At 36.4% G+C, this 144,179-nt stretch overlaps 1 protein-coding gene across 3 annotated transcripts; it reads left to right on the top strand.

The window, feature by feature from the left end:
• Positions 1-43,849: 43,849 nt before the first annotated feature.
• On the top strand, positions 43,850-124,683 carry Cul3 (cullin 3). Of its 3 annotated transcripts, none has more exons than XM_020184261.2 (16): positions 43,850-44,045; positions 63,669-63,866; positions 78,625-78,738; positions 93,038-93,198; positions 94,179-94,293; positions 95,860-96,088; positions 99,353-99,498; positions 100,340-100,516; positions 101,598-101,768; positions 102,347-102,454; positions 104,879-105,003; positions 105,421-105,517; positions 107,226-107,360; positions 113,479-113,665; positions 120,462-120,607; positions 122,976-124,683. In XM_020184261.2, exons 1-16 carry the CDS (start codon positions 43,980-43,982, stop codon positions 123,105-123,107), a joined length of 2,307 nt encoding a protein of 768 aa, XP_020039850.1. In that variant the 5' UTR covers positions 43,850-43,979; the 3' UTR covers positions 123,108-124,683. The 3 variants fall into 3 exon arrangements, with proteins under 3 accessions (XP_020039850.1, XP_073927951.1, XP_020039851.1); XM_020184262.2 differs by lacking the exon at positions 43,850-44,045 and adding an exon at positions 76,293-76,373 and having other exon boundaries at positions 63,738-63,866; XM_074071850.1 differs by lacking the exon at positions 63,669-63,866.
• The last annotated feature ends 19,496 nt before the right edge of the window (positions 124,684-144,179 follow it).

Below are 144,179 nucleotides of genomic sequence, written 5' to 3'. Positions count from 1 at the left end.
AACATTTACTGAGGGCAATGAACCCTCAGAACTTTAGTTCTTCTTATCAAAGATAGAATTTAATATCGCAGTTTTAAAATGTTTATGGGGGACTGGCTTGCTAATTCACCCCCTTCTATAAATCCACCACTAGGCTCCCTGCAAAAGCAGAACTCACATTTACTGAGCACTTTCTATATTCTAGGCACTTCAAAGCATCTCACCTGAATTATATTTCAATCCTTACAATGACTCAAGGCTGTGTTACTATTCACTTTACAAATGAGAAGCCTGAGGCTCAGAAATGTAAAATAACTCAGCTACTTGGTTTCACTAGAATTCAAATTCACTTCTCTCTAACACAAACTCTATTTTCTTTCTTTTTTTTTTTTTTGCTATTATGTAATTTGCAATCTTTATTAAGAATTTAAAATGGCCCCCAAACCTTGGAAAAGATTTACAGAAAAACTGACCAAATGAATGGGCATGAGTTAAATCCACATGCCCTGAGATGACACAAAGCAGACAGGTATTGTTAATGGAACCTTATATTTCTATATGGATTTTTGGCATTCAAATCACTTTACTACATACTATACACCTATTAGAATGGCTAAACTTTAGAGGACTGACCATATCAACTGGTGGGGAGGATGTGGACAAATTGTAACCCTTCCACATTGCCAGTGGGAGTATAAACTAGTACACCCATATTGGAAAATGATTTGGCAGTCTCTTTTTTTTTTTTTTCATTTTTCTTTTATTATTCATATGTGTATACAAGGCTTGGTTCATTTCTCCTCCCTGCCCCCACCCCCTCCCTTACCACCCACTCTGCCCCCTCCCTCTCCCCCCCCATCAATACCCAGCAGAAACTATTTTGCCCTTATCTCTAATTTTGTTGTAGAGAGAGTATAAGCAATAATAGGAAGGAACAAGGGTTTTTGCTGGTTGAGATAAGGATAGCTATACAGGGCATTGACTCACATTAATTTCCTGTGCATGTGTGTTACCTTCTAGGTTAATTCTTTTTGATCTAACCTTTTCTCTAGTACCTGTTCCCCTTTTCCTATTGGCCTCAGTTGCTTTAAGGTATCTGCTTTAGTTTCTCTGCGTTAAGGGCAACAAATGCTAGCTAGTTTTTTAGGTGTCTTACCTTCCTCACCCCTCCCTTGTGTGCTCTCGCTTTTATCATGTGCTCATAGTCCAATCCCATTGTTGTGTTTGCCCTTGATCTAATGTCCACATATGAGGGAGAACATACGATTTTTGGTCTTTTGAGCCAGGCTGACCTCACTCAGAATGATGTTCTCCAATTCCATCCATTTACCAGCGAATGATAACATTTCGTTCTTCTTCATGGCTGCATAAAATTCCATTGTGTATAGATACCACATTTTCTTAATCCATTCGTCAGTGCTGGGGCATCTTGGCTGTTTCCATAACTTGGCTATTGTGAATAGTGCCGCAATAAACATGGATGTGCAGGTGCCTCTGGAGTAACAGTCTTTTGGGTATATCCCCAAGAGTGGTATTGCTGGATCAAATGGTAGATCGATGTCCAGCTTTTTAAGTAGCCTCCAAATTTTTTTCCAGAGTGGTTGTACTAGTCTACATTCCCACCAACAGTGTAGGAGGGTTCCTTTTTCCCCGCATCCTCGCCAACACCTGTTGTTGGTGGTGTTGCTGATGATGGCTATTCTAACAGGGGTGAGGTGGAATCTTAGAGTGGTTTTAATTTGCATTTCCACAAACTCTATTTTCTTGCCCACTGCTACTACTCCAATCTGTGAGGACTGCCCTAAAATGTCTCTAAATCTATAAATGTTTAAGTATTTGTTGTCCTTTCTTTCAAGAACTGTAAAGAGAATTCAAAGAAATCAGGAAAAACAAAGAATTTTTTTTCAATATTCCCCATGACAAAACTGGCTCAGGTGGCTTAGACAAATTCTAAATTTTGACCACACTGGAGAAGGCAGAGTTAAGTGTTTAAGTTACAGGTTCTGGAACTAGATCACATAGATGGAAATTTCAGTTATTCACTTACCAGCTGAATTACTTTTCACAAATTATTTAACCGTCCTGGGCCCGGTTTCATCTATTATAAACTGAGTAATAATATACACTTCATAGGTGAGACTTACATAAATAGCTGATGTGTTCATGACATCTAGTAAGTACCCAGTAAATACAAACCCATCTGATTTTGTTTGAGGTCAAAGGAGGAAAAGGGGTTTAATAAGAAGAACTATCAGAAACACCAACTTGAAAGAAAAAAGGATGTTAAGTTTAACAATGACAACTTTTTTAAGATCTCATGTAAGTATCCAATTTGAGTTTGGGCTCTTCTGAGTGGTATGACCTCCATGGGTGTATAATGAGATTGTTGACAGAAAGAAAAAGAGTCTGCCTAGCTTATTAGATCATGTAAAGATTTCCTCCAAAAGCCCATCCCTGCTCCCTTGCAGTGAAACTGAAATGACTATTTCTTTAAAAATACTTCAAAAATCAAAGCTGTCTTTTCAGAAGAAGAAAGAAGAAGAAGAGGAGGAGGAGGAGGAGGAGAAGGAGGAGGAGGAGGAGGAGGAGGAGGAGGAGGAAGAAGAAGAAGAAGAAGAAGAAGAAGAAGAAGAAGAAGAAGAAGAAGAAGAAGAAGAAGAAGAAGAAGAAGAAGAAGAAGAAGAAATAGTATCACACCAATCTTGCTTGGACACTTCACACATTTCAGCATTTCATTGCAATATCCCAAACTTACCAGGCATTTTACATTGCCCTTTGTCCTCAACAGCTCAGCCTATACTTCACAGCCAAGCCTCTTGTTTGGAAATAATTATTCATATCTTCAGATCGGGGGTACCTTGTAGTATACATTATACTTGACAGATAGCAAGTCCACAGCACACTCTTGCACAAACTTCTCAGTCTCTATTTGCTTGTCTTTAAATGTCCTTTATATTTAGAGCATCTGTCAGTAAAGCAAGATGTCAAAGGAGATAACTCAACCCCTACCAGAAGTGGTTGGTGGAGATGACTTGATTTCTGGGTCAACCTGGGGGACCCATGGACTCTTAATTTTTCTCTTTAATTTTTATCTATTTATATGATTGTTGCCCTGTATATCAGCACATTTTGGGAAGGACTTCCATGTACAGCTCTAAACTTTTTTAGTGAAAATTGTTTCTTATTACGAGAGCAGGTAGGTTGCTCCCTGAATATGTAATTGGTTTGATTGATTCAGCTAAGAGTTCGCGAAGGAGTGGTAATCTGCTCTCATCGCACGTGTACACCTGTCGCCCAGTGCATGCACGCACCTTCTCATCTTGACACTCATACAATGTTTATCTTTCAAACTATGGCAGGCTTTTCAGCCTTGTCACTGTTGACATGTTGACCCTGATTGCCCTCGGTTGTGGGGAAATACCCTATGCACGGCCGGATATAGCATCCCTGGCCACTAGATGCCAGTAGCAAACCCCTCCCTCAGTTTTGAAAACCAAGAATGTCTCAGAACATTGGTAAATATCCCCAGCAAAGCACAGTGGTTCCCTGCTAGGAGTGATTCAGAAGCTGATCCCGTCCTAAAACTTTTAAATAGCATCCAATGTTTGATTCTCATTTGAATATTGGCAGTAAATATTAAGATTTCATTTTTTTCTCTCTGATTTTGTACTTTGCTCTTTTCTGCCAGTGTATGAAAGAACATTACATAAAAAAATAAGCCTTAATTGGCTTTGTTGAGTTTTGAAAACTGCAACCAAATAGCTGCCTGATAATCCAGGTAGTCCATTAATGAGCTACAGCATTGTCTATGTACCTGTTCTATCATTTAGTTTAGCTGCTGGATTTACATTATCTGACTGTAGTGTTGTCTTCCTTTTTACACTACTTCTGCCGGCACCAGGGAAGGCCCATAGGAACCTCAAGACAAAAGCCAGCGGTTGCCTAGGGTGATGATGTCATAGCTACTCTCAGCAGGTGCAATTCAGTCCCAGGAAGCAGTAGGACTTGAACAATGCTGCCTCTGTGTAACCTGATGGCTGAGGACATAAAAACAACCTGTATATTCAAAGTGTAGACATCTGTGGCATTGAGGCCAGCCCCAGATCAAGTTGTGAAGCATTTCCAGGTTACGCGGGGTCACATGCTTCACCTTTTCAGCATCCTCCTCACTCCCAAGTCTAGTCTTTGTCCTGCCCCAAAGCAGCTTCTGAGTATCACCACCTACCTGGGCCTCTCTGTCCCAGAGCATCTAGTGCTTAAACCATCTTCTCATTCATTGACCTTTCCTGGATCCCATTTCTGCCTGATCTCACAAAATAATCTACAGGAATCTAGATCAATTTTCTATGGTGGTCCAGGGTCAAGTCCATCTCCCTAGAATATATATTTGTTTAGCAGGCAAGGTGATTTTAAACTCTTTTGTTAAAATACCAATGTATACAACCCCTGAAACTTTATCTACAATTCCCAGCTTCTCTGAAAGAATTTACATGTGACACACCTGGAATTGACATAGTCGGCTGTGGCTCAGACACGGCATCCTATTCAGACAGATCACAATGATGCTCTCTAGTCTACTCAGGGCTTGCTTTCCCCATTTACTGTGAGACTTGCCTTACCCCTATGGGCATCTGAATTTGTGATCCTCTCATTTGGACCCCAGAGACTCACATGCTAAAAATGGTAATGATTTCTGGAGGGAAAAAAATCAGGAAGGAAAATGGAAGATGTATAAAATTTAAAACGATAACTGATTTTTAAACGCAATTAAAGCACTCTTCATAGACACTATGCTTTTCCTAATAGATGAGATCGGGTGCATTCAGGGTAGTATGGCCATAGACTCATTTTTCATAATAGACAGACATGAAATGCATCATTCAGTGTCATCTAAAACTTCTGTAGGCGAACACCAGTCACAGTTCAAAGCACTTCATGTGATTTATTTCACCAAACTCTCACAATGATTCTGTGAAGAAGTTTCAGTTATTACCCTCTTACTGGGAATAAGGAATCTGGACAGAGACATGTTAAGAAACTTGTTCCACTGTCCTACCGTAAAACACACCATCAGAGCCAGAGTCCTGACTCCAATCCAAGCTTCCTTGGGCTTTTCAATGCCTCTCAAATCAATGCTCATAATAACTCTGAGAAGCAATAATTATTATTATTCCCATTTTTCGGATGAGGGAATTGAGGCTCAGAGAAGGTAAAAAACTCTCCAAAAAGTGCTTGTCAATGCACTGCCCGTGAGAAACTGTCTGCAGTCTACAGCTTCCCACAGAGTCAGCTCAAAGCAGCAGAGCTGGGGTTTCAGTACCAGGAGCCACTCAAGGCTCCAATGCCACTTCTCCCAAGCCCCCAAATGAAGAGGCACGATTGAGGCCTGCTCTGTTTTAGCTCCCAAACCCCACTCAGGATCAGCACAGAGAGCCAGGAAGGCACTTTGTATTCAGCAAGCCAGGAGACTACACGACCCGAAGGGCAGATATCGGCCTCCAGGACCCTTGCTAAATCAGATGAATGTTCTGTGCCCTGTGAAGCTGAGGTGCAGAGGAAGTGGGAGGCCAGGGAGTAGAGTGGAAAACCGGGACAGCTGAAGGAAAGCTCAAGCAAAAGTTACAAAATCATCCACCACTGAGATACAGACAGAACCAATACCACAGGATTTAGGAAGTGACTAATATCTCTTCTTTAGTTCTACCAGTTCAGCCTTAATGATAACATAATGAGCTTGTCTGTGCAACCCAAAATGTGTTCCCTTTTTAAACACATAGACAGTAGAGAGAACCCTGGATATCCCCACCAACAGATGCTCAGCCAGAAACCTACAACTTATACTTGATTCATCCCTTGTGCCCTCCCCTGAGCTACATCCCCAGCCTCTCCCTTTCTTTCCTTCCCCATGTTCTATCAATCTACAAAGGTCCTTTTGGCTCTTCTCCCAAGGCCATCCTCTTCTTTTCATCTCAGCTTCTAAAATCCTTAGCCAAACAGCTGTCTCACTTATATTACAATAATGGTCTCCTAACTCTTCCTTTGCATGCCTTCTTGCAACCTTAACCTCTCTGATCTCTTTTCTAAACAGTAGAATAAATGCTTACAGAATACTAAAATACTTATAAGACGTAAAATCAAGTCACATTATTCCAGACCCTCCTGTCAACTGCAGAAGAAAATCCAAAATTCTTCCCATGCCCTCAATCTTATAATTCCTATCTCATGTCCTACAAGCTCCCTTTCATTTCTGAGTGCTAAGAACCCTGACCTTTCTCAGCTTCTCTGAGCTCATCAAGTTCATTTCATTTGCACACTCTCTGCCTCTACATACCTTTCCCTACATTTTTCCATTGCTGTTTCTTGTCTTCCTTCCTAATTCTTTTCTAATGTCACCTTTTTAGAGGTTGGTTCCTTGACCATTATTTCTCAAAGAGCCCTTATTCATTATCTCCCTGTCTTATTTCATCTGTCTTTTCATACTGCCTTGTTTTCTCCTCTTCTTCCTCCTCCTGCTTTTCCTTCTTCACACTTAGCACTCTGTGGAATTCTCTAGTATATGTGTTTGCTTATAGGTTTCTTGTTAGTCTCGTTCTGCTAGAATATAATCTCCAAAAGAATAGACCTGTTCAGGGTTGTGTCCTGAGAACCAAGAAATTTGGCGAGTGAAAGAAAGAAGTTGAAAACTCACCATCATATTTCTAACCTTGAGGATATACAAAGAGGGGAGGAAGACAAAGAGAAATTAGAAGCAGGAAGGGAGCATAGCCTACAAGGGAATGAACCACACTATCTCTAATGTAATCATCCCCAAAGCTGTGGTTGTTGATGCTATATGTTCCTGATTTACACGAACAACCGCACTTAATGCTCTCATCCATCCTATAAGGTAGATATTAGGGTTCTCATTGTACAGAAAAGGGAACTGCGGCTGAGAGAGGCTAAGTGATACGCACTGTCACATAGCTGGAAAATAGAACTAAATCTGAAGCTGGAGGTACCCTCCCTTCCACCACTTCCTGTTTGACTGTCATCTCTCGGGTGCATAGTACAACCTTACATCTTTGCACATTCCCCTTTAAAAAATTGGGACTGAAAAGAATTTGTCCTCCTAAATTTTAGAAATGTGGCTGAAGCAAGAAGATAACACTAAACAATTGTTTCATCATCTTGGGAGACGAGTGCCCTCTAATAACAAAGTAGTTCGTGATTATGTGACATGCCAGAACAAACTATGTCCGTGCTGATAATATGAGGTCAGGCCTTTAGGTTGATGTGTCCACTCCTACTCACATCTGTCCAGCACAGCTTCTGCTTGTCTATAGTAAGCCAAATAAATTCTGAATTCCAGATTTATTTCCTATCAGTTATGATGTCTTACAAAGGACCATACAGTTTTTAGACAGAACGATTGATGTATTCACTAATGAATTGGTGTATTCACAAGATGGCTTTTTCCATTTGGAGAACCTTTATCAAGAATCATTTTCTATTTTTAAGTAAATGAGGATGAATACTGGGAATGTAAGATAGTATATTACATGAAAAACAGTTGGGCAATTTCTTTAAAAAGATTAAACATATACTTAACTATATTACTTAGTAATTACACTTTTCCTAGAGCATTGGTGAAACAATTTTCACTAAAAAAGTTTAGAGCTGTACATGGAAGTCCTTCCCAAAATGTGCTGATATACAGGGTGTTTTATCATAGCAACTTTATCTGAAATAGCCAACAAACCAAGGTACATTCATACCATGGAATACTACTCAGTCTTAAAAAAGGAATGAGCTACGGACAGATGCAACTTGGATGGATCTCAAGGCCATTATACTCAGTGTAAAAAGCCAACCTCAGATAGTCACATACTATATGTTTCCATTTATAGAACTGCCTTAAAATGACAAGTCTTCATGTTTCAAAGGTTCTCACTCAAAGTTAATATCCACTAATCAAGCCAAGGTTTGCACACTTGGTTCAGAAAATGTCCAGCACACAACAATGGCTCAACTAATATTGCTTGAGTTGGAGGCCTGGATATAAAAGTACTAAGAGTAGGTGTGCATATAATAATACAAGAAGAAAAACACCAGGGAAGCCCACATGGAAAAACGCCTGGAAAGAAAATTAATAAAACTTGTAATGCTAGAGAATAAGATAGAGGCCCAAGGAGGAGGCATTTCTCAGTTTGTTTATGTGTTATTCTCAAAACTCTGTTCTTCTTTGCAAAGTCAGACTTTCAAATAGAAAAGGTGGAGATGGAATAAGGTCTTAGGTTAATCGTAGGAAACTCCTTTGAGGGCCAAGTCAAGCCAGAGTCTCAGTTTTGTGTAGATAGATATTAAGGATAACTAAAAATCCTTAATATAGTTCCTCATAGTTCTGGAAGCAATGATTGAAATGCTGAGGACTACATTTCTCTTAGGATGATGAAAAAGTATCTGTTTTACTCTGTACTTTTCCCTGCTTAACTTGACTAAACTCAGTCTCATTAAGTAGCTTAATCTGGATAACAAGCTCAATGCCTATGGGAGCCAGACAGGTCATGGAAAACGTATGAGTCAAATAGGGGGCAGCGAGTCGTACAGTGAACAGAAGAGCATAACTCACCCAAAGCCATTCAAAACCAAATAGTAGAAAAAGAAAACAAAACACATTGTGCCAGCCCAGCAAAATGCTGTCAGCTGCCAACTTGTGATCTCTGATTACACCAGGAGGGCCTGACCAGTACAGTCCCACACACCTAGTAAAGTACCACTCACCTTCTGCAGGTGAACAATGACCAAGGTGGAGGCCAGGCTTGTTTGTTTTCTTTGGAATCAGGGTGAGGAGGCAGTTATAATGAGGAAGTGCTGAAGTTTGCTGCCGTGAAAAACTGAGGGCTCCTCCCAAAAACACCCACTTGTTGAACTGTTTACATTATAAAGAGTTTGGCAGGGAACTTCATGATATCATCAATGCAATGAAATAGGCTACAACCTTGAAAAATAGAAGCAGTAGGTCTGGCATATTAAGATCTAAAAGCTGTCACAAGGTATTCATTAACATCCTGTTCCCTTTGACTCACAGTAATCTAATATTGGTAAATTGTGACACTGATATTGTCCTGGGAAATTAAGACAAAAGTAGAAGAAAACATGTACCAACAGGTAGTAGTTCCTAAAAGCTAGTGCCAGTTGCTTCCTGCTGAGTTTCTATTGAGCACTGTAGTACTAAATAACAATAATCATAAAATCTAGAAGAAACATCTGCAAATTACCAAGAGTCGATCCTCTTAGCTCCAAGCAAAATAATTCTAAACTTATTAATGTAGGCTGAAAATTTGGAAGCTTCCATTGTGTGAAATTTGGAAGCTCATTTGGTTCATGACCCAAATTGTTTATTTAAACATGTAGCATTTATGTCTGCTTACTGCCAAATGTTATTCAAGTGGATGACATCTGGTCTAATATAAAATCCTATATAATTGGAGTCCTGATTATATTATTGGATTTTCTACTCTATCTTCCAAAGAAGATGTTTTTGTGAATGGCTTCTTTTTGAGTTTCAGGAAATTGGAAATTATTTGGATACTTCTTTTTATAACTATGGAACGAATATAGATCAGATTTGTCACTTTTCTGGGTATTCATTTATTTCTTCAACAAAACTTATTGAACAACCAATATGTGCCAGCCACTATGACAGATAAAGAAATTAAAAAATGAGTATGTTAAACATGGTACTCACACTTGGAAAAATCCAGTACAGAGAGTAGGGGACATTGCCAACTGCAGTACCCATTTGGGCTCCCAAAGTCTGACTGAAGGGTAAGTCCATTACTCTTGTCAGTGACTAGGCAGGTGAAAATTTTTGCCACTGAGTCATGAGAAGTGTGTCAGGACTTCCACCTTCCTCTTCAGAAGCTTTTGTCTTCCTCAGTTACACGGATTTCCTTATACTTGCAAACAAAATTGTCCAATGTATTTAGACTAGTAATTAGTCCCCTCAGGACCCATAGTTTGCACCATTTTTTTGCTGAGAGATGGCAGTGACGCAGCATTTAAGTTCGCTTGCTTCTGCTTCTCAGTTAAGACATTTAATGTTAGTGCTCACATTGTCACTTTCCTTCCCCTTTTTAATTATAACTTCCCTTATTCCCACCTAACTTAACTTAAACTACAACTTGAAAAATGTACAGCAGTCATAAAAAAGTTCCTCAAACTGTGGGTGTTTACGCAGGTCTGTTTTCTGTCATAAAGTAAAGTATATTTACCATTAAGACTTGGTTGCGTTCACCTGACATAGCTAAAGGTAGCTGAGCTGAAGCAAGGGCATAAAGAATGGACACAGAGGGGACAACTCCTTAAGAGAGATTTCAGCTCTTGAAGCCTCTAAACCATGGCTTATTGTGTAGCAGGCATAGCAAAAAATTTAGCTGAACTCTACTTGTTGCTATCCTTAGTACAAAAAGAAAAAAAGTGGGGCACGAAGGGCATTTAAGGTGGCTCAAATGAGGAATGGGATCCATCACCTGTGTGACTAATTCTAACTCTGAGGGTGTGCTGTAGTTTGGTTTCTCACCTATACCATACAGTGTGAATATGTCAAATGTGAAGGGTATTCCCTATGCATGAACCATCATGGATTCAAAATAAGAAAGTGCAAGCAGGCAGGCAACAAAGAGAATATTTTGGAGTTAGCTTGAGGAAAATTATGTTCTACTCCTGACCCACAAAACCAAGACTCATAGCAGAGGATTCCACCTTTCCCACCATCTTTAATTCTGCTTGCCTGTCATTGTCACGAGCCAAATAGTTCCTGTTCTAAAAAAGAAACAGAGGCTCTGGGATTCCCAACACCACATATAGTATCCATTACATTTTGGAACAATGACTGCAGGTAACCATTTTTTTAATGACCAAATTATATCATTTAAAACCAAGATAGTAGAGCCAATATGTATAAAATGTAGCCACAAATCAGTCAAAATTTTTAAAATTATAACCGTGGATTTTTTTCTTTTTTTCTTTCTCCTTTTATTTTATCATTTTAACATTTACTTACATGTGTATACACTGTTTGTGCCACCTCTCCCCTCTTTCCTCCCTCCCCAAGGTCAAATTTCTTAAATCTTGGGGGGGTTTTTTCTTATATATTTCTGAATTGTTTAAGTGCATTTGTTTAAAAAAAATCCTGAATGTTTATTCTTTTTCTTTGCAAAATCTCAATATCAACTTTAATATAAGTATAAAAAATTAAATTTACTCATTCTTTGTAGTCTCTGTTGTTAAATAAAGCAGATAAGTTAACTCACTTGAATATTTCAAAAAAAATTACCCACTATATTCTAAGTCCAAGAAGAGATTACCACTTTCAAAATACCATCACTGGTTCTTCTAGCTACAATAGTTGGGCCATTTGATATACTGAGTATTTTTTTTAATCTCTACACTTTTTAGTGTTGAGTATTTTAAAGTGTGCTTCCAAGACTACCACAGTAGTCACGGATTAAATATAGAGAAAAATATTCCAACATTTCTCACTATGAAAATTCCACCTTATACTTCTGTGTTACTTTTCTGCTTATGTTACTTCTTTGCATGCATTGTTGCATATTATTCTCTTTTCTGTCAAACGGGCTTCATTATAGCAATACTAAAAGATGTGAAATGTTAATGTATAAACAGCATGAAACTCACACTTAGCCAGTTCAAAAGTGGAACTTGAGTTCAAATTTGCTGACAGCTAGTTTAGTTCTTTTAAAAACAACTCTAGTCACCCTAGATCACTGACAATGGCCCCCTGAGAAGTTTGTCTCAGCAAAGTGGCACATTCTCTGATACTGGTTAAGTTAGGTTGCAATTGTTTTAAACTATGATGAAAGTATTGTTCCATTTAAATATGATAACCGCAGATACTTAAAGGGCAATAGCCACATGACCTCTGTTTGCCCTGTACTATACTTTAAATGTAATAGGGACTCAAACACCCTAAGTCTTCCATCCCACACAAACAGGAGTCAATAGAAGGTACCTGCACTGAACAACATCCCACTTCCCCAGAGGTTCTTAAACACATCAGTGGGGTCAAAGGGCAGCTTCTTGCCCTGACTTCTTCACCTCCAACAAGACCAGAAAGGAACTACAGATTTCCTTCTTTCCTCAGCCCCCAAATCTTCAAAGTCTCACCACCACTATATTGAGTCCCCCAAGTAAAATCTCATTATGTCCCTTGTCTTAGTGCATGTCAATCTCCCTTAAAAGGCCTAGATTTTCAGATTGTCTGGAATCTTCCTCATTCTCACTCCCATGAGACTTTTGGCAGTCCCATTTTCTATGCTTCCCCAACTCTTAGAATCCTTTTCACACTGCCTTCGGCATCATGAATATGCAGAGACTATCCATCCTTTGTAAAATTCCTGTATCCTCAAGCTGTCTCTAAATGCTCCCTTCTTTTTCTTGCTCTAAGTGTAAACTCACTCTCCTCTGAGAGCATTGTTGCCCTGCAGCCTGTCAGTTGGTGGTCTTTTTTATCTCCTTCAATCCCTGTGTCACCTGGATGTCTGATAGACAGCTGAAAGCTATTTGTGATCTCCCCTACCCAAACAACTCCTTCACCACAGATTCCTCTATTTCATTTTATTGATGCCAACTCCATCCTTCCATTTGGTCAGGTAAAAACTTTGAAGCCTTTCTTGCTTCCCTTTCTATCACACCTCACATTAAATCTGTAAGAAAATCCTGTTGGCTCTATTTTTAAAATAGATCAGAATCCAATTTCTTCTTGATTCCCTAACCCACCCCAGTGATCCACTACCATCATCTGCCTGGATTACCACAATAGCATCTTTAAAGTCTCCCTACTTCCACCTGGCTCTTCCACCTTTCCAGAGTTGATCATCAAACCAGCAAGCAGAGTAAGCATTTGATAACATAAGTCAGATCATGTCACCACTCTGTAGAAAAACTTCCAAAGACTCCCTGTTGTAAAGAGAGTAAGACAAGACAGGGTCCTTACAGTGGCCTGCCAGGTCCTGCATGTCTGGCCCTTTGGCTCACAGATCTTTTCTCCTCTCTCCGTGGCTATAGGGTTCTAGCCACTACACTCCTCAGTGCTCCCAAAAGGAACTGGCAAGCACTGGCTGCTAATTTTAGGGCATCTGAGCTGTTTCCTCTGCTTGAAAAGCTGTTTGTCCAGGTATCACCACCTATAACCCTCCCAAGCCCTTCACATTGCACTGTGCTTTCTCTTAGCTTTTATCCTTTCTAACATTGATATTTTTTGTGTGTTTCACTTTTGTCCCCACCCTCTAAGAGAATATGATGGCAGGAACTTGAACTTTTCCTTATTTTGTTCACTAAAGTGTCCCAAGTGTCTATCTTGAAAGGAGTGACTGCCTTCTGATCATTTCCCACAAACATGCCCCATCACAGATCTCCACTGATAGTGACCTTAACCTTCTAAAAGCCCAAAACACTGGAGGCGTCCTTAACTCTATCTGCTACACCTACATCTGATCAGTCAGGAAGTCCTGTTGACTCCATCTACAAAATAATTGCTCAATAATTTAAGCTGAAGGAAGGACTGATCACTTCCTGTGAAGTTGGGTAATAACAAGACCCAGTCTCATTACCTCTAATATCCCACACATACATATCGTCCAACTACATGCATATGTACTGGTAGTCTTGCTAAATATTGATATGGAATCGGCATTTGTCTGACTTGATTTTCACTTTGTATAGAATGTAGTAACTTACTAAGGACTGGGACCACATAAAAGACAGTTTATAAATCTTATAGATCCAGTTTAGTTCTTCTAGCTACGAAAGCTCAGTGTTAGTTGATCAGGATCTCATAATTATAAAAGTCAGAACTCAGCATTCTTGAGATTCTATTAAAAATCAATCCTAACCAACAAAAACTTTATTGCATGCGTATAGTAAGAATTCTACTGGATGCTACAGATTAACAGACACACAGCCTGTGATAGGGAAAGAAGATATTCTGGCACAGTGCCGTAAGTGGAATATAAATATTACTACAAGGTGAGAGTAATTAACTCTGTAAGTCAGAGAAGAGGAAGGCAAAAAGGAAGTCAGAGTTCACCAGGAGTACGATGCCAGAGAAAGACATTTCCAGCAAGGAAAAATTAAATACAACTTTGCTCTTTGCTGTTAAGCTTCTATTCTTTGTTGTAAGTGATACTGCTTTTGGTCATAAAAGGGCAGGTAGGGAGGGAGTGGTCAATTCATGAACCATTTCTACCTCCCCCCCACCAAAATGTTGATATATGATGACTCAAATTATCAGAAAGAAGACTATATTAATTTAGTCAAGTTTTGACTCAGAAAGCTTTTGGCAAGGTTTGCATGAATAATACTATTTCATGTGTCTGATGCCAAAACTGAAATATTAATAGACTGTGTTAAAATTTAAATCTAGTCATAAACATGTCTCCAAGATGCATGCTAATTAGGAAAAAAATAATCTGAAACCATTTCTCTCTGTCAAGCATTAGAACTGTGAACAGCCACAATCTGTCCTTGCATTTTCCTTGAAAGTAGAATTACCAAACAACAAAGAACAAAAATGTCCATTCCTATGCAACAGTCTGGGCATAAATCTGTTTTAACTGTTTTAGGAAATTTTGACCACTTGTTATGGCAACATTTTCTTTTAGAATATGTAAGTTTGTCTAGACATTGCTTTTCCAACAGGAATGGATAAATGCATTCACATCTACAAACCAAAAATACACAACAAATTTCACCTTTCTTGGAAATTGTGAGATTCTTTTCATATTCCTTAAGCCAGTCTTAAAAACAGAGCTGGAGCGGGGAAGGAGGTCTCTGGTGGCTGGCTGGGGCGGTGGGCTGGGAACTGTCTGCTGGGCTGGGTCCCCGTGCCCAGCCTGAGTCCCGCCCCTCTGATCCTCAGTCCCAGGCAGATGCGACCACAGTGTCCAGCCCAGCCTGAGGCAGCTGGCCGGAAACCACCCGATGAGATGGAATCAACTGAATTCAACGACTTGACTTATGAATAGTTTGGATAAATTTAGTAAGGTCACTTCTCTCTAGGGATGGTGAAGTTGAAAAAAAGCTTGTTTAACCCTCCTCTGGGATGAACCACCTGCCAGAAGTCATGGAGAATACTCTCACTGGGAGCCAGAGCACCCATGCATCTCTGCGTGATGTCCATTCCATCAACCCAACTCATGGCCGGATGGAGTCCTAGGAGGCAAGGGAAAAGAAAGGCATATCTGATGTCAGGAGGACTTTCTGTTTGTTTGTCACCTTTGACCTCTTATTTGTAACATTAGTGTGGATAATAGAGTTAAATGTAAGTTGACTTTTTAAAAATGATTTTATAAGAATTGTTTCCAGAGGCAAAAAATATTTTTTTTAGATTTTTCTCATCATTTAGTAAATTCCATGTTTTTTGAAATGAGGCAGCATTACCTTTCTCCAGCTGATTCAGACCATTCTTGTTCTTTATTGTTATTATTTGAAACAAACCTGATAAATTTAAAATTTATGTCTCTGTGCTCTTGAATTTGAATTCCTGGTGTTTTACTCAGTAATAAGGTTGACAAACTATAGGCTGTAAGACAAATTCAGCTGACCTGTCTTAATACAATTGTATTGAAACACACATACACCCAAACAAAATAGAACTGGAGCCAGGCACTGGTGGCTCACACCTGTAATCCCTGCTACTCAAAAGCAGAGATCAGGAGAATTAAGGTTTGAAGCCCATCCAGGCAAACAGTTCGCAAGACCCTATCTCAAAAATACCTAACACAAAGAAGGCCTGGTGGAATGGTCAAGTGATAGAGCAAGTGTGAGGCCCTGAGTTTTAACCTCGATATCAACAAAAAAAAAATAGAACTGGAAATCTGGGTGTGGTGGCTCACATCTGTAATCCTAGCACTCAGGAGGCTGAGACAGAACGATCATGAGTTCACGGCCAGCCTACACTATATAGTGAGCCCCCTCCAAAAGAAAAACTGACTGGGGTGCTGATTCTAGCATGAATTAGGCAATTATTTCTAAGAGCCTCTGTTTCCTTTCCAATAAAATCTGGCTAACCTCACAAAGTATTTGTAAGGGCCATTGAGAGAACAGATATGTAAACACATCACAAATACTAAAACCTCAGGTACAAACAAAAACTTCTATACTAATGTTCTTAGCTGCATTATTTATAACAGCCAAAAAGTAAAAACAACTCAATGCCCATCAACGATTGAATGGATCAACACAATGTGACATAGTCATACAATGCAAAATGATCTGACCTGAAAAAGGAGCTAGGGTAGCAGCACAACTTACTATATGGATGAAGCTTGAAACTTTATGCTAAGTAAAAGAAGCAGATCTCCAAAGCCACACCTACATAACTTCATTTATGTGAAATGTGTAGTGTAGGTTAATCCATACAGAAAGTGAGCAGATAAGTGGATGTTGGGGCAGAGGGAAGGAGACCAGGAGTCACTGCTAATGGGCCCAGGGCTGATGAAAAAGCTTTGAAATGAGGTGGTAATGATGACTGCCCAACCCTACAACTGTCATAGACACTACTGCATTGTACACATCAAAGAATAAATGTACACTGAGTGAATTGTTGCTCAATTTTTAATTATGCAATACAAATGCAATATATAGACATTTATCTGTCGTCATTATTTATGAGTCTCTTGATTTCTAAGATAAGGGTCTTTCTCTGAGATTCAAAAAGAAAAAAAAGCCTTCAGTACTTAGAGCTGCCTTTCCAGTCTCCTGAATAATAGTGAGGAAGCAACTTGTACTTAGGAGACCCAGGAGACAGGCATGGGTGGTTCATGCCTGTAATCCTAGCTACTCAGGAAGCAGAGATCAAGAGGATCAAGCCTGGGGAAAAAAAAAATGAGACCTTATCTCAAAAATACCCAAAACAAACACATACAAAGGGCTGATAGAGTGGCTCAAGTGTGGCTCAAGTAGGAGAGTGCCTATGTATCAAGCATGAGGCATGAGGCTCTGAGTTCAAACCCCAGTACCTCCCCAATCAAAAAAGAGAGAGAGAGAGAGAGAGAGAGAGAGAGAGACTGCAGGAATAGGGGGAAGGTTGGAGTTCATAAACCCAGGCACATATAACAAGAACTCCTTCTTTCATGTAAGCCGAGCATCACACAGAGCTGGCATTTTTTTGCTTATATGCAGCCCTCAGAGGCTATGCTGACAGATAACTTTTCGCTCAAAGTGTGCATAATATTTACTCGATTAAATTTCACCTGAGTAAAAATGTGTGTGTATGTGCACTTCTGCGTGTGTGTGTACACACTTGCACCTGTGGGGAAAAAAGAGAGGAGACAAAACACAATGTGACTAGCACTCTTGTTTCTCTACTACTAAAGGTTATGAGGTTCTTACTACTTCATGCTACAAAGGAATTTTTTTCTTAATTTCTGAAATTAGAAATTCTGAGCAACTAGTTTTTAAAAAATTCATCAGCAGAAGATAATAAAAAATATGTTAAAACTTGTACTCAGTTTACCTCATCCCAAATGTGACATGTTATTCATTTCTTATGCACAAGCTATTTTCAAACAAAAGGAAAAATAATTTTATTTAGTTTCATCATTTTATTAAGAACAAATAAGAAATACAGATCAGACCAAAGCCACATATCTGGTAAAAATCACAACATGAGTTTTATAGAGAATTAATTTGCTATTATACTGATTATTGTCCTCACCACCCAAAGGAACAGCATGGAATAATAAATAAGGAATTTGTGGAGGTGATGGCTCACGTCTATAATCTTGGCTGCTTGGGAAATGGACATAGAAAGATTGATGTTCAAGGTCAATTGGGCAAAAAAGTTAGTGAGACCCTATCTGAAAAAACAAACTGGGTCTGGTGGTCCACATCTGTAATCCCAGCCAGACAAGAGGCACAGGTAGGAGAATCATGGTCTGAAGTTGGCTTGGACAAGAAGAGGGAGACCCTGTCTAAAAAATAGCTAAAATCCAAAAAGGGCTGGAGATACTGCTCAAAGTGTTACAGCAATTGCCTAGCAAGTGCAAGGCCCTGAGCTGAAAACCCCACTTCCGCCAAAAAGTAAAAATGAAACAAGAATTTTAAAAAATTAAAAGTAATTGAAGCATATTTGATAATAGATGTGAACGTGAAAATGAAACAAACATGTGATGTCCCATTTCAGTTGTTTTAGTGTAGAGACATGAAAGAGCCTGTGGGGGCTGTTAGGAGGTGTTTCCTCAGGGGTGCATGATTGGTGGATGGCTGGTGTTAGCTGAGTCTTTTTTTTTTGGTGGTGGTTCTGGGGTTTGAACTTACAACTTCATGCTATACCACTTGAGCCATTCCTCCAGCCCTTTTTCTCCTGTTATTTTGAAGAGAGAGCCAGCCTGGACCACAATCCTCCTATTTTATGCTTTCTGCTATTGCTGAAATGCAGGCATGCACCATAATAGCCAGCTTTGTTTGTTTGTTTGTTTTTTTGTTTGAGATGGGGGTTTTACAAATGTCTTTGGGCAGGCTGGCCTGGAACTGCAATCCTCTTGATTTCAACCTCCTGCATAACAGGCAGGTGCTGCCACAGCCAACTATTGGTGGAGATGGGGTCTTGTGAATTTTTGCCCAGGCTGGCCTCAAACCAGGATCCTTCAGATCTCAGCCTCCCAGCTAACTAGGTTTACAGACGTGAGTTGCTGGCACCCAACTTGGTCTTAGCTTTTTTCCTTTTTCCTTTTTTTTTTAAGCTCATTTGTGTTTTGTGACTTTCTCATAATAAAAGTGGACTCTTTTTGCAATAAGAGAAAAGTCAATTGCAAATGAAAATGTTGTCATTGTCTTAATTCACTTTTACAAACCCATGTACCCCTAAATAAGGACAGCTTCTCTATGAGTTTAGAGAGTGAATATAACTGCAAAGTAAAACAAGGACAGTTCAATGCAAGTCCTTTAAAATACAGAAATTTGATATGTCATTTATGCTGTTTGACTAGATTTTTCCTTTTTCAGTTTTTTGGTGCTCATTAGGGACTCAGCCTAAATTACAGAATGCTTTTACAGAAATGCTCTTTATTCAGTTTTATAATGAGATTTTAAAAATAATTTGTAATTAGGACATTACATGCAAACAGCAGGTGACTTTAAGTTTTTGCTTAAGAAGGTAGCATGGCTTTATTTACACAATCACTTGCATTAGTAAAATCTATTTTTATAAAAAGCACAAAAGTAAAGTTCATTCTTTCATGTGTACAGGCACAGTAATTGCATCTGATGTGGACCTACAAATAGTCCAACCCTCCGTGGGATAAGAGAGAATTTGTCCTGCTGACTGTCTTTGAACTGCAGCACCATGTTTGTCCTGCCTTTGGACTCTAGCTGAAACATCGGCTCTCCCCATGTCCCCAGTCTACTGGCCTCTGGACAGAAACTGCAACATCAGTTCTCTTGGGTCTCCAGCTTGCTGACTCACCCTGCAGACCTTACGAGTTGTCAGCCTCTGTTACCACGTGAGTCAATTCCTTATGATGTGTGTGTACATGTGTGTGTGTGTGTGTTATGTAGGTTCTATTTCTCTGAAGAACGCTAATATATAGTGGATTCCAGGAAATATAATCTCAAAGGACTCAAGAACCCCAGATTATACTATTTTCCAACTCTTAGAAGTTGACTCTTTTAACAGCTGTGTGTCAGGACTAGGAAAATGGTTAAGGCACACACTCTAACACTTTAACATTGCTAAAGAAATCTGCCCATGCTAGGCTCTCTTTCCTTATTTTTTCACAAATTCTTAAATGAACCTTCAATCTGTCATTTGAAAAGCAGCTACTGTTTACCCTTTCCTTCTATCTGGTATACATGGACATATAAGAATTATACAGAAAGGTTTGACCATAAATAAATGGATTTGGTAGGTCAAGTGAAGAGATTGACTTATAATGCATAGCCATCCAGCTACGGCAGACACCTGCAGCCATGATGAATGATGAATGCATTTTTTTTGGGGGGGAGTACTGGGACTTGAACTCAGGGCTTTACCTTACCATTCCACCAGCCCTTTCTGTGATGTATATTTTCGAGATAGCGTCTTGTGAACTATTGCCCCAGCTGACTTTGAACCATGATCCTCCTGATTTCTGCCTCCTGAATAGCTAAGATTACAGGTGTGAGCCACCAGCACCCAGCAAAAGAAGGTTTTTAATAAAATCTCAGAATCTACAGGCACTCCTGGCATTGGAGTCTGGGAACATAAGGATTTAATCAAAAAAGAATTAATCTTATCACTCATGAGGGAAGCCAAAGATCTTAAAACATATCTGGAAAAATAAGCAATTGTTGAGGGGGAAGTTAAAAGCTGAATTTAAACTTTAGAAAAAGTAATGATTTGGGTTAATTTGTAAAGGGAATATATGCAGGCAGTAAGTACATAGGCAAATTAATGGATAGTAAATTTTTTTAAATTGTAATACTTTCCTGTACATGGCCTCATTTCGCACATACAGCATCTCCCTGACATGATAGTAACGGTCCTGTTTTACAAGTAAGGACTATGGTGGCCTTAGAAGCATTACTAATTTTACATTCTAAGATTTCAAATCAGGGCAATGCACCACCTTTCATCCACGTTTCTTAGATGTTCTGCTTTTCTTGGCTGTTCCCCTCATTTTGTTCATTACTGTCTACACAGTTCCAAAACACTTGTAGTTGTGTTTTACCCAATATCAGTGAATTGCTATATAACCCATGGAGTAGACTTGTTCTCTCTCTTTGTCCCTCTGAGGTAGTCACCATCTGCATGGTAGTATTTCTGGACCTCCATGGTGTTGGCTCCCAGTGAGTAAGAAGTGACTGGGCAGTGAATCGGGAGGGAATGCTGCTCTCTCGTACAGACAATACCTTGGAAACTTTGGTTCAAGTGCCCTTACAAATGGCTGCTTAAATGGTTAAGCCCAGCTTACAAAGAAAACCAAAGACATGCAGAATCTTGAAGTCTTCAGGTCCACACACTGGCTGCCTCTGACATTTGAGATATTTCTATGGTTCCTGAAGGCATTTGAAACTGTAGCTCCAGGAGCAGGCCTTTACCACCAGGTAAAGCCACACTGAATAGTAAGTGCAGGAGATGAGGGTGGGATCAAACACTGTACCCCTCACCCAGGAGCTCTGTTCTCAAAATCCTCCCTATGGCTAAGATTTCATGTCTTATTTTCCTGGGAAGAGAGATTGGCCTACTGAGGAAGCATCTGAGGTTTTCAGAGGGTTCCCTGCCTGGATCTTGTTTCCTATCTTCTTTCTTGCTCTCTTTAACTCCTTCCTCTCTACTACACCACACCCTAATCTTTTCCCTGGACTTTTCACCCTTCCCTAAAGAAATGACCAAGTAAACTCCACAGTTCTAGGCATTTAGTGTCTGTGACGGAATTTTTCACCAGGCATAGAATGACATGCTTGGTGCCACAAGGCTATAGGATTCCAACCCAGATTGCTTATTCCAGGCTCTTAGCCACAGCATTACCTCTTCTGCTGTCCCATTTTCTTCCCCAGCCACCATTTTTTCCTGCTTTGAAGAGGACAGAGCTGGACTCTGACTCAGAGTTTGAAGATCTCCACTGGGGAGAGAAAGATTAGTGAGGAGGAGAGGCAGACATGTGGGAGTTTTCTAGGTTGCAATCCCTTCACCTACTCCCCCAACACTTTCTCTGCAAAACCAAATACACCCAACAGCACAAGGATTTATTTCCTTTGAAACTTGGTCTGAGGGTTTAGTATAGAAATTCATATTTTCCCATTAACAAAACCTTGGTTTTATTTCTTACAAATTAATGTCCTGGTCTTATTATGCCTTGGAAGCATTGCCCTGACTCTTACCCAGGTCATATCATGAATGATCCCGTAATATAGGGCCAAATCACCTTTCACAACAAAGAAGATGGGGAAAGGAAGGTGGAGGAAGGGAGCAGTCTCAATGGTCCCTTTCATAGTTTAAATGTATGATAAATTTTGATTAAACTCTGATAACTTTTTAATATATGTTCTTACAACTCTAAATAAAGAGGGGAAAGACCCCTCCACAGAAAATACATCTAATATAGAGTCCTAGGAATCTAGAAGCATCCATTGATCTCAAATCTGGTTCCACTCCTGTGCATGGAGGTGGGTAGGCCACAGAGAGAGGCACGCCTTAGCCTCCTTTGCTCTGAAAGTCATCCATGTGATGATAATTATAGTAGCTTATGAAAGTTAAATACAGAAATAAGAAAAACACACAAGGCGTACAAATTTATAATGTATTCAGGGTAGAAATCCATTCAATGCTAATTGCTAAGCAAATTAACAGACTAACTGAATTGGCCAGAAGTTGTTATTTAGTTAAGGAGAACATAATGTAGTGTGTTAAATACAAACTATTTCTGACCCTAGAGGAACTATTATTTAAGAAGAGGGAGAAATTATGTCTTAAAGCATTCATTTTTAAAGCTCTCTGCCATCTGTTTGGGTGAAAGACTATATGAAGGCTGATAATCACCATTATCACTAATTATCTGTCGCTAGAAATCTTTTTCAGTTCACCATTAGCATTAAATTTGAAGCAAGAAACAGGCTTGTTAAAAGTAGATTTTTATTCTCCAAAGGACATGTAGTTTACAAAACATTTTGATATTTCAACATGGATTCTGAGGCCAAAATTATAGTATCTCAGCCAAGTAAGCCTCTGCACACAACTCTGCAGGTTCAATCCTCAGACTGGAGGGCTGTGTAATCCGAAATCCATTAGTGTCTGAGTGGGAGGCTGGTTACCAGGCAGACTCTGGTACCTATTTGGAGTGTCTAGCATAAGTTTATGGGAGACTGTCCCTACCATGAAGTTCAAAGGCATTGGCCGCTCTTAGATTTAACGATTGTGGGCCTGGAAAGAAAAAGACAGTATGTTTAGTAGATTGTGAATAAAGCACTCATTCACTTATGCTGCTCCATTCATGCAAATTCTTCAAACAGTATGGGCCCAGAGAAAAGTCTGAGACATGTTGCTGCTTATAGGTACAGTAAAATGACTCTAGGTTTCTTAGCTTGTTTTTAAAATTTTATTGTTAATTATTATTGGTGCACTTGGGATACATTGTGACATTTGCAAAAGTTTTTACAATATAACATAGTTGAATTTACCCCCTCCATCATTCTCCTTTATTCCCCTCTCTCATTCCTGGAATAGTTACAACAACTCTCCTTTTTCCATTTACAAACATGTGTACACAATATTGGTACCATATTCACCCTCCTATATCCTCTCCCCACCTCCTTTCCTCTCCCACTGGCACCAACCCTCTGACAGGACCTGTGTGTTCTGCCCTCCTGTTCTTTGTTTTTGTAAAAAGCAAAAAATGGCACTTTTGTTTGTTTAAGATGGCTACAGGTAGTTTCCTTGTGAAACTTCCACATACATATGTATTATAACCTGAATTGGTTCATCTCCTCTATTTTTCTCTTTTCTACCTTACTCCCTTTGCTATGGTGACTTCAACAGGTTTTAAAATTCTATATTCATTCTTGTATACGAAGTACATCAACTATATTCACCTTCTTAACTTCCTTCTTTAGCCCTCCCTCCTTCGGATTTTTAATTTAGGTTGTTTCTAGAGACCTACTAACTATATTTTTTAAATGTCAAGATAGCAGACAGTCTTTCTTACTTCTGTACTAAGCAAATTCTTATTCCAGTTGACTTATACTATGTTATTTCATGACTCAATTTCTCTTTTAATACACTATAAAATCAAACTAAATTGCTACTTGACTCCAGAGCCCAGGAACCAAAAACATTTTCTAGAAAAAATTCCAGAAAAACATGCTGTATCCTCAGACACTGGGGACACTCTGGAAAGTCTAAATGGTTCAACATGTCATTTAATACCCTTGACAACTGGATGCCAGCCCAGAGTTCCAGCCTGGTTACCTAAGTATCTTTACCTGACCTTGGGCTACCATAAATCCAGACAATATAATGATACCTAAACCTCAGAGTCTGATCTAGGAAATATCCTGAAATATATATGTAAATTATATGTATCTATATTATAGATATGTGCATTATATATATATATATAATTGCCTTTGTTCATGCAGCTTCTTCTTTCATTGGTGAATTTCTTCCATACTTTACCTTCACTTAACAACTGTGTGGTAACTACATTTTGGGAAATGTGTCTTCACAAATTCTCTTCTCTGGGAACTATCACCATCTAGCCCATCCTACCATACCAGGGTTATTAAAGAAATGGGTATAAATGACTATATTTATATCCTATGATCCCACTCTTACTCTCAATTGAATGAATCATTTTGGGTTCATAGCTGACCCAAACTGATCCAAACAGATTCTTCTCTGGAAATCTAGAATTGACAGAGTCCATGTAATATATAGAAAGCAAGTAAAGTTCATCTAGGTCTGCTCTTGAGTCAACATCGTGTCAAATTAAAGTCATGTGCCAAACAAAATTAGGGGGGCTCAGAGGCCGAGTTAGCTGAGAAAGTTGTTTGTGGGACAGAAGAGAACATATCTGCAAAATTGTGCATAGAAGGAGCACGCAGCTAGTGAAAAGCAACTGTGGTTCTTGGCATCTCTGTAGTTTGCAGCTCCATTTCCAGCTGTGCCTCGTTTACATGAGAGCTCAACTGAATCCCCACTCAGTTGACAAGTCTTCCATGATAATTCTCTGAATCTGTCCCAGCTGGGATGATCCTAATCTTGCTTTGCTACCTTGTTATGACCTGTCTACTTTCCTGTTCTCGCTGTCTTCTAGTCACGCTCCACATAGAGGCTCGGACTTAGTAACCTGCTGGTGTTAGAGCAGGGTTCTTAACCCGGAGTAGTTTTGCCCTCAGGGCTTGGTTGGCATTGTGTGTTATCACACCTGGATGAGGAGAGGTGTTACTAGCATGTAGTGGATAGTTATCAGGGATGGTGAGAAATACACTACACTGCACAACCAAGAATTACCCAGTGAAAATGTCAATGCAGAGGTTGAGAAGTCCTGTTTTACAGTACAGGGCAAATGACACTGGGCAACTTAACTTCATGCTCAGAATCTCCAGCCTTAAAATTACAAAACATTTCTTATAGTGCTATCATACAACTTACTACAGTACATTTGGACCTTTTAGTACTCTGCCATAGTTTTATTAACACAATGGGAAAAATTGTTGAATTGTTATACTATTATGGAACTATCTTTCCTTATGTTGTCTCTATTTTGGGGTTGAAAAATTCTTGACAGTGATGAATTATATGTTTCTTAATCCAAAGTTTCAGAATTCTGAAGGCTTTGGTCATATTCTGTCAATTTTTAAGGTAATATTTTAAATAAGATATTTTTATCATGGTAAGGTACACATAAGTTTAGTACCTTAATGATTTCTAAGCATATGATGCAGTGATATTCAATATATTCATATTGTTGAACAGTCATCACCACAATGTATCTCCAGAACTAATTTCATCTTGCAAACTAAAACTCTATAAATAGTAACACCCCGTTTTTTCCTGCCAAGCCCCCATCAAGCACAATTCTACTTTCTGTCTCATAATTGAAATCATGTTATCAGTCCTTTTGCAACTGGCTTATTTCACTTGAAAGAATGACCTCAAGGTTCATCCGTGTTGCAATATATGTTAGAATTTCCTTCCTTTCACAGCTGAGTAATATTCTATTGTTAATACTAGCCATATTTTGCTTTTCTATTCACCTGCAATGGACACTTGGGTTGCTTCCATGTTTTACCTATTGTGAATAATAGTTCTATGAACATGAGTGTACAAACATGTCTTCAAGATTCTGCTTTCAATTGCTGAAGATATATCCTCAGAAATGAAATCGCTGGATCATATGGTAATTTTATTTTTAATTTTTTAAAGAACTGCCGTACTGTTTTCTTCAGTAACTGCACCATTTTCCATTCCTACCAATAGTGTACAGGGATTCCATTTTTTATCATTGCTGTTTTCTGCCTTGATTATTTATAGTAGTCACCCTCATGGGTGTGAGTTGTCTGTGTCTGTGATTTTAATTTGTGTTTCCCTTAAGATTGGTTATTATTGAGACTATTTTCATATGCTTATTGGCCATTTGTATATCTGCTGTGGTGAAATGTCTATTTAAGCCCTCTGCCCATTTTGAATCAGGTTGTTTGCTTTTATGTTGTTGGGTTTTTAGGAATTCTCCATATATTCTGGATACTTATCTTTTATCAACTATGAGTTGCAACTATTTTCTCCCATTCTGTAGGTGGCCTTTTATTCTACTGATAGTGTCTTTGATGCATGAAAATTTTTAAGTTTTCATAAAGTCTTGTTTATCTATTTTTACTTTTGTTACCTGTGTCCTTGGTGTCGTATCCAAGAATTTAATGTCACATCAATGTTGTGAAGCTTTTGTCCTCTGTTTTCTTCTAACAGATTTTTTTTTTCAGTATTGGTGTTGAACCCAGGGTCTTGTGCATGCTAGCCAAGACTCTACCACTGAGCTACATCCACCAGCCTGTTTCTTAGAGTTCTATGGTTTATTCAAATTCTTTTCTTGGTTTGTTTATAGATCTTTATTTTTCCAGGTAAAGTCTATAGCCTAAACATGTCCTGGGTAAAATACACACAAATATATTACCCACTGACAAAACCCAAAGGTAATTAGTGTGTGTGTGTGTGCTTGAATACATGTTTTAGTTTATCACTTTCTGCTAGAAACAGGAATAGCCTTTAAGAGCAGTACAGGAAACTATGGGTACATAGGTTAGGCTAACTGCTAACCAAATGAACTTAAAAAAATACAGTGGTTCAAGCAAAAGAAGAAATTTATTTCTTGCTTAATATCCAAAATGAAAAGTAGGCTGTATTCAAAGTAGTGCTTCAGAGACACATGTTCCTTCCTCCTTGTGCCATCTGTAAAACATGACTTAAAAGGCTGCCATGTACTTTTGTACCACGCTTGTGGAGGGGACACAAAGAGAAACCAAACAGCTCCTTAACCACCCTGTTTTGGGAAATGACACCTATAGCTTCTACTAGTTATCTGGTGTTAGGGTTTGGAGATGAAGTGTCCCCACAAAAGACTCATGTCTTCAGATGGTGGATTCAATTACTAAAGGGTGATTGGATCATGAGGCCTCTGACACAATCAATGGAACAACTGACTGATGGGTTCATATTTAATGGCATTATTGGAAGGTGATGGGAACTTTCAGAGGTCGGACCAAGTTGGAGGAAGTTAATCACTGTGGACATGTCTTTGAGGGGTAATATCTTGTCCCAAGCTTCTCTCTCTCTTTCTCTCTTTCTCTCCCTCTCCCTCCCTCTCTCTCTCTCTCTCTCTCCTTCTTGGCTGCCATGGAGTGAGCAGCTCTGCTTGGCCATGTGCTCCCCACCATGATGATTCTGCCTCACCTCAGGCCCAAACTGATGGAGCCAGCCAACCATGGCTGAAACTTCTGAAACTATGAGCAAAAATAAATCTTTCCTCTTTTAAGTTGTTTTTTTCAGGTGTTTGTCACAGTAACCAAAATCTCACTAAAACACCAGGCCATGCCTAGATGCAAGACAATGAAGAAATGTAGTTTTGGTAGCATAGTTGCTCTCAGCGATTGCTCTACCCCTGCACTGTGCAGAGAGTATGGTAGCTACTAGCCACATATGGCTACTGGGGGCATGGAATGTGGCTTATCAAAACTAAGATGCTCTGTAGTTGAAATCACTCTAGAATTTGAACACTTAGTATGAAAATAAGAATGCAAGTATCTTATTGATAGTTTTTATATTGATTATATGTTGAGGCAGTATTATAGATACATTGAGCTAAATAGATTATTAAACTTTATTTCACCTGTTTATTTTTATTTTTTAACATGACTACTAGAAAAATTTTAAATTGCAGATGTGGCTTATAGTCACAGATCACGCTGCCATGGAAATCAGCCTTCTGCGTTACACGGATTTATATAGTATTGTACAGGTACAACCAGGCCACCCAGAGAACTAGAAGAAGGAATTAGGAAGCTCTCTGGAATCTAGATGTATATGTTTCTGTCGCTGTTGTTCTCTTACTCACTGAAGCCACTTGGTCACTAGTCTCTGTCTTGTAACTTACTGGTTTATCTAGTCTTTTTTCTCTTTCTGTCTGTGTCTGTCTGTCTCTCTGTGTCTGTCTCTTTCATCTCTATACCAATGAGCTGTGGTCAGGAGGGTAGTAAAACATGGCTCACTGCCCATTTACAGAAACAATGGGAACAGGTTCTCAAGAAGGAAGCATGGGTAGGTCAAACTGAACGAAATGCTTGCTCAGCATGTAAAATGTGTAAACACTATGTGGGCTTGACAGCTGTCAACATCCCCCAGTTTTTACACTTAAATGAGTGTATCTGCTTTGAGGCTTTTTGTAAGAACTTTGTTGAAACAATGACAAATTTAATCTAAGGGTATATTATTTAATTCATGTCCTCAGTAAAGAAAACATGTAACTAATCTTTCTTTATAGGGCTTGTACTAGTGCCCAGAAAGAGTCAACATCACCTACAAGCCTTGAATGTCCAACAGTGTATACCAATGTAATTCATGTAACCTCAGATTCAGCCCATAAACCAGGCTCATCAAACCATATGCATCAATTATACAAGCATACAAAGTTATAGATAGGCAATGTACCACTAAATATAACTTTCCTGTAAGGATAGAGATTTAAAATTTTAGTGTCATTCTCTATAGTTTAAAACATGTACCTGGGTAGCCGCTGTTAGAACATATAGCGTCCTAAAGAGAGTACCAGATGTTCTGTATTTTCAGGAAGCACTTATGTGTCAGACCATTGTGCTAAATCCATTATCACCATTAAAGATTTATCAGAAATAGACTTTTTAGGTGCGAGGGGGAGGACTTGAAAAGCAGGGGCTCTCCCACTTGATCCTGTCCATTTTGGAGATGGAGGTCTCGAAAACTCTACCAAGACTGGCCTCGAACAATAATCCTTCTGATCTCAGCCTCCCAAGTAGCTAGGATTACAGGCATAAACCACCTGCACCCAGCTAGAAATAGACTTTTAATGTTGTCTTTGGGCCTCATAAGAAAGAAAGGGTAGTAACTTATGTTGAAAGATAGGATTTGTTTTGCTTCAGAGTATGTCCAGGAAAGATGAGCTTTAGGGAACCTGCAAAGGAACATAGAACAACTAGAGTATGGACTAGACCCCTGGGTATCTGGGAGGGAAGGGACATAGGCGATGGTGCAGAAAGATGAGACATTACTGTCACCAAATAGATTTTCTGCTCGCTTTATTATGGATCTAGAGCTTTGCCAATGACATTATTCTTTGCTAGAACAGTTTCATGGCCTTCTTTGAGGCTGTGGCCTTCAAAGTCATTAGGAGTCTCCCAAATTCCTGATATTGTTTTGGGTTGGTCTTCAATAAATGGATCTCTGGCAATGAGCTGCCAAAGAGCAAAGAGATAGAATTCAATCACTTACAGCTGTTATATTATTTTTATAATCATATATGCACTAAAAGACTATTTAAAATATTTTAAAACACTAAAAAACTTATTATCCATACATCTGTAATGCAATTTCAACTTATTTTTAAACTTGATCAATTTTATACTTTTTAAAATACTTTTATAAATAAGTGTAGGTTAAATGCTGAGTTTTGTTAGTTTTTCACCCTTAATAACCTGAATATCCCATTTTAAATAAAAACATTTGATTCATGTCTAGGATACATACACACACATATATATATATATATGTATAAATATATTTTACTAAACTAATATTGAGTAAAGAGGGAAATGACTAGGAAAAAATAGTGTCATAGAATATGTAGTTTAAATGTGTAGGAAACTATATACTGCCTTGTACTGTGAAAATTTATATAGATCAGTAAAACATCAAAAGTTATTTTTTTCAGTTGATTAATGGATGAAAAGAAAGTTTACAAGTTTTTCTGACTCTTCTTAGTCTAGAAATTAAGCACCATTTAATACAGTTCAAAAAGTAAATATTTAATGTGGAAAAAAGTAGCTAGAAAAAAGTTTGTTAAAACTGTCAGAATTTTAATGTGGAAAATTCTGGCTAATTTTCTTCCAGCCTAAATACTGATAAAATATTTACAGAAGATTGTCATCTTCTTTATGTTTTTATACTCACATGTATATTGTGGTAGAACACAACATTAGATTTAAAAGAAAAGAATATGAGCAACTAAAAACTGAAAGAAAGATTTGGGGAAAAACCTTTGCCAATTTTCTTAATATACATACTTGTATAATATTTTTAAATGACTGAGATCTTTAAATAAGAGGTCAACAGGCAAAGCAGAGAAAGCCACAAGGACTGTTGGCTTGCTAACGCAAAAAAAAAAAAAAAAAAGAAAAGAATAGAGATCAGGAATGTTGCTAGGGTAGAAAAGAGGCAACCCTAGAGACTTCTGTAGATTGGTTTCCATAGACACGGGTCTCTCTAGTAAACTGTAATTTCCTACTGGTGCTGTTTGGTTAATGGTAGAACTTTACCTTAATCAAAAGTTAAGTAGGTTTGCTAAAATTCTTGAGTGCTTTCTGTGGTGAATTCCATCATTACTATAATGTTGATTCATAGGAGTCTGACATAAATGATACATAATGCTAGAAAATTGAGTTTAAGACACACTTCTCTTTCATATTCTCAGTCCCATTATAGAAGAACAAAAAATTGAGTCTAATACTTCTGTGTTACTGACACTTCAAATAAGATTTAATTAGTTTCTCTGTCAGAGCAGTAAATCTTTAAATTAAAGAGTTCAGGAGTGCTCAGCCCCATGAATTCTCTAAGGAAATTTAAATAAGAAGTAACTTTTAAACACATCGTTCTTAGTGCTTCCCATGCGGCAGTCAATATTGCCTTTGACAAATGTCGAACATAAATATACCTTCAATCTGAAAGAGCCCATTACAGGCATTTAGTAAAATAAAACTTCCTGATATTAAGGAATTTTAAGTCAACCTCTGGAACGTCAGAGAATGACACAGACAAAATTTCAATCAATGAACAAGTGTTACATTCCTCTACAATAACAACCAACACTTACTAATTGCTTATGAGATATCATGGCCTATTTTAAAAGTTTTACATAGGGTGTGGGAGGGTAAATATAGTACAAATACTGTGTACACATATATGTAAAGGAAAATGATACCTGTTGAAACTGTTCCAGGAAGGAGGGAAGGGAAGAATTAAAGAGAATGACAAAAGGGGTGAATTCAAGTATGATATATGTGACATAGTGTAAAAACTTCTGTAAATGTCACAATGTACCCCCACCCAGCACAACAATAAAAAAAGAGAAAAATGTTTTACATTTATTGAATCTTTAAACCTTTTATCAACCCTGCGTGGTTGGTGCTATTACAATTCCCTTTTTACAGATGAAGAAATAGGGGCATGACAGAATTTGAGTAACTTCATAAGAATACACTCCTGGAGAGTGTCTCTAGCAAAGACTATGGGTGTGACAACTATATTTCCTCAGGCATTATCCACGTCATGTACATCCAGACTTCACTTCCAATTACTAGGGTCTGCTGTAGTCACCTTTGTGTTATGCAAGACAGCCCAGAAAGCCCAAGACTAGAATCAGCAGCTGCCCTATCCCAGAAGCCCACACCAATGACAGATGGGACTGTCATTGCAATATGACATATTGCATGCAATATATTGTCATGCAATATCCAGTTCCCTTGCCCTCAGGTAGGGTATCTCTGAGGTTCAGCTTCTGTATTGGCTACCCAGATTTCCTAAATATTAAAGTTTACACTTTAAACTTCAGCCAAGATGCCCCACTACTGATGAATGGATTAAGAAAACGTGGTGATTATATACAATGGAATTCTACTCAGCCATGAAGAAGAATAAAATCTTATCATTCGCAAGTAAATGGATGGAATTGGAGAACATAATCCTGAGCGAGTTTAGCCAGGCTCAGAAGACCAATAATCGTATGTTTTCCCTCATATGCAGACTTCAGATCTAGGGCAAATACAGCAATGTGGTTGGACTTAGGTCACATGACAAGGGGAGAGCACACAAGGGAGGTATGAGGATAGGTAAGAAACCAAAAAAACATGATAGTATTTGATGTCCTCAATGCAAAGGAACTAATGCAGAAACTTTAAAGCGACAGAGGCCAATAGGAGAAGGGGATCAGGAACTAGAGAAAAGGTTAGTTTGAGAAGAATCAACTTAGAATGTAACACATTTGTACATGGAAGCAATGCTAGGAATCTCCCTGTATAGCTATCCTTATCTCAACTAGCAAAAAGGCTTTGTCCTTCTTATTATTGTTTATGCTCTCTCTTCAACAAAATTAGAGATAAGGGCAGAACAGTTTCTGCCTGGAAGCGAGGGAGTTTGGGGGAGAGGAAGGGGGTGGGGGGAAGGGAGGGGCCAAGGGGTAGCAGGGAGAAATGACCCTTAACATTGTATGCACATATGAATAAAAAAAAAAAGAAAAAAATGATGAAGTTAAACTTCAGCTATGTACAATAATAACATACTTGAAAATTCATCGTTTATTAACTACTTTTCTTAATTCTTACTCCCTAACAGTGATTCCTAAAATTACCTCACTTATATCCTTGTCTCAGGGTCTATTGCTGGGGGAATCTAAACTGAAAGAGAGCCCTCGCCAGGATTAAAACACAGACAGCTTGGCTTCAGAGTCTGTGTGCTTGATCACTACCATATACTGCCTACTCTCCCCAAAAGTTGATGAATATTTTGCAAAAATTTTCTCAAGAAATAACAGGAGGAAGAATCTTTGCCTCTATATTATATTCAAACCTCTTGTCAAGAACTGTGAAGAATCTGAGCTTTTACTCCTTGCTAGCTAATAAGTCTGCTATAATTTGATGAAGGCTATCAGAAATCATGCGACTCCTGGGTCAAAGACAAGAGCTTTATCACACTCTTTAGCCACTTTTCTGCATTTGCACTGGTACCTCAAGGACCATTTCCCACAGGATGATATGGATAAGTTCAGAAAAATGGTTGTATATGCAGTGGATTATATGAGGAAAAACTCAAGAGTTAGGGAACCTAAATCTTTTTTTTTTCTGGTGGTGGTGGTACTGCAGTTTGAACTTGGTGTTTCACACTTGCTAGGCAGGCACTCTACAGCTTGAACCAAGCCTCCAGCACTTTTTGCTCTGGTTATTTTGGAGATAGAGTCTCACTTTTTGTCCAGGGTGGTCTGGGCCATGATCCTCATATTTTATGCTTCCAGCTGTCACTAGGATGACAGGTGTGCATCACCATACCCAGTTTTCTATTGAGATGGGGGTCTCACAAATTTTTGCCTAGTTTGGCCTGAAACCACAATCCTCCAGATCGCAGTCTCCCAAGTAGCTAGGATTATAGGCATGAGCCATCGGTACCTTGCTGAGCCTGCATCTCTCAAATCAGCAAGCATTTCTGCTCTTTGTTCCATAGAAGACACTATCTCTGACTTTCAAGGATGTTATAAAAAAATCCTTATAAAGATAGTCTATATCTTACTTGCAAGATGAGCAGATATTCAAAAGATTCATGGAAAATGTCTTCTGCATTCTGAAGTCAAAAAAGATGTTCAGTTTCATCTCACACTAAAACCATGTAACTGTTCCTGATAGAAAATGTCAGAACCAAATTGCAAAAAATTTAAAAATATATTTTATTGTTCTTAGTTTTCATACTATTGTATTTTTTGTTTTTAAGACACAAACACATTTTCCTTTGATGCTCACAAAAAACCTACTACTAACTAAGCTATCAGGTTAGTACTTTAGAGTTGATGGGAAAATGCCTCAGAAATAGGATGTTTTTGGTTTTTAATGCTCAACTTCTCTTTTTTCTGTCCACATTTTTAAGGTGGTTTGCACTGCTTAAATTCTCTTTCTCTCTCTTTCTCTTTTTCTCTTGCTTGGTGGTACTGGAGTTTGAACTCAGAGCCTTTGAAATTGAACTAAAATTAAACAAACAATAAAATTATATAGTTCTTTTATATTTTTCAGTGATTTAACTATTAAAAGTGGAATCAAAATTATATTTGCTATAACATAATGCATTGTAATGCATTTAAAATTCTGATATGAAGGACAATCTCATCTTATAGGTCAGCCGAACCACATCACTGTGAGACTCAGCATGCCCAAATCTATTAAATAATAAACTGTGGTAAAAAGAAGTTCCACTATAGTTGCTGAAAAATAACAACAATTATGCATAGGTAGGATAGTTGTATACATCTAAATTTTCTGGTGAGTTAAGGAAATCCATTTTGCTTTAAAACTTGCAACTTTAGTTTCTTTCTCTAACATAATGAGAATATTCTCAACAAAATTAAATCTTTCCTTGCTAGTCTATGGTTTAAAGTGTATAGAAATTATCTTTATGTGTGAAGATCATAATAAGGCAGACAGAGAAGTTGCAGATGGCATGAAAATTGAGTGACAATAAAACCTGTCCCCACCCCCAAGTCAAGCCCAGGAGAGTGTTTGCTTTATTTGCTAGTGTGTTGTTTTGGTTTGGTTTTACATGCTTGCTTTCATGTCTTTAATTTCACCAAAGCATGGAAGACAGAACCTGTTTCTTAATTCTGTCATTTAAGGATTTGCTGTATAGTGTGCTAAATTCATTCTGGACACACTGAGAATTTTCTCAAAGCAAGGAAGTGATCCAGCAAGAAGGTCAAGAGCTTGGTGCAGATCATGCTCACTTCTTGCCAGGGCTCCACCACCTGCTGATGACATGATCCTGGGCAAACTGCTTCACTTTATAGCTACTGCATTTTCAGCCCATCACTCAAAATTGCAACAAGTTGGTTTGTTGGAGTCTTAGACAAAGGTTTTCTTTTTTTTTCCCATGCAACAACATCCATGTAGTGATTCGTAGGTACAGAATGCTCAAGTGGTAGCAAAAAACCTTTTTGATTCCCAACGTGTTGGAGTTTCATCATTTTATTCTGTGTGATTGGACTAGAGTGTCTTAAATAGATGATTCAATGGAAAAATAACTGTGAAATATACAGACTGTAGAATTGAACAAACCTGAAATCAGATAAAAGGGTTTGATTCCCTCTCACAATTTTCTCATATGGATATCTTAAGTGAGATACTTAACCTCTCTGCGATATGACAAGTTAACTAATCTCTCTGAGATGACTTCCTTACCTCTAAAAAGAGTACAGTGAAATAAGGGCAGACATTTTCTAAGTGCTTTTTATAATGCTTATTATTTGCAAGGTGCAGAGCAAACAGCACCTAATGTTTCTTAATTTAATTCTCACACCTACTCCAAGGTAGGTACAGTTATTCTCCCTTTTTATGCAGGGGCACTCGGGGGCATTCAAGCTAATTAGTACACAGTCTGGAATTGAACATACTCAATTGCACAGGGCTGTGTGAAGAAGAAACGAGCAAAGCTGAGTTGTGAAACAGTCACGCAGTGAGTGAGTACTCAACACTAGCCCTCTTTTTCCTTGCAAAAGCACACCCAAATAAAAAGATCAGAAACTATTTTAGAAGTTTAGTGACTGTCCCCTCTGCCTAAAAAGTGAAGCAATAAATTAAAACTAAATCTGACCTGAAATTCTAACTTCTATCCCAAAGGGCAGTTTCCTGATAACACCAGCTCTTTACATTTTTGGGAGACACAAGCACTTTTGATATCAAAAATTGAAGATGGGATCAAGAGCCTGAGTGGTTTAAAAATGATTGATAAACATTTTTGCATCATGCAAGTATAAACATTTCTAAGCGAGACAATCTAATACACAGTTCTCACACACTTACTCACTGCCTTTAGGAGAGTCAAAAATGAACCTGGAGAGATGTTTTGATTGATTTCCTTTGTGACAAGCCAACCTCTTATAAATGAGCAGAAGTGAGTTGAAGAACAGAATCCCAGAATCCAGGATAAGACAAGCTTCCAGAGAGCCAGGCAGTTTGCTCTTCTGAGTGCCTTTGTTTTGCTTTCTTCTCCATAGATCGGTTCAAATGAGGCACATGCTTGAATCTCTGCCACTTGAATCTCTTTGCCCATGTGGTTTTAATACAGATATGTCTGTCTTACTGGACATCTGGACAAAATAATAAAGAGGTTGGGTTTTCTTTTCCTTTTTAAAAGAAAAAAAGCCCCCTTGGGGGCTTAATCTGAGGTGGTAATGGAGTTTTACAATCAGTTGATTTTCATGCCACCTGTGGCTTCTCTATCTACATTGCTGTGATCTGTACTCATGTTCTTTAGGACATAGTGTTATGGTTTAAATGTGAGATGTCCCCCACCAGCTCATGTGTTGAACACTTGGCCCCCAACGGGTGGTGATATTTTGGGAGTTTTGAAAATGCTAGAAGGTGGGTCCTAGTTGGAGGAAGTAGGTCACTGGAGGAATGCCTTTGAAGGTCATACCTGATTCCTGGTCTCCTCCTCTTTCTGCACTTCCTGTCCACTGTGGGGTGAACAGCCTCTTCCCCCACATGCTCCTGCACCATTATGTTCGCCTCACCATGGGTACAGAATCAACAGAGCCACTGACCATGAACTGAAGCCTTTGAAACCAGGGGCTTAAATAAATTCTTCCCTTTAAGTTATTTATGTGAGGTGTTCTGGCACAATATTGCAAAAGTAATACAATCAGCAAGGAAAGATTTAGTATTGTTGAGGACATTCTTCTCACTATGTTAAAGAAATAACTAAATTTTCAAGTTTTGGAGCAAAATGAATCTCTTTAATTCATCAGAGAATTTAGATTCCAGCTATCTAAGGAATTTGCCTATTTCCAGGTACACTTAGTTTCTACAATGTAATAATTAATGCTAAGGTGTTAGTGGCTTAAAGTAGTCTTCTTTCCACAAGAATTTACTTTTGTAAAGGCCTTAGTAATAGCCTACTAATCTAGCAGAAGACAGCACTTGTACTCTACAGACGGTACAGTGTCCCACACCATACCCCATAGCTAACTGTCTAGTCCACTAAGCATATGGCTAGGCAAGTTCTTTGTGATTTTGTGTATTGGTTTGCTTTGGTTTGTTTTTAAAGGAGAGAGTTTGGAGGGTAAAGAGGCCTCTTTGCGGGCAACCACCTTGTTCTCATTTGCCTATGGCTACTCTAGCCCATAGACAACAAAAAACATAACAGGAAATAAGTTTTCTCCAAATGCTTCTGAAAGAGAAACCTATAATTTCTGAAGGGAGAGCACAGATGTCTGTATAAATGTGCATGCCCATGGTATCCTTTTATGACAAGATTCACTTTTCTATGGGCTCCTGGCTGTAATGTACTTCTCTTTGGTCTCATTATCTGTGGATGCGAGCTCTCTTTCAGTGCAGTTTGGGGTCTGAAATCATGCCCCTTCATTATCCAAACATCCCATCACACACACACACACACACACACACACACACACACACACTTCACTTCCATACTCCCTGAAACTCATTAGTCTCCTTGTGAAATCTCTTCAAGCAGAGATAAATGTGCTCTGTACTAAGAGGTAATAGTGGTTGACTCCCAAGATTTATTCCTCCCCATGCCCATTCCTATTGACCCAGAATGGGATAAATTAGGCATGTAACATAGTCTTCCCTGATGAGCGATGATAGTCTCCTAGGAGTGCCTCTGGGAACAGTTTCCTAGCTCATAACCTTTCTTTTTCTGGCTTGGACCTTGTTGAGTCTATAAGTGATATCTATAGAATGACTATAGCAAACTTACCGTTAGCCCAAAGAAGAGAAGAAAAATTGTCACAAACTTGGGCTATGGCCTAGAGTCACCATGCCCTGGATCCTATGCTAATTCTAAATGTTCTGTTATGTGAGACAGTAGATTTGATTATTGCTTATGCTATTTGGAGTTGGGTTTTTTATGGGTTTCAATGGAAAGCAATTTAGCTGACTGAGATGCACTATACTTTTCATGGGCAACCTTAATAGTTACTAGTCATCAAATGTCATAAATTTCTCCAGTTACTAATCTACTGTATTGCTTTGTTATAACCATAAAGTAATTGCTAATATTGCTCAAAGAATATCAGATATTGACATAGAGGAGAGTCTGATTTGTTACAAAAAGCAATATTGCTTGCATTGAATTAATTTTTAATCCTCCTATTCCTGCCCATGGTGACTTGCTACCATGTAGTACTAGTTAGTGTAACATTAAGTGGTAGCTGTGTAAATTAATCAAAAACAATGGTGGACCATTCCATTACTTCTAAAAGTCTGGACACAGTTATAGGAACAATTGCCTTCTTCTTAATAGAGACAAAAATAGTTTACATAATATAGCATCATTCTTTTGATCACATTCCTAAGGAATTTAAGTTTCCATGCAGTTAACATTGATGTAAAACTTACCACTTTTCTCGTATTATTATAATGATTTAAGGTCCATCTTTACTGCCCTCTTGTACATGACAAAATTGCCATTGCAGTGGAGAAGGAAATATATGAACAAAAGTAATGATGTTTTGGATCATTATTACATGGGGATGCATGTAACGTGCATACCCAAAGTGTGTAAGTTTTGTGTTTTGGAAAGAAGAACACAAGACAACAATGATCATGAAAAGTGACAGGGTATATTGCTTTGGTGTTTATTTTTAAAAGCTGGCTGTTTGTTCTTAAGATAATCATAATAGATGTAAACTTTTAATTCTAGAATTTTGATCTTCCCACCTACTCTTAGTCCTATGACTCCTACTATCCTTTCCCTAAATTCCATTTTTGCTTAAAATAGTCAAAGTTTGTTTCCTCTGTGTATCAGTGAGAAGCATCATTTCTAATTGTTGCATAAAAGAAAATTCTTGAAAGGGTTTTCAACTGGGTTAAATGTAAAGTTGCCAGTTTTATCTTAACAAGGTGTCCATGTTGCCACTGTTTCAGCACTGCCTATCCAATGGGTCCTGTGTGCACTAAGCAGCCATGCAAGAATTAGAAGATCCAAAACCAGTGACTTAGAATCTCGCTAAAGCTAGACTCTAACAACTTTTATGCTTTTTGGTCTCTTAAAAGTAATTTTTTCTCTTCTACATTGGCTCCTTTACCTTACTTGGATTTTTCTATCAATTCAAAATAGAAGAATTAAGAATAAGGTTTTATTAAGAGCAGATAGCTGACTGAAGAAGTTTAAGTATAATGCTAATGAGTTACAGTTCCAATATACACTTTAGTTGTCAGTAATGAAAGCAGTACACATTCATAATTGTCCCCGGGAGGCATCTTGATCCAGTTATTGTTATAAGGCTATCAGCGAGGAAATTCTTTTCCTTCAAAATATAATTACATGGATGCAATGTGTATAAATTTAATTGAGAATTTATATTGTTAAGCTATTTGGCTGTATACATATCTTTATTTCCAAAATATTAATTTGCTGGGTAAATGTGGAATAAATAGAACACTATCCAGGTCAACTAGAAAGTTTCTAGAAGTGTCAGTGGAATGACTTTATTTAGCATAACAGTGTGATAAAAATTTGAGATGGGTTTTAATAATATAATCAGACACTTAATATTTTTCTTTAGTTGAAGATGTAACTTCAACTTCTTGCTTCTTGTTTAAATGACATAAGGAAAATACTAAGGGGAAAAAAGGTGTACAAAAGGCCTACAGTTTCCATATATTTAACCGTCTGTGATTAGGTTTTCAATGGTCTTCTCTTATTTTCCTCCAAGAGCATGGTCTCTTTTAATGTGTATGTATGCTTCTACCCTGCATATGTATAACTGCATTCCTAGTGGCCTATAATTTACTAATTGCTTGGTAGGACAAGGAAGAAAGTAGGTCTAGCCTTTCCATTCAAGAGCCAGTAATGTTTCTAAATCTTTGTCCTCTAATCTGAAAAACATGTATCTTGCCTTAATACAGTCTTGGTCTATTCAAAACCATTGAACAAGTCTTCTTAATTGAATTGATAGGCTGTGAGTTGATTTAATAACCAATACCTTTATAATCAAATCAGCAGATCTGAAACTGTGATTTCAGTGGCTTGGCATCCTGGATATCTACAAATTCAGGGCCAAGAAGAGGCTATTATTCCCTTTTACAGGTTTCTCACACCTCATGGTGCCTTTTTACAGACTGGAATGTAGAAAAGGGGGCTGGCCACCCAGCTGCCCAACCTGTCAAACTGCATGTACTCCACAAGGATGAATGCAAATGGGACTGAAGTTTCCCTGTGTCAGGACACTGTCAGCAGGAGTAGAAATACCAACTGTCAGGCACATGAGATCTAGCAATTTCCTAGTCCAGTGCAGCTTTCTATGCCAGATCAGGAGGCAGTTTGCAAAAAGCTAACATCCTGAAAGTCCATTTTCTATTTGTAAGTCAGGGAATACACAGGGCGTAGAATAGTATACTGCTGTTTAGAGGGTTTTTCATGTATGTTCTGAGGATGCTGCATCACTGGAAAGTAAAAACCTCTGATTTCTGGACTGAAGTATATAGGAAGTTGTTGCTAAATCCATCTGAGGTCTGTGATTTCCAAATTTTAGATGTAAAAGGACTATATTTTCTGTGATGGTAGGTTTCAACTCTTTTATTCACCCCAGTGCCTCAAAAATATATAATAGCCATTTAATATGTATATCATGAATAAAAGAATGAATAAATAAATGAGCAGTAGATTTTTTTTCTCTTTTGGCAATACTGGGGTTTGAACTCAGGTGCCTCATGCTTGCACTTGCTAGGCAGGCACTCTGCTACTTGAGCCACATATCCAGCCCTTTTTTGCTTTTGTGGTAATTTTTCAGGTAGGGCCCTGTATTTTTGTCTGAGGCTAGCCTTAGACCTTGATCCTCCCACCTAAGACCTCTCAGTAACTGGGATGACAAACATACACCATCATGCATGGGGTATTTGTTGAGATGAGGCCTTGCTAACTTTTGCCTGGACTAGCCTTAAATGGCAATCCTCCTGATCTCTGCCTCCAGAATAGCTAGGATTATAGTATGAGCCACTGTGCCTGGTTATAAACATAGGTTTCTTAATGACAAATTCATTTTGAAGCATTTTTCTAGTTCTTGGTGGCTAAAAGCTGAAGAAAAGTGACAGGTGACAGTGATTCTTTAAATGTAGATAAATTTTGCTTAAGTAACACAAACATATAAAGATGTGGGCTCTCAAAACAAATAAAAAGTGATTGTATTGCTTTACTATTAAATAAAAATATACCTTAATATAGTGCATTCTTAAATGCTGGCCCATGATGCTTTCTCAGGTTCATGGTAACTCCAACTTCGAAGTTAAACTATTTTTTCTTTAAGAAAATGATTGGGATAGTCTATTAAGTTTGTTCCTTTTTAATGCGCTTACTTGCCAAAATAAAATTGCCAATTTTATATTGATTCTCCAGCTTTCTGAAAAATATTTTCTTGATTTGTGAAATCCAAGCTGGAGACTGGCTTTGTTTTAACATATGATCCATTTTATAAGAACATGTAACTATTTCTTTTAGAAACCTACATATTAAATAAAGGAAGATGGTATAATGTTGGCCTTAATGCCCAAGATGCCAACAGGTGTTGAGTGGCTGCTCTGTGTTCTCTGGCTTTAAAATGTCTTTACCCAAGGAGGAAGTTTTCTTATTGTCTCTGTTTTACAAATGAGGAGCTCCAGACACAGCCAAGTTTACCCCAAAAGTCACATAACATAGCTAGTAAATGGCGGAACTGAAGTTCACATTAATGGCTCTAGAGCATATGTTCTTATATTACAAAGAAATTGGGCCCTATGACAAGACAGCCAATAGAAAAAAAGCACTTTTATTATATTCTAGTGACTACGGAAATAGAAGTTGAACTAGATACAGATTATAAACTACTATCAGACTCATATTCTTTTGAAATCAGAGCCCTTCCCATTTTCTTATCAACCCATTCCTGATGACCTATTTTTAGCTTTAGTATTTACACAGACATTGCTTTAAGTAACATTCTCCTTTAAGCTTCTGTTTTGATTAGTAAACACCAAAAGACCCCCCAAAACCAACACATTTTCAAGGGAGCATATTAGCCAAGTAGAGACTGAAAGAACATCACTGACAAGTTTAGATATTAGGAATAAATTAATTGAGGGCAAATTCAACCTTACAGTCAATAAATAAACAGGTAGCCAGCGGGGGTGGTTCATGCCTGTATGCCTAGCTACTTAGGAGGCAGAGATCTGGAGGACTGCAGTTCAGGCCAGCCTAGGCAAATAGTTCTCAAGACCCTATCTCGAAAAACCTTTCACAGAAAGCAAGCATGAAGCCTTGAGTTCAAATCCCAGTACCGCAAAAAGGTAAGAATAAATAAACAGGTATATTTCAATTTACTTAGTAAGGCTTTTATTTCAAAAAGTATTAAAATCTCATCTTAAGTGTAGATATCCATCCCCACAGCTTATTCAAAATGAGAAAATCAGGGGCTGGGGGCATGGCTGAAGTGGTAGAGGGCTGGCCTAGCAAGCTTGAGGCTCTGAATTCAATCCCAAGCACCAAAAATCATCAAAATGGGAAGATCAGCAACTTTAGTAGGAACTCATGTATTTCCCTGCAGTGTTTGCAAATGAAACTACAACAGCAGTTAAGCAAGAAGGTAAATCAGAAAGCAAAACTGGGTCAAAATGGACATTTTGATTAAAAGATGACAACTACCAAAACAACAAAAAAGTTCTTCCAGATACACAACAAAGTGAATCAGACAGTAATTTCGGCTTTAAAGATGTACAGTGATTTTGATAATGGTAAAAGCGATTTGTTTGGTAGGTTAAAAATGGGTCTGTTATCATTCCATTTGACACCATTTACCAAACATTAAGGGAGGTGTCATTTTCTTTCAATGAAAACAAAAACCGTGTTTTAACCTTAGGGACCCTTGGGTCTCCCAGAAAGTATCAGTGAATCAAGACGTCCTGGAGCTTCTGCACCTGAAGGAAGCTTTGCAGAATGACACCTCCACCCCAGTGCTGAGAGCTGAGCTGTGTAGTACCTTGTTAAGCGTACAGTACACTCATTTCCGACACTGCAGGTAACTCCTTCACAAACTCTTCTCTCAAGTTTCTGGCTTCCGCTCAAGTACCCATCCCTACTCCACATGCCCTAGAAAAACACAGGAACCAGTTTTAGGACGTAGCTCTCCATCCCGCACCCCACGCTCATTCCCCAAGACTATCCTGCTCTGGACCCTAGCCCAGCCAGTACCAGCCTACTACAGTCCTGCTTGGCCACCGGAACTTCCCCCGCCCACTGTCCACGTGACCATGATTTTCCCCTCCCCCCCACCAATCAGCAACCCTCTCTGCCCAGAACCGGGTCTCCGACGCTCCTCTCTCAAAAAGGCCTCTTACTTCTCCCGCTCTCAGCCCCGCCCTCTTCTCCTCTCCCCGCCCCTGTGGCCCCGCCCCCTCCCCAGCTCCCTTTTCCCCTCCTCCCCTCTTGTTGCGCCCTCCCGCTCCCGGGTTTCGCCCCGCCCTGCCCGGGGACAGCGCGCTCGTCCTTTTCTCGCGAGATCTGAGCGTCCCCGCCGCGGCCGCCCGCCTTCCCTCCCGTCCTCCCACCCCCCTCCCCCCAATCTCTCCACTCTCCGACTCTCCTCCCTCCCTCCTCCCCCCTCCACCCTCTGGGCCGGATCTTGTCTCGCTGAGGCGGAGGAGGAGAAGGAGGAGGAGGAGGACGTTCGGCCTGCGCAGTGAGATGTTTGTCCGTCGCCGCCGCCGCCGCCATCGCGGAGGAGCGCGATAAAGGGAGCAGAGCTGGGCGTAAGGGGGACCCCGCGGAGCCGCCGCGCCAGCGCAGCCCCCAGCCGAGCCCGAGCCGCCGCCGCCGCGGCCGCCCAGGGCCCGGCCCGCTCCCCAGCCCAGCCCGGGGGCCGCGCCGCCACCGCCGCCCCCAGCGTCGCCCCTCGCCTGCCCGTTCGCCTTAAATGTGACACCGGCGCCTCGGAGTGCGACCCGAAGCCGCCGCCGGGGAGGGGACGAGCACCATGTCGAATCTGAGCAAAGGCACGGGCAGCCGGAAGGACACCAAGATGCGGATCCGGGCCTTTCCGGTGAGTCTCTCTTCGGGGCCCGGGACCCCGGGGCCGGGGACCCGGCCCACAGCCGCACGCGAGGCCCGGGCTGAACTCCCCCCCACAGGCCGCAGGCCGGCCTCCCCTCCCCCACGCCCGCCGGCCGCGGGGCGCGAGCCTTCCTGGCAACGGGGTGGCGCGGGCCCGGCGCGGCCGCCCTCCCGGGCCGTTCCCCGCGCCCGGGCCCCCCGCGAGCCTCTCGTCCGGGCGGCAGCGGCCCGGCCCCCGCGCGGCCCCGGCACCTCCCTCCCCACGGTGGAGGGCTGTAGGCCCGGTCCCCGCACTCCTTTTCGCTCGGCCCCTGCCCGGGACTCGGGCCCTGCAAGGATGGAGCCGGCCCCGAAGTCCTCCCCGAGTGGGGCGTGTGCGTAACTTTCCGCGTGTGCTGTGGCTGCGGTTTAGCAGAGCGACCAGCGTAGCTTGTACGGTGATGGAGAGGACTGTCCTCCATCTCTCCCTGCTTACCGAGGGTTTGGTCACGAACCTGTCCCCGGCTTAGTGACAGTGGCTTCTCCAAATGCTCCGTGGCGATGCACCCACAACCTCGAGCCCATTTAGCGTCTTGCACCCCGCAAGCTTCCTTAGCACTTTACAAACTCTTGTTGAGGAATTGCCTCGCCACCCGGAGCAGGGCCAGGGGTGTGCAAGACGGACAAGTCGGACAGTCGGTTTTCCGTTTCTTGGCCTTTAGAAGCCCGCAAGAATGAGAAGTCGCCACGCAGTTGTAGCGACAGCAAGCGTATTCTGCTCAGGACATTTTCTTTTTGGCACCGCGTTGAGTCATACACTTACGGTGTTTAGTATATAGGGTAGAACTTTAGATGTCATTCCTGATTCAGATAGCCAATGGCGAGCAGTTAAAAGGTACTGTTGTAACAAACTGGACGTACTGGCTCATGTCGCTACAGTAACAGGTATAATAACTCAGGGTAGACAAACTGGCAGTTGAGCAGTTTTAAAAGTAAAACTGAAGGAAAATTTTCCTTCTCCCTTCTTACACTTAACAGCACGTTGTGTCTCATGGGAGGGAAGGGGAATTTGTGTTCACTTTTCAAGCATGCTTTTTTCTGAAGTGCAGTTTGCAGGGAGGAAGGAAAGACTGATCTTAATGATTGTCCTAGCTGAGTAAGTAACTTGGCCCTAGAGGACTTAAGGATCTCTCCGAATTCTTAAAATTTAGAAGACTGCATCTAATGCAGAATTCTGAAATTGCAAGGAAAATTTTAACGTCTGTGTGGAAACCTGACTTCATGTAAATAGAGTATACTCCGGAGAATCAAGTGTTTAGATTCTAATTAACGGGGGTTCGAATGTTTGAAATATTTTGGTAATTAAATGTGGGAAACTACATTAGAAGGAGAGATGTTGGCAGAACAGCCCCAGTGAAACGCATTGGCATATTTTCCTTTACAATTGTGCAAAGAGTTGGATTTATGAATTTGTGAGTAATGTTAATTTCCCTAGAAAGTCAACCATCCTATTGACAGTCAAATCTTACCTTTTTTTTTTTTTTAGCAGAATTGAGAATTATTTTAAAAAACTTGTGTCACATACTAGGTTTTCTAGGAAACGTTTGTTGTTTTTTACTGCTCATTTTTTAGTCTTGTTTTTCCTTTTTTGCTAAAATTTGAAGTAGCTCACACTTGACATCAACTGTAAATATTATTCAGAGTAACCGGTTCTGTCTTTGTGATCATCTCCTTGATCTTTTTAGGCATGCCTGCTCTTACCTGTTTTCCTCTCCTATCCCTTCCTTGGTTCAAGAAATACTAAATACTGTGTTCCTGTGGGTTTGGGATTTATCAGTATAGCTTGAAAGAACAAGATCTCTTCTTTCTGAAACTGGCGTTTTTGGGGGTAAGAAGCAGGAGTGAATTTCTTTATTCCTTTAGCTAAAGACTCTAATGCTGTGTGATGGGTTAGCACATAGTTCTGGAACTGAATTTTCTTTTTTTAAATTGCCCTATGGTTTTGAGTCCTATGATTTGGATCCTTTCTGACTGTAACTTGTTGCTCCGAAAGTTTTTCTAAAATTCTTAATGAAGTCTGTAAGTAAGTAGTGTTTGGTATTCAGTGGTTAATAGCTGCTAATTTTCAAAAGCATAAGGATTTTTCATTACTGTTTCATAAGTATTGTCATTCACATACAGTTCTTATTGAAAATAATCACTGTATCTTTTCCTATATAAATTTTTAAGCCAGTTTGAAGCATCATCAAGGGTGTATGTCTCAGTGATATTTTTCACTGACTTATACACCTTCAAAATTCCTTTCAGGTTAGCATTCCTGTACGGTGTGCATGGGTTGCTAATCAGAAGTTGTAAATGTATAATCATAAAAAATACTTATTGTTATACTTATATGCATGCTTAACAATTCTTGAATTTTACATATACCATTTGGATATGTAGTTACTGTAATTTATGAGAAATTGTAGTTTAACCAAAAGTTTCAAGCGCTCATTTCAGATTTTATTTTACAACATTAATATGTAAAATGAATGAAAATGTGATTTGGGATTGTTTTATTTTCAATGCAAAAATAGTGTTAAGTGAATTTACAGAATGTTTTATAGATGTGCGAGGCTTCTCCAGATGTAGTCCCATTAGTAAAGTCAGGTTCTTGTTAGTGTTTTTTGAATATATTCTTAGTACACCCTCACCATTGTTCAGAAGAGTAATAGTTGCACTGTAATACAGTTTAATGCACAGTAAATACATTAGTACATTTTTAGTAAACCTAGAGAAATTGATTTAAGATTGAAAACAGAAAGTTTCTGTACTTATAAACTATTGGGAGAGGAGACATTTGTTCCAGTTTGTAGGCTTTCTTGCATGGCATAGAATATCTCATTTGTCTTAACTTGAGCTTTTATTCCACTTTGTGGAATTAATTGCTGTCAGATAAAGTATTTGTTCTTTTCACTGAAAAGTCATTCCTCACTATTTGTACTGTTCAGGGTTTCCTCATGGGCTTTACGACCTTGATTAGAATCCAGGGGTAATATCTGAATGAAATCTCCTTTCCTATTTGTTTTCCTTGGCTTCGCCTTAGAATTTAGGAGACATGTTATATGAAAGCGACTGTCTCTTAGACTATGATGTGGCCCCTTAAGTCTTCCATGTTGGGGACCAGGAAGTAACTTCAGTTATTAGGTGTAAGAAAGACTCCTTAGATGTGATGTTCACTCCATAATTCTTCATGAGCTCTACCTGTATAGCATGGACGTGGAATGATACACAGATTATTGATGGTTAGAGCTCACAGAATAACTGAAGAGATGAATTTTAAGATCATTTATGATGTACTTAAGAGCACGAAGAGCTAAGGACAAATAGGGACAGTTTATGGTTTTTGTTTTCTTTTAGCTACAGTAACATTTACCAGATTGGGGAAAAAAGCTTTGGTCTCATACAGGTTTCTCTTTTTTTTTTAGGGAAGGTAATTGTTGCTTAGAAACTACCTGTACAGGAGTCTTACAAATCACAGAGCAGTGAATTAACTATAAATTTGTTTTTTATTCTCTGTTATTTTCTTTCAAATCATGGAGTAAGGTGTAACAGATTCATGAAAGTGTTGCTCACACTTTACTGATTCTTTCTGTTTAATAGTTTTGGGACAGCCAGCTGTATATATAAATGATAGGACCTCTTTGGCTTTAGAAGTTAAAAAGTAAAAGCATGAAACTTAATAGTAAAGTGTTTATTTTGCAGTGTCTTGGCAGTTTAGGAGAGCTTATAAAATGATTACTAAGGCATTGAATTTGAAACTATTTTGAAATATAGGCTATAATGTGAAAATTTGGCCTCTCATAGTATACTAATTACAAAGTTGGTTCAATCAAATAGTGAAAGCTTCATTCATTTGTTTATTGAGCATTCACTAAATGTAGTAAGTAGTAACAGCATTTGTCCAGTTTAGGAAGAATACATAATTATGAATTGGAATAGTAATGTGTCTTCTCTTGGTATTAAAAACTGGGAGATCTTAGAGGTAATTACTTTCATTCAAGATTATAAGAAGGATCTTTAGTAGTTTTGAAGCTACTGAATAGTTTATAGTTTTAAATAATGCAGCTTTTAAAATAGGTTTTGTTTGCTCATTTAGAAGTCAACCAAAAAGTAAAGGTGTTACTAGTAACACTGAGTTAAAATATGAATTGCAATTAGTATCAGTGTATGGTGAAGACTGTTCAATCACAGCCTGTCAAAACGAAGAGTCTATTTTAGTAGCTTTTCTAATTATAAAAGTGATACAGTCATGGTATAAAATTTGATAAATACTTTTTATAAATAAAATCACTTGTAATCTTACCATGTGGAAATAAATAATATTAGCATTTTGATGTATTTCTTTTTAACCTTTCATACGCATGTATGAATAATTAGCAAAATTGAGCCTGTATCATTTTATGTATTGTCATTTTAGAAATAGCTTCTTACAGTACCGGTATTTTTGTGTTAAATGGTTTTGAAAACCTGATTTCTAGTGACTGTGGTACTTTACAGTTCTCAAATTTGCTTAACCGTTTCCCTACTGCCAGGCTTTTGATTGATTCTAGGGACTGCCAGGCTTTTGATTGATTCTAGGGAGTCCATGTTTTCGCTGATATAGAGTGCAACTTTGGCTATTTGGGCTTATGCATTTGAACCTATCAATGGTTATGGAATTGTTGAGCTTTATATAAGTAGATATATATTATCTAATCAATGTCCAGAGGTAGAAATAGCTAACTCTTACTGAATGCTTATCATGTATGCGCCAGGCACTGTTCTTTGTGCTTTGCATGTCTAAACTTTTTAAATTCAAACTCTGTGCAATACTAGTGTCATCTTTTTACAAATGAGGTCTTAAGAGGTTAAGGAACTTGCTTAAGTTTATTGTATGTGCAAGAGGCAGAACATGGATTCTAACTCAGGCTATCTGCTTCTAAAGTGAATACTTTTAAGAATTATACTTCCCAGGGTTGTATCATTTTAATTTCTTAGTAGCAGAATCTTAGCCAACATATTAGATCTCTTAATTTCACAGATTAAAAAAATCAGCATTTTAGTGTTTCAATTTGCATTTCTTTGACTATTTGTAAGAATAAAACTATTTACAGTCTGTAAGGAATTTTCATTTAGTTTTACACTAACATTCAGTGTATGTGTTAGGAGTGTGACTAAAAGGAGACTGAAAAAATAACTTTGGGCTCTGGACTGTCAAGGGTTTCAACACCAGCTCCACTCTTAGTAGCTACACTATCTTTGACAAGTTATTTAACCTCCTTTAGCCTCAGTTTTCTGTTTAAAGTGAGAATACTAAAAGAGCTGATATTATGTGGGTGTTTTATGCTAACGAAAATCAAACTTTAGAACCATACCTAGTACGTTGTTAGCTATAATTATGTCAACACTGAGGATGATTATGCCAAAATTTAAATGTTGTTTTTGCAAGTAGTTACATTGAAATGCTCTACATTTACTTTAGTCATACTGCCCTTCCCTTTTGTATAAATTTTAGAATCTATATTTTGAAAAGCCTGCAGAACCAATTTTTGAACTACTCCAAATTTTTGTCTGTGTGTGTGTGTGTGTGTGTGTGTGTGTGTGTCTGTCTGTTATCTATCGATGCTTCATCTGCTTGGTATCCTGGGGCACTGCAGAGGAATGCTTTCTGCCCTTGGTGGTGACTTCAGTAGAAAATGACCAGTAATGATTCTCATATAAGTCTGCATGTAACCTCTCCAAGTAACTTTATTAATGGAGTTAAGTACTTCTTTGTGATGTACATCTTAATTTTACATTAAATGTTCATCTCAAAAACATCTGGTTTTTCTTATTTCTTTCCTTTATTTCCTATCCCCTTCTCTTCCCTTCCCTTCCTCATTTTTTTGTGTCACTCCTGAACTGGGTTTTGCCTAATACTTATACCAGGCACCCTTTTGAACCACAGAGCACTTAGCACTGTGTGGATGGTTAGTGAATGATTAAATGAGAAACTAGTCCTCTAAGCCAAACCATAGTAATTGATTAATAAAGTCATTACAAATGGTGCTCTGAAGTGTTAGAACTATTTTTGCATCTATAAGTATAGTCTTAGATGTAGTAGTAGGTCATTAATGATCTTGTGGCATTTTTCTTAGAAGAGCATTCTTCATTTTTGGAACAGTAATGACTTGAAAATAAAAGTACTGTGTTGCATTTGTATTAACCCTGGTTTGAGCATCAGAAGACCTTAATCTCTGGTTCCAGTTTTTTCTGTAAACTTCTTCCCTCATGACTTTTTTGCAGCTCCTTCCTTCCTCTCGCATTACACTGTACACTCTGATCCCCTACTTCCATTGCAGATTAATTAACTCCCCTACGAACAGTCTGTTGTTAAAATTCTCTTTCTCTCACCATCTGAAACCTGGCTTCGCCCTATGGATACAAGCTTATGTTCTTGAATTGAGGTACCTATTTCCCTTAAAATCTTTCAGTCATTGGGCTCAGATGCTCTTTATTGTCACTTCTTTTGCCACCCCCCCCCTTTTTTTTGGTCCAGGCTCTTCAGAACTTTCCTGCTCTCTGAACATCTAACTTCTTAATGTTCCCTCTGTCACTGAAAGTTATAATACCTTCTTAATTTGTCCATTGCATGTGGGACTAGACATTTATTCAACTTAAAGTACTTTTATTGTATGTTCCTGCTGTGAGTCAAGCATGAATCTATAAGGGTGATCAAGTAGCTCTGGCCTTTTCTTTCACCCTGTGTTGGAGTTTGTCTTCCCACTACCTTGAAAATACTGCATTCTGTCCTGGCAGCTTCATCTGTAGATACAGGACTTTGAACAAATTACTTAACTTTTGCCTGCTCCTGTTTTGTAAAAGGAGAAAGTGATAGTACCTATCTCTATTTAAAAGACTTTAAAAGATAATTTATGTGTAGATTTTAGAATAATGCCTAACACATAATAAGCATTGTAAGTAAGTGGAATCTGTTGTTATTTAATTATTCTATCCTACTGGTTGCATGTTTCTTTCTCACATTAATGTATTCCAAGGATGTCAAGAAGACTCATTCTCTCAAGCTCTTGTGCTCTTGTTCCTTTTTCCTTACCTTCCCAGAACAAGGCCAGAAGTATCAGCAAAAAAAGCATCTTGAATAATTCTACCCATCAGCTTTCACTGCTTATATTTCCTAGGCTATTACTCACTTCTAGAAAAAAATTGCATGACAGTGGTCTCTAATTTAGCTGGGCTTTCAGTGCATCAGGGCAGTTTTGTTTTGTTTTGAATGTTTCTAGTATCTACTCTCGCCTTTCCTATTGAGCTTTTCTAAACTTAAATTCACTTTCCTTAAGCTGTTTATTGAGAAACCTGACTATGCTTCATTGAAAACTAATGTTAGTAGGCAAAAGTTCCTCAGTGATCTTGTGTTTCAATTACATTCTTTAATCTGTGTCTTCACTCATTCTCAGCTCTTTGCCTCTGATCTCAGAGAAGGAAGATAATTTTTTTCTTACCCTTCTCATTGGTCACTATCATACTATATCCCTTCACAGTCAAGATTCCCTAGAGAATAGACTGTATTCCCTTTTTAAAAACATAATTTTCTGTGGAGGAGGCATCTAGCCCTTTTTGTATTGATCTTCAGTGCAATATAATACTAGTCAACATATGATAGTGTTCAAGGAGTGAGCCAACAAGCACTTTGGTTTGTTTTTTGTATTTAAAATGGGAACTATAGCAGTTTTTAACAGAGTAATTGTAAGAATTAAATGAGATGTCAGAAAGAAGAATTTCCTAATAATAAAGTCAAGAGTTTTCAACTAAAAATATCTTGTTTCCTGTAGAACAGTTCATATTCAAACTCTTACCAGGTAGCCTTGAAAGTTTTTTAGAGGAGTAGCTTCTGTGTGGCCATTTATACATAGGATTCTATAAAAAAAATTTTTTTTTCACTTAAAGTTCTGTTAATCTTTACTTTAAAATCACTAGTCATTAATCCAGTCTTTTTAAAAATGAGGAGGATCTTACTTGCCCAACTTGATAATAGTTAATAGGAAATTGAAAGCTGACCCCGTTGTTACCTTAACTCCTAATCCAGAGCTTTTGCTACTAGAAAGCATTCTTTTTATTTTTTTAAGTCCAAAATGTAATTGACTTCTTAATTTGACTTACATCATTTTAGGACTTTGAATCACTGAGAAAGGAACGAACCTAATTTTGCTTTTTAAGTGAAAAATGTTGCTGCTGAGCAAACGAATTGCAACTTCAAAGGGGACTAAGAAAATTCAAGACTCCTTAGGGATACTTTTCTATAGAAGCAACCATCATTGCTAAGAGGAATTCTTTAGCATACTGCTTTTCAAGTTATTCTTACCTAATTTTAGCAGCTCTTCCCTGGGCAACACTTTAGCTTCTTCTATTTGCTCTTCCTCTCCAAAGTAATGATGAGTAATTCCTTTTTCTTTTTTATCTCTGATAAAAAGGTATTGTTTTATAAGATTGATGACCACAACTTAACTGAGTATTTGCCTTGAGTTAGGTATTTTGAATTAATGATCGCAAATTCTCGAAACAATTTTAAGTTTAGATATTACTAAATCTAGCTGGGACTGAGAGACCTAGGAAAATACACGTAATACTACATACACACTTAGGAAAGAACAGACTGGAATTTTAAATCACAGGTATGTCTAACTCAAGAGTACATGTTCTTTCCATTATGCCACACTGCTTAATTTGATTGTTAAGGATTTTCTAGATTTCTGAAATAATTTACCTTCTTAATAGGAACATACTGGGAAATTAATTCTAAGGTGTTGTTTAAATTATTGGTCATGGGCCTCTGAAGCTTACACAGTGCAGTATATTTACTTCCCAAAAATAAAAAATCAGGTTCCAGCACTTTAAAGAGCTTTTGCAAACTTAAGCTCCACTAGGTTCAAGGTAAAAGAACCACTTAATAAGGGAATAACAGTTGAAAAACTCTGAGTCAATTGAATAAAGCAGTCAAAATCATAACCCATAAGAAAGACATAAGTTAACATATTTATGAAATAACCCTTTCCTATTTTAAATTATAAGACTAACAATATATCTTTTAAACTTTTTCAGTTAATAGAAATTTATCTTAAGTATATATTTAGAAAAAGAGTATGTATAGGAAAATTAAATACTTTTTGTCTTTAAAACTAAAGTAGTAAATTAAATAGTGAAATTAAAGCACAAAGATTAGATACTTCCAATTAAAATATTATTTCTCATAGAAATGTAAATGAGACCCAAGAAAGTGTTTTTTTAAGTGAAGGTTATAACTAGCCAAATAAACAGGTAATTTACTTGTTCCTAGTTTTTAAAAGCTAAATATTACTCTCTTAATCTATACTGGTATAACAGAATATAATAGACAATACAATTTATAATGAACAGAAAATCTCACACTTTTGGAGTCTGGGAAGTTCATGGTCAAAGTGCTGACAGGTTAATTTGTCTAGTGAGGGCTGCTGTGCTTTCAAGATGGCATTTGATTCTCTTCTTGAGGGGAGGCATGCTGTGTCCTCATGTGGTTGAAGGTGGAAGTGGTTAACTTCCTTCATGGAGCACCTTTTATAAGGCTACCTAATCCTATTCATGAGGGTTCCATGGGGGGCTGGGCAGGGAGAACAAACATTCAGATCATAGCAGGGACTTTAGAAAGAATCTGTCCTTAACAGATGGGGAAATGAACTAGACAGGGTGATTTAGCCAAGAAATGTGCTCTGGACTTGAATTTATGGAAGAATCACAACTAAAGCCTGATTTCAGGTTAAAAGCTCTTTTCTTTTGACCAGACTGAAATAAGTATATAGCCGTAATAACTCATTGTTAACACTGGCCTAGTTAAGTATAGAATAATTTGTTAACATAGAGCATCTTGATGATTTGAGTTGACATGGTACAATGGAAGGACACTTGACTTTAGGACATTGGGACTCTTTCTTTGCTCTAACTAGCTTTGTGCTCTTTGATATGCTGCTTACTCTGTTTTCTTTGTAAAGTGGAGAGGTTTTAATTTGGGGGGGGTAACCCCAAATTTACATTCTAGCTCTAGAGATTCTGTGGAATTCAGTGTATTTATACATAAGTCTAGGAATTGAATTGATGTGCTTTTGGCCTTTGTGTGATGTTGCAAAAATTATTCAGCTTTTTAGACTTAGCATTTTCTTTTGCTTTTTTGTATATGGTGGTGGTGGCAGGTCCCTCACATGTGCTAGGCAGACATTTTACCTTTTGACCCACACCCCCAGCCCTTTTTGCTTTAGTTATTTTTTGGATAGAGTCTTGCATTTTTGCTTGCCTGGCCTGTACCCTGATCTTCCTAATTATGCCTCCCAAGTAGCTGGGATGACCTAGTACATGCTACTACACCCAGCTTTATTGCTTTTTTTTTTTCTTTTATTATTCATATGTGCATACAAGGCTTGGTTCATTTCTCCCCCCTGCCCCCACCCCCTCCCTTACCACCCACTCCACCCCCTCCTGCTCCCCCCCTCAATACCCAGCAGAAACTATTTTGCCCTTATCTCTAATTTTGTTGTAGAGAGAGTATAAGTTGATAAGGGGTCTCACTAACTTTTGTTTGAGATAGCTTTGAATGTAATCCTCCTGATCTCATCCTCCCCTTAGATTTTCCTTTAAGGTAGGAATGATATATTTTGGTGATGAATGTTAATACGAAGCATTCGGAAAGTTAACTATGTTCTCACATACTTCTTTTTTGCGTGAGTTGACAGTTTTAGAAAAGTGTAAAGGAGACTCTAGCATATTTTTCTAAGAATTTTATATGATGAGCTTTCTGTTGTCATCATATCTGATTACGTTTAGGTTCATTCAGAAACAAAGCTAAGTAGCAATTTATACTGTTTCACCTAGGATTTTTTTCTCTCCCTTTGGGTTATGTGTGGTTGATTTGGATGTAAACGTAATTTAGTATTGTCTTATAGTTTAAAGAGTGTTTTAGAAAAACTGGTAAGTGTATTTCACAAAGCAAACCATAATGACTTCAGCTAAAGAAAAGTATGTAATAAAAGTAGTGTAATTGTGGTTAAAATTAATAGTATTAAATTATAGAAGTATGAAATTCAAGCATACACTTAGATATAAAGCATTTTTTCCTCTGTACCATCAGAATGACTGCAAGATTCTATGCAAAATGCATGATTTCTGCTTTTCCGTTATTTCTATTGCCAGATAATATTTAAAGAATAATTTTATATTTGTGATCCTTTAATAATAGTGTGTTTGGATTTAAATTGGGAACAATTTTTGTTATTCAAAGTGTTGATCTCACAAATGAAATAGCTCATTTTCTTTATATAGAGGGTTTGTAAGTTTGAAGAGCTCCAGTATGAATATTACCTTTCTGAATACAATGTGTTCAGAGAGCTCACTCACATAACTGGTGAGAACGCCGGTATAATAGGATAGTGGCAATTTTTGTGCCTCAGTGGGCATATCGCCCATCCAACCAACAGGGGATCAAAATATTTGGAAAAAATTGCAAGTGTACAGAGCATGTATATACTTTTTCTTGTCTTTCATTAAATAATACAACTGTTTACATTTACGTTGTATGAGATATTATAAGTAAGTAAGCTAGAAACGATTTGAAGTATATGGGAGGATGTGTGGGTGCTATTTTATATAAGGGTTTTGAGTTTCCTTGGATTTTGGTATCCACAGGGGTTCTGGGACCAGTTCACTATAGGTAACCAAGGGATGACTGTACTTAATACGATTACTTGTTATGGTCATAGCAGATTATGAACTGTTACACATACTTTCTTTTCTTTTGGTTTTCCTTCTTTCTCTCTCTTTTTTTTTTTTTGTGTTGTTTTGCTGGGGGGTACATGGGACATTTATGAAAGTTCTTACAATATATCATAGTTGAATTCACCACCCCCATCATTATCCTTTACCCCTTCCCCCATTCCTGAACTAGTTTTAACAGGTCTCATTTTTCTGTTAACATAGTTGTGTACACAGTATTTGCACCATATTCACCTTTCTATACCCTCTCCCTCATTTTTTTTTTTCAAAATGTATAAAAGTCAAGAAAGAGTTGTTAGTACTAAATTGTTCTGTAATTTAAATGGACTCTGATAGACTAATCTGAACACTTTGAACTTGTGTCTTTGAAAAAAACTGTTCTAAATTTCCCACATTTTTAGCTTGAGTTTTGGACATCCTACTTGTGTTAATGATTGAAATGCTGATTGTAATTGAATCCTTTTATTGATGATTTAGCTTTCTCATTATTAATGTTGCTGTCCTGTAATTTAATGGTGTTAGAGGTTAGTTGGATGTAGATCAAGTTTGGTTTGTGATCTTAGGTAGTTGTCACAGATTGCTCTGCCTTCCCAGTTGATAACCTTTTTCCTGCCTTCTTTGATAATGGTTTTTTTGTTTTATTTTGGCAGCACATTTCCATACCCATCTGATCGCCACCAGAACTAAAGAGAAGCCAGTCAACCAGGCATCAGTAGTTCTTACATTCATTCACTTTAAGTCACTAAGCAAGGTTGTGTATCTCTTCTGTGTAGTAAAGGAAGAAACAAACATTTGTTGAGCAAGTGCTGTGTGCCAGATCAGATGTTTTCATAAACTTTCTTTTTGGGGGGGGTGGTATTGGAGATAAGCTTTCTTATTGTATATTGTATAGTGTATATTGCCGTACAATATACCACCTCCCATTTCTTCACCCAAGAACAGATGAGGAAAGTGAGGTTTGGGAAATTTAATACCTTGTTTTAAGATTCTTTTACTGTGCCCAACTGGGCTGTTGCCTCAAAACATGGGTCTTTGGTTATGTTTTTTGATAATTGACATTGTTTAAGGAATTATTGATAGATAAATGGGATTATTGCAAATTTCATATGTCATTGAATGGTTGGTTATCAAGTAAGATTCCTTATGATTCACTGTTAAGTGGACTAAAATAATAGTTTTGAATACCATCTAGACATCATGACATATATTACAGGGGATACAATAATAAAGGAAGAGAGACCTTATCTATTCTGAGGTGCTTCTGGGAGGGAGCTTCCTTTCATAATTAATGCTTTACTTGTATCTGACTAGAATACTGACATTTCTCAGATATTTGTACCAAGGAAGCTTTTTTGTGGCTGAAGCTTGAAATTAAGATTAAGCATTTTTCCTTGTTTATTTTTTTTCTAGCTGTGTCATTCTGAATTGCCTGGAATTTCAAATTTTCACCCTTTTCTCCCACCCACCCTGTTCCAAATTTCTTCTTGTAGAAGAGTATTCACAAGGGACTGAAGACTTCTTGTGCTCTGTATGTAGTGAATGCAGAGAATACAGTTCTCTTCCTAAGTTTTAATATTTGTTTCATGATGTAGTTCTGTCCAACTTTTAGTAATTACAGAACCTTCAAGATGTGTAAGTATATAATAAACTGACATGCTTTCAAATTCAGGCATTTTGAAGGTTATGTCGTCCTTTGAAATAACAGATAATCAGGTATTTTTGAAAGAAAACAAAGATGGTAGAATTATTTTGTTGTTGCTATTCACTAGTGAGAAAACTAATCCTGGATTGGGAAGAGGTACAGGGGTAAAGGTCTCTTTTAAAAATCAAAGTATTGATTTGGTTTTTTTAAAGTCTCAGTAAACTATAGACACTTAAGAATACATACTTATCTCTTCCTTTAAAAAGAGCTTTTGTTTCTTTTTCCTGTTAACTGAATTTACTTGCTTTCGGATCACTTTATAACTTGAGCTTGTTGTGGAAAGAATTCTGTATGTACCTCATCATTATATGTGTGTGTACATTTTATTATTTTGTTGTTTTGCTGAAGCCATGGTTGCCAGATCCCTTCCTGAGTTTATTTGCACTTTTTGCAAACCTAAGCAAGTCAGTGTCACCAATGGAATTAAAATTCTGCTCAACTAATTTAGACTGCTACTTTAAAAAAGAATGTTATTACTTCAGAAAAACATACATAGGAAGTTGGAGACTAGATTTTATCACTCCCCGAGTGAGGTGTAACTGATGTTTTTATGGTTAACATGATGATGACATGAGAGTTGAACATTTAGTCTTTTTAAAAAGAAAAAAAAAAAAGAATAAACTTTCAGTGGCAGTTAGTGTTTGTGTTTTCAAGGATGTATGAGTAAGAGATTTAGGTTTATCAGTAACAATTATTTTGCCAGTGTTGACATGTTTGATGCCAGTACCAAAACATGTATATATGGAGGAATTCATACTGGCAACCTATTTCATTTGCTGTATTGTTTTTGAACTTGTTTATTTAGAGAAAAAAAGATTATAGTTTATTGATACTCTGCTGAAGAACCTATTCTGTCCACTGTTTCTTGCCAGTTAACATTTATTAATAAAATTAATGATTAAGCAGCCTTCTGGGGCCTTTAATATAAGGTAAATGGGAAAAAATGAAACTACCACATGATAAGAAATTGGAATCTCTTGCTTATTACTATACTTTATTTCTACTTGGAAAAGACATTTACATATTTAAATTAGATTAATTGCTGCAGATAAGCATATTAAAATGTTTTGCCATACCATCTCATCGTGCCTAATAATTATTCGCATATTCAAAATTTCATTGGTTAAATGTGACTAAAATGGTATTCATTCAACAGACATTTGTTTGTGGCACTGAAGAAAGTGCATAATTCCTTAAGAATCTCATGGTCTAGGGAAAGAAAATGCATGGAATGATAATAAAGTATAGAGATAGATATAAGCTGTGGTGGAAAAGCTGAGGAATCATTAATTTTGAGGAGGTCAGGAAGAATTCTTGGAGGATATAGTACTTGAACTGGGTTCAGAGGACATGTAAAGAATCAGATAAAGAAGCAGCAGAAGAGGGGCTATAAAGAAGATAATTGGATGGATGTGAGTAAGGGAAGTGACTGGTACAGTGGTAGAAAGGCACTGAAAAACATAACTTTGTCTTGTAGGGTATGTTCCCCTTTAAGGTATTCCTCCTTTCCCCATCTCACCTCCATAGAAGGAACAAATGAAAGATGGAGCACTTCTGCGTGCTGTAACTGAGTAAGAGAATACAGGAGAAGAATTTGGGCACGTTTGGGTGGTGAGTTAACCAGGGATTTGATCTGTGTCTGGTGCATTTGGAGATACGCATGCAGTAGGTAGTTGAATACAGGGGTTTTAGGCTTTGGGGAAAAAATCTGGACTGGCAGTATAGATTTGGGAGCCATATTAGGACTGGCAGATAAAAATCTTAAATTGTGGGCTAAGCTTCTTTGGGGATCTGATAAAAACTAGGGACATACTCTCGAGAAGTGCATACATAATATAGTTGCAAAATTTTGTATATAGTTTTAGGACTCTTTAGAACCCCTTGCAGCCAATCTAGAGGGTTTTTTTTTTTGTTTAATTTCAGAACCCTATAGATAGTAGTGATAACCATGCTAATGAATGGAATTGCATAGGAACCAATACAGAGTGAAAAGAGCCAAGCATAGAGCAGTGGGAATGAAAACTATTTAAACGACTCTAGGAAAATGAAGAGACAAAGTATAGGGAAAAATTTCTGAAATAAAGCTACATTATAATGATTTGCATTTACCATAGTTGTGTTCTTAAAGTGCTTTTGTTTTAGTCCATGTCTGTTTATTTGCAGAGCTTGAAAGCTGTATTTCTTTCTGTTTATTTGATGAGTGTGTATGAGAGTTTGGAGGATTCCATCAGTGCACACTTTTTGTTAGTTTGTGTGTGAGGGAGTACTCTGTGCCCTGGGCTGAGCTAGGCAAAGCTGACAGTCTCGTTTAATCTCCATGACAGTCGTTTGGGATGGGTACTGTTATTAAACACATTTTATAAATGAGGAAATCAAGGCTTTAGAGGAGTTAAATAATTTGCTCAAGTTCACATGGCTTGTGACTATTAAAAAGCCATTGCACAAATCCAGGCCTCTTGACAGCAAAACCTGTATTCTCTAGTATTATACCACACTGTGCTTACCCAGATTATCAGTGAGTCACATTCTGCTAGTACTTTACCATGCTAGCACAGTCAAATAAGAGGTGAGTTCAGTGGTTTGGGTTTTGAAATATTTGTGTTTCAATCCCAGCTCTATGATTTTTCAGTCAAGTCTTTTTATGGTTTTCTCTCTTTCTTTTTTTGTGAGACTGGGGTTTGAACTTAGGGCTTCTTGCTGGCAAAGCAGGTGCTCTACCACTTGAGCCACACTTCCAGTCCATGTTTGGCCTGGTTATTTTTTAGAGATAGGTTTTTACTGTTTGCCTGGGCTGGCCTCAAGCTGTGATCCTCCCAATCTCAGCCTTCCAAGCAGCTGGGATCACAGACATGAGCCACCAGTGCCATTTAATGTCTTTGGGTTTATTATTTTTTTCTCATTTGTTTGAAAATATTTTTATGTACTAATCAAGAACATAGTTTTCCCATGGCTGTAGTCACTGCTCTTATCTCTAAGGCTTGAACACAGAGAAATGCTACGTACAGTCTTGGATTGTAAAATAACTCTGATGTATGTGAAACATAGCTCTTTTGTCATAATAATGTCAGAGTACATGGACCATATTTGAAGCCTCTTGGCTTGTATTTTTTTTAATTCTTTAGTTTCTAATAGATACTTTACTAATTTATTCTAGGTAGAGACATTTTATGCTTTTCCTAGCTTATATTGGCTCTTACAGGATGTGAAAAGGTCATTGGACATTTTGCTCAACTATTAACAATATATAGATATCTTTAGAATTGATACAGATTTAGCTTACTCTTTTTCTTTTGCAATTGTTCTTTATATTTTGCTTTGCATGTTATTTAATGTCATGAGATAATGTCTTAGTTTGCTTTACATATCTGTCATCAACTAAAACCACATCACACATAGTATTGGAGGCCACCATCACAAAGGGCTTATATCTTTTTGTGAAAAGTTACATAGATAACCACATCCTTACCTTTTGTATGGATGCTATTCTGTATCAGGATATCTTGTAAAAATAGATAGCATTTTAGGTATAGGGATAGATTTTAGTCATTTAAGTTTCTGGAGCTAGCATTTGGATAGGATTTGGATAAAAGGAAAGCATTGTTTATTTATTTTTGAATCCTCAGGAAACATTAGAGTAATAACTTGGCTTGAATCATCTACTTAAGGATTCTCTTGATTTTGAGATGTACTGATCTTTTACAGCTAGGGGTAGTGAAATAACTATTACCTACTCCTCCTCTTTCACACTCATATCCATGTGCTTTGACTTGGAACGAATTTCACTAACTCAGTAATTAGTATCCAGTTCAGGTCAGAAGAAGGTATGGTGCTGACTAGTGTTCCCACGTTGTAAATATAGAACTGGATAGATTTTTGTGGCATAAAAAGGGTTCCTTAGTCAAATATTAGCAGAAAATCACTTAGTAACTATGAATGCTGGTTTTATGTAAGGTATTGATTTAGGGACTGAGGAATTCAGCTATTCAAAAAATCCTTGCCTTCACAGAGCTGAAATTTAGCTGAGGGAAGAGAGACTGGGCGGGGTGGGGGGGGGGAGGAAAGAATGGGGGTTGCTTTGGGATATCAGTAATAAGGGTAGGCTGCTACTGTAAATTGGATGGACATGTAAAACTTCATTGTCAGGTGACTGGTCAGCAGATGTTTGAGTCACACAGATACTCAAGGGAAGAACATTTCAGAAGAGTAGCAGGGACACTGAAATAAGTTTATGTATTCCAGGCAATAGTAAGGAAGCTAGTGTTCATGGAGCACCATGAGCAAGTTGAGAAGTTATGAGAGCATAAGGCTTTGTAGGACATTGGAGGGATTGGACTGTAACTACAAGGGAATTGAAAAGTTATTTGAGGGTTGGAAACAGATGAGCAGCATGATTTGATTTATGTTTTCAGAAAGTCACTCTGCTGTGTTGTAGTAGGCCAGGAAATGTAGAGGCTATTTGAATAATCTGATAGACAGTAGTTTGGACCATGGTGGTAGCAGTGAAAGCACTGAGAAAGAATTGTACTCTTGAGAGAGTGAAAATGATCGCAAACATTTTGTCCTGAGCAATTGGAACAATAAAGTGGATATTTGCTCCATTTGAAAAGACTACAGGACAAGCAGACTGAGGGGAAAAGATTAGGACTTTTGTTTTATACTTGTTAAGTTTGAGATTCAAGAAGAAACATTTGAGTCTGTAGCTGGATATATGACTTTGGTATGCAAGGGACAAAGCCAAATAGGATATGAATTTTGGAATTCACTTAAAGATAAGAGAATAGAGGAGATTCACTCCACCTGGAAACTGAATGTGGATAAAGATCCAGAATCTGAGCCTTAGGATTGAAGATTGTGGTAAGAAAGAATCAGTAAAGCAGACTGACAAGTAGGAGTTAATGAAATAGGAAGAAAAACAGGAGATTATCTGTTTTATGGAGTAGGAGTGATCAGCTCTGTGAGATGCTGCTGGATAGGTCAAGGTGAGATCTGGTTAGATTTAGCAATATGGAAGTCACTGGTGATCTTTCAAGAGTAGTTTCAATAAAATAGAGATGAAAGCCTTATTAGAGTGGACTTCAATATATAATGGGAAAATGGTTCTTGGAAACAGTGAATGTAGAAGTTTCTCTCTCTGCTCATAATTTCACTGTAAATGGAAAGAGAGAACTTAAATGGAGAAATAGAGGGGTGTGACGATTTATTTGTTTTTAAGGGGGGGAAACTAATTTTGGATGCAAATGGAAATTATTTAGCAGAGAAGAAAAATATTGATGATGCTGAGGTGGGTGAGTTTCAGATGGAAGTATTTTCTCAGACTTGATATTCTCCCTCTCTCTGTGTGTGTGTGTGTGTGTGTGTGTGTGTGTGTGTAGATAGCCTAGAGTTCCTGTTAAAATACAGGTTCTGTTTGTGTAGGCCTGAAATTCTGTATTTTTAAACAGTTCCTGTATGATACCTGTTTCAAGTCTCTATCCTACTTTGAGTACAGGAAATTAGTGCTGTACTAAGAGCTACCAGATTATATTGGTATAAAATAAAATAGATTGGTGGATATGGCCAAAATTCAGTATTTCTTCATGTTGTTTCCATTTTCTCCATGAAACTGGAAGCAGTCATCTTAGTGAGAGTATCGGAGATGATGAAAAAGTCATCTAAAATCATCTAGAAAAGTAGGATTGTGGGATTGTAGTAAGGGCACAGTTGAAGTTAATGATTATGAATTTAAACTGAATCAGATCAAATATAGATATATGTTATTTTTATTTTATTTAGACTACATGGGTTCATGTCAGGAGTAGCTGGGCTGTTGGGATTTAGCATTTCAGGCATTTTGGAGGGAAAGATGAAGGGTTCAGTGATTTATGGATACATAGACCATTGTGATTTTACTTCAGGTGGAGAGTTCTATAGGTAAGAATGGAGAAAGAGGTCTTAAAAGATAAAGGAATTGCTTCTGTTAGCTCTAGAAAAGTATTTTTAAATGTATTCCTTTATTTCTGTTAAAATAGGTTAACATCTTTATAAATCATGCAGATTTATAAAATATTTACTATATGGACAAATGTAGAAAGATTTTCAACCATTGGTGTTTTTGTCTCTTCTCTCTCTTGGTTATTACAGATGACCATGGATGAAAAATACGTAAACAGCATTTGGGACCTTCTGAAAAATGCAATTCAAGAAATCCAGCGTAAGAATAACAGTGGTCTTAGTTTTGAGGAGCTGTATAGAAATGCATATACAATGGTTTTGCATAAACATGGAGAAAAGCTCTACACTGGACTAAGAGAAGTTGTTACAGAACATCTCATAAATAAGGTATCCAACTTTAAAGGACTATTGCTAATACAGTATTAACTGTAGAAAATCCTTTATACCATATTGTACTTTGACCATAGTATTCTTTTTAAAGGCTCCAGGAAATCTGTAAAAATTATTAATTCATGCCTGTACTATAAAATTTTTAAAAAACTTATAATCAGCCAGATCAGAATTTTTAATTATTATGGGAAGATGAAGTTTGTGATGACAAATACATAATCATAATGAAGTTAATGCTCAGTAATTTACAAATACTTATTAATGTTACAGGTAAGCATTTCTTAAAATGCTTTAGCCATTTTAGCTTATCTTTTTGTACATTTGAAAATAATAAAACTATTATTTTAAAAACATTCTCAGACTTTTCACTAGTAGAAACTAACTTTACTCATTTAACTGAGTGCTAAGGTAGATTTGAATTATTTTAAGATAAATTAATGAGCTGCCATTATAAAATGGTTCTTTCATTCCAAAAAGATATATACTTTTTGGAATAAGTATTTTTATAGAGCAAGCTGCAAACAAAATATAATTTCATTTGTGAAATATCTTTTCTACAATGTGTTGCTTTAAGACTGTTAAATAAAATGTAATATATAAAAACTTCCTACACTTTTTATATGGTATTAGGGCATTCATTTTTAAAATAGAAAAAGTTGTAGTACTCAGTGAACACAACATGAACTCTTGGGCTGGCGGAGTGGCTCAGATGGTAAGAGTATCTGCCTAGCAAGTGTGAGGCCCTGAGTTCAAACCCCAGTGCTACCACAAAAAAAAAAAAGGCACGATCTCCTGTGTACCCTTTACCTAGATATACCAGTTGTTAACATTTTGCCACAATTTTTGTGAGTCTTTCTGTTATTTGTTATTATTATTATTGTCATTGTTTTTGAATAGTTGAAGTTTTAGATCTCATTTACTGTAAAGTTTTTTGTTACCTTTCTCCTGAGAATAAGGAAATCCTCTTAGAAATCAAAATCAGATAGTTTAACATTAATATAGTACTGTTATACAGCCTATTTCAGATTTCACCTATTGTCCTGTGTGGCAGTGATGTCCTGTAGAGTAATTCCTATCTGGTCTAGGATTGAATCCAGGACCACATATGTAATTTCTCAGCCTTTCTTTGTGTTTTAGCATGTTTATACTTCAGAAGAGTATAGGTTGGTTGTTTTGTAGATCATCCCTCAGTTTTTGGTTTGTCTGATTCTTTCCTCATGACTAGTTTCAGGTTATGCATTTTTGGCAGGAATAATACATAAGTGATGTTGTGTCCTCAGTGCATCTCATCAGGAGGCACATGATGTCAGTTTATGCCATTATTGGTGATGTTAACTTTGATCACTTGGCGTCTGCCAGATTTCTTCACTGTGAAGGTACCACTTTTCCCTTTGTAATTCATAAGTAATCTGTTCAATTATATTTTGGGACCATGTGACTATCTCGTTTTCCCAGAAACTTCATGTGATGGTTTCAGCATTCATTGATGATTCTTGCCTGAATCATTATTACCACAGTGGTTGCAAAATCGCAACTTGTAATTCTTCTATATTTCCTTTCTCTTGGGGGTGGGGTTACATGAGCCACATAGTTTAGTATTTTATGAAGCAAGGTAATTTTGTTTTTCATGCAAACAACATTTTTTGTTACGTGCCTATTAATACAAAGCTTTTAATAAAAAATATAGCAGATGCAAGGAGATATTATACTGTCCCCTCCAGGAGTGACATACATGTAGGCATCATATAGTCATGTGGTACATGAGTACCTTGGCCTATAAGATTTCATGGGAAAGGAAGAAGTTAAACTATCTTTAGAAAATTGGGGATATATATGAACAATGGTGAAAGTCCCCTAGGGTGGCAGATAGCATATGATTATAAAGAGATGGACCGGTTACATTTAAATGGCAAGTGGAATTTGACTGAGGTACATAATATTTATGGAGATTAGTGAATGATAGTGTTAGAAAGATAGTTTAGGAACAGATTATGAAAAATTTGAATGCCAGGCTAAAGAATTTGGACTGAACAGTGCAGTTTTTGGAGGTTTTTAAGTAGATGACAATGTGATAGAATATCTGAAGACTAAAATAAGTATGACATAAATATAACATTGGGAGGAGGATGTTTACTAGAGTCCAGAGAAAACCTGGAAAAAATTGGTAAAGTGATAGTCTAGAAATGAATGTATAATGTCAGAAATTCTGAAGTATAATTGGGCAGAATTTGGTTACTGTGAAAATTATGGTGCCACCAGAAGTTTGTATTGTGGAGTCAGAGTGGAAAATGATTTTGAATGAATAGAGGAGAATGATAGGTTTTGTTATAGGTTATTCTGATAATTATAGTTGGAATAATTTTACATGTGAGGAAAGCTGGAATAATTTTACATGTGAGGAAAGCTAAGTATGAATCATAAGATGCTGAAGTAGAAATACATGTTTGTAAATATACAAGTTCAGACCTAGGGCAGGAACTCAGAACTAAATGGTGGCGTTTTGGTATTTGGTAGCATATGTTGAGAAGTAAGTATTAGATTTCAGAGCATGAAGAACTTAGAACCAAAATGTGAATGTTCAGGAACAGACTGTGGTAAGTAGTTGTGGGAATAAAGAAGACCAGTTAAGAAGTTTGGCATCAACAGTAAGAAGAAAAGTAGAGTGAAGTGTTTTGCTTAAAGTTACTGAAGGTTAGAAGATTGGAGCACTTGAGTTCTTAGATATGGAAGATTATGGAATTAGGAATGATGGAAAAGCAAGTTTTGAAGAGAGGCATGTTCACATTTGTTAGAGATTCTATAGGGAATAATAATACTGATCATAACTAAATCTTACTTCACGTTTACTCTGTGGTATGCACAGGCCTAGTACTTTGATGTGTGTTAGCTTAGCCAGTGATTCCCAACCCAATCTGTCAAATACTACTATTATGTCTATTTTACAAAGGAAAAAAACCAAGGCTCAGATAATTGGTGATTTGTCTATATACACAAAGTAGTCGGCTTAACAAGAACTGGGTTCAGGCAGTGTGGCTTTAGGTTGAACTCTTAATTTCTCTGTAGATCTGCTCAGAGAGCACAATGAATTGATCATGGTGTAATAATGCTGAACTTGAGTTGGTAAGGGGTTTTCAAGTTAGTTGAATCTAATAATTAAACCTTCTGTCTTCTGAAAATAATATGACGAGACTTGGAATAGCCCTTGAGGGGCAACAAACTAAAGAATTGACAAGTGAGGAAAAGATGGTTTAGTAGGAGTTGGTCTGAATTTGTAATTTGTCTTTTTTTTTTTTTTTTTAAAGCAATGCTTTGCAATTTGGGCACAGATGCAGAAAAAGCAACTGTAGTCATGTGTTATGGTTGAGAATTGGCTCATGCAAAAAGTGAAGAGAGGAGGGGAGGCCAGAGTGTGAGGTCAGTGTTTTAAGTGAATGATTTTTGGGCTCTTAAAATATGGTTAAGAAGATATTGAAGTCATGTGCATAATAATGCTATAAGAAATTTAACAGATTTAGTAAGTTGCTTAAAGTCCTACATCTAAAGTTAACTATTGTCTTTGCTTGGCTGCTATAACAAATGCTATAGACTGGATCTCTTAAACAAGAAACATTTGTTTCTCATAGTTCTGAATGCTGGAAGTCCAACATCAAGATACCTGCAGATTCAGTTCCTGGTGAGGGCCCTTTTCCTAATTTGCAAAAAGGCCTCTTCTTGTAACTTCACATGGCACAGAGAGGGAGTGGGAGGGAAAGAAAAATCTCTTGTCTAAGAGCACTAATCATATTCATGAGGGCTCCACCCTCCTGAGCATCCATATTCTGAAAAATAAGGTTAGGAGGGCTGCAAGGAGCCCTCTGCCTCCATTGAAGATTAGAGCTTCCGCATAGGAATTTAAGGTAGACATAAACATTCAGTCCATAGCAGCTGTCATATCAAAATATAGGCAGATACGTATAGCATAGTCCCCAGGACATGCCAAATTCTGAATTTTCTTCTTGTACCTCATCATTAATGATTCGTGTCTAGTATTCAAAATGTTCTTTAATTTTTCTTTTATACTCATTTGACCAATTTCTGACTAGGACGTCTACCAGTTTCAGCATATCTGTTGATTAATTTCCTTATGTCAGCTGAATTAAGTTTTTGAAACTAGTATTCATGCTTTAATTTTTATCTTTTCCATATGTCTTACTAATTGCCATAGAAAAACATTACTGTGTGAAGGGGATACTGCATAAAAAGAGAACTACTGAACTGTTAGGCATGGCCAATAGACAGTAAGTAGTAGCTCAGAATGTTTTATCTCCTGATGTAGGAAGTACCAGTTTGCTTTACTAAATGGAATTTAGGGCTGCTATGCATAATACAATGTGCAAGAATATAGCTTTTGTATAAAAAGCAATATTGCATTGTACCTTTTGACTTGAAAGTGAGACAGTGGTACAGGGTTCTGTGGCAGAAAATTACTTTTCTTTAATCTCATAGAGTATTTACTTTTTGGAGTTCTGAAAGTATAACTAATTTGGTCTATTTGTTAACTTTTTGCTCACTATACTTTTGGCAGTTGGCTATATAGCCCAAACTCATCTTTTCACATGGAGAAGTTAAATGGAAATATAATTTTTAAACATGAAATTGGGACTTTTTTTTTTTAATGTAGTCTTTGGTACTTCAATTTCAGGGTGAGAATAGTGAACATTTTGACAAACTTTTTTTGGTAAAGTAGAGCAGTACAAACAACCAGTGGGCAGATGAAGGGACAATGGGATGGAGAGGGGTAAAAGTAGCTGGTTGTTGGCTCTAGAACTCAGTTCCCCAAACTGAAGTAGGCACAGGAAATATAAGGGCTATTTCTCTAGTTCCCTTTTGGTAGTACATTATTCTTCCTGTCTTTAGAAGAATGTCTCCATTGAAGAAATTGAGACCCAGAGGAATTCAGTACAGTTCTCAAGACCACAAGTGCAGCCTTGCTGTATGAAAAGTTTATGTTTCACAGAGTTCTCCCCCCTCAAACTACTTTTTTTCCTAAAGAAAATAATTTAGAAGGCATGGTTTATGCTGGAGGAAAAAAAGATTGTGCTACTGTTTAGATTTAAAGACTTTTATAATATCACTTTGTCAGAGCCTCAAAGCTTGTCATCACAGAATTCAGTATCCAAAAGTACTCATTTGCTAGGATCTGAGTAGGTGTAACGAATATATTCGTAAATGGAATACATCTCATCCCTGAACTTATGGACCAGATAGTAAACAGTGTAATATTTAGTTATGAAAATAATTTAGAATAGGGATAGCTACATAGATCAAGGAAGTGCTATTTGAGGAAGTGATGATTTTTAAACAGTCTGAAAATGAAAGGGTGCTCATAAGAAAAGAGGGTTGAAGAGCATTCCTGGCAAGAGGAATGGCTGTACAATATATTTCTCTACAAAGGACCAGATAGTTAATATTTTGGGGTTTTTTTGAGCCATACAGTCTCTGTCACAGTTCCTCAGCTCTGGTGCTAAAGTACAAAAGCAGCAGTAGACGATACATAAATGAATTGAGTTTGGCAGGATGCCAGTAAAACTTATTTTTAAAAGGCAACAGGCCATTCTTTGCCAGTTTCTGGAATAGAGACATTAACAAAAAGTCTATGTGAATGGAGAATTTAAGAGTTGGTTTTAGGAAGAAATGGGACAAGATGAGCGAGAATCAAAAAGCTGTCATGCCAGGCCTTGACTCAATAGCAGAGGACTTAGTTCTTAATTATATGTATGATAGAAAATCATTTGCAAAATTTAAGCAGTTACAGTAACATGCTATTGTGTAATTGTTAAACTATTACTCTGGCTGCTGTGTGGAGAATAAGTTAGAGGACTCAAGAGTTGAAATAAGGGGATCAGAAAGGAGTAATTCAGTAATTGAGGTGACAGTGATGATTTTATACCAGTATAGTGACAGTGGTAACAGAAAAATTTTCAGATTGAAGACATTTTTCACATGTGGAAAGACTGTTACCCTACTGATGGATTGATTGTAAGGAATAAGATGAAAAAATCCAAGATAATTTCTAGATTTTTGCTCTTAGACAGGTAACTATGATTTTTTTCTACTTGATGTAGATTTGAGATAAAAGAGCTCCATTTTGGACAAGTTAACTTTAAGATGCCTATATGATTGGATATGCAGATGTGTATGTTTTGAGTTGTGAACAGGTGATACTCAAGGTGGTAGAAGTAGATGAATCAGACAAACTGAAAGGGTCAAGATTGAGCCCTGAGGAATTTAAATATTTAGTATGCAGACACGTTAAAGATTATAAGGGAGACTGAAATATAGGCATAGAGTTAGTGATTCTTCTTTTTGGTACTGGGAATTGAACTCAGGGCCTTGCACTTGCTTTACCACTTGAGCCATATCCTTCAGTCCTTTTGGTTTTAGTTTGTTTTTCAGATAGGATCTCTCACTTTTGCTTGGTTTGGCTTTGAACCTAGGTCTCAAGTAGCTAGAACTACAAAGGCATGCTTCACCATGCCCTGAGTTAGTGCTACTTTAAGACAGCTGTAACTTGCAAAATAATGTTGACATTCATTTAGCAGTTATGGCTTTTTCATGGTTTTTTTATTTGTGTGTGTATTTTAAATGTTGAAAGACAGTTTTAAATTTGAAAATAGTGATGATCAATTCCTCCAACTTGTGAACAGTGTAAGGAAAGACCATCTCCTTTCATTTGTCCTCTTACAAGATTCCTGTTTGGGATTCCAAACTTGACAGACAATTCTGTAATCTAAGCTCATCCTATAGTAAGGAAGGACTTACTTCTTCCACCTCTTCCTGAGCATACATTTAATAATAAGTAGTATGATAAGTAGTAGCTTAGATGTGGCTGCTGTGGAAAAAGTAGAAAATAGTGAAAACTAGACTTTAAACCTATTCTACACCTAATAATCTTGAATAAATCACTAGGCTTTTCATCTTAAAGAGCTATAAAATTGTGTAAGGATTATTTGATACTTTGGTTTGGGTTTTTTTTTGAGATAGGGTCTCATGCAACCTAGGCTGGCCTAGAATTCATGGTTCTCCTGTGTTAGCTTCCTGAGTGTTGGGATTGTAGGTATGAGCCAGCATGCCTGGCTTGTTTGGGTTATTAAGATTTAGAAACATAGTTTTTGAAGCTTAGCCATTCATACCTGTACCATAATACGTGTTTTAAAGTAATTTCGATTAGTCTTTTAAGTCAGAGGAGAAACTTCAGTTTTAATGTGGCAAGAATTCTAATGCTCAGCAAATTTCTTAGATTTGTCTTATGCTTATTTTTGTCATCTTTCAAATTAATACTCTATAGTGATAATTGAATAGCATGGTATTTTCATTAATAAACTATAAAAGCTGATTCTCATACTTTCAAATTTTATTTTCCTCTGAGGAAGATAGCTGAAGGAAAAAGATGTTAAACTTTTAAAATCTAGAAGCAGCAGCTTATTGCTAAAAAAAGAACATTTACTCCAGTGATTTTTAAAGCCTTTTTATTCATGTAGCCTTTTATTTGGCTAATATTTTAATTGATTAAGTGGGAAGAAGGCAGAATAAAAGAAGTTTTAGCCTGTTTTTCATTCATTCATAACTGTTTATTGAGGACCTGTTTGTAGAAATGAAAATGTTAAAGTGGGTTGGCCTGTAGTTTGAAAAGTATTGTAGAGGATTTGGGTCTTATTCTGTTAATGAAAGAAGCCATTGCTTTTATTTTTCAAAAAGAGGCCGACTGTTGTGGAGAAGGTGCATTAAAATGTGTAATATGAATACCACTTTCAGTGCTTCACTGATGATTATCTTTAGTTCTCTTGTTGTCTTGTATTTTTTTTTTTTCCTGACTTAAAGTTGTTGGAGGAAATTGAGAACCTGTTGTGTTGAATATTGGAGCTGCTTAGTGTGGTGATAGGAGTCAGAAAGAAAACAAAGGCTGTGAGCTAGATACGAAATCCTTCAATATTATATGGGGAGAGTGACTTGAGTTTGAAAAGCATAACCCCCCAGAAATGTGGAGACTCTAGGGAATAGGATGAGGGAAAGAGATTATTAGAGTCAGGATGACAGCAACAATGAGATATGAGAGACATGGGAAATAGAATGGCTTCTTTGAGACAGTTGGGAGGGAGTTGATGTTAGGGAAGAGGCAGGTTTTAAGATGTTGCTATGTAGCAAGTTGTTGAGTAGACTGGAAGGGCCAGGAAGGCAGTTATACCTCTGACTCATTTCTGTTGTATTTTTTGGTGGTTTTTCTCTCATAGTAAATTTGTGAATGGATAAGCTAGTATCTTTCATTTTTCTGTCTCTTGTTCCTTATATATAGTTTGCATTTGATTGTCTATTGAAATGAATCTTAAAATAATGCCAGCAGTCAAAATGGAAACCATTGTGGTTTATAATCATAAATTGCTGAGAGTCATTCTATCTTTTGTTTGCCTTTACTTACCCAAGTTCATTACTAAATCCACAGCAAATGTACAGTATGAGATTTTGGGACTCTAAACATCTGCAGTTATTGTGGTTCATTTTTTCCATAGTACTCAAGAGAACAAAAATACTAATTGCCACATCACCATGGTTTATATATGATTTTGCTACTTTATTATGTCATTGTCCCTGTTGCTCAGAGTTCTTGTGTGATACTCATTATGTAATAGCTTTTAAATGTAGCTTTTATTACCTCAACCATTGGGAATGGAATATTTTAGAAATGATAATTTATGATGAAAACTTTCTGTGGAAGGGTTTTTCTTTCTGTAGTCCAGTAAGCAAAAAAGCTGTTTTTTTTCATGTTACTGTATTGTGCTCTGAGAAATCCTAATTTTCTGAGTTGTATAATTTTCAAAAGTGTAAAAGAATATTTGGACCAAGAATACATTTTTTAAAAATAGTACCAAATTTAGGTGATTTTTCTCTTTGGCCTAACATGGCAGGTTAAGTTTGAAATTGTGAAAGTGTGTTGCCCTAACACCTTTTCTTGTCCTCCTCTTTGAATGTCATGGCACCTTAATGTCATATTAATCCTTACACTAGATTCTTCCTATTTCTCCATAGAGATTGTAAAGTGGCTAAATGCATCTTCTTTTTCCCATAGTACCCACTGTCTGGTTTATTGGAATCAATTATAAATATTTGAAATGTCAGCTTGGAGAAAGACTTATATATTGTTTTGAATGGGTAGTTGATATCTCATAGTAGGATTTCATTTCTTTAAGAGCTTTATTTTGGACACTTAAGAGTTACAGTAGGGTGTATTTGATTTTGAAATTCAAAGTAGTGTGGTCTTTGAAATCTTTAAAGCTATATTACTAACTGTACATTAGTAAAATCACTTATAGAAAAGTCTTCTGACAGTAGTCAGGGAAAAAACTCTTGGCAGTGACCGGATTACTGTTTTATTAAGAATACTGCCATGATTTCTTTGAATGCTGCTTTGATCCTTAAAAGCTGTAAATCTAACAGATATGAACTATGTCATTCAGGAATCTCATCATTAGTGAATTCTTAGTTACCTACAGATTGTTAAACTAGCTCTTTGTAGAGGCTTCCTTTGAGATGCAGAAATCTAAAGAATATTAAATGTGTTATATGTTCAATTGAATTTATATTCACTATGTTTATATTGAATATATAAATAAATGGAGCTTGACTGTATTAAGAAATCATCATCTGAAGAGTTTCTTCCAGTAATGTAAAAATTTCTGTTCTTTAGAAAAAAGGATAGCAAACACCCCTAATCCTGTGCTGTGATTATTCATTACATAGGAATATTATATGTGTGTACATATACTATGTTACTTCTATAAAAAATAGCAACACATTCATTGCTCTGTATCTTTTTAGCCTTTCAAGTCAAGAATTCTTGGGGTAAAGTGACGAGCCATGGAGGTTTTTTCAAACCATGTCAAATTGGGGAGAGATGGCCTTTATCCCTGTTAGGAAAAACGCCACTCTCAAAGAAAGCTCATGAGAAAATTCACGTCCATAGAGCAAGGTTTAATGGCAGGCCCAAACTGCCAGGCTGGCCAGGGAAAAGATGGCGCAGCCCAGAGCCTGGGAGAGCAGTGGCTTTTATAGAAGGGGGAGGGTAAGGAAGTTAGTACAGGTGCTGTATTCTCTGGTAGGGGTGGGGCTGTCTTAGAGTGCGGGAATTTGTTTAAGGGCGGGGCTGCCTTTTGGCTGATTCACAAAATGGCGACATTATTGTTCTATCAATCCCCATGACATGATTCCTTTTGAGACTCTGCTTTAGTAAGAAACTTTTATGGATAGATTTGTGACATATCATTCTTGTGTGATAAAGTGAAATTTTGAGATCTTCAAGAATTCTCTTCTAATGGCATTCTTTGGAAAAATAAGATTTACCCAATGAGCAAACCTTATAAAACGACAAAGTCCCTGACCACATCATTATTGATATAGGATGAAAATTTAAAAATTGTAAGTTTAAACACATGCTGTTTTTAAACATTATGATAAATGTTGCATATTTGTGCATTAAACTAGCTTCATTGGGATGGAACAAGCAACATATTTTAGAGTTTAGAGGCAGAAAGATACCTAGCAGGCATCCATTGGCTCTGCTATAATAAAATGGTGGGAACCCCCTTGAAAAAGTAAAAAAACCAATATAAATAATATTTAATTAGGAGAAATAGAGCCTTGCTGTAGTAGTATTAAGTATAGCATCTCAGTAGAACATGTCATTGACCTGCTTAACCACAGTCATATTACAGGTAAGAGGAGTTCCGGATGACATACATAGGTGCAGATATCTGCAAATACTGATTTTGATTATTTTGGCTTCTGGATGAGTGTTAAAATATCACACATTTCTAGAAGGGACGTATCTCTTAAAGCTATGATACTTTTGTTATACTTTTTGTTTTCTTGGCGTTACTAAGAGTTTGACCTCAAGATTGTTAGGCCAGCTCACGCCTTTACCCACTGTTGTATTTTTTATGTTCCTTGTATTGTTAGCATGTGTTCCGTTTTATTCATACCCTATTTCATGTTTTTAAATATACCTTACATTTTGTCAGTGTAGTGCAGTGCTAAGTATAAACTTCTGTACATTAGGAATTTGTCTATATTTTAACTAAATATTGTCCTGAATTTTGCATTTTTTTTAAATGGAAGAAAGTCCTCCATTTTCAATATTCTATATCATTACTGATTGTATAGCCCTGTTAAGTCTTTGAAATTTGTTTTAGGTGATGACTTCTTTCTCTTACCTAGACATATAATTAGGATTGCCTGTCTGGGATTTTGCCTCAGGCATTGAAATTTAAAGGGGGAAATTTTTTTCATTAATAGTTAAAATTGTATATTGGGAGGGTATGTGTGGTGGGGGGAGTACTGTGCAGATTATGTCCTTTATCTCTGCATCTAGCGCAGAATCTTGGGACTAGCGTTAACTTCCTTGTCAGTCCATGGAAAGATGTTTGGATATGAAAATTCAAGAGCAAAGCATCATCTTTCTGATGCCCTCTCCTGTCATCCCTTTGTCAACTTCCATTCTTCCTTTTACCAGTAGTCTGATCAATCTGAGATACAGGTTCTGCAGTTTAGACATTAATTTATCCAAGTTTCTATTTTATCTTTGAAAAATAAAGATTTCCCTTTAACTTAATAATTCTTAAATTGCAGAAATGAAGAAGTAGCAATTTTAGTTTTTGCAGCCTTGGTTTGATACACTCTTAAATTAGTTAACAATTCTGTCATTGTTATTTAAGTTGCTTTTATGAGCAGTGCTTGTGACATCATAGTTTATGATAAACAGGACACAACTTGAGAATCATAATTACAGTTTTCTAAAAATTAATATATAATGAAATTGGCCTTTATTTTCATGTTTAGTTATTTGAATTTTAGCATGTATATAGATTAATGTTACCACTACAGCCCTCGTTATAGCAAAGTTCCTTTATCCCAGAAAACTCACTGCTATCTCTTCATAGTTACATCCTCCTCATAAACCGTAATCTCTGGCAACTACTGATCTCTTCTCTCTCACTGTAGTTTTGTATTTTCACGAATGTCATATAAACCAGGCATGGTGCTACATCTCTGTAATCCCACTTGGGAGGCAGAGGCAAGTGGATCATGAATTCCAGGCCCACCTGGCTGCATACTGAGACCTTGTCTCAGAAAAGCAAAACAAAAGCAACAACAACAAAGTAATATATAAGTAGAGTTACAGTTTGTAATCTTTTGAGATTGGCATTTTTCATTCAGCATAATTGTTTGGGGTTTTTTTGTTTGTTTGGTTTGGTGGTACTGGGATTTGAATTTAGAGCCTGTACTGCTTGATGCATACCTCTAATCCCTCATTCAACATAATTATTTTGATACTGATTCAAGTTGTTAGAAATACTACTAGTTTGTTCCCTTTTTTTTGGTGTTCCTTTTTAGGTTGGCTGATACTCTGCTGTATGAATATATGACAGTTTGCTCATCCATTTACCTGTATACTTGTTGAAAGACATTTTTGGGGTAATAATCTTCTATCAGATATGTCTTTTATAAATATTTTCTCCCAGCCTGTGGCTTGTCTTCTCATTCTCTTGGCTAAAATCTGTTTTAAAAAGCTCTTCAAGTGGTCCTAATCTCTGATTGATCTACTGTCTGCCACTTTCTCATTCTTTCGCAAGTCTGAGTCCAAGACACACCCATCAGTCTAAGCTGCTCCTTTCAGTTTCATCCTTTTTGTCACATTTGGTCCCATCGTAACCTCAACTTCCATGGCATTGCTACTTGTTTTTCCATATCTCTTCTCTCACCTTCCAATTCATATAACCTCAGTGTAGGTTCTCTTTCATAATGACAATAGTACTTATCTGTAGGCCCCTTTGATTCTGGTACAACTGCTAGTGTCTTGCTAATGCTAAAAAATAATGGTAGTGGTGGATGATATTAGCAATGTTACTCCACATTCATGCATGTTGCCCTGACTTTCTTTTTGTTTTTCTGTATTATGTTAATAAATTTTAAATTTTAAAATAATGTTAATTCTTTTTCACTTCATGCACATTTTGTTTTATATGTGAAAGTACTGTATTTTTAAAAGCCTATTTTAATATTCATAGAGGTTGAATTTTCATCTCATTCCTACAATCTTACTATGGCTGTTTGAACAAATACTTACTCATTTTTCATGTGTAAAAGTAGAAAATTTTTTTTCTAGGGAAATGTTACAGGAAGAGTTTTTTGCTTATATAGTGATCTGAATAATAGGAGATTGAAATAACTAAGATATCTTATTTTTAGTCATATATGTGTGTATGCATAATCATTAAAAAATAACCATAAAAATTAGCTCTTTTGGGGTGAGGTAGTACCTGAGTTTGAACCTTAGGGCTTTGCACTTGCTAGGCAGGAGCTCTACCACTTGAGCCACATCTCCAACACCCCCAATCCCCACCCCAACAAAATTAGCTCTTATTCATAGCTATTTTCTGCTTAGTAAAAGTTCACTTACTGATTTCTCAGGATGACTTTTTAAAGTATGATGCAAATAGCATGGTTATTTACAACTCATTGTGCTGGTAGATCCCTTTTATCTTGCAGAAGGCGGATAGAAATGATAAATACTATGATTAGTTGATAACTTTTAAAATGTATGAATCAGTGATCTTAGAGAACATGTTTTATAGCATTAATTTTTTTTAATTGGTCAGTTTTTCACTCATTAAACATGTGCCAAGTGCATTTGGAAATTATTTGCTGTTTAGAAATTTGTTCAAAAATCCGGATAATTTGAATCGTTTACATTTAACTTGATAACAGTTTATGTGCAAGTTCACTTAAGTCCTTAAGAATAATTGTCTAGTTTTTCTTATTTGAACATACAGTGACTTGAGGCAGGAAAAATGACAAAGCACAGTTAACTGTTATGTTTATTGAATGTTTACTGGGCGATAGGTACTGTTCTACCTGCATTAATGTACTGAATGTCTTTATACTAGTTGTACAGGAAGGATATTATTTCACAGTGAGGAAATTGAGGCCAAGAGATTAAATAATTTATCCTAAGTCACCTTGCTAGTCAAAGAGTTTGTATTGGCACTCAGGCAGTTTGACTTAAATCAGTACTCGTAACCATTATGCAGAGTTGGGGGAGCAGTGGTATGGGCCCAGTGACAAGGCCTTGTGGTTTATTATGAGAATTTAGGATATTATTGTGACCATGATGCCGAACTGTTGGAGAGTTAAAAATGCCTAGAAGGGGCTGTGTGTGATGGCTCAGGCCTATAATCCCAGTATTTGAGAGGGGGCGATTTGGAGGATCACCATTGAAGGCCAGCCAAAGCAAAAAGTTAGTGAGAACCCCATCTCAGTCAATAAATACTGTCGTTGGAGGCATGGACCCGTCATCCCAGCTCTATACAGGAAGGATTGTGGTCCATGCAGGCTCAGGCAAGAACAGGAGACCCTATTCAAAAAATACCTAAACACAGAGACCCTGGGTCATGGCTCAGGTGGTAGAATCCTACCTAGTAAGTACAGGCCCTGATTTTAAACTCCAGTACTGCTGATTTTAAAAAAACCCCAAAAAACCTAGAAGGTTGCTTCATAAGAGCGCATTCCAGACTATACATATACATGTGGTAGTTATCTGCATATAGGGTATATCTTAAAATATTTCTACTGGCCTATAACATACTTCTTTGATTTAGAATTAAACAGATACATATGCATATATGTTTATGTGCATAAATAAACTAATGAACTATTCTGTTAATAGGTGCGAGAAGATGTACTAAATTCTTTGAATAACAACTTTCTTCAAACACTAAATCAAGCTTGGAATGATCATCAAACAGCCATGGTGATGATTAGAGACATACTAATGTATATGGTAAGCAGAACTTTTTGTTTGTTTTTTTTCTTTTTCCTTAAGAAGTTAAACATTTTAAGACAATGACTTTCTGTCACATTTAGTTGGACAGTACCTACACTGTGGAAGGTGAGTTTGGTTTTTGTTACACTTGTTAAATAAATAGTATTTTTTTTGTAAGGGCCAACCTGAGCCTGTGTAAATGAAGTCTTAGTTGTTCACTTAGTCATTCAATGACTGGAATGGAAAACTGAAAAGGAATGGTTTAAAAATATTCTTAATATTCAGCACTTGTTTTTCAAAGCAGGAAATATGTAAAAGTTTCATTATTTAGCATCTCTTAAGGTAAGGGTGGTTAAATGTCAACATGTAGTGAAAGATAAATACACATTACAAGTTTTTAAAACCTAAGCATTATGTTTTCAGTGACAAATAACCTTATTAATACAAGTACTTTCCTAATAATTATATTCTTAATCCTGCCATCCACCTCTCCTAGAGTAAATTCTTACAGTGCATCATTGTAGCCAGTCACTTAAAGACATCTGCTTCTTTGACTATTTATTCCATTTTTCACTTATTATTTTTCATTTTTATCAATCAAGAGAAGATTCTGCCCAGCAAGAAGTTTTTGGAAAGCATTAATTTGAGCTTTGCTATTTGATAGCTTCCAGGAGATTATACTCTGGGGATTTGGATACAATGATTTTCTTCCAGCATTTTACTCTCTTCAGATTTTTATTTTCAGTTTTTTTAGTTTTAGTTGCAATACAGCGATGAGAACTTGTCCTAGTTTCTTTTACTTAATAGAATAAAGCTGTGTTAGGAAAGTTTTTCCAGTGAGAACAAACAATTGTAAAGTTTTTTGTTCTGCTGAGTGAATTCAGTCAAGCCTTTTACCCCTGGTTTTGTGAGGGATTAGTGGCAGAGGGGGTCAGGGAGAGGCCACTTTATTTTTCAGGGATGGAATAAAACATCTAACACAATACTTAGCTTTTCTGAGCATCGCTTTCTGTCAGCTTATGGATTCAGTTTCTGTTACCATTTTGAGGGTAAAAGAGATAGCATGTGAAAACATAAAATGTCTAGCACATAAATGTGAAATAAGTTTGCTTGCTGCTGTTTTCCTTTTTAAATTTTTGATTTGGTTTTGAATTCTGTACCAGCTATCTAACACAAAGGTAGAAAACCACTTGTAATTTCATTTTTCATTGCTCTATTGATAAGTGTTTTAAAATTTTATACACTCCTGTTTTTTTTTTTTATTTTTTTTTAATTCTTTGTTTCCATTCTTTTTAACAATGTGATGTCAAACTTGAATCCTGGCTCTGTTTCTTATGTGACCATGGTCAAACAATTAGTTCATGTCTCAACTTCTTCATTTGTAAAATGAAAAAAAAAATATTCTACTAGTTGAGTAAGGTAATGATGAGACTTAAATGAACCATTCATGTAAAGCTCTTAAAGAGCCCAGTAAAAATTAACTAGTATCAACATTTTTTTGTCAAATTCTTCATCTTTTGGTCAAACACAGCTTGTAACCACAGTGCTAGATACACAAAGTAAGTGACTTATCTTTCGTGCCTCTGCTGGAGGAAATCTCATATAGGTGTGCCAGTACCACTGTTTGTCCATTGTCACAGACTTCTGTCCCATTTTCTACACTGCCCAGCATTTTCACTCTTGTTCCACAAGTTCTCTTCAGACTTCCGGCTCCTCTTTGGCTCCCTTGCTCCTAGTAAACATCTTGTTTTCTACCTTTTAGAGAAAAGAGAAAGCACTAGGTAGGAACTATTCATTTTTTGTCACTGAATCTATAGGTTTCCCTGTATTTTCTCCAATTTTTTTTGGTTTTTCTTCTCCTGTTTTGAATTTTCCTGTTTCAGTGCAGGATGGCGTCTCCTCTCTTGTGAAAGGACAGTTCTTCACCTGTGCTATGGATTGTATCCCCTTCTACCACATCTGAAACTTTTGTGTTTTGGGGGTTCTGCCTTTTTTACTGATCTTAATTCTCAAGCCACTTGGATCCTCAGAATATAATTCTATTAAATTTTCTGATGGAAAAACTCTTCCAGAGTTCCTTATCTGTCATTTATAACTAAATGTTTCATAACAAATGTTGACAGTTTTCTCATCTTTCATTCACTTTGAATATGTACCAGTTAAGTGTCTACCTCACCTGTTCTCTTCAGTTTTGCCCTTACTTGCCCTTTGATCCTTATTTAGGGAATCTGCATCTCTGAATACAAAGATCACTACCAATCCTCACTCTCTTTGATTTTTTTTTTAATTATTATTTTATTTTTCATCGACATTTGGCACAGTTGGCTGCACTTAGTATTCTGACATGTTGGGTCCTTGGATTACGGTGATAAAGCATTCTGTATGCCTCCTCCCTTCTGCTCATCCCTTCTCAGCTACTTCTCCTTTTCTTCCACACATTAAATTAAGGGATTCTTTGTACTAAGTCCTTGACTTTTCTTGATGCACTGTGTTCACTTCATTACTTCTATTGCTCCACATACCTCTTTGCAGATGACTCCCAAATTATGCATACAGCCTCATATTCTGAAAGTCAGACATGTATGACATCTGTTTAGTTGATAACTGCCTTCATGTGTGCAAAGAACTTTAAATTTGGCATGTCCAAATGCACTCATAATCACTGTCATTCTAGTTATTCATATCAGAAATCTGGATTCATATCATAGTTATTCATATCATCATCTATTGCTAGAATCTGATTTCTTTTGCTTTCACATCTATTATCTAAGACAAGTCCACCTTTGTTTCTCTCTTAGAGTATTCAGTATATAACTAGTCTTAAATGTGCACTGGGCTCTTATGCTTTTTTTCATATTTCTCCCAGAGTTTTAAAGCTCAAATCTAATTATATCCCTGCCCTGCTTAAACCCTTGCCTCTCACCTTAGAATGCCAAGACTTAGTTCTGGGCAAAATAAAGACAACTGCAACCAACAGGGAGTAATACATGAATCATGAAAAGCTGACAAGAAATGTGAAGAGTTAAAGGATAAGTAGGAGCAAATCACATGAAGAAAGGAAACATTTTAGAAACATCTTGAGACAGAACTATGCCTTTGTAGCATTTATAACAGTGATTACACTAGTCCCCCAATGTACTCATTCCTTTTTGCAATTTGGGACCATTATTAAAATAAGGACTGCTTGAGCAAAAAGCAGTGGAGTAATGTGATACGTGGATCACAACATTGAGACAGTATAGGTGAACGTATTGGCCAGTGCAAAGTAAGATATTGGGCAAAGGTTTGGTTCACATCAGGAGGATCACAGTGGAAATGTGAGATTTCATGTCCTTACTTAGATCAGTGTGCAATTTTAAATTTAAAATTGTTTATTTCTAAAATTGTCCGTTTAATATTTATGGGCCACAGTTGACCAAGAGTAACTGAAAGCAAAAACATGGTACAGAGGACTACTGTACTAGCTGTACTGCATGGCTGAACTTAGGGTCAGAGCAGTGTCTATAACCATGGTGTCTCTAACACCCAGCACAGTTTCTTGAGCAAACTAGGCACTCACATATATTTTGAGTAAATTAATACAAGTATTATGTAGTATATTCTTTTTTAATAGACTGAGCTTTTTCAAAATATTGATAAAATATGCTATTTTAGATTCAGAAAAAAACGGTTCTTCACGTTCACATAATTTTTTTTTTCATTTTTATACCCTTTGTTCTTGTTTTACCATTTTTATATACTGTTTCAGGCTTCATTAAAATATACCTAAAAGTGCACTTTAAAATTATGATAAAATTTGTGTTGTAATGAGCAAGAGATTTATATACATTGAAATGAGCTAAAGAGCACACCTGATGATTTTTGACAAGTGTATGCATCTCTATAACCCAGTATCCCAGTCAAGGTAAATAAGTGCTCTTAAAAATTTATGTATGTATGTATTATTGATTGATGATTGACTGGATTTACACTCAGGGCCTTACTAGGCACTTGAGCCATGTCCCCAACCCCTTTTTGCTTTGGTTATATTTTTAGATAGGGCTTTGCATTTTTGCTGGAGATTGTCGTTGAACATTGATCCTCCCAATCTTGTCTTCCCAAGTACCTAGAATTACAGGCATGTACCACTACATGCAGCCTAAATAAATGCTTTTTTAATTTTCCAAAAGTCAAAAAAATTTTTTTCTTCTCTGTTGGCAGCTGTGTTGTTTTCTCATCCTTGACATTTTAGGTCTCATTTCCCAGGCATGGACCATAGGTGTATTGACTATACCTGTGATTGCTGGGTCTAACTATTGGAATTTTATAGTTTAGGCCAGAAAGAGAGAAGAGAATCTTCACTGTCTACCCACCTACTACCTACTCAGCCAGCTTATGTTTTTACTCTTAAAAAGGAGGTGTTTGTGTCTTAAAATGTCATGCATGGGCCTTAGTATATAGCTACCATGGGATACACTGACTCTGGGAAGTGAAAATGAAATCACTGGTTATATGGAAACAGGTTTTGGTCAAAATTTGTCCTGTATAACTTTGTTGTTTGGCAGTTTCATTGTTTCAGAAAGAAACCTGTTAATGTTTCTAGGTGGAACAAGTGGTCTTGTTTCTGCCACTGTACTCCTTAGGTTTGAGACTTGCATTACCTGTTGGGACCCTGAAGGCCTTAGTATTTATTTATTTGTTTGTTTGTTTATTTATTGACTGCATGGGGGGTGATCTCAGAGCTGCACACTTGCTAGGCAGGAGCTTTTACTTGAGCCACACTTCTGGTCCTTTTGGCTTGATTGTTACTGAGATAGGGTCTCACTTTTTTCCCAGGCCTGCCTGGACCTTTGTCTTTCTATTTACACTTTCTGCCCCTACTGGGGTAGCAGACTGTGTGCTACCATGCTTATCTATTGGTCAAGATGGAGTCTTGCAAAGTTTTTGCCCAGTTTAGCTTCAAACTGTGATCATCCAGATCTTGGCCTCCCAAGTAGCTAGGATTACAGGCATGAACCACTGGTACCTGGCTTAGAGTTTGTAATTTTTTCTTAAGTTTTTGCTTTAACCTTCCTTGATTTCTGAAAAAACTGTGTTCAGCTTTTAAGATAATTTGCAACTGGTTAGTAGAAGTTTCGTTTTCAGTTTCAATCAGAAGACTATATCAGTGGGAAAAGATTGGACTATTTTATAGAGAATGTATATTATATAATAGCTTTCATTATTAATCATAAGTATTAATTTTGGGTTTTTTTCCCCTTGAACTATGAAATGAACACAATATCAAGGGAGAATTAAATTTATAGATAGTTATATAGGCTGCCTTAAGAGATTAGAATTAATGTGAAAGGGTGTGAAAAATCATTTCCTATCTTGGTATATAGGCTGTAGTAGAAGATTAGTAGAAGGATTTTTCTACAGAAAACTTTTGGTAAAGTTTGTAGATGCTTTCTGCTTTTACTTTAATTTATATTGTCATTCTTTAAAAACAAAGGTAGAATACTATCATAGGTTATCCTTCAAATGATTAGCAGGATAATTTCAAAGTGTGGGTAGAGAGCAACTCAGGAAAGAAAGGGAATGCTTGTTTGAGCTATGTGAAAGTCATCAAGAAGGGCAAGGAGGAGGAAGAGGTAATTCTAGTGGTGAGTTCTCCTTGTTTTGAACATTCTTCTCTGAGGTTGCTGACTGGGTTAGCAGAATCACTAACAGAATTTTCCATATTGAGGGGTAGGGGAAAATTCTAAGATAATAGAATAGCTGAAATGGGTTCATACTGTTTAAGGAGGCAAGTGAATCATTAGTTCTTCGGAAATAGAAATACTGGGTATTAGTAAACAGAAACAGTGAGAGTAAAAAGATTCATTTAAGTAAAACAAAGTAAGAGTGGGAAGAAAAAGATGATAATGCAGTTATTTGTTGTCTTCTAATAATGAGGTTGAAGGTTTTGCTTATATCAGTATGTGTTTGAATGGAATCTTGTTAGAATGGCATATGAAAATTTAGATTCTAAGAGGAGCGTAAGAGATTATTTATTAGTGTGAATGTTGTAAGTACCAAAGCTACCAAGGATATAAAATACTATAAGGTGTTTGCTGAAGCTATCAAGGAGGATTTCTGTTCTCTTCAAGGTCAGAAGATAGGATGAGAACATCAAGATTATTGAATTTATGGGTCTATATTTTCTTTTACAGATTTTGGTGCTTTTAGCTCCAGAAAATATTTCTTCATAATCTAGAGCTCACATTTAGACATTTGAAAATAGCTATATTCTGGAAAAGCGCAGGTAGTGTAAAAGTCTTCCTGCCACCTTCTCACCTTTCAAAAGTGTCATCTTAAAAGAAAACAGGACCCATTGACTTTTGTGGCTATTAAGCTTCATCCCTGTTAAACATTTTTATCAACTCTACTTTTGCAAGAAGGGTCTATTTAAGAGAGGCTTCCCTATATGTGCCCTAATCTTTGTGTCACTAACTGACAGCATCTGAGACTATGGCATCGTTTTATAGTTATGTCAGAAATTAAATAGTAGGACTTTATATATAAGCCAGGGCATCATCATACATATCGCAAAGGTTAGTGTGCTTCAATATAATTAGTGTTTCTTCCATCTCACCTTCTTTCTACTGCTCACAATTTTTATTTGATAATTTTCAGCTCCCATTTGAAATAATAGAATCATAAGCACCTCCATCACTGTCCTGTGAGCTAGTTTTTTGCATGTGGAGTGATGTTTTAGCAGTCCATGATATTTAAGTTTAGGGAGACAAGTATTTGGTCAGTGTTGACACTGCCCAGCATAAAGTGGGCCCTCGGTATAGTCAGAAATAGAGCAAATATTTCTTGTGTTTGGTTTTTGTTGTTTTGGTTTTTTGAGACAGGGTTTCACTTTGTAGCCCCGCTGGCCTTAAACTCCACAGTCTTCAGGTGTGAGATTACAGGTGTGCACTACCTTGATTGGTATAGAGCACATATTTCCTGATAGAGTAAATATAGTGAAACTTGTGTACATACATTGGACTGTTGTCAATATATGTGGGGAGTTTGGAGTAGTGAGGAAAATATTTAATGATGAGTTAAAAGATTCTTGGCTTTAAGTTCTTGCTTTGTCATTAATTTGCTGAAGTCATTTAACTTTTCCGATTAACACTCCTCCATATCTATAAAATAAATTTATTGACTGAATAAGAGCTCTGGTTCTTATCTTTCTGGAAGTCATAGATCTCTTGGAGAGTAGTCAGAGTTTCTGGATACTCTCCTAGAAGTAGGCATGTGTGTCTCCACATACCACACAACAACACATGCTTTTATTTGCAATTTTAAGGAGTTTATGGGTATCTGAATACATCTATGTGATCTGATTAAGGATATGTTGGTTAGGTCATTTAAAATTTTAGGGCCCTTTTAGTTCTTAACTTTTAAACCATTTTAATACTGAAAGTGAACAGCTAGATGTATCTGGAGAATGGCAGTGGAAGAAGAAAACAGGAGGTGTGCAGGTAGGTTAGTATTGAGTAGATCATATTTTCTTTAAAAATTCTTAAAGTGAATTGATACAGCCTTAGTCTATGAGTCTATCCAGTACTACTACTTAGTATAGCAGATAATGCTTTCATGATCCTCAGTATGTGCCAGGCACTATTTTAAGCACCATAAGTATATTAACTCACCTAGTCTTCACAATTGTTGTTTTTAAGCAATAGTTTGGGAAAGCAATAAAGTTAAATTTTTATTTGTTTCTTTGAAAAGTAAAGATACTTTTCTGAGAATGAAACAGAGAATATAACAGATTGTATCTTTTATTACATAGCTGTGTCACTGTGTTAAATGTTTTAATACTTGACCTTTAAGTTAAATATTATAGTCTCCATTTTTGTATGAAGAAATTTAGGTTAGAAAGATGGAGAACTGAGGATAGAGAGAACAACTGACTTGCCAAGATTATACAGTTACTATATAGCCAGAGTAGAGAATTGAATCCAAGTTGTTTTTATTTCAAAGCCTGTGGTTTTTACTATGTTGCTGAACTACCTCAGGGCAAAAGAATTATATTAACTGACTCTGTGTAGTAGAATTTATGATATAAATGCAGAGTTGATCTAAGCCTTTGTGCTATGAGGATAAATTCATTCAGCAAATATTTATACTAAGTGTATATTATATACTAAGTACTGCTCTAAATGGCTGTGGTTCCATTTTCCAAGTTATTTCATTGGACAGTTTTCTAATGTGGAAATCCTTTTGAACACACAATCATGGTTTCCCATGCCTCATTTGAGAACAGTGACTTTATGATCCAACTGTGAGCTGTCAAAGCATGTTGAAAAATCTCACATTTTCACATTTTTGATTTTTTAATCTGAAATTTTCATTGAAGAGGTGACTTTCTAGGAATAATTGGCATCAGAAGTTATTTAAAGCCATCATTATTGGAATACTTAGAAATTCACAGAATATTTTAGATACCTGGCAGTTATTCTATCAACTTGATAACCTACCAGGCCTATACCAATTTAAAAACCTTCTAATTTGGGGGGGCAGGAGGGGAGACCTTTTTATATATATAACATAAAAATGCACAAATCTTTTGCTCTTTTTTTTTTTTTTTTTGAATGTGGGCTGTCTTTCTCTTAGTAATTCTGTATAAAAGTTCTTTGTCAGATATATGGACTGCAAGGTAGTGTTCTATTTTGGGCTTGCTTTTTGTCTTTCTTAATGGTGTCTTTGATGAGTTTTTCATTTTAATTAATTCTAGTTTTTTAACCTAGAATTGTTTGATAAAGTGTTGTATAAATACAGGTTTGGTCAGATTTATTAACCAGGTTGTTCAGTTCACATCTTCCATATCCCCCTACTTGATTTTTTTTTTTTTTGTCTACTTGTCTACAATGTCAGCTATTGAGAAATGTTAATGTTTTTAGATTGGATTGTGGGTTTGTCTATTCTCCTTTTATGAAAATTATGAATTTTGAGGTTTTGTTACAGAGTCAGTAAGAGTTAGGGTTGTTTTGTCTTCTTGTCAAATTGACTTTCATTTTTTATTGACAATCCTTTTTTATCTCCAGTAATACTTTCCTCGAAGTCTATATTATCTGATACTACTTTATCAGCTTTCTTTTTGTTTATGTTTTTACATGGGAAATTTCTTCCCTATTTTTCTTTTACTCTTTCTATATCCTTCTTTTTAAGGTATGTCACTTATAAAAATACAGTAGCATACTTTTAAACTCCATCTAATAATCTTTGTTTTTAAATTGAAGCATTTACTTCGTTCACATTTAGTATAATTACTGATATATTTAGGGTTAAATTTACTTAGTATCTTCTGTTTTCTCTATTCATCTTAACTGTTTTTCATGCTTTTTTCAGCCTTGTTTTCAATTAATGAGTATGTTTTACCCCACCCCTCATTAGCTTACGAGATTTATGTATTATTTTAATGTTTACTTTAGTAGTTACAATGAACATTCTTGACATTGTTAGATTTTTGCCTTTTTCTTTAAAAAAAAATCATTTTCTGGATAGTGAAAAGGATAGTCTTAAAACACTTTGGCTTCCTGGGTTTTTTTTTTTTTTTAAACTTCATTTTCAGATATTTGATCCTGGGTTGTTCTTGGGGTTTTGTTTTGTTTCTAGAGGGTGGGGGAAGGTGAGCAGAACAATTTTGGGTTGAATGCAAGTATTATATATGAAAAACTATGAGGGCACTGAATGATATCTTTCTCAAAAGAAAATTGAATTTTGTCCTAGCAGACTAGCAAAGTATGGATAGATCACCAGGTTGAAGCCACGTTTAGGCTTTGTTAGTGTTGATCTGTTCTCAGCTTGCCTTTTTTCAGGGCATGAGTTTACACCCAGGGCATACCCTTCTGGGACCTCAGCTTGAGGTGTTTACCAGGTTACTTTCCACATAACTGTGCCTCGAATATACTCTAGCACCAAAAGTCTGCCAGTAGTCTGTTCAGTTCATTATCCTCCCAATGGTACTTTCTCGTTTGTTTTTTTGTTTGTTTGTTTGTTTTTGTTTCTTATTATGTCAGTAAGTATCTCTGGAAAGTTGTTGCAGAATTTTGGTGGTTCTTTGTGTTTCTCTTTTCTTCAGAACATTTACCTTATAAGTCCTAGCTGCTTGGTAGCCAGCCCTGCCAGTTTGACCTGTGACTTTCTACTTGGCTTCTTAATTTCGTTCCTCCAAATATGGTAAATAGCCTAGGGGACTGAGTGGAGACAAGTATGGGACTGTTCTTGGTATACTTGGCTCTTCTCCAGGGTTTTGGCCCCTATAAGTGTAGATTGCCTTTGTTATTCTTTGATGTTTTTAAACAGTGGGGCTCAGGGATTTGCTTTTAAGATTGTGGTAATGTTGCCACTATCCTCTAGAACTCTTCATCTTGCAGAAATGGAAGTCTTTACTCATTAAACAATAACTTCTCATTTCCCCCCCTCCCAATTTCTTGCTTGCTAGCCAACATTCTATTTTCTGTGTCTGTGAACTTGACCACTGTGGGTACCTCTCAATAAGTAGAATCATAAAGTATTTGTTCTTTTGTGACTCACTTCACTTAGCATATCACTTATCCACATCAGGACATATATATCAATTTCCTCCCGTTTTAAGGCTGAAAAATACTCCATATTTTTTTAAATCCCTTTATCCATCAGTGGATCAGTGGACTCTTGGATTGTTTCCACCTTTTGACTATTATGAGTAATACTACTGTGAACTCAGGTATACAAGTGTCTTCCCAAGACTCTGTTTTCAGTTCTTTTTCATGTGTATGTGTCCAGGAGTAGAATTGCTCAATCATATGGTAATTCTGTTTTTAATTTTTTTTTGACAAATTGCTGTACTGTTTTCCACAGCAGTTGCACCATCTTACATTCCTACCAACAGTGTACAAGGGTTCCAGTTTCTTAAATAGTAACTTATTCTAATGAGTGTGAGGTGCGGTGACTTATTTTCATCTAGCTTTTATAGTTGTTCTTGCCACGGGAGTTGAACTTACAAAAACTCTTCTATCAAGACTGCATGTGGAAGTATGTGGAATAACATAAAAGGTACATATTATTTTATAGATGATGAGAAAACTGAGACTTATTAAGGTCATATGTATTAAATGATAGACAGAAACAGGATTGAAACAGGCTGTGTGCTTCTTGAATCAGTGCTCTTAACTATTGAATTATATCACTTGTCCAATATATGTCATCTTTTCTAAAAGAGTCTTCTAAGGTCATTGCTCCAAGACCTTAAAGGCAATTCCATAGTTCTAATAGGCAGTACTTGTAGCAACTCATGTTATTTTCATTAAAAGCCTTCACAGCCCTGAGAGGGATTTTGAACCCATTTTATAGTGGTAGAAACTGTGACTGAGCTTAAGTCATGCCTCCACATCAGGTTTTTTGAAACACTGTCCTGTGCTTTTATGCTAAATATATTAGGTATGTTGTATAATGTTTATCTATACAATTTATTTCATATCTTGCTGGTGCTTTATTAAAAATGTAGTCAGACGCACTGTAGAAAATATCAGGTTGTTCTGTCTTCATTGTGTTAAGCCTTTCTTAACCTGTATTTATTTCATGACTTGAAGGTGAGCAATGTTTGAAAACATTGTAATTTATTACTTGCTGATAGAAAAGAGTGCCTGGTGATTAAGCTTGTTAAGGCAGGTTCAAACATGCCTAACAGGCTTGTTACAATGTTGCTTTTTGTTGTTTTTAAAGGTAAGCTTAACTTTTGGGGGGTTATCTCTAATTTACTAGCAAGATGAATATGTAATTTTTGTAAAGATTTTTAAGTCTATTTATGTTCCTCTTTTCCTATGTTGTAAAAAATAGATGATAATAGTTATATATACTCTTACTATGAGGACAAGAAACTGAAGGATGGATTCTTTGAGAGTTTGATAAACCTCCCTGGCAGTTAGTTTAATAAGCCAACTTTTATAGCTATTCCTAACATTTTTAACTTTGCCTAAATAAATAATTGCCACTGGCCATAACTGGGAAGAGCTAGAGAAGTGCAGATGAATAAGTACTAATACATAACCACCTTTGGCTCATCAGTGTGTTGTTAAAAGTACAGAACTTATAGGTATCTTATAGATACCTATAAGAATCTGTTACGAAAATGCCCTTTATATGGAATCCTCCGGGCTGAATGCTCAGTCAGCAAATATTTTAATGTAGTATGGTCACAAGTTTACTTGCAGATCACAACGTTTATTGTGAATGTTTGCATATGTTTCTGTTTAATATATTTACACTCAGGTTGGAAGATAAAAAGTAAATACAGCATCTTTATCTCCCTTATCCTATGGCTTTAAGTGTTCTGTTTTTTCCCTACACCCTCCAACTGTTCTCATCTTGCCTGGCTTCCTGTACTGAAGCTTTCTTCTCCCCATACAGAATACCTGAGGAGTTCATCAGCCATACCTAGTCCCTTTCTGCCTTTTTGCCAGAGTATTTGAGATAGCAAATATAGGCAATAAGGTTATGATTCACCTACTTCAGTACAGAGGCAGCATCACTGTGGGAAGACCCAGGCCAGGGGAGACAGATAATAAATTTTTGTTTTCTCAGAGAATTAAGCTTCATAGGGAATCATTAAAAAAATTAAAAGATTTTTCTCTACCAGCCCTTTGTTCTGCTGAGGGCCAGAATGAATAACTGACACTTATTCAAGGTCCCATGATAATTAACAGTAGAGCTGGGGCTCATACAAAGAATCTGTAACTATATCTAATATACTTACCATTATTTTAATTTTCATATCCAAAGTTTCACTGTAATTGATACAGCTACTTCAGAAAACAGTTTGGTAATTTCTGTACTGTCCAGTAATTCCACTGCTAAGACTTACCAAGAAAAATGAAAACATATCTGCAAAAAGATTGTGCCCAAAATATACATAGCTATAATAGATTCCCTTCCCAAAAAGGGGGAAATAAACAAAAATACCTCATCAGTTGATTAATGAATAAACAATATAAAGTTTATCTATGCAATGGAATGCTATTTGGCACTGACAAGAATGAAATAATAGTATTCATTCATATAGAAACTTTTATGTTTTGTAAGAGAGATCAGACACAGAAGATTACATATTACATACATTGTATGAAATGTCCAGAGATGGAAATTTATATAGAGGAAGAGTGATATACTGGGGGTGGGTGAGAATGGGTGTTGAAGTGCACTGAGGTTCAAGGTATTGTTTTGGGTGACAAATATTCTAAAACTGGAATATGGCAATGGTTGTAGAACTATAGAAATTTACTATCCGTTATTGAACTGTACTCTTAAAATGAATGAATTTTATGGGATATAAATTATACCACAATAAAGCAAAACAAAAAAGAAACATTAAAAATACAGTAACACTTAATTCACTCTGAAGATTGCATTGTGTATACCTTTTGTTCTGTAATTCTTGTAGGTAGTGCCTTTTCATCAAAAATAAAAGGGTAATCATAATTGAAGCTTGAAGAACTTGCTGCAGTTACCAGTACTTTCTGTTCTAACTATAAAGCATCCTGACTGATAAAAAGTTCTTTTGTTGCTGTTAGTCTTCTTTGTAGTATAACCTTCTTCATTCTGTTCTTGCCAATTGAGTTTTGTGCTTATTGAAATCAGTTGTACTTACTTTCAAACCTGTTTATGACAGTCATTCTTGTTATTACATAATTTAATATTGTATAAATTACTAAAATGATGTGAAAAAACAGAATTTTTTTCTTTTGGCAAACTAGAGTGAATGCTTGTTAAAGACTTGATAAAGGCAAAGACCTACATATTGATTTGAATTAGGTGTGGGTAATTTAAAACATTGGTGCAGAAGTTACAAAAATCTAGAAGGACTTTAGATTACATAACACATTTCTCTAATTCATTTTCCACTTTAATGAAACTGAAACTAAGAGAACTGAACAATTTGTTATGTGTTAAGCATACATAAGAAAGACAGTATTGAACTCCAAGCACAGGACTCATTTTCAAAGAAACTCTTGCTACCTGGAGGTCTGGGCATGTTAGCCAGGTAGTAGGGTGTGTGTGAGGCCCCGATTTCTATGCCCAGGACGCCCTCCCCTCACCCCCACACTTAGGGAAGTGGATACCATCTGTAGCCATGATTTGTTTCACTAACCATTGTAAAGACTTAATTTTACATAACTTGGGAGGCTCTAGAAAATTTCACAATGCTTAAGATGATTTTGAAGTGTTTTTCCACCTGAAAAATGGTTGCTTTTAAGATTTTTTTTTTTATTATAGAAGGTCACTAATTATTTTTATGTTTGTAAGAATTGTACTCATGTTTATATTATTTTAACTGCAGGACCGTGTATATGTACAACAAAATAATGTGGAGAATGTCTACAATTTGGGATTGATTATTTTTCGAGATCAAGTTGTACGTTACGGGTGTATTAGGGATCATCTTCGGCAAACTCTATTGGATATGATTGCAAGAGAGCGGAAAGGAGAAGTTGTAGACAGGTATATCACTTATCTTTACTTGTAGTTTGGGTTTTTAGTGGTTTTATCTTAAGAACTGATTTACTGTCACAGATAATGTCCAGCACTTGTTGAAATCTTCAAAAACCTTTTACAGTTAATAGTTACTTAAAATTTACATACTCTTCAAAACAAATTAGCTATTAATTAGTGTTCCCTTTTGATTTTTCATATATTTTCCATATTGGCATTTTTGTTTCTTGTTTCTTTTTTTTTTCTATGTAGTTACATTTTTATTTGTTCTTTTAGGGATATATATATATATTTTTTTTTGATCAGGGTCTCCACCTTCCAAGTAGTTGTAACTATAGGCATGTACCACTGTGCCCAGTGGGATTTTGTCTAACCTTTACTCTTAACATTTCTGAAGAAAAATCTTATATGTAGTCTGAAATGACTAAGAACTACTTTCTAAGTCATATTCAGTACTATTTCCCAAACATGATTGCAGTGCCATTTTTGTGATATTGTTGCTAGAGTGGCTTGAAACATACCTTCTGTCTGTTCTCAGAGCTATGATTAGCTGAAAACTTAAGAAGTTGTTACTGTTTCAGCGTTGGTTCTTGATCAGGATTGCTCAAAAACCATTTAATGCAAAAACTTATTTTGCCCAGGAGTAACCTAATTTACCTGTCTTACCTTCTTCCCTTTATCCTCTTTCCCAATAAGCAGTCTCTCTGATTTTAAAGTAAATAGAAATATTTAGACATCTCAAACATATTTTCTTTAGGACTTTTAAGTTGTAACAGAGTAAGAACAACTTGATAAATACCTGTCTAGTCAAAAATATGCTTTTGAATTAAAATTACTCTAAATCCTTGTTACAAATAAATCACTTATAAGAGGTTGGCCACTTTGATAAAATTTAAATATTCTGAAGGTATTTCTGCCGCCTCCTTTTGCATTTCACATAAATATTTAATATAACTTTTATTATCAAGTAATTTAACTTTTTTTGACAGAGGCGCAATAAGAAATGCTTGCCAGATGTTAATGATTTTAGGTCTTGAAGGAAGATCAGTCTATGAAGAAGATTTTGAGGCTCCTTTTTTGGAAATGTCTGCAGAATTTTTTCAGGTAATCAGTGAATATATAAATAAATACTCCTTTAAGATATTTTTAACATTATTAAATGTAGTTATTTACTAAGTTGAAAATTTTGGCCATTTTGACTGAAACCCATTGGGGAAAGAGAGTACAAAAACCCTACAAAACCCCTGCTCCACATTCTCACATTCCAGTGAAGGGAAGTCATTGATAACAAATTTAGGAATTTGGACTTCATGCAGTTTTAAAAATTATGAGAAAACATATGACGTTAGAAATGTCATTAACATCTTATTATATTTATGTACTACAAATTATTTACCACAGGTCACACATCACCAATGTAAGTCTCACTGTTGAGGCTCTCAGTATTATCAGTTACTAATAAACATAGGGTTATGCATGACTCCACTAGTACATATTTTCCTTAAAGGTTATTGATTAGCAAATTGTAGACCAATCCAAAACCAAGCAAAGTGCTGAAAGTTGTATATAACTCCATACCAACTAAATTCTAAAGTTGAATCTAAGCTAGAACTAACTTGTGATGAACTGATGGTGATAGCAGTAATGGAGTACTGGCAAACATAAGACAGTATTTATAAGGTAACGATGAGCACACATCCTTCCTGAAAGCTGAAACTGTCTTGAGTGTTTGCAGTAGGTGTTTTGTTGTGTTGCCCAAACACATGTCTTAGTTGAATACCAATTTAATATTTTTATTCCAGCAATATACTTTTTAAAAAAATCAATATAAAATTAAAATAATCCAGTAGGTCATAAGAGCCATAAGATACATATAAAAGTGGAACATGGTGACTTCTGGTGTCAGTTTACTCATATAGCTTTATTTTATACCCCATTAAGAAGAACTTTTTGGCCACACTGAGGAGCCTGCACCATACTTTTTGAACAGTTATTATAGTTTAGGAAACAGTCTTTATATTCTAATGTCTCCTGCTTCTGTTTCCTAGTTTAATTTCCTTCATCACCAGAATATGCTGTGATATATGTAAACACACATACTGTTCTTAATAGTGAATGGAATTGTCTTACCCAAGATTTTTTTAGTGTGCTAATTCTTAGGAATTTGATTATTTTTAAGAATTAAAGCTACTTTTTGTTAAAAAAATTGAGAATGTTACTAAGTTTTATTTATAAAGTATATGAACATGTTGTATAGTTATTTACAAGCTCTGTTTCTCACAATTTCAGTATATGTGTCCTCCTTTGAGTCTGGGAGTGGGGTGGCAGGAGAAGGAAGTTTATGATAAGTGTGATTCATCTTTCTGTTCATTATTGTACAATAAAACAAATCGAAGGAGAATTTCCAGTTCTCACTTGGGGTCAGATGCTTCTATTTGGAGTACAGTGGCAAAGTTTTAAAAACACTGCTTACAGATAATGTGTTAATTTAATCTTACATAAATAAATGCTTTAAAGGCAAAAATTATGAATTATGAGCAATTATATAAAATATGAATTATGATATTTAGGCTGATTTATGATAAGTTATAGAAACTCCACTGAAAGCAGAAACATATTTCCCTACTGTGTTTTTAGAAAATAAATAATAATCATGCTTCCTAATTGCAGATGGAAAGCCAGAAATTTTTAGCAGAAAACAGTGCTTCAGTATATATAAAGAAAGTAGAAGCTAGAATTAATGAAGAAATAGAACGGGTGATGCACTGCCTAGACAAATCAACTGAAGAGCCCATTGTGAAAGTGGTTGAGAGGGAACTCATTTCCAAGCACATGAAGACCATAGTGGAAATGGAGAATTCTGGGCTAGTACATATGTTGAAAAATGGAAAGACAGAAGGTGAGTGTTACCAATTAAAATAAATGACATCTTTATGCTCCCGCTACCAGTAGTTTTTTAATTCCCCTAGAATTAAATTATGAATGCCAGTTTTCAAGAAATTGTGGTTCATATCATTAACTTAACCTTTGTCATCATTTTGATGGGATTTAGGGATTTAATGATAAAACTTTTATAAATGAAAAGTTTTTTATTTTAGTGAATTCAGTGGCTTTGTTTACCTACTTCATATTTCTCCTAATGCAGAAGATAAAGGAGTTAAATAGTGGCCTGGTGTGGTTGCTCCCAGCTGTAGTCTCAGCTGCTTGGGAGGCAGAAATTAGGAGGATCATGTTTCACGGTCAGCCAGGGCATAAAGTTAGGAAGATCCCATCTCAATAAGTCAGGTGTAGTGAATCTAGCTACATGGGAGGCCTGAAAAATAATTAAAAGTTGCACACATGGCTCAAGTGGTGGTGGCCATAGTAAGTGTGAGGTCCTGAGTTCAAAGCTCAGTACCACCAGGAAAAAAAATGTTTATTGTTGTTGGCCAGTTAGCTCCTCATTCATTCCAGTACTTCTTTGTATATCATTGGGTTTGAGTGCTCTCTATTCCTGCAGATATCTTGTAGTTTTTCTGTTTTGATTCTTTAAAAAATCTGAAGTTTCCATCTTTGCAGGTTTTCCTTTAGGGTTTAATTGTGATAAGGATGATGAAAATGCAAAAAATAGTGATGTATTCCATACTGGTATGGTTGGATAAATTAGCTTAAAAAGAGTATTTTTGAGGTAACTGTAGCATTTATTGATGATAACTACTTTGGTTTCCTAAAAACAATTATGTAAGTGATGAGTATCCTGTAACAAATTCTTAAGTTTCTGATGCTTTGCTTTGAAACTATAAACCAGTATTATATGGTGTTGAAAAAATAAACCTGGTCACCACTGTTGTTCTCCCGTCTACTTCCTTTTTGAAAAGAAAGATATGCTTCCTGTTTGTATCATTAGCTTGGTTGGTAAGGAATGAAAAAAGTCTTTTAAAGGAGAATTACAGAGAGACAAGGATATAAGAGAAGGGGATGGAAAATAGTAGTGAAAATACAGATTTGTCTACCTTTATCTCTAGATAAAGGTTTTTAGATTTATGTTTTAAAATTGTTTTATTGCTTTATTTAAGTTCCTAAAAAACTGTATAAATTTGTTTTTATTAAACCAGAGAAATTTCTTTTTTTAAAAAATAACTCCTCCAGTAAACCTTTTTTGAAAGTAGAAAAAACAGTCATCTTCTAGGGCTGGAGATCTAGATGTGGTAGAATGCTTGCCTAGCAAGTTCAAGACCCTAAGTTCAAACACCAGTGCTACCAAAAAAAAAAAAATCATCCTGTAGTATGTTTCCTTCTAAAACTAAGGTTCTGTAAGGGCCAGATAGCAAGTGTTTCAAACTGTGGGCTATTTAGTTAGCCACTCATCTCTGCTCTCTTAATGAGAAAGCAGCCATAGATAGTAACACAAAAGTAAGGCGCCGGACTGTTCTTATAAAACTTTATTATGGGCCCCTAAAATTGAGATTAGAGACTGGGAAATCTTTGAAGTTGCTGGATATACCTGAATTACAACATTTCTGAAATCTAGGAGATGTGTCCAACATGGCAGGCCACCTAATATAAATACACAAACTGAGGAATAGTAGAATAGGTACTTTCAGTGATTTTACTCTATTTAGTAACTAATGTTTTCAACAAGTAGCTATCTGTGACTCAAAATTAAATTTAAACATTGTGTCTTAGTTTTCTTGACCAGTTACTACTAGAAACCTAATTGCAAAATGTCTTAATTGTGACAGATCCTGTTCTTGGACAGTGTGGTGAGAATATGCAAGAGGCACAGTTCATCTTTATGAAAACAAATTCTCATAAAACAGAGTGAAAAAATGAATGCAGGATAAATTTGAATTGTTTATTAGCTGCCGATAACAATATGGAATTAAGTTCAAATGTTATTTATGGGTTTATTAGGTTTGAAGAAGTAATGATACCTAATTATTGAGTGCCAGATATTCTTCATTTACATTCTGTATTACCCCCTACATCAAATATAGTGAGTTAAAGGCAGTAAAATTAACTTACATAAGTTAAGTGACTATACTACATATCTGAGCAACACTTACAACAACACAGGAACAAAACAGACACTATGCATGAATATTTATATAAGCTTTCAATGTCCATAAAGTTTTATTTGAAACACAGTCACAACTGTTTGTGTATTATCTGTGTGGCTGCATTCCTGCTATAATGGCAAAAATGAAAAATTGCATCAGAGACCCAATGGTCTGCAATCCTAAGATACTTTCTATCTGGTGCTGTACAGAAAAAAAATCAGTGGATGGTAGAGTGGCTTAGGTGGTAAAAGCACCTGCCTAGTAATCTTGAGACCCTAATTTCAAACCCGATGCTACCAAAGAAAAAGAAAAAGATCAGTAGTTCCATCTTCAAAAGTTACTGTTAAGTAAAACTTTTTTATAGCATTGTAAAGTTCTGACATAGTCTCCAAGTAAATTATTTCAATAAAACACTAGACATAAGGAAAAACAACATTTTAGAGCTGCATTATAGTTTTGTGAAAATAATGTAAAAAGTGGATAAAGGCCAGAGTTTTCTTTCTAAGTAAAAGCAATATAGTGAGACCTATTTTTAAAATTCAGATACTAGCTTAAAATACCACCATGGTTTATTAGGAACTGCTCTGAGGAAAATATTAAAGAATAGGTGTTTATATTCCTATAAAGTTCCTATAAAGTTTATCTTACATAAACTTTACCATAAAGTAAATTCTATTAAATTTTATTGTAATGATCAGCTACCAGTTAAACTGTAAAACTAGCTGGTTTTTAAATTTCTTCTTATGATGTCTACCAGTTACACCACAACTAGAGCTGTCCTGTTGGTAGACATTTGTAGTATCAGTAGGCTCTGTTACTGTTATGTATACTAAACTATGTGCAAGTCAAAAATTCTCATTTTTTTGACATTTGTTTACATTGTTTGGTATCTTCTCTTGCATGTAAGTTGAAGTTTGCTCTAGTGCTTTCAAAGCACCTAATTTAAAAATTCTCATAAAATGTAATAACTTGTAGCCTTTTTTTTTTTTTTTCATTTTTTCCGTATATTTTTTATAATAGTCACCTGGTCAGCAAATGGTAATGGAGAAATTTACTTTGAACACAGATTCACATTTTCCCTTTATCTCTTTAATGTAACAAAATTGTTTTCTTTCTGATTGCAGACCTTGCTTGCATGTACAAGTTATTTAGTCGTGTGCCAAATGGTTTGAAGACAATGTGTGAATGTATGAGTTCCTATTTGAGGGAGCAAGGTAAAGCCCTTGTTTCTGAGGAAGGAGAAGGAAAAAATCCTGTTGACTATATACAGGTAAATAGACACAGAAGATTCTCTTTTTAAGTTCACAATAAAGTCATTTCGACAAGTACTAAAAAGATCACTTTTACTAAGTTTATTTATTACATATTTCCAGCTCTGTGTCCCACTAGAAAGTAATACCTGTAATTATCCTATCTTAGAATTTTTCAGTGTGGGGCTGGAGGTGTGACTCAAGTGGTAGAGCACCTGCCTCTATGTGAGAAACCCTGAGTGCAACCCTAGGACTGCCCAAACAAAAAAAAAAAGAGGAAATGAAAGAAAGAAAGAGAAATCTTTGAAGGTGTGCATATTTACATCTGGGAGCCAAACTGCTTTTTGTTGTTAACATGATAAGACCTTATTTAAATAGTCTCAGTAACAAGTGTGAGATACATCTTGTATATGCGTTAGTGTTTAAATACTTCAGTGTGTTAGGAAAAAACAAAGTGTGGTTTACTTAAATATTTTTTGTCTCAAAATGTTTCGTTTTCAAGCAGTAGTATAATTAAACTGCTCCAACTTATTCTTTTAATATAATTACTTAGTTTTTGTGTATATTTTTTAAGCTTAATTTTCTCTTTGGCGAAACATTTGCTCAAGAGAGGAGAAGCAATTAGGTCATTCTTTGTTTTGTTTTCAACACGGTATACATATGTGAAAGGTAGACGACTCTTCACTGACATTTCTGTTGGGCTTAGATAAAATCTAGACAATAATATTGATCCTGTAATTTTAACTCTGTGCGCACACATTTATTACCAATGTAGTTAAGATAAACACATTGTTATAAGTGTATTGTTAATGGAAAAATTTTTATAATGCATCCTAAATTTCTTTGTTTTTAATTTGTAAGGGTTTATTGGATCTGAAGAGCAGGTTTGACCGCTTCCTCCAGGAATCGTTCAATAATGACCGCCTCTTTAAGCAAACTATTGCTGGTGACTTTGAGTATTTTCTCAACCTCAACTCCAGGTCTCCTGAATACCTCTCATTATTTATTGATGATAAGCTGAAAAAGGGAGTCAAAGGGGTAAGTAGTAATGCATTTGAAAATATATTAGATTTTATTTACTTATGATAAAAAGGAAGATATAAAAAAAGGAGATTTTATAGGTATAAAATCAAGGAAAGCTCTTTGCTATGTTTAAATGTACTGTGATCTGTTGAAAAGTATTGTTTAAGGTATTTGACATGACCAGCAGTTCTTTGGCATTTCATTTAATGTGTAATTGGCATATTGTTAAAATAGCTGTCTTTATGGCTGAGAATTATATATACCGTAAGTGATAATAGAAAAAAACTGGTAGTACAGTGTTGCCTGCTTTCATCTGATTCTAAAGGTTGTATATCAAACAATACTTGGATTCTGAGTCAGAATGCATAGTTAGGAACAGCTCTCTGAAAATAGCTTAAAGCATAGGCTGAAGCTCAGTTTAGAGCCTTTATATCTCTGGGACCTTGAGCTCATTTGGAGGTATAGAAAATCAAATTAAGCATATTTTGATCACATATGAATTGGTCTTTTTTAACTTCATCTTGGAAGATGTGAGGCATGGAAAAAGCAGACAGAAGCTGTTGTACAGACAGAAGCTGTAATAAGAAAGAAAGGATGTATAGAGATCACACACACATTTAATCTTCCATTTCAAAAAATGTAAGTTTAATCTGACAAGACAGTGTCATCCTGCCCTTATTTAGGAGATAAGGGCAAGGAGCCTTTTTACTGTTTGAACTTTAGTAACATTTTATCCTCCTGTTTGCAAAATTAAGGTTTTTAAATAAAAATCTATGTAAGTTTCTGCCTAAATACTAAACAGAAGTTTCCAAAATACTCTCTTTGTGACTAAAATTGCATATGCTCTCAGTCATCTCTTAAGCTCTCCAGAAATGGAATTCCACTGCAGCCCCTCATTATTGTTGGATTAGATGAGAGCGTAAGAATTGTGCTACTCTGTGCAGTATGAGGCACATTCTCAAAGCAGATTACTTCTGTTAACCAGATATTTTTGTTTTTAAACAATGGTGTTTTTAAACTATACGTGAGTTGTGGTGCTGTTTTTATGTAACTGACATTATATAATTGTTAAATTGTCTTTTAATTAATTTTACAGCTAACAGAACAAGAAGTAGAAACTATATTGGATAAGGCAATGGTCCTTTTCAGGTTTATGCAAGAAAAAGATGTATTTGAACGTTATTATAAACAACATCTGGCAAGGAGACTTCTCACTAATAAAAGTGTTTCTGATGACTCTGAAAAAAATATGATATCTAAATTAAAGGTAAGGTATATTTAACATGGATTGGAGTGACTTAACTGTTCATTACATGACCAAGCTCCAGCAACATGCAGTTGGAAATAATTAATATTGAATGTTTACTTCTGAAACTATTAAAGGTAGATTCTTTTTGAGTGGGGCATAGCTTTGCTTATATTTGCTCAAGTTGTGGAACAGAGTTTCAGGAAAATGTGTTGGTTTAACAGGATACGTTCACAGAGGTCTGGAAGAGGATTAATAAAAGGAAAACAGGAAAAAGTAGTTTTATTTCATAAAGAATGGTTCATAAACTGCTTGTCCTGAGTCACCTGAGGTACTTGTTAACAACACACAGTTCTGGACCCTACTTTCCATGGGGTATATTGGAATCTGAAAGAGCCTGGAAATTTTTATTTTCAAATAAAATCTTTGGTTTATTCTTAAGCACTATAAGGTTTAGTAACCACGTATATAGCAGCTAGTGGAAAGATTTTCGAAAGAGATAATCAGGGGTGGCAGTAACATGGAATAATTTGTTTTCTACATTTTCTCATAGAAATATCCAATATGTATTTGTGTATACTTGTGTTTTTCCTCCACAGACTGAATGTGGATGTCAGTTCACATCAAAACTGGAAGGAATGTTTAGGGATATGAGCATCTCAAACACAACTATGGATGAATTCAGGCAGCATCTACAGGCAACTGGGGTAAGATTCTGCATGTATTTCTACTTATATATATATTTATGTAAATATATTTCTACTATGTAATAGAGATTTTCATCTTACATAGAAGATAACTGATGTGCTGCTCTTGTTTCCTTAAATGTGTCACAATATGTTCCATATGTATTGTCTGTAAATGCTTAAAAAATATTTTTCCAATATAACCTCTTTCTCTAACTGTATTTGTTGTATTAAATAATTTTAATTGTTATAAAGTTTAGTTTATTTTCTCTGCCTGAAAGAATGCATTGAAAATTTAATTAATGGAATTACTTTTTTTATAGCCTATATGTAGATTATTGAAAGAATACTGGGCTTAGCAAAGCTTTCTAGAGTTTGAGTACTCTTCTTTCCGCTTTATCCCAGGATTGTTATTTTAGATCAGTTACCTGACCTTATTCCTCACTCAGTATTCTCATTCTCATCTGAAAGGGCAGTATAATCCTGTCTCACATTCTAAGGGAAGGGAGATGGGAATAAACAAACTATAATAATGCAGAAATTAGTGTGTTACAAATGTGTTTTATATTGTGACTTCTGGAAGTAGTAAGCCAGAATTCTTGCGCCTTTTTTACATTGCGGGAGTGTTGTTTCTTTTTATGGTGTTTATCACCTTTACGTTAATTTTAAGATAGGGAACTTAACAGTTACTTGAGGTTTTAAATTTTTTCTTTCTAAGTGACCACATACCACTCTATAGTTAATCATTCACAAATTTGGAGGCTTTTGCTTTGGTGTTTAAGTAAGAGTTCTTTACTTCAACTAGTGTCACAGTTCATCACAAATATAAGGAAACACTTAATTCTGTAGCATATGCATGTAGATAGATGAAAGAGAGAATGAATTAGGCATTCTGACTTATTCTAAACAGTTGTACAATTTGTGTCTTAAGTGATTATGTTTACAGTGGAGAAGGGTTACAGCAAAAACTGCAAGTCTGTGATAAATAGAAATTTGAGTGGCAGGAACTCAGTGACAGCTCAGATTTTTTTTCTGTTTTAGATTGTTTAGGGATTTTTTTACTTAAGTCTCTCTAATAAGTGGACAAATAATTGTATTTTCATATATTTTCTAATTTGGTGTAATAATTTTTCTGTTAATTTTAATAAGAAAATTAGGATTTTTTTTAACTTGACCACTCTTGAAATTGTTTCCTTTTTTAAAAAGGAAACAATTGCTCAACAAGATGATTTCATTAGATTCTGCTTGACCTTTTCATTTGCTATTGATATAATTTGTAAATTTTCCACAATCTTTCATCTTCATAATTATCCTGCACCCTGTGGTAGAGTATTTGCTTAATAATTTGTTAATAACTACAGTGAGTAGCATACTTATCCAGATATTCAGAGTTACTTATCTGCTAATCCCTTCACCATTTTTTTATATGCAATGACTGTTTAAATTTTTGCTTATGCAAAAGACCTTAAGCTTTAAGTCTCCTAAACCTTAATCTACATTAGAAAGACTATCATGGATTCTCTATCACAATATTCTCTGTAGCTTTCTAAGAGGTTAAAATAGTCCAAGACAGTTGGCTCTTTGATTCACTTTCAGAAGTCATACCACACGTACTTTCTGTAAAATTCTAATAGTACCTGTGATGTATTTTATTTATAGTGCTAAAAGAAATTTTAGGTATTTGTGCATTTCCCCCCTGCATTTTATTTTTAAAACTATCAGGGACAAGAAAGCCATGTTGCCATCATAGTTCTATTTGTTCATATCAGCAAATCATATACTGTCCTGACAGACTTTACTGGTGCTTTTACTCTGCACTTGCCCTTGTTGTGTGCTGTCTTTGAGCATACACTGAATGGTTTCAAAATATTAGAGACGACTAAAAGTAGATAACTAACCATTACTAGACTCATAGTTCTTTGGGTTACTGGGGATAGAACAGAGAATGAAACTGACATTCTTGCCATGCTAAAACTTATATTCTGAACAGGGAAATAGATGATAAACAAGTAAATATGTAGCTACCTCAGAAATCTGTAGTAGGAAAAGAGTAGTCTCATTTAAAAAATGATTGAGAAGATACTATTGTAGATTTTCTCTAAAGTGATACTGATAGGACTCATTGCATTTTATTTAAAAAAAAAAAAAACCTGAAAGACCAAAATTTTGTCATTCTCAATGATACCCAGCTTTCTTCACATGCTAAGAATTATCCTTTGTTCAATCAATATTTTTAACATCTTAAGTGGTAATTATAATTATTTGCCAGGATAGTTAAACTTTGGAAAATACTAGATAGGTCCAAACTTTAAGAAGATCTGTCTTATTTGCCAGATGTTGGACCATGGAGATAACCACTTTGATATTGATACTTTAATAATTCTAACAGAGTCTATATGGAACAAATTCTAGTTAATTTTAGGGGACTGTTTCTGTTTTGTGTAGGTGTCTTTAGGTGGTGTTGATCTCACAGTCCGGGTTCTCACAACGGGATATTGGCCCACTCAGTCAGCCACACCAAAGTGCAACATCCCACCAGCACCCAGACACGCTTTTGAGATATTCAGAAGGTAAACATAAATGAGACTGTATAAATAATTGCCTGCAATTGAAATCGATTTTAGCATTAATGGTGTTCCTAATTGAGGATGAATATACTTCATTTTTAACCTCATTTTGAAGGAGAGTTTATTTTTTAGTATGTTAAGAATGAGTTGCAAAAAGCTTTTCAGAGGAGTATTTTATTGATACAGCATTAGTGGATAGTTATTAGGGTATTTTGGTACAGTAAATGTCTGCCACTGGCTTAGGATAAATTAATTTTGGGTTACTGTGAAGCTGATATCATGAACAACAGTCTGAGCGGTAGGATGGAGCAAAGTGTACAAAATCACTTAGTATGCTGATAATGGGTCGTTATCATCTAGTTTGCTATTTCCTATGTGTAAGTGTATGATTCTCTAAAACCTGGTTTGATTTTTCCCAAGGTTCTACTTAGCCAAACACAGTGGGCGACAGCTCACACTCCAGCATCATATGGGTTCTGCAGATCTCAATGCCACCTTTTATGGTCCAGTTAAAAAGGTAAATACTGATAATTTGAACATACTGAATAACTTCATATGCGCTTACAGAATTCATTTGTGATTTATGTTGATCTCTGTCAACTGTTTCTCTTACTTTACCTATCTCATATGTTAAAAATTTTTGTTTTATTACCTCTGTTCTTTCACTTGCTAACTTCATTTGAAAATATGATTATACCAGTAGGCTTCCTTAAGTAATAAGGTAAGATTAATTACATATTTCATTTTTAAAATTAAACTTAAGACTGTAGTGTGTAAAATAGTATGATAGAAGTTGGTTTGAGGGCATACAAAGCCATGGGCCCCTTTTCAAAATTCTGTCTCTTAGAATCCTTATTTCTAATAAGTCAAAACCATGAAAGTTTTAACAGTTGAGATTTGTGAGATGGACAAATGTTAGTGGAATCATTTAAAAAGAATTAGTAATGCACAGTTTTTGTTTTCCTCTTTAAAAAGTAGTTGTGAAGCTTAGAATATGTTTTTTTTTTCATTACTTGGTATGAATCAAATCAATCATTTGCCTTAAAATTGAAAATTGATACTAAGCTTCTAGAAGATGATTGAAGAAAAATAAACAGCAATTAAGAGTTTTATTTTAGATTTTAATTAGAATCTTATACTTTTATGTGATGAGTTGCTATAACAATGAAATACAGTATTGTTGAAAGTGTGTATAAATACTGTAGTTTTCATAGTGAAATGGGAAAATCCTTTACAGTTTATTTAGTGAATAATATTTGACACTATTGTGTATTTAAGCATGAGTGGGAAGGCTGAGACTAAAGTTTAGACTTTTAGCTGGTGCGGTGGCTTACTTCTGTAATCGTAGCTGCTCTGGAGGTAGAGTTTGGGAGGATCGTGGTTCTAGTCTAGCCTGGACAAAAAGTTAGTGAGACATTCCCCCCGCCCCTCCATCTCAGCCAATAAGGTAGGCATGATATTGCCTGACTAGCATCTTTGCTACATGGGAGGCAGAAGTGATAGGATTGTGGTTCAGGCCATCCTAGCAAACATAAGACCCTATTCGAAAAATAACTAACACAACAAAGGCCAGTGGCATAGCGCCTGCCTAGCAAGGGCAAGGTCCTGAGTTCAAACCCCAGTACAGGAAAAAAAAAAATTACTCTTTTTCTTTTTTTTTTTTTTTTTAAGGAGAGGTCATTCTAAATAGTATTTCTTGAAGGTTTATTAATCTGATCAGTAGGGTTTTTTTCTTTTTTTAACATGCACTTAGTAGCGTTAGTGCTAATTATTGAGGATATAAGGCTCTACTTTAAATCTCAGATCAGGAACAGGTTTGAGAATGGCAGTTTTCTCTCCTTGGTCTACGTTACTTTTTGATCTTTTACTATAGTCAAATCAAACAAAAAGAAACCTAACCCTATTACTTTTGGTGGTGATGTAACAGCAGTGGTGTTTCATATGTGCATTTATTGTCATCCTTCTGTGCACTGCTATGGTAATTTTAGCTTTAAATTAGAGAATTGTTGATTAATTACTTAGCAACATTAAAATGTTCACATGATGGGGGAATGGATAGTCCTAAGTAAAAACTGCGTGTGTGTAGATTGACTTTTTATATAGGAAGGAGCTATATAGTATTGTTGCCAGGGAGGGTGGCTGGAGATTACAGGAGTTCTGAAAACATACTGTTAAAGTTATTAGGAGATAATTTCGTTTACTTTTTTTTTTTTTAAATCAAACAGGAAGATGGATCTGAAGTTGGTGTTGGAGGGGCACAAGTAACTGGCTCTAATACACGAAAGCACATATTGCAAGTCTCCACTTTCCAGATGACCATATTAATGCTCTTTAATAATCGAGAAAAGTACACATTTGAGGTAATGGGTTGTGGTTATGTGCATTTTAACCAGTTGTATTACTTCTAATTCTTGTTGGAGTAACCTTAAGAGAATCTCTTTGAATACCTTTAGCGAAAAGTGTGTAAACGTGGACTATGTGTGAACATGATATGTTACTGGGTTGTTTTGTTTGTTTGTTTTTTAAGTCAGCATTATTGAAATACAATTTTCATATTAAAAACCCCATATAAGTACATAATATGATGAGCTTGAAACATTGCTCCTCCGTAATTATTACTACAGTCACAAATACCACCCCATATTTCTTTTAATCATTTATAATCAGTTCTCTTCTACCACCCTAGCCCCAGGTAACCAGTGATCTGCTTTTTAAAGAATCATATAATATGTGGTGTTTGTGCCCAGCCTCTTTCATATAGTACAGTATTTTTTGAGATTCATTCCTAGTGTATGGTGTCAGTAGTTCATTCTTTTTACTGCTCAGTGTTCTATTATATGGATGTGCTGTATTTTCTGTACCGGATCACTTGAAGAGCACTTGGGTTGGTACAAGATTTGGGCTGTTATGAGTAGAGCTGTATGTCTAACTTTTTAAGAAACTGCCATACTGTCCCACAGCAGTTGTACCACTTTGTATTCCTACCAGCAGTGAAAAAGAGGTCCAGTTAGTCCACATCCTCTGTGGTCTTTAGTTTTAGAAATTTTAGTTGGCGTGTAATTTTTCTTAAATGACTAATGATGTTAGCATCTTTTATTAGCCACTTAGATATTTTTTGGTTAGATATCTGTTCATAGCTTTTTTGAACTATTACTAAACTATAAAAGTGCTTTATAAATTCTTGATACAAGTATTTTGTCAGCATTTGTGCTGTGAATCTTCAGTCTATTGCTTGTTTTTTCATGGTATCTTTTAAGCAGAATTTTTTGACATTGACAGTTCAGTAAGTCATTTTTTTCTTTTTATAGTTCACTCTTTTGGTGCCCTAAGAAATTATTATTACCCTGAAATTGCAAAGATTTGCTTCTACGTTTTCTTCTAGGCATTTTATAATTTTAGCTTTTAAACTTAGGTGTGCAATCATAATTTTTTATATGGTAGGTGTTAATTAAATCCTCACACATAGTCTGTTGTTCATTCTAGTATCATTTGTTGAAAACATTTTTTTCCTGTTGAATTATCATGGCACCTTTTTGAAAAACAATTGGTCATAAATGGGTGGGTATGTCTGTTTCTTTGATTTCTGTGTCCTTGTGCCAATTTTACATTGTCTTTGATAGAATAGTCAAATTTCTATTGCACTCATTTTTCACTTAGAATAACAAATTATTGTAATATGCTTGCTTTTATTTCCTTTTTCCTTTTCTTTCTTCCCCATCAAATGATTCTTTCATTACCTTAAATTCAGTTAACCTTTTCCTGTGTCTTTAAAGGACCTCCTGGGGTTGAAATGAAAATCTTGAGACTCTTGAGTTTAAATTTAAAATAATGAGTATTTTGAAATGCTTTTAAAGTTACTACTATATTTATACTTAATTTAAAGGCAGTTTTCAGGTACACATAGACATAGGAAGAAAAAATGAATTTGAAATGAAGAGTAAGAAGATTAAATTTTAGACTTATTTTAGTACTAATCTCCATGCTCCCATTTATATGCTGAACATAATTAAGAGATGACCAGTTTTCTGTGATGAGTTTAAAGGATATGTTTTAAACCCAAGTGTTTTAGTTCAGTGACTAAGTCAAGAGGTTTTTCTGTTTATATTTATCAGGTGTTTCTTACCTGGGAAATAACTTTAATTTTTATGTACCCAGTCGTTATGTGTGATTGAGTCCCAAGAATATTGAGTATTTTACTCAGATTTCTATACAAGGTTTTTTAAACAGAGTTGGAATTACCTTCAACAGCTGTTTTCTTGTATTTTCAAACTTCAGCTCTCATGGGTAATACATGTTTAGCAAAATACGTTACTTGATAACTGCTAAGTCTAATTTTCAGAGTCCTAGTTTATAAAGAGCTGGAAAAATAATGGGATATCTGAAAAAAAAATCAATTCATTTTCCAACACTATAAGTTTTAGTGATTCAAACTTTACTTTTTCCAACTGGCTTGGAATCATTAATGCTAGTGAGCAAATATTAAATAGAAGGTAAAATTTAAGTAGAAAATTCCTCTAATGTTGCCAGTTTTAGCATTATCACAAACCAGAAGCCAGAGCATAGTGTATGTAGATAGCCAGGCAATCCATGTCTGTGACTCCAAAGCTTGCTGGTGTTCACACCTCAAATCCATTATGAGAAGACTCAGGAAATTTATTTTTACTTCCATCGTTTGTTACTTTACAGTCAGTCTGTCAAAGTTTCATTAGCTAGTTCTTTCATAGAATCTTCAGATTAGAAGAGGTGGTTACAAGTATTTAGTAATTTTAATGGAAGCTTATCTTTATGTTAATATTTATTTAATATTTATGTTGGCATAGTTGCTACATACTAAATCTCAAAACTTTGTGATTTACAACATCCACTAACAGTTTATTATTTCTTGTGGTTTCTGTGATTTAGGGATTTGGGAAGAGCTCAGTATGGTACTGCTTCGGGTCTTCAGTTTTTTTTGTCTTCTCTTTTTGGTGCTAGGATCGAATCCACAACCTCGCACATGCTAGGCAAGCAGCACTGTACCACCGAGTTACATCCCAGCTGCTTGGGGTCTTCTTGAGGTTGCATTTAGATATTAGTTTGGGCTACAGTTGTCTAATTGTTTGGGGCTGAAGAACATATTTCCAAGGTGGGAAATTTGTTCTATCTGTTCTTAGTTTGTCTCACATAGGCCTTTCTATTTGGCTGTTTGATTGTCCTCACTTCCTGGTAACTAGGTTTCCCCAGAGTAAGCAGTCTTAGTGTCCCAGGCAGAAACTATAGTATCATTACAGTTTTAAGCCTTGGATATCACATATTATCTCTTCCTTATTTGTGTGGTCTTCCAAGACCTGAAAGGGTGGGAGAATCACACAGGGTTAAAACATGATAGAGTCGTTATAGACTATAACATGTGGATTAGTTTGTATTATCAAATTAAGCCCATAGTAGTAAGGATGCTGAAGTCTTTTCCTCTTTTTATAAAAGTTTTGCATGAGTCAAAGTTTATTGTGATCTAAGACCGCTAAAAATAAGAAACATATACAGTAGTAATCTAATACCTTGGGTTTTAATAAGTAGCATTTAGTTTTGAAAAAGGTATGCATTTTGTTGATGTTCTGTTTTATACTTTCAAATGTAAAGGCTAATTATGGACCTTAATCTCAGACAAAATTGAAACAGAAAACCACTAAATATTTCATAAAGAATTTATCATAATCATTTTTGGTGTAGCTTCACAATATGTAAGGGAAACTGATTGGACATACATGGAGAAATAAATAATTCTGCAATCTTAGAAATTCCTTTTAAATCTATTAACTAGATAATTAAGAGCAGGATATAGATGGTTTGAATAACACAATTAGTAAGTTTAAATTGAAAGCTGTTCAAAGCACTTTGGACTCAGAAATAAAAATATACATATTTCTTTTGAGAAATTCAGATAGCTGTCATAACCTTATTACCAAAACTGAACAAGGAAAATACCAAAAAGCAAGCAACGGAGGAGCTACTGTAAATGCATAAATCTTAGGTAAAATAATAATAAATCATACTCAGTAGTGTCTTGAAAGAATGATGCACTGTGTTTACGTCCTTGGAATACAAAGATGGGCTCACATAAGGAATTTTGCTAAAAGACAGTTATTTAAAATTCAATAATAGTAAAATTAAGTAATTGATGATCTTTATAGATTTACAAAGTTGTTTTTTAAAAAGTCAGTCCCAGTTCCTTAAATGTGGGACTCTTAGCCACCAAACAATAGGATGAAGTGCCCTTACTGTTAGGAAGTTCTATTAATGATAGGTTTAAGCAGAACAGTAGTTAGTAGTAAAATACTAGATACCTTATGAAAGTCAGAAATAAGGTAAGAATACCTACCTCTGCTACTACTATTATACCTTTCACTGCAGGTCCTAAGAAACTAACAAAAGAAAAAAGAGTGAAATTTATAACTATCAGGAAGGAATTGACAACATTTTTTAAATTTGTAAACATATGATTGCCAACTTAGAAATTTGTAACAATTCAACTGAAAGCATTCACTGAGAAGAGTTCTATCTAAAATCATATTTCCTATAAACCAGCATTCATCAGGAAATGGCATGAGGAAAAGGATGTACCTTCCTAGTAACCATTCTAACAAGAAATGTAGAAGACATATACCAGGAAGACAACAAAAGCAAATGAAGTATGGATGGAAGGGGGGTAGTATGGGGACCTTAGTTCCATATGTCACACATACAAGATTAAATCCTAGATAGATGTGAAAATCAAAATACAAACATAAGTCTTCAAAAGCAATAGAAGAATATATAGAATATTTTAATACTCTTAATTGGAGAATGGGCTTTTAAAAGAAACCTATAGCAAAATCCACTAAAGGAAAGACTAGCAAATGTTAACTATGAAAAATAGTGAAACATCCATCTGATGTGTTATCAAAAGATGAAAGATAATAGCACCAACAAATCAATACAAAATAATTGAGTAGAAGAATGTGCAAGGAATATAAATAGACAAACATAAAAGAAGAGTTAGATATTCTGAAAATATAAAATGATTTTCCAGTGATCCTGGAAATACAAATTAAAATACCATTTTTAGTCTGATCCATAGACAAAACAAAAAAAAATCTGGTGTTGAAGAATGTGTGAAGAAATGGATACTCATGCACTATTGTTTTGGGGTTAACTTTTTAAGCAACTTAAAGGACAGTTTGTTAGTATCCATCAAATACAAAATGTTTATAATTTTGAGGAAGAAAATGCATTCATAGAAATCTGCTTTATAAAACCTGTTATGTTCAAAGTCATAAATGCATGTACAACAGTCACATTCTTCCTCTGTACCATGACAGAACAGTACAGAATTCCCTGTAGCTCTAATCTCTTTTCTCACATGGAAAATCTGAAAAAAAATTTTTAGAAAAAAGTCCCATGTTAGGATTCCAATTCAGTTTTTCACGAATAACTGGTATGTAAGTGGATGTGTTTGTATTAAAATGTGCATGTAGAGATGGGTAGTAAAAGGTTACCTAGTGAGTTGCCATACTTAATCTGGAATTATCATAATTTTAAAATATCACTAGGAAGGTGTTTCTAGTTCTTTGAATATAGTTGAATAGTGATTAAAACACGTAAGTAGGTCATTTTATCATGTGCATAATAATTACCATTTCTATTCTAATAATTAATGGCACCCATTTAATTTTCTGAGATTAACTTGTATAGTAATTGAAATGTCTAAAATAGTAGTAAATACATAATCACAGATTATTTGAAGCAGAGGAATGTGCTAGTGCACTGAAATTCACATTTGTCTGAATCCTTACTGTTAGTCAATCACATGTTCCCATAGATACATAAGGGCTAAGTCAAGTGTACACCTCTCTTGCTGTCCTATTGACCTACTTTTCTTTTTCTTTTTTTTCCTCTGAGTATTATATGTTACTCATGTGTAGCAAAAGTTATTACCTGAACTTCAAGGCAGATTTACTGGTTTTCATGCTCTGTGTTAGTTTCCAGGTTTTAAATTTTTCATTTGGCCACACAGGCAGTATGGTCAACTTGAGTTCTAAATTTGATTTTATGATGGAAGGCCTGAGCAAAGGTTTATGTTGTTCCTTACTATGAAAGAAATTGCTAAGCAATACAGTAGTGTGGGTAAACTTGGAAAGAAGATGGTAAAGTATTTCTTAAACTAACAAACATGTTTAACAGTTTACTTTTACCTGAAACTGAAGCAAATTCCTAATAATGGCTGTGGGTGGCATTTAGAGTAGTTATTATATTTCCTGGACAAAAATCTGTGTGTCTTTCGAATCACGTTTTCCTCTAGTTTGTTCATATATTGATACTTTAGTAATGAGTCATGATAGTCAGGGGATTCTTGGTTGTAAATTATTTCTTTAATGGGATTACCTCTAGTTCGTTAGTTTACTAGCTAATTAACTAATCTACTTTGAAAAGTCTAATTATGTTGATTTGTTGAAATTTCAGGAAATTCAACAAGAGACAGATATCCCCGAAAGAGAACTTGTTAGAGCCCTACAGTCCCTTGCCTGTGGCAAACCAACACAGCGGGTTCTTACAAAAGAACCAAAGTCAAAGGAAATAGAAAATGGTCACATATTTACAGTTAATGATCAGTTCACGTCCAAACTACACAGAGTCAAGATTCAAACAGGTATCTGGAATTATTTTTTTCCTCTTAATGAATTATGTATTTTCTCTGTAGAAAAAAGTCATGTGTTAGATTTCTTTCTTTAAAAAGTAATGCTTTTCATTGTTAACAAAAGTAATACTCATGCTGTTGTGTGATACTTAGGCATGAGAAGCAAAGCAACTCTTATTTTGATACGTGTCTGAGTCAGAATGCTGTTGAATCCAAGTACAGTAAGAACTTTTAAAAGTAATTCATAGTGTGAACAGTGTACTTTATGTTTCTCAACAAGTGAAAAACAATTTTGTGAACATGTTAGTACTGTTTTTAACTGGCTAACTAATTAGTAAAAGTAAATTTTTAATGCAATTTTACACATTTTTCAAAATTGGGAGTTAACTACAAAATTTGATCTTTAGATATAGCTACTTATGTTAATAAATATTTTCAAAATTTTAAAATCTTAAAACCAGTATTTACTCTTAATTTTAAACAGAAAGGACACTGTTTTAAACAGTGTCTTTAGTACAGTCTTACTTTTAAGTTGATAGTGAAAATACTATTCATCATAGACTTGATGCAAAGTCAGACTTGGGCTACCGGAGTGGCTCAAGTGATAGAGTGCTCGCCTAGCAAGTGGTAGGCCCTGAGTTCAATCCTCAGTATCGCCCTCCCCCCCGCCCCGCCCCCAACAAAACCCCATGATGTAAGACTTTGGTGTTTCTATGCACTTAGATAGAAAAATAGGCACCCCCCTTTTTTTTTAATTGTTACTATTTTATTATTCATATGTGCGTACAAGGCTTGGTTCATTTCTCCCCCCTGCCCCCTCCCCCTCCCTTACCACCCACTCCGCCACCTCCCTCCCCCCCCCCAATACCCAGCAGAAACTATTTTGCCCTTATTTCTAATTTTGTTGTAGAGAGAGTATAAGCAATAACAGGAAGGGACAAGGGTTTTTGCTGGTTGAGATAAGGATAGCTATACAGGGCATTGACTCACATTGATTTCCTGTGCGTGGGTGTTACCTTCTAGGTTAATTCTTTTTGATCTAACCTTTTCTCTAGTACCTGTTCCCCTTTTCCTATTGGCCTCAGTTGCTTTAAGGTATCTGCTTTAGTTTCTCTGCGTTAAGGGCAACAAATGCTAGCTAGTTTTTTAGGTGTCTTACCTATCCTCACCCCTCCCTTGTGTGCTCTCGCTTTTATCATGTGCTCATAGTCCAATCCCCTTGTTGTGTTTGCCCTTGATCTAATGTCCACATATGAGGGAGAACATACGATTTTTGGTCTTTTGGGCCAGGCTGACCTCACTCAGAATGATGTTCTCCAGTTCCATCCATTTACCAGCGAATGATAACATTTCGTTCTTCTTCATGGCTGCATAAAATTCCATTGTGTATAGATACCACATTTTCTTAATCCATTTGTCAGTGGTGGGGCATCTTGGCTGTTTCCATAACTTGGCTATTGTGAATAGTGCAGCAATAAACATGGGTGTGCAGGTGCCTCTGGAGTAACCTGTGTCACTGTCTTTTGGGTATATCCCCAAGAGTGGTATTGCTGGATCAAATGGTAGATCGATGTCTAGCTTTTTAAGTAGCCTCCAAATATTTTTCCAGAGTGGTTGTACTAGTCTACATTCCCACCAACAGTGTAAGAGGGTTCCTTTTTCCCGCATCCTCGCCAACACCTGTTGTTGGTGGTGTTGCTGATGATGGCTATTCTAACAGGGGTGAGGTGAAATCTTAGCGTGGTTTTAATTTGCATTTCCTTTATTGCTAGAGATGGTGAGCATTTTTTCATGTGTTTTCTGGCCATTTGAATTTGTTCTTTTGAGAAAGTTCTGTTTAGTTCACTTGCCCATTTCTTTATTGGTTCATTAGTTTTGGGAGAATTTAGTTTTTTCAGTTCCCTATATATTCTGGTTATCAGTCCTTTGTCTGATGTATAGCTGGCAAATATTTTCTCCCACTCTGTGGGTGTTCTCTTCAGTTTAGAGACCATTTCTTTTGATGAACAGAAGCTTTTTAGCTTTATGAGGTCCCATTTATCTATGCTATCTCTTAGTTGCTGTGCTGCTGGGGTTTCGTTGAGAAAGTTCTTACCTATACCTACTAACTCCAGAGTATTTCCTACTCTTTCCTGTATCAACTTAAGAGTTTGGGGTCTGATATTAAGATCCTTGATCCATTTTGAGTTAATCTTGGTATAGGGTGATATACATGGATCTAGTTTCAGTTTTTTGCAGACTGCTAACCAGTTTTCCCAGCAGTTTTTGTTGAAGAGGCTGCTATTTCTCCATCGTATATTTTTAGCTCCTTTGTCAAAGATAAGTTGCTCATAGTTGTGTGGCTTCATATCTGGGTCCTCTATTCTGTTCCACTGGTCTTCATGTCTGTTTTTGTGCCAGTACCATGCTGTTTTTATTGTTATTGCTTTGTAATATAGTTTGAAGTCAGGTATTGTGATACGTCCATCATTGTTCTTTTGACTGAGTGTTGCCTTGGCTATTCGTGGCCTCTTGTGTTTCCATATAAATTTAACAGTAGATTTTTCAATCTCTTTAATGAATGTCATTGGAATTTTGATGGGAATTGCATTAAACATGTAGATTACTTTTGGGAGTATCGACATTTTTACTATGTTGATTCTACCAATCCATGAGCATGGGAGATCTCTCCACTTTCTATAGCCTTCCTCAATCTCTTTCTTCAGAAGTGTATAGTTTTCCTTGTAGAGGTCTTTCACATCTTTTGTTAGGTTTACACCTAGGTATTTGATTTTTTTTGAGGCTATTGTAAATGGAATTGTTTTCATACATTCTTTTTCAGTTTGCTCATTGTTAGTGTATAGAAATGCTAATGATTTTTCTATGTTGATTTTATATCCTGCTACCTTGCTGTAGCTATTGATGATGTCTAGAAGCTTCTGAGTAGAGTTTTTTTGGTCTTTAAGGTATAGGATCATGTCGTCTGCAAATAGGGATATTTTGACAGTTTCTTTACCTATTTGTATTCCTTTTATTCCTTCTTCTTGCCTAATTGCTCTGGCTAGGAATTCCAGTACTATGTTGAATAGGAGTGGAGATAGTGGGCATCCTTGTCTGGTTCCTGATTTTAGAGGGAATGGTATCAGTTTTTCTCCGTTAAGTATAATTCTGGCTGTAGGTTTGTCATATATAGCTTTTATAATGTTGAGGAACTTTCCTTCTATTCCTAGTTTTCTTAGAGCTTTTATCATGAAATGATGTTGGATCTTATCAAAGGCTTTTTCTGCATCTATTGAGATGATCAAGTGGTTTTTGTCTTTGCTTCTGTTAATGTGGTTTATTACGTTTATTGATTTTCGTATGTTGAACCACCCCTGCATCCTTGGGATGAAGGCTACTTGGTCATGGTGAATAATCTTTTTGATGTGTTGCTGAATTCGGTTTGCCATTATTTTGTTGAGGATTTTTGCATCAATGTTCATTAAGGAGATTGGCCTATAGTTCTCCTTTTTGGAGGTGTCTTTGCCTGGTTTTGGGATAAGTGTAATACTGGATTCATAAAATGTGTTTGGCAGTTTTCCTTCCCTTTGTATTTCGTGGAACAGTTTAAGGAGGGTTGGTATCAGTTCTTCTTTAAAGGTCTGATAGAATTCAGCAGAGAATCCATTAGGTCCTGGACTTTTCTTTTTGGGGAGACTCTTGATTGCTGCTTCAATTTCATTTTGTGTTATAGGTCTATTCAGGTGATTAATTTCCTCTTGGTTCAGTTTTGGATGATCATATGTATCTAGAAATCTGTCCATTTCTTTAAGATTTTCAAATTTATTTGAATATAGGTTCTCAAAGTAGTCTCTGATGATTTCCTGGACTTCCATGGTGTTTGTTGTTATCTCCTCTTTTGCATTCCTAATTCTACTAATTTGGGTTTTTTCTCTCCTCATTTTAGTCAGGTTTGCCAGGGGTCTATGCATTTAGATAGAAAAATAGGCAACCCTTTCTTGCCTGTGTTTAAAACTAATATGCATTTTGCTACGTGGTTTCAAAACTAGTACTAGTACTACTAATTTATCCATTGCAGTTAATATAAATGTAATAAAACAGGGCTTTAGAATAATATTTCTTAATGACTACACTTTTGTTTTCCTTTCTGACCTTTTTGATTCTGTATGCGTGATTTGTGAAGCAGAATGGTTTCTATTAAAGTCTTGATTCCTTTGTCCCATAGTTAAAAACCGTATTATTGAAATCATCATGTATGTTAAAAAACAAAAATGTTAATGAGTATCATGAAATAAAATTTCATTTTTCCTCCAGTGCAATATGTATGACTAGATTTTGACAGAAACAGGTTTTAGATTTCAGGGCTCCCTTGTATCTTAGGTTTGGGGGGAAATATGTGCAGATAGACATCTGAATTACCTAGCTTCATCTTGCTTATCATAAATTAGTTGTCCTTGTAATCCCAGTTTCTGTCATGTCCAGCATAATGTTATAGGGAGGGTATAGTATTATCAAAAAAACCAATCTCTTCATGAGTTTTAGTTTTGCTGTTAAGTGTGCATACATGCTTTTTGTGTGTACGTGAGCATGCATGTACATGTGTGATACATTAGGTATGATAAAATCCAGTCATGAAGAATTTGTCTGGATGATCTCTTAAAGTTCTTTTCAGTGATAAAATTCTGTAAGAAATGTTTTTCATTTTGGAATGTTCTTAGGTGATGTTGGCACCAATATTTTAAGTGAAAACTTTCTCTTTGGTAATGAATATTAAAACCAAATCAGTTTTCTTAAATTGTCAAAGGCTCAGTAATATAATCAGATAACTCAGATATATATTTGTTCTGCTTTTTTCTATTGTCATCAATATAAATTTCAGCAAATAAGTTTTTACTTTTTAATTTTAAAAAGAATGAGGTTCATGGTAAGTCACCAGCATTCTCATATCCATCACCATCTCCACTTGCCTTCTTAGGCTTCCCCCCACCAGCGTACATACAGATGCATATGTAGACACATATTCAAGCACCTTCTGTTACACTCCCCTTGGTGCACAGTACTATCTTAACACTCGATCTAGGAATGAACTTCTGTACTCACAGTTTTCAAAAACATAATGCAGATATATGACTGCGTGTTCCTGAGTACACCTGTTTAGGTAACCAATTCCAGTTGGCCAAATGGATTGTTTAAAATAATTATTTCTTTTTTCTCTCCAACTTTTTATTTTAAATATTTTGAAACCCACAAAGGCGAAAAAACAATAATGGACATCAGTCAGTATGGGTATGATCTACATTTACCTAAACAATCTTTAAACTGTTGCCCTGGGAGAAATGACCCAAACACTCTATGCACATATGAGTAAAATAAAATAATAACAAATAGATAAAAAAAAAATTAAATGTTGCCACATTTGCTTTCTCTCTTCCCCTTCTGTGTGTGTGTGTGTATCCACATAAATATGTATTTTTAACATCACTGTAATTCACAAATGTCTTAACACTTCCAAATACTTCAGTACATCTCCTTAGACCATCATTATAATACTCTATATCACCATGATACTTCACACTCAAGACAATAATTCCACATTATCTGTATATCACTCACATTTATATGGTCTCGGTTGTCTCAAAAATTCCTTTTATGTCTAGTTTTTGGATCCAAGATTGTATCAAGGTTTCCAAATTACAGTTTATTTTAATATTTCCTTAGTTCCATTTAATCTACGCCAGTATCTTTTTTTTTCCCATGACATTGGCTATTTTGTCAATGGAAAAGCATTATTCTTCCTTTGTGCAGACTTTTTGTCTAGTTTTATTCTTTCTTGCTAAGATACTGATTATCTTAGCAAATGACACTGAAAGCAGTGTATTTATTCAAGGGTTCTAATTAGAAAATGAATGGTTGTACACACCAGAGTGATCTTCTAAATTAAGTCTACTATCTCATGGCTGTGCCCATGCCTAAGTCAGCAATGTTCCGTGTGCTTTTTTTTTTTTTTTTAAACTTTCCAATTTCTTCTTCCAGAAATTTCACATCTACCTCCTTTAGTGACCAAATAACAACAACAAAAAGTTACCAGTTTTCTTTCTTTGCTACTTCAATTAAAGCAAAGTCATAGAAGAAAGGGACTTCTGTCTTTCATCCTGCAGCAGTTCCTTTGGAGATTATAGGGAAGGACAAAGTAAGGCTTTCCTCATGCCTGGAATACAGTATAATTGTGTTGTAAATGTGTGACAAAATACTGTTGCACAATAGAATATAAAGAGATTTTTGGCAAGAGGTATTGATGAATTATTTCACTGTTAGGGAGTTCCTTTTACTGATATCCTAATGGTACTTTTCAGTTACTGCATTAGCTAACAGAACCTTGACAGTACTTGCTCTTTCCTCTTGTTAATGTCTTAGAGATTACAGCTACATTTTAAGTTAGCAGGTGACAATACATTTCACCTTATCTGAGATACTTTTGGAAATGTAACTTAGAGCCATGATGATGGTAAAATACTAATTAAACCTCTGGAAATCCCAAGGAATGCAAATAGTATACTGCTCATTTTTACTACTGATGATAACTACCTATCATTTATCTTCTAAGAAAGGAATTATTCTATAAAAATGAAATATTTTCTTTCTAAATTAAATTCCTAAGTTTTGAGAATAATAATTTAAAATTGAAGTGAAAACTGAATTTTATTTGTTGAGTAAGTGTGTGTGTATGTTTAGAGGTTGAAACTGATTTTTCTGTGTGGATAAGTTGTATTTTCATGTAAACCAACTTTTTTCATTATGTTTATGATAAATACCTTTATTTCTATTTTAGTTGCTGCCAAACAAGGTGAATCTGATCCAGAAAGGAAAGAAACAAGGCAGAAAGTAGATGATGACAGGAAACATGAGATAGAAGCTGCTATAGTGCGGATAATGAAATCTAGAAAGAAGATGCAGCACAATGTTTTAGTAGCAGAGGTGAGTACACTTCAAGTAACTGGGTTCACAGAAAAAAAAAGCAAAACAATACAAACAAATTTAGGGAAGTACTATATTCAGTTAATTGAAACTGCCATCACATAACTCTTGGTATTAAAAGCTTTAAAACAAAAGGGGAAAAGATAACTGAAAGAGAATTAATGGGGTTCACTAACTGATAATGAGAAATAAGAAAGACCTATTGAGCCTCTTAGATGTCTGGCTTGAGTGGCAGTTAGGTAGGTCCCTTTCACCAAGCAGGGAGGGGGGCAGGGTGCTGCTGGTGGTCCGGGTGTGAGTAAACACTCTTCTGTATAGTCGACTGCGTCGTGCGTTCACACATCTGGGACAGTTGAAACTTGGGTTAGAAGTTGAATTGAGAATTCACTACATCTGAATGTAGTGAAAGCCATGGGCTAAGATTAAATTGCTCAGGGACAGGATGGAGAGCAGGAGGAGAAGAGTGATGGACCAGACCCCTCCTCACCATGTAAGGAGCAACGAGAACAGCATGTGACATTGACATTGGAAGAAAGCCTTTTGCACTGGTTTTCAAGGTGTACTGTCTGGCCCAGCTGCATTAAATCACCTGTGAAAGATTCTCTGTCTCTATCAGACCTGAACCAGAAACTCTAGGGTTAGGGCCTAGCATTTAGCAAGCATTTTAAGTGATTCTGTAGCTTGTTCAAATTTGGGAGCATTGCCAAAAAGTGAAAAAGATAAAGAGAATGTCACATGGGCAGAAGAAGAGAATTTTGTTAGTAATTTGGAAAATCAGGAAAAGACCAAGATTAATGAACACTTAAGACATTGGCAATTAGATGACTAGTTAACTTTCCCAGACATTTTCATTGGACTGGTAAGGGTGCCTTACGGAGTAAATGGAGATGGAAACCATGAAGAGTGGCTTGTGCTTTTACATATTAGCTCATGGGAAAGGGGAGAGAGAGAACAGTACTAGAAGATTAAGTGATAATTTGGGGGGGTTCTGGATCTTTTTTTTTACCCCCTAGATGGGAAGATAATTGAAGACACTTAATCCTAAGGATAAGGAAAAGGAATCTTAAAAACAAAAGGGGGATAAAACGGGATGAGGGAATATCAAAATCTAGGAAAAGAAAGGATAGACAATATATAGATGAATGGTGGACATTCCTGAATATGTCTCCTCCTGAGAGCCCAAGAAAGGGTATAGAGCTATGTGCTAAGAAAGGAGACAAGTGTGGATAGATGTACATAACTAGTAGGGGGAATTTGAGAAATTTCAAACTGAAATGGTCTCTTTTCCTTATGGAAAACAGGATATGAGGTTATGCCTGGTACAGCAGTTAGGTGAAGAACTTAAGGAGCTTGTCAGAAAGCTATGCAGCAGCTTGCTGAACTTAAATCTATAAATTTGTGTTGGTATTTGGCCTGTGATTGCAATTTGTTGACTCCTGACCTACACAAATGATAAGAGAACTACACCTTTACTCAGCAGGAAACTGTAGTAGATTAAGAGTGAAACTGTAGGTGTAGAATGTTAAGTTTTCATGGACTAGGACTACAAGCATCAAGAGAGTTGAAAGTTATGGGGAGTATAGCTTCAGGGACCAGAAATGCAGGCTAGTCCCTGTAAATGAGGAGGAAAGATCTAAAGAAGCCATTCATAGCCTAGAAGAAAAGAGCATTAAAGGAATGGAATTTCAGGTGACTTAAGAGCAGGTTTTTGGTACCAGAAGGGTAATTCTTTCAATTAAGAGTGAAGTGCTGTGATTTTACATTTCAAAGAATCATCAGTCTATTGTGGCTTTGGGAAATCACCTGATCCACAGAGTAAAAGAAAAGCTGGTTTATGAGCGAATGGATTATGTGTGAAAGAGGTAGAATTGATTATTGGAAAGAGCATAACTTTGAGGCAGAATTGATTATTGGAAAGAGTATAACTTTGAGGTCAGAAAAGGCTTAGATTCTTCTCTGGTGGCCCTCTTATTTACTACTTAAGATCTTGATCGAAGTTGGAGAAATGGACATGTGCAGTGTTCTAAGACACTGCATCTGCTAACTCATCTAATTGCACACAGTTCTCTGATATCCCAGAGCTAGGAAGTGGTAGAGCTGGTACATACTAATGTAGTATATAAAATTTAACTACCAATCTAATTTAGCTTTCACATTCTGATGAAAAGGAAAGTGTGTTCTAACCATACATTACATTTTTAAATAAAACCTTTAATCTGTACTTTCAACTTTAGTAGTAAAATCACTAAAGTTTGATCTCTGAATGACATATCAGTTCTATTAAAAAATAATTGTGTGTTTATATGGAAATGCTATAGTTAAAGAAAATTTTCTGGTAAGAATTAGTCTTTGTGCCTTCTTTTTTTAGGTAACTCAGCAGCTGAAGGCTCGATTCTTACCAAGTCCAGTTGTCATTAAGAAACGTATCGAAGGACTTATTGAGAGAGAATATTTGGCACGAACACCTGAGGATCGCAAAGTATACACATATGTAGCATAAAATGCGTTCAGAAATTTGATTTACTCTTGAACTGTACTCTTCGCATGGACTGGGAAGTTCTTTTAAATCATTAATATTAAGACGACCATCTCTTCTATTAAATTGCAGTACATGTTCTAGACCATTCAGATCTCCCTTTGAGAGTTTTCAACATCAGTTGATCGAGCTTCAGGCTTTACAACGTTTATCCCTGTAGAGGTCATCTTTACAGTTCCTCGGGAAAAATGTGAATGTGCCGCGTTTTGTTTTCAATACTGTATGAAAACAGGAAAAAATAAAAACAAAAATTTAGAAATACAGCTCATTAAAATAAAATTGTTGGATTTCATTTCCCCAGGTCTTCAGTGTTGATGTAAATGTGTTTCTGTAGTGTTGCTTATTAGCACTTTGCGCATTGTGTAAGTTGGGTAACAAAAATGGCAGAAGAAAATGCAAAATTCTCAGTTATCTTGCTCTGCTTAAGACATTTCTTTAGCTAGTCTTGCTTAATTTAAAGGTTTGATAATAATATACAAAGACCCAACCATACAATTTGAGCATGCTTTATCCTACCACTTGCACTTATTAATCTTATAGCCTTATGACCAAGAACCTTTGTTTGGGACTCTACATACCCTAATTTGGTTTTTCCCTATTGTAATTTGAGATTTCCCAAAATAAGTCTTAAAATGATTAGGTTTTGTTCTGAGTTATTTCTAGAGAAAGAAAATATTTTAGTATGTATAAATTGTACAATAATTTTTTGCTGTTGTACTTAACTGCTAATAGTGGATTGTATAGGGTGGTGTTTTTATTTCATTTATTGTAGAAAAGAATAAATGAATTTAGTATACACATACCCACTAATTCAAGTATGTCAGAGCACAAAGTTGGCAGCTGGTTATATTTAATTCAGCCCCTTTGAAAAGCACATATAGTCTACATTTTGTTTATAAAAATCTTAGGTCCCTACCTTCCCCACACACACACACACACAGTTTAAATATATATTTTGGTGAAGCTGTGGTACACTATTAGTTTTCTGTTTCAAAATGCAATCTAAAGATGCAATAAATATGATTACCTTGATAGTTTTAACAAAATCTTCAGTTCTTGCAGCTGTGTTGGAAAGTGATTAAGCAATATTTTTAAACCTGATGATTCTTGGATATATAGCTTAAAGAGTCATCGTTTCATGTTTTCTAAGATGTGCTTTGTGCTGAAGAGTCATGTTAGTTGTCCTGTGCTTCCAACTGTCACCAATGTTTTTTACTTGATTGATCTACCAAGGATAAAGTTTGCTTTAACTTCAGAGTATTTTTATCTTCAATTTTATTTAATTTTGTTTCATTTTTGTTCTTATAAGACAATGTTTCAGATATGTAATTGGGACAAACCACTATAGAGTTCTGTTTAATAGAAAAATGAAATGTTACAAATAAGTTAAAATAACAAACCCTCCGTTGACTATCAATACTGTTGATACATTTATTAGAATGTATGTTTCAGAAGATGGTTTCTGTTGAAATTTATGGTAAAGTTACAGCAACTGAATTCTAATATGGATTAAAAATTCCACATAAATATTTTCCCCATGCGTCTTGGATTATAATTTTCCTTTTAGATTTGCAAATATGCTTTTATTGCCTCCATCTATACCATAGAATTATAAGCCTTAAGCTCTGAATCCCTACATTTTCTAGCTTGCTGTGATGCGGTAAGACGCCAGTGAAAACTATTGTTGAACATTTTTCTCAGAACATTTCTGCTATACTTGGGTGGTGCCATGGAACAGGCATTGGGATTTCCTATAAGGAAAGTGCGTTCTATCTACAGAGAAAGTATTAGCATTTCCTATTTCATAATTTTTTATTGCCCTCAATTCCCAATTAGACAATATATGACATCTTGGGAAATAGGACAGCTTATATCGCCAAGTTAATGAACATGAAAGATGTAAAAAAAAAATTTAGTTATTTGAAATCTAAATGAGACATTAAAACAAAATTTAAGTACTAGTTTGAACAATTAAAAATAATTAAAGTTAAATAAGTCATTGTCTCAAGTGTGGCTGTAATGAATCAGGTCTAGAGTTTAGAAACAGGTGTGATATTCATGCTAATAAAAAAAGTTACATATACATTAAAACACTTTTCTGAATTGAAATAGAGTTACTGGGAAATGCTGGCTACGCTACATTGAAAAACAGCTTATGTGAAACATTTATGTTTTAAGCTCTTAAATATTTCAGCTTATAAAGATCATAGGATAACATTTTGACATCTTTCAGCAAAAGGTCATTGATGGTATTTCTCTCCATTTTTAGTGTTTTAATTTGACTAAATTATTTTGACTTGGAGAGTTTTAAGGAAGGTGAATATATAGTTTCCAGCTACAAAAATGGTGTAATCTCTGTTTAGCAATTGTTAGTGCTCTGTTATTTTTTAATCTAAAGTGGCATTTATTTTTAATTGTTATCTGCAGACTGAACATTGACTGCAATCAGGAAACACAGCCTCACAAAAATAAAAAGTGGTTAAAATTGCAAGGATTCTTTATGTCAGTGAATTTAAAAAGGGAATGGAGAAAGGAATGCATACTATGCTAGAGTTACCCATCTGGCATTGTATTCCAAAGCACACACCATTCCCAGATCCCCAAAACAATCCTTGCCATCTTGAAGCCTTGTTGATGTTCTGTTCACCCAGTATGTTTGGTAGTAGGAAAGGCTTAGGTAAGGATCAATGATAGAAGAACTTCTATAAGAACATACCTCTATTTCTAGAAGATGTACCTGGCATTACCTCAGGCTTCTAAATAGTTCCTCAACTTGGAAAATAATTTAGTATGTTCAAATTTAGACAATGCTGTTTTTGTTTAGTTTTGAATGTTCACATTGAATGATATTAAAAGAACTTTTTATCATTGTCTACTATACTTTGAGAGACTTTGAGAGTAGGTTAACATGTCCCAGTCTTGGTAGGAAACCTGTTACCAATTTTAGGTCATGTATTACAGTATATGGTTCATAGTCATCTAGTAAGTAGTTGCATTCTACTGATAAGACTGAAAACATTTCATAATCAGAGATGTTAAACCATACTAACAATTAAGTGCTTATTTACCATGTGCCAGGTGCCATTCTGAGTACTTTATATCCTTCATTCAGTTGTCATGTCATCTCCATGACTTAAGAACCTTTATTCCAGTGTTGCCAAAGGTTATGCCTAAAGAACTCAAAACCAGGAGTTGGACCTACCTTTACTGAAAAAGGTTCTGCCTCCTGAGCCTGTCTATATACCATGTTACAAATGGACATGCTTTTCTATTTTGTACTGCATTTACATGAATAAAAGAGGATGTAATGTGAAAAGTAAAGGTAAAGATAGTACATGCACATCTCATGGAATTTTGCATGTTTTAATATTGCATTATATTGGCTTTACATAGCTGATAGCGACTTTTGGCAGGAAAGCAGGAACAGTAATGACTGCAATTCTAGAATATGCCCATTTAAAAGAAAACATACCCCCACCCCTATAGTCTTAGTGAAAGTTTTACATACTTTCATGGTAAGAAATAGTGATTCAGAAACTGATCATAAGGCTAGCTCTGAAGAGAATATGAACAACTGGAACGTTTTGAAACCTCACAGTGGCAAATTTGTAAAATGTTCATTTAAGTAATTTGGTTCTCATTATTTAGGTCTAAGCTGATGTTAAGTGAGCCATGCAACATGAGTTCAAAGTTAATGTTCTTTATATATTATAGTAACCATGCAATTGTCAGATTTAAATCTAGTAAACTACAGTAATATGTAAAAGTAATGCATATAAGAATTCTTGCAATGAGAAAAATTTTAAGTCTCCTGATTCTTAAGTTGTGATTTTGTGATACTGGGGTTTGAACTCAGTGCCTCACATTCTACCACTCCACCAACCCATTTTTTTTTTTTTGTGGGGGTAGGATGTTTTTGAGATAGGGCCTTTCTTTTTGCCTGGTCTGACCTTGAACTGCAATTCTCTTGATCTCTGCCTCCTGAGTAGCTAGGATTACAGGTGTGAGCCACCAGTGCCCACCTAGTTGTGATTCTTAAATGCTTTGTACAGTGTCTGGTATGTAATAGGCAGAGGTCCTCAGGAAATCTCAGATGAATGTGCTTAATGATTACTGTCTTAAAAATTGATCTTCAGGAATTAAATTTTGTACCATGTTAGAGATATAACAATGTCCATGGTGTTAAGGATTATACTTTTTACTTTTATAAATAAGTAACTTGATCTTTGATATATTTTAACTGGGTAAAAAGTGGGAAAAGTTGACCAACTGCTGGGTTGTTATAGATGGCAATAAACTGATTTTAAAACCCTCCTGATGTGCCATCACTGAAATGAGCACATTGCCAATATAGTAAGCCTACCTCACTCGTGGCTGTATTGCACACAGTTTTGACCAAGTACAGTCAAAATCCCACTGTCCCACATGCAGTTTTGTTGGTGAGAGAAGCTGTCAGACTCATGTTCTCATCAGTTGTGTTTAAACTTCTGTGCATTTGCATCCTTTCTCCTCAGAACCATAGTCCTGTGAATACCAGGGAGTTAGTAGCTCATTCGACCCTCTCGATCTATGCAAAGCTCGGGCATAGTGACAAAAAGTACCTGCAAGATCCTGCTAATAATAGTGGAATGTAGGAGTTTGGACCCACGTCTTCTGTTTGAAAACCTATGCGTTTGGCTGGGGGTGTTGCTCAGGTGGCAGAGCGCCTGTTTAGCAAGTGTGAGGCCCCGAGTTCAAACCTCAGTGCCGCAATAGCAAAACACCTATGCCTTTAAATGGCTGTTGATGTGTCCCCAGTAACTGGTGGTTTTGGCCAACTGGGCAGAACTTCATACATTGAATTTGAATTTTAAGGAAGATTTTCATGACAAACATTTTGGTGAAAATTTGAGTCGGTTTATTAGTGTTCTTGCTATCTTGTAACTTACAGAGCCTGCACTAAAAAATTAATGATGGATGTTAGCTGTACATATTAGTGTATATGACATATGTGAACTGATTATAAGCTTACAGTACTGATGTCATATATAAATACCTATAAAAATTTGTTTTCTGTATAATGCTATCCATTGTATTTAAAAACAACCACTAATTTTTTGAATAGAATTATCTAAAAAGACTGGAAAACTTACCTAAAGAGTCTGGAATCGAGTGAGAAAAAGGACAAAATCTTCATTTGCAACTGTAGCAGTAGTCAGCCTGTGCACACGTTTGTGTGTGTTTGCGCGCACAGTTGCAAAATAGACTGTCAGACTTATTCCAACTTCTGTGTCTAAATAAAGGGAGAGAGGCTAGGGGAGGGTGTCCTTTAAAGCAAGAGAGTCCATTCTCAGTGTATTCACATTTTAAAAATTCCCCTTACCATTTTGCCTGCAGACCTTTTTGTAGTACTCCTAAGAAAAACATTTTACTATTTAATCAAGATTGGTATACAAGTTTGTAATTAAGGCATCAGTATTCACCAGTCTTCCTTGAGCTGAAGAGAAAAGAATATAGCCTATTCTCAAAGGAAAGAAGGTTGTAATCGCTAAGGTTATAGAGTGTGCTGCAGACTAAAAATGCATTCCAGACCGGGTAGTAGCAAGTCTGGTGTTTTCCAACCTAATTGCACACCAGAATTTTCCTAGGAAAGCTTAAAAAAACAGAATAATGACCCTTGTGAATATTAAGTCTTACTAAGTCTGAGGTGATTTTGGGAGGCAGCTAAGTCTGAGAACCATTGTTTTAGATTATTCATGTTGTAAGAGTATATAAAGTAATTACTAGTTAGATTGTGATTGTGAGCTCGTTAAAGCAGCACATTGCATAAGTCAAGGGGTTTGGTCACAAAGTGAGCCAGTTAGTTTTAAGCTATTCATAGTGACAGATCACAACATTAATCACAGCCAACCCATTGTTAGTCCTAATGGGGGAGAGAGTCAGTCCTCGTGTCTCCATAACCAAAGGCAACCTATGGTCTCAGTACTTTAATTAGACAATGCCACTATGAGAAACTTCTCTAGAAACCAAGAGTTCAGGCTCAGTGACTTCTGTCCCATTGGTTTGACTTTAGATAGCCCTAAAAGTGATTTTAATTAAAAAGCAAATGCCTACTGAACAGATTTGGAATTTTTCCCCCATAAGAACCAGCAGTTGTAAAGCCATTTATTGAGGTGTGGGTGACAAAAATTAAGGTGTGCTGACAAATTTGTAAGAGTATGAACGTAAGTGTAAACCATAGTCTTGGCTATTGTTGATGTAATCCAAATGGCGCCAACTGTTTCTAGTGACACTTTGGAATTAGGTAACACCATTAGGGATTTGATCCAATTCCCTAATACCCAAGTGTAACATTTTTTTCCCCTCAGAAATGAGTTTTCATGGAATTACCTATATTCTCTTGAACCACTAGTTAAGCAAAATACACATTTTCAAAACGTTTTTCCTTCTTGAAAACAAAAATGAGACTCAACACAAACTTCCTCAGCAGATTAGTGCTTAGATTAAGCCTAAAGATGATAAAAACCTACAAACTCTTGGGAAAAAATTAAACTCCCAATTCTCAAGGTTGGTAAAGTAGAGAGGACCCCTCCCCCCTCCACCTTCAGACCTGTACTGTGGTTCCTAAGGATGCACCACTCCCTTAAGAGACTTCTCACTAATGATTGCTGTTCTCATGACCCTGGCCACAGTAATTGGCAGCTGTGGGTGGATACATAGCCTACTAATGTTTCATTTCTGCGTAACTTTTCATTCTTCATAAGACTCAACTATGGATCCGATGGCAGATCTGCATGACAGGTGGCATTGCCACCCCCATGGGAGATTTCTTCCTGTGTAGCATAGCCTTTCCTGGAAGATTGGGGCTTACTTTTTCTAGAGGAACCGTTCATTTGGTATGCTGTCACTGTGACCGTCCTTAGCATGATATCTGTCATTTAGTAAGTTTTCTATAATGGCTAACTTTCTACACATTAATGATAATAGCGTTTTTTAATGAGGCAATAACCAGATTGAGTGCTCCCAGAATATCCCTGTTCATGGACCCAAGCTGTCCATTCAGCACATTACATCATGCTGTAGTCAACTGACCTTATTATTGCCTAGAAATGTTGATTTATAAACTAAACCAAATTAAATTTTAGCTAGTGTAACTTCCTGAAATATACCTAATTACCTACCATGAACTTCCTGCTTTTTCCTTTAAAAAAATCCCTTTTCCCCTCACTTTTTGCAATTGATAGGACCAAAATGAGTTATTAAAAAGTTACAAACCAATCACATTGTTGGGATAGCGTATAAATGTTTACACACACATGTATACATGTATGTGTACACGTGGATATGGGTGTGTACACTGGACCTCAGAAATAGCTGGAGCGGAGATGTCTGTTATATATTACTAAATACATAGTTTATGAAATGTCAAAACACATGAGTTTAAACCCTAGTTTTATTTCACTACCTTGGTAAGAAGTAGTGTATTATTAAATATCAGTAAAATTCTATTAGGCAAAAATTGTGCACATACATTTAATCCCACATACCTGCTACTTTTTAGGAAATTTGTTTACTAAGAAAGTTTATAAGTTAATTTACCGTTGTTAAATATATCATTTTCCGATATTGTGAATATCTTCCTTCTTTAGTTAAAAAGTACTAGAAATGCATAAACATGTAAAGATGTCTACATATGTACAAAAATGTTACAGTTACTCATTGCACCAAAGACTAACATATTCCTGTCATACTTTATGTCATTTTTGGCAATTCTGTAACTATAATTTCAAATTGCCTCTTGCTGTTGAATTCTAACTGCTTAAGGTAAGTTTCAGTCTAAGTTTACTATAGAAAAACTCCTTGAAAAAGGAGTGAAGAAGTTGATGGGGGACCACAGTGGGCTGGGTGACTCCCACAAAGAGTTCTAGTTCATTTCTTTTTGGCTTAGGACAGAATGTCTGCAAACACTCTACGATATGTGTATTTTTGAAAGTTATCTATCCTTGTGGTGTGAGCTCCCATCCATCCACAGGTGGAACTGGGATGTTGTTGCTAAATGAACATTCCAAATCTGTTACTGGTTCATGTATTGTACAAAACCTAATTTTGATGAATGGGACTATAGTGAAATATATTTAAACTATAATAACATTGTTTTTCATAGAATTTATTTTGCCATATAATTTGTTAAGACCTTCTATGTGTCAGGGTTTTTAAGCACTGAAGACTTAGAAGGATGCAAAATAGACAAAAAGCTTTATACAAGAAGAGTGCAATGGGATGAATAGCCAAACAATATTTTTTTTAACATTGGGCCACTCCCCTCCCCACCAAATACAATAAATACCATGAAGAATGCAAAATGCTATGAAGAAAAATAAAGCATGGTTAAGTTATAATTTTAGAAAGGATAATCAGAGCAGGTCTTATTTAGAAGGTGATATTTTGAGATAGGCCTGGAAGAAGCCATTGTTAAGGGAAGAAGCCAGGCAGAGACAGAAGACAGTCCAACGCCTTGCTGGGACAGCTCAAGCACAGAGAGGAGGTTGGCATCACTGATGCAGAATTGGAGAAGGAGTGAGAGAAGTAGAAGTTGTCAGAGGGAGGAAGGGGTCAGGGATCTAGGGATTTTTAGGCCATGGGGGAGACTTCAGCTTTAAACTGGAATGGAGAACCATTATGGAGCAATAAGCAGAGAATAAACAGTAAAACTCATTGTCCAGAAAGATAACTCTGATTGCCATGTCCTATGCCTATTGCAACAATCCCAAGGCAAAGGATAACAAGAGCCCAGGCCTGGATGGTAGAAGTTGCCGTGGTGAAAGTGGTCTGATTCTGAGTGTATTTTGAAAGTAGACTGACTGATAGTGTGTGGAGTGGGAGAAAAATGTCAGCAAAGTTCTCAGAAGCTGAAAAGATAGACTTAAAGGTGAGTGGAGTGGTTTTGTTGTATTTCTTACTGTTTTTTGTTTGGTTTCGACTTACCTCGTACTAATAGACTTTATTTTTTGGAGCAGTGTTAAATGCACAACAAAACTGATCATTTTAAGAAAGAGGAGAATTGAAGAGTTTACTTCAGAACCTGTGGCATTTCAGCATCTGGCAGGCAGCTGAGTACAGGTGTTGAGTGAGCCAGTGAAGTAAGTGGCTGCAGGGATCTGGGAAAGGCAATGGGTTGGAAGTATGTAGATGGCACCTAAAGCCTTGGTGCTGGAGAAACTCGGGAGGTTGTGCTTTCATGTGCATTGCCTCTCCAAAAGCAAGTTCATCGGGCAAACGGACCTGAGTACTTGAGATGCTTCCCTTGCTAGCTGACCTGATGTTCAGTATTGTGGGCAGAAGGTGCTGATGAGGCTCCACAGGAGGAATGGCCTCTGGTGGTTTGGGTGGCTTTCCCTCCCACATTCTGGAGGGTGCCCTTTTCCTAGGCATCCACTGTTCTGCTTGGGCAGTTCCTCTAGTGCTAGGTGCCTCGGCATTACTGTCCAACATTTGGCTTTCTTAAGCCCTTGACTCATTTTGCCCCCAAAGAATGTGGATTTGCACCTCAGCGAAGATTTCTGCTCTCTACCTCCTCTCAAGCAATTCTCTCCTTATATACACTGGGAGTCTCTAGTTAAACTGGCCACCTGGACTTGACCTAGATTTTGTTCACTTTACAACTTTCTGGAGTCACCTTGGACAGGACATTTCACAGAATCCCACTAGGCTCAGTGGAATGAAATTGCTCTGACTCCTGGTTCTGTAGTATCTGTGGTGGTGTCCTGACCTCTTCTGCTCATCCAGTTCCTTCTGTTTACTTACCCACTTGCCTCCACTTGCCTGTACCCTGGAAGATGCTTCCCCAAACTTCAATACAGACACCAGTCAGCCAGCCTTTGCTCCCACAGTGGCAGCCCATGGCTTTCTGTACACCTACCCACCAGCCTCAGCTCACCTCCTTCAGAGGTTTGTTCGTGCTTGCCTGTGGGTAGAGACCAGCAGCAATCTCTCCTCCACACCTTCCTCACTAAGCCATACTTCTTCACAAAGGTCTGGCCCCTCTCCCTCCCCCCACCCACCCTGTTCCAAGTTTATGTCCTTGCTACTCTGCCTCAGCCCTAGAGTACCCAACAGGATGCTTTTGCCATTTTCATGGTTATTCTTCCCATAATAGCTTTACATTCCTTATTTTAAATAATTTAAATAGTATGTCCTTATTTTAAACTTCCAAAAAAACCATATATCTATCTCCTGATTAGAACCAGACTGATGCAGAAGTTAAGAATAAAGAGTTATTTTCTACAAGTTAAAAAAAAAGGCGGGGGGGTTGGTTAGAGGTGCCTCCAGAAGTCAGGAAAATCATCTAGCAAGACAGAGACTAAAATTAACAAGTGGCCCATGAAGGAAACACCCCAAATGAATATGACATTACAGAAACCAAGTAAAGACCTTGTTTATAAAACATGAAAGTAATCAGCCATATCAAAAGCAGCTAGTAAGGGGATTGCAACATGGAGGTCACCAATAGCATTCTCAAAAGCAGACAAAAAGTTAGAAGGAGTATGAAGTCTGCCACCCTCCAACCCAATGCAACACTGCTTTCCAAGCACCCAGGACAGACCTTCCAGCGGGTGTAGGTACACACAAATTTGCTTGGAATATCACTATTTTAAGTCATTTGTAAACTTCAGAGCCTTTTTATGGTTTTAAAACAATTAGAAGCATCAGTTATTTAAGTCTACAAAGCACGGAATATTGGGTATGTCTCAGTATTTCTTTATATGAATTAAGTAGCATTTATTGTGTTTCTGTTGTGTTAGGCATTGTTCTAATTACTGGGCTGAGGAGGTGAAACGGAAGCAAAGACCTTCTCTTCATGTCATGAAGCTCACATTTTAGATGGTGAAACAGGTAATAAAAGTAAAGAAATACATAATACATCTTGGAGGGATTTGTACAACCAAGGAAATGAAATAGAGTGTGTGGCAGGAATAGCAGATTAGATATGTATCTGTGGTCAGGAACATTCTCTCTGAAGAGAGTGCATTTTGAGCTGAGGCCTAATGTGGAAGGAGGTAAGCAAAAATCTGACAAGAGTATTTTGGGTAGTAGGTGGCAAATGAAAGGAGAGGCTTTGTAGATTCACAACCTTGAGGTAAGTGAAGAAGTGTGAAATCCACATAGAAGTGAAAGACAAGGTAAAAAAATCAGGACCTCCTATTTTAGCCAAGATGGAGTAATGGGGTAAGATTAACCCTATTGCCTTTAAACCATTAGAAAACCAGGCAACAACAGAGGAGGTTCCTGTGTTGCCCACACACAACACGCATACACAAATCTGACTTTAACCCTCCTATGAAATTTTTCTTCCAGACTTAAACATCATCTCATTACTACTCTTCTGCCTGCTTAATTTGTGATAATGTATGTTCCTTAAGAAGCTGGAGCTTGTTAAGGAAGAGAGCTCTTTTAACGAAAATTCGACCATGGCCTGCAAGTTTGTGTCCTCCTGAAATTTGTATGTTGAAATCTAATCTCCATAGTGTAAGCATTAGATATCATGAATGGTATTAGTGTCCTCATAAAAAGGCAGCCCCTCCAACCCTGTGAGGACACAGCAAGAAGGCACCATTATGGAGCAGCGAGCCAACCCTCTCCAGACAACAGGCTTGCCTGCACCTTGATCTTGCTCTTCTCTGCCTTCTAGAGCTATAAAAAAATAAATTTCTGTTGCTTATAAGCCACCCAGTTTATGGTATCTTGTAATAGCAACTGCACAGACTAAGACACATTCTCACCATGCAAAAAATGCCTGGAACCTGACCACAGTCTGAGGGGCACAACTGCCAAATGCAGTCTCCTGGCTCCATATGTGGAATTTAACTCCTTATCCATGTTTAATTCCTCCACTAAGCACTTTCCTTAGAAAATTCTGACCTACAAATAGGTCACAAACATTTGCATTTTCTCGATTTTAATGGAAGGCCAACCTTTATAAATCAATTCCTTGTGGTTAAGTATGAGTTGTCTCCTATGTTGAACATGGTCTCCAGATAATACTTTCAAGTAGATTCAATTTCCTGGAGTTCCTGAATTAGCTAGACATATTTTCAAACTCTTACACACACACACACACACACACACACACACACACACACACACAGCCCCCTTTGTTGTTGTTTATTGTTTTCTAATTTTGAATATGTCCCAGAATGGAAACTCCTAATTAAGGGGCTTCTTGGCCCCAGGTCAATGTTTGATGATACTAGCGTAGAATCCATTGCCTTTAGCAGCTTCTCGAGCAGCCTCCATCCCTAGACTCATGGACTCTTCAGCTATCGTAGCATCTTCATGTCTATCTCCTTCTCTTCCACTGCTTCTGTGTCACATCGTTTCTCTCTGACTCTAACCCCTCCCGTGCCGCTTTTTCAAGGGTCCTGTGATTACAAAAGACCCAACTCAATGACCCAGGATTGTCTTCCTGCTCAAGATGTTTAACTTAATCACCTCTGCTAAATATCCATGTGTTTTAGGGATTAGAATACAGGCATCTTTTCATGCTTTCTATAGGTTTGGACAAATGCACACTGTCACGTATCCACCACTGCATATCAAACAGAATAGCCTCACTGCCTTCAAGTTTCCCATGCTCCATCTTTTCATGCCTTCAAACATCTTTTTATTGCCTCCATAGTTCTTCCTTTTCCAAAAGTCATATAGTTGGATTCAATTCTCAGACTGGCATTGTTCACTTTTAGCAAGATGTGTTTAAATTCCATCCACGTCTTGATAGCTTTCTTTTTTTCAGTATTGGGGTTTTTAACCCAGGGCCTTGTGCTTGGCACTGCACTGTTTGAGCCATGCCGCCAACCCTTTTGCTCTCATTATTTTTCAGGCAGGGTTTCTTGCTTTTTGCCCTGCCTACTTCAGACCATGATTCTCCTCCTACTTGTACCTCCTGAGGACCTAGTATACAGTTGTGCATAAGCCGGGCTTGTTTGTTAAAATGAAGATCTCGCTAACTTTCTTGCCCAGGCTGGCCTAAAATTACAATCTTCCTGATCTCCACCTACCGAGTAGCTGGGATTATATGTGTGAGCCACCTAGCTTGGGTGATATCTCATTCTTTCAACACTGAATAGTACTGTATTCCATTGTATGGAAGTATCACAGTTTTTTCATCCACTCACCAGTAAGAAGACACCTTGGTTGCTTCCAAGTTTTGCAACTAGCATTATAAATACTGTGTGCAGGTTTTGTGAGGACCTAAATTTTCCACTCATTTGGGAAAATGAGTATGATTCCTGGATCTATAATAAGACTATCTTCACTGTTATAAGAAGCTGCTAAGCTGTCTTCCAAAGTGGCTACACCATTATTTGTTCTCCCAGCAATGAATGAGAGTTTTGTTTATTTTGTTTTTGAAGCAGGATGTTGTTATAGAGCCCAGGCTTCCCCTTCCTAGTGTTAAGATTATAGGCGTGAACCCTCACACTAGGCTGAATGAAAGCTGTTCCATGTCTTTCTTGGCTCGTGTTATCATCAGTTTTGGATTTTGTCTATTTTAATAAGCACGTAATAGTATCAAGTTACTTTTAATTTGCAGTTCCCTAATGATATGTAATGTTGAGCAGCTTTTCATCTGCTTATTTACCATCTGTATTTCTTCTTTGGTGAGTTGTTGGTTCAGATATTTGACCCGTTTTAAAACTGAGTTGTTTTCTTATTGTTGAGTTTAAAGATTTCTTCATAGATTTTGTATAGAAGTTCTTTATTTGCAAATATTTTCTCCAAGTTTGTGGTTTATCTTTTCATTCTTTTAACAGTGTGTTTGACAGAGAAGAAGTTTTAAATTTTAATGAAGTCCAACATTTGTTTCCCTCATGGCTTGTGTTTTTGGTGTTGAATCTAAAAATTTCTTGTCAAGCCCAGGCTCACACTGGTTTTCTTCCAAGTAATTTTTTGAAAAGCTTTATGGTTTTTCATAGAAATGTAATCCATTTGTGCTGATTTTTGTGAAAGGTGCAAGGTCTATGTCTAGACTCTTTTTTTCTTTCTTTCCTTCCTTCCTTCCTTTTTCTCTCTCTCTCTTTCTTTCCTCTTTTTCTTCTCCCTCCCTCCTTCCCTTCCTTCCTTTGCTTTCCTTTCCTTTCCTTTTGCATATAAATATTCCACTTCAAGCACCATTCCTTGAAAAGTCTAACTCCTGTCCAATGAATTGCCTTTGCTCCATTGTCAAAACTTAGTTGAGCATATTTGTATGAGTGTATTTTTGGTCTCTGTTTTATTCCACTAATCTGTTTGTCTATTCTTGTCCCATATTATGTTGTCTTGATTATTGTAACTTTATAATAAATCTTGAAGGCAGATAGTGTCAGCCTGTCACTGTAGGTTTTCAATACATCTTTTCCACATTTCCGTGCAAAGTAACTGTTTAGTTGATGTCCTTTCTTGAAATTTTAAACTTTTTCTACATAATGAACAGTATCTTATTACATTTCATTGTAGCTCTAAATTCTAAGAGATTTTCTTTCCAACCTCATTCAAATGTAGAATGATTTCACTGGCATCAGTGAAGTTTGAATGGGAAAAGATTATTACCTAGTAAGGGATACAAGGCAGTCCTCTTTCTAACCCATATTGTTTCATGAAATTGATTATCACACAGAGTACAGCATGCCTAACTCCTTCCCACCCCAAATTGGTCATTATCAAGCAGCCATGATTAGGAGTGCAGCTTAAGAACATGACATTTTGATCTTAGTGCCTCGCCTAGCTTTTCTTCCAGGTGTCTCACCTAATGTGGAAAGAAAATGCTCCTTACTACTAAAAGCTAGAAATGAATTTGAACTTGAGAAAGATCACTTTCTAGGTGATTCCCCTCTGGCCAACATGGAAAGAGAGTGACTACACCAGCATCCACACCCGAGATAGACCACCTCCAACTCACAAGAGACAAGACCACTCCAACATATTCCCTGGCCAGGGTAAAATGTAAGGCCTGCTGTAGTCAGACAACAGAGCCCAAGTCCTCTATAGTACAATTAGGGTCTACCATCCTAGATGAGGGTGGGGACAAACAGCAATGTATTGAGCAAGATCAACCACTCGAAAATATAATGACAAACTAAACAGTCAGTAAATAGCTGACAGGCAGAGAATTAACAAAGCAGAAGATAATTTAACAATATCTAAATGTATATCTTCTTACTGACTTCATGATGTTGCAATGATAAACCAATACTATCAGAAAAAAGCTTTAACTACAAAAATTAGAAAGACACTTTTATAGTCACTTTCTGTAGCAAAATACCTGACATAAACTATTTAAAAGGAGGAAAGATTTATTTTCATTCATGGTTTCAGATGTTTCAGGCCATGGTCACTTGGGTCTGTGTTTCTGGGCCTGTGATGAGGTAGAACATCATAGCAGAAAGGCATGGTATTTAAAACCTGCCAACTTTATGGCGGCCAGGAAGCAGAATGAGAAACCAAGGAAAAGGTTCTAGAGACAAAATCCATCCTTCAAAGGCATCCTCCAACTATATGCCCCATCTCCCCATAGTCAAATTCACCTGTGAATGCACCGATGGACTGATCCATTGATGAAGCTAGTGCCCTAATGAGCAAATGACTTCTCAATAGCATCACCAGTTGTGGATCAAGCCTTCAACACAGGTGCCTTTTGGGGCCACACTGCATATTCAAACCACAACAGATTCTTAAGAAATTACAAAAATCATAATTTCAAACAAAAAAGCTTAACTCACTAGAAACGTTAAGTGAATAAGAAGGACGTTCCCAAAAATGGAAATAATGATCTGATGGCCACAGGACTTCTGCAGAGTGCCGAGCAAAACAAAACAGAATCTGTATGAGAAAAGATGAAGCATAATAAGCTGATTAAAGAAACCCCAGGTTCACAAAATAGGAGTGCCAAAAAACAATCAAGCAATGAACAGTCACCCAAAGAAAATCCCCCACGTTGAAGAATGATAGGAACTCCAACTCAAAATGTCTCACCAATATTTAGCAGGATTATTGAAAAAGTTAAAACAAATTGGAACTCATGCATTGGATTTCTTGGGATAAAATAAACATTTTGCAAACTAACAAGCACAATAAATGGTTTGACTACAAAGGACTGACTTCGGAGTTACTGTTTACATTATCAAATGCCAAGTGCAATATGGAGCAATGTTGACAAATTTTTGAAGGAAAAAAAGCATTTTCTGAGAAAAAGACTGTGGCTCATTGCTGAAGACAAAAGACATGCATTTTCATACCAACCATGTAACTTTTCTTTAAAAAAAAAAAATTACTTTGACATTCTCCAGCCAATGTAAATTTGAAAAAACTTGAGCAAGTGAAAGATGAAATAACCTAGAACTTCTGAATCAGAATATTTCAATTTGACAAATACCACTCTTAAAACAAGTCTGAACTCTCTCATAACCTCTACGTGCTGAGCAGTGGGGAAAATCTTAAATTTTAATCTGAGTAGTTTTGTGCCTATAATCTCCATTTATACAACCTCCCAGGCTTAACTCAGTTATGGAGCATTACAGTGCAGTCTTATGGTTTTATTTCATCTTCCTTGTTCTGTCCAGCATATGTGATCATGAGGCCCGTGGAGTTTATGTCCTTTGGGACTGAAAGGAATTCTTTGATCCCAAGTTGGTCTTTGGGCATACTGACTGGAGTCTGCTAAAAGGTGATGGTCCCATCCTAGTCCAGGCATCCTGCTGGGGTCTGTGCCTGGGCTCTAAAAATTCATAATTTATTTGCCTTAGCTCTATCAGGGCCACCTTGTCCTGCTGCCTCATCATCCTCTCCTCAGTTTTCACTGATGCTGCAAACCTCTCTACCCCAGCTGGAGCTGTCGCAGTTCACACCACAGTCTTTGTCCTTTCCTGTGGCTTGCCACTCGCCATCCCCACCTCTCAGATCTGAACAAGGATGGAGCCACAAATCTAGTGTCAAGTAACTACACTACCCATGCCCTCCTTCCCTGCCACATGTCCATTGCATGGAACCCTCCCTTGTTAGAATAGGGCTGCCCTACACCCCAGGCTCTTTCCACAACCCAGGTACAGAGTCCTCACCACCATTTTAACCCATTTGCCTTGCCAAGTGTAAGAAGAGAAACCAGAACTCCCGTGTGTCATGTGCCAGCTCTTTGTCTCATTCTTTCAATAAGAGGAGGAAAGCTTGTCGAGTATTTCCTCTGTTTAATAATCTCTACCTCTTAGAATTCTGGCCTTCCAGGCTAATCCCATATGGCAGACAAGATTATTTTCTATGAATTTCTGAAGGAAATTCCACATCCTTCTGGTGCAAGCCTAGCATTTGACACAGTAAGTAGAAGCAAAGGAATTTAGGCATTTCTTTGTGCTCAACTGACTTTCAAGCATATTTGCCTATTGTCTTACTGCAAAATGCCATCCAAATGTCAAAAACTGAAGACTCTTTGTTCAGCATTGCATTTCTTTTCTACAAGAGAATCTTAACATTTCTCATTTTCCAACATCTCTTGATGGTTGATAAACACCTTGGACTCAGATATGTGGAAAGGCAGAAGAGAAAAAAAAAACATGTAAAGGTTTTTTTTGGTTTTTTTTTTTAAGTAGCACTATGCTATCTAAACTTTACAGGAATCTAAGTAATTTTCCTAAGGTAGTTATAAAGTTGGTGGGAGGTAAAAAGAATTTTTAAAGTAAGAGTTGCATAATATGAAAAGTAAATATTTTTGTAAAAATCTCATAAGCCTATTTTCTCTTGTTGAGTAGTACTAAAACAAAGTTAGACCTAACACTGCTTTTTTTAAATAACTGTCAGACAAGAAATCAAAATTGAAGTTACTGTTTTTTTTTTTCTTTTGAGACAGGGTCAAGCTATATAGCCCAGGCTATCCTGAAACTTGCTATGTAACCCAGGCTGGCCTTGACCTCGTGATACTCCTGCCTCCACCTCCAGAGTGCTTGGATTACAGTTACGTGCAACTAAGCCTAGCTAAAGCTATTAGCTCTTTCAAATGGAATGACATTGGGAATACTAGCGATCAGTAATTTCAGAAATGGCTCCAGTCATATGCTGAAGAAAATACAGGACTCAATGATTTTATTATTAAGAAAGAGAATAAGTGTTCATGTTGAGCATACAATAAAATACACACAAAACAAATAGAAAGAAAATTTTACATATGAAACTAGAAATTAATGGGTAATCGAGGAAAAGTAGAAGTGATAGATAAAATTGTGGGTTTGGCCTTTGCTGCAGTGAGTAGATTAACAGCAGATACATTTAGCACAACAGATTGGTTCTGAGGTTCACCTAGAAGAATAAATGGAGACCACTGCTCACAGATGTCTGATCAGATTCATAGTTTAACCTCCACTCCATCCTGAAATCCTACAAAAATGAGAAGCCTGGAGTTTTTGTTTGTTTGCCTGCTTTTGAAAAAATCCCCAAGGACAGAGGGCAGGTGAAAGCAATAACTGAAATTAGTATTTGCAAAGCAATTTCTAGAATCTGACTTTTCAACTGCCTATGGAGAAAATCACTCAGCAATTAAACTTACACTATAGAACCTTTCAATGTCTCAGGGATGGGAACCACTAGGAACATATGAGCATGGATGAAATGATGAAGCTAAAAACCAAGAATTGCTAGTAACTCTAAGAAGTGAGAACTTCAAAGTCCCCTTACCCCATGTCTGCACAAGCCTTTTAACTGACTCACCCCCAAAACTGAACTAGACTTACTGGTTTTCCTGGAGAAAATAAAACATGGCCCAAAATATGTTGAAGGTGAGATCTTTTGCTGCAAGTAGGAAAGGTAAGTGAAAGCTGACACAATAAAGGTGAGACTTGCCACCCTGTTCTCCCAACAGAGCTCCCAGAATATAGGCAGCTGGTGGAGGGCCTTTCAGTGGGAAGGATAGGATTCCTTCACAAGAAGAGATCCAACCTGTTGATGTCAGGGGCAGCCTGAGGAAATGGCCAGTCAGAGGTTCTCAAAGTGAAGGTCATAGTCAACAGACCTGATACACATTCAGAACTCCCAATCAGCTCTCCCAACCAGAATATGGTTACATACTCTAACAGCCACTGAGGAAAGCATATAATACAAATATCAACCTAAAGTACAGGGAAGGATGTTGTAACAATTGAGTTTTTTTGGGGACTAGCACAGCATTGCAATGAGAACGCACATGCCTCTCTCAGTATAAACAGTGTGCATATTCAAGGAGGCTGGGGAAGGCAAGCGTTTTAAAGGCCCAATGAGAAGGATTACATAAGATGTTTTGATACTATATTCCTGGGCTGCAAAGATCAATAAATCCAAGCTTGAAGAGGCAGTTGTTGAGCAGAAGTATTTTTTTGTGTAAGGTCGTTGTGGCCTTTGTGTAAGGTAGGGTTCTGGTAGTCTTTTGTGATGGTGACTATTGTCAGACTTTTGTCTGACAATGTCAGACAAGGATCCCCTCTCATAACCTCCTGGCTCAATTTATTTATTTTGTTTGGGTTGACCCAAGCAACTCCATTTTGACCCTGACAACATTCACAAGAGAAATCAAGACAAGCAAGGAGAAGTTTCTTGGAAAGTACAGAGAAGGAAGGAATAAGGAAAATTTCAAAAGGGAACATCTGTATTTTCTGAGGACTAAGAGAAGATGTGGTATAAATGAAGCAAGAAGAAGACTCATTTTTTTAAAAAGGATGTAAAGAATAAAGAAGCACTCCTAGAAATTAAACATGTTATAGAAACAAAAGTTTCAATACTACGGTTGGAAGACAAAGTTGAGAATGTACTAGGAAATAGAAAATATGAGGAAGAAGACTGAGGACTGGCCCTGGAGGCTGCATATCTACATAGAAGGAATTCCAGAAAGGAACAATATGGGGAGGGAAATTGGAGGAGGCTATTATCAAAGAAATAATTCCATTTTTTCTTTAGGACTAAATTATATGAGTTTTCATGTGAATTGTACCTACTCAAGCACTCAAAATAGATCCAACACAAAGTTTATCATCATAAAACAAAATTTCAGAACACTTGGAACAAAGAAAAACGCTGACAAGTTTCTAGGCAGTCTTAAGATCAAATATCAGAATGTAGTTTATTTCTTGACAGCTGCCTTCAAAGCTAGAACATAATAGAGAAGTGAATTCCTTGAAATTTTGTCATTTGTAGGTAAAGGGATGGAACAGGAGAACATCATCTTAAGTGAAGTGAGCCAGGTTCAGAAAGACAAAATCACATGTTTTCTCTCATATGTGGAAAATAGATCCAATACAAGTACAAGCATTATCATATATACATGTAAAAATATACAGAACATGTTTCCAAAAGTGGGACTGTTAGAGGAGACTAAGGGAGGAGGAAAAGAAGAAAAGAATGATAGAAAATAGCAATGGAATACATCACATCTGTGTAGCAACAAGACACAATGAAACACTGAAAACTGTTGAACCAAACGGGAGGGGAGTAGGGGAGGAAGAGCAGTGTAGGGGTCAGGGTAATTTAAGCACAATGTATTTACAGGTAAACCAAGGCAAACCCCACTGCGCAATGGACGACACTTAAATGAAGGACAGGAATGTAAAACAGGTCATGTTCAGGGGAGGGTAATAGAGGGGGAGGCGGAAGCTAAATGGAAAAGGTGAATACGGTCGACATACTTTCTATACAGGTATGAATATGGAACACTGGAACCTGTTGAGGTCACTTTAAGAAGAGGAATGGGGTAGAAGGGAGAATAGAGGAGGAGATGAACCAAATTGGGATATAACACATGTGTATATGTGGAACTGTCACAATGAAACTGTGAGAATCAACTAAAGTTAGGTCTTCTCTGTCAAAGGAGTTAATGTGTCGATGGGACCCTCCTGAATTGCTTCCTACATGTTTTGTGAAACATTGCTTGACCCTGCAAGGTTCAAAGAGCTGTTTACGCCAGATGCCCTAATGTCAAACTGCTTGATGAGGAAAATGTCAGCCCCCTCCTCTATCCTCAGGGGACCTTGAGAAATCACACTGAGCTGTAAAAATGTCACTGTGTTGGAAAACCTT

Source organism: Castor canadensis, chromosome 4, assembly GCF_047511655.1.
Source record: "Castor canadensis chromosome 4, mCasCan1.hap1v2, whole genome shotgun sequence".
Lineage (NCBI taxonomy): Eukaryota > Metazoa > Chordata > Mammalia > Rodentia > Castoridae > Castor > Castor canadensis.
This window is presented reverse-complemented; position numbering and strand designations above follow the sequence as displayed.

What these genes read in the sequence shown, in the direction of transcription:
- Cul3 (XM_020184261.2), top strand. Translation starts at nt 43,980, where the DNA reads ATGTCGAATCTGAGCAAAGGCACGGGCAGCCGGAAGGACACCAAGATG. An exon ending in GAAAAATGGAAAGACAGAAG is followed by an intron (nt 96,089 to 99,352) that starts GTGAGTGTTACC and finishes TTCTGATTGCAG; the next exon opens with ACCTTGCTTGCATGTACAAG. An exon ending in GCTTTTGAGATATTCAGAAG is followed by an intron (nt 105,004 to 105,420) that starts GTAAACATAAAT and finishes ATTTTTCCCAAG; the next exon opens with GTTCTACTTAGCCAAACACA.